The sequence below is a fragment of the Acomys russatus genome, chromosome 4 (assembly GCF_903995435.1).
Source record: "Acomys russatus chromosome 4, mAcoRus1.1, whole genome shotgun sequence".
NCBI lineage: Eukaryota > Metazoa > Chordata > Mammalia > Rodentia > Muridae > Acomys > Acomys russatus.
The window spans coordinates 521544-632376 of NC_067140.1; the positions used below are offsets into that span (position 1 = coordinate 521544).

Consider the following 110833-nt stretch of genomic DNA (forward strand, 5'->3'; position numbering starts at 1 on the left):
GGAGCAAGCACAGCCCTAGCATGGAGTCTTAATGCCAGCACTAGGAACGGGGCCCTGGCTAAACTCCTCCAGGCTGTCCCCTCATCTGTAAAATGGGCCCAGCAGTCACCCATCTTCATGATCCCAGTGACTTAAGGCCAAGCCCACCTCCAAAGCCTCCCACTTGCATGACAGCAAGCCCCCACTGGGCATTCACCAATGGTGCTGGAAGGCCCACCCTTGCCAGCATCCAACCCCAAACCAGCTCCTCCAGGAAGACCCTCCAGGACTCTCAAGACTTCCCACGAAGGCTTCCTCAACCTCCTTAGGGCTACAGAGGTGACATATAGCAGTCACGCCCAGGAGATCAGTCTACTAACACGTCCTTCCATGCACATGTGGAGAAAAGGAAGACAAGAGTATGCCAGAAACCACAGGCTCGAGAGTGCACATGTGAACACGCATGCGTGCATGCATGTACACGTGAAAGAGTAATGGAACCTCCACAGACCTTACCCCCATGCAGGTCTCTCCTCCTACAAAGGCTGGCCCCGGCGGCAAGTATAAAGCAAGTATGGCCATATATGTGTGAAGTCCCTCACAGTGTTGACAGTGCTCTGCATAAGCCCTGGAAAGCAGGGCTTTCCATATTGGCTGCAGGCTCCTCCACTAGCCTGGCAGTGTCAAGTGCACAGCAGATTTGCCTGGATGTGTCATTCCTTACTGCACTAGGCCATGAGCTGATAGCAGAAATGCCTTGATGATGTTGGCTTATACTCCTCTGTCCTCACTGAATGCCTCAGCCTGCTCAAGCATGCCCCGGGCCCCATACCATTAAGTGCCTCCACAGCCCAGGTACGGGCTACTACTCCAAGCCACAGCTGGTGGGTGGTATAGGTAGGAAGTTGGACCCCAGAGCCCAGATACCATGACTTTCTGCCTGGTCCAGATAAAGGTTTCAATCAGCAGGGCATGTCAGGGTATGTGGGGGTATGTCAGTGCAAGGAGAGAAGGTGGGCACTGGCACAGAGGCTAGAGGCTAACACTCATTGAGATGGGGACTCCAGGGACACGCTCCTTGGCTGAACTGCTTTGGAGGCACCTAGTAGACATCCAGGCAGGACTCTGCTTAGCAGCTGACAAGTGTGAGGGTCCCATGGTTAAGTCACAATCTGGACCTACGCCCTGTGACTTCAGGGCCTGGCTGCTCGGATAATGAGTGCCCAAGGACAAGTCTACTCAGGGTGTCACAGCAGAGGCTCTCCACCAACCCCATGAGTGTCCCACTCACCTGAAAGAGGCTCATCATTGAAAAGGTCTCAGACCAGAACTGCAGGTTCCTGTCCTTGGTGACAGTCAGGAAACACCCCAACTTTTTAAACCGTTGGGTTAAAAATGCCACTTTCACAACCTCGCTCCCATGTGCCTGTAGATGGCAAGAAACATGCAGACATGACTGAGAAAGGAAGTGTCCGCATGAACCAAGAGGTCAGCCAGAGGGGACAGCTACACACATGTGCTTACACACACAGACACACACACACACACACACACACACACACACACCACACCACACCAAGAAACTGTAGGTAGCTCCAGGGGACATTGGACTCTGTCCCTTCTCCAAATGGACTTCAACTGGATCAAAAAAGGCCAAGCACGCGTCAGTGCTACCTGCCAGGGATTGCAAGGCCAGCTCTCTGGCTCTGAGGGCTCCCAGTCCCCCATGTCATCTGCCCATCTTGGATCATGGCAGGGCAAGGCAGGATACATCACCTGCATCCCACTCAGGCCTAGCTAGCTAGAACTAAGCCCCAGCGCTTTCATCTCTCCTCCGGGGCCTTTTCCAAAGCTTGAACACAGGCGTGAGCTGACTGAGGCTAAGGGGGAAGCCATGCCACTGTGAAACGTGACTCCAGTTTGTGTCTCACTGCAGTTCCAAGAAGGAAGGGCAGGGCCACGCGTTCTAGTTGTAGATCCCTGTCTCCTGCCATTGGCCTATTTCTCTGTACTGAGAGTTACCACGATTCTCAGCTGTCTCTCTCTCTAGCACTTCAAGTCTGCCCCTTCCATCAAGACCAAAGACTGTGAGGACCAGAGAGTTGAGCCCGAAGCTAACACAGCCACGGGAATGGCATCTCAGGGAGGTCTGTTTCCTCATGCATGCAGTGGCCACGCCTCTCCCTTTCTAGACAGCGAAGGGATCAAAGAGGGTGGTGTGCTGGGTGTGTGCTCAGCCCACAGTCAGTAATGGTAAGCTGACTTTTAAGAGTCACTCGCTCATAAAATTAACTAAACCTTGCTTGGCTATTCTGGCTACTTTCTCCATCAAATCCAAGCTCCCTCTGGGTTTGTAGGCTGTAGAAATAAATTAGAGCAAATAAAAGAAGTGTCTTGGGATTTTTTTGTTTTTCATCCTGGATTTTAAACAATCTTGAGCTCTGAAGAAACAGAAAGACTGGTGAAGAAGTTACATCAAGCCAAGAATTCATGTCAAAATTACAGTTATAAAAACTCTCATTATTCATATTTAATTGGCTACTCCTCAATTAACTCCCAACCACAATTTCTCTTTACCAGCCACTCTTCTATGATCTCCATTAAGCACCCTCTCCACTAAAGCTCCAGTCGGCCAGAGGCAACCTCTAGATCTTGCTCTTCTACAACTGCATTAGGTGTGGCTCTCTAAGGGCCCCGCCCACCCTCAGCTAGTTCTGACAGACCACAGACTCACCAAACTGCTCCACAGGAGCTGGCACCCTAGCCACACAACCCAGGCTGCTGGTGCTCCACCCCAGGGTGGTTCCAGGAAAGGAGAAGGAGTCCCGCAGGTAGGTAGCTGAGCTCAAGAGCCTTGGCTGATGAGGGCCAAGCGCTAAGCCAGTGCTTCTCAACCTGTGGGTCAGGATCCACTCGGGGGTGTGAGTCAAATGACTTTTTCATAGGGGTCACATATCAGGTGTTCACATTACAACTCAAAGCAGTAGCAAAGTTACTCTTATGAAGAAGCAACAAAAGTAGTGGGGGATGCAGAGTCCCCACAACATGAGGAACTGCATTAAAGGGTCACAGCGTTAGGAAAGTTGAGAACCACTGCAAGCCAACAAACCACCCCTGGTCCCTGGGCTGGTAGAGGAGGACTGCCAGTGGGGGAGACAGGGCCACAGCATAGAAAGGAAAAGGCTGATAAAATGCGACACGTGCCATTCCAAAGCGTGGCACTTTGCACCATTACATATTTTTTTCAGCTGAAGGTGTTTGAGCAGCAGTTAGTTTGGGACATAAGATCCAAGTGGAAGTGATCTTTTTTCTTTTTCTTTTCTGAAACAGGGTGTCGCATATACCAGGCTGGTCTCCAACTCATCCTGCAGCTGAAGGGGACCCTGAACTTTTGATCCTCCTGCCTCTACCACCTGAGTGCTGGGGTTCCAGGCACTCACCACCACCCCTAGCTACCACCTTACTTCTGAAAAGCCAAGGACACAGAGAGGACTGGGGATGGGCAGGCTGGCCACATCTCCTCCAGTTACTACACCTCCCCGACCGTGCCATCATTTCCCAGGGGAACTGGGGGATTTAGATCCGTTGGAGGAGGGCGTAGCTGGGACGCGTAAAGGCAGGGATTTGATCCCACCACTGTGTGAAATAGGATCATACCTAGACTCCAAGTACGTGGGCAGCAGAGGGAGGAGGATCAGTTCAGCCTACATGTCAGATTGGAGGCCAGCCCCAGCCCTTGAGATGCACGTCGTCTCAAAAGTTAAATAAGTAATTTCCCCATAACTTTCCATTCTTCCTCAAACCTAGCACACAACCACTCAGGATTTACAGCCTCCATGTTTTCACTTCCCCTAGGAGGGCTCCCACGAAAACTTAAAACTTATATCAGATAAGTCTGTTTGATCTTCTCTTGTGGGTCATCAGCCACAGAACCTCTTCAAGGCCAAACTTCAACGGACACAGTGGTGGGAGCGGAGGAGGGGAGAGAGCAACACCATGTGGGGGGAGGGGAGCAGCTGCTCAGGCCAAGCCAAGGCCACCCTCTCCAAAGGGTCAGCAAGGCCTTGCAAGGCCCTTACAGCCTGGTCGGGGAGTCTATGAGTAGCTTCTTCCCAGGAGAATCCCAGCTGCACACGTGTGAGCCATCTGTAGCTCTGGGGAGGAAATTGCCAGCTTGGCTCAGCACTGGCCCCATCCAGGGAAACGGGAGAAACAGCGCAGTGTGCAGAAGAGGCGGGGACAAGCATGCAGAACAGCCCCGCCCCTTCCTGTCTCTTTGCCTAGGCAAGCCATCAGGCTCCTCTGTGATTAGAGGACAAGCTACTCACCTTCTTTCTCGTCATGACCACCCATAGCTTGTAAAGGACAAACTGAAGGGACAACAGGCCACCCAGCACCTTGATTGGGCTAGCAGAGAGGCTTGTGGACTGAGGAGGGGGCTCCCTGCAGGACTGGCACCTGCACTTTTCCATCACACCCAGCTGCAGGGAAGAGGCTCTTACAGGGGGGTGATGGTCATGGGAAGGTGGGAGCGCAGGCGGTACTGGCTCTTCCTCATCTTCTCCTTGCCCTGGAACTCACGAATCATATAGTCCACGTACTTCTGCTGCCTCGGAAAGACAAAGCGAGGGAAGAAAGCATTGGCGGTGGTCTTGATGTTTGCCTTTGAGGACCCAAGCCTTGTATAGTGTTTTCCCTCGACTCTCTACAATGCAGGTGGCTCTGAAGCTGTCCTCTGAGCACTCACTAGGGACGTAGCCAAGCAAGGGGCTTGTGCTTGAATCTCAAATGTGCCAAGCATGGTGTATAACGCTAAGCAGCCCTCGGGCACAACCACACTACCTAGCCACCCGTGGAAAGCTCCCGGTCACCTCTGCTTCGCACACAGGGCAATCCAACTGAAGCACCATGTCTGATGTGTCTAAATCCATCCCCAAGTTAACAGTAGGGAGGGTCCACAGCTACGAAGGTATACCTACACCCTACAGACATCTGCAACTCTGGGCTCCAGTGGCCAGCCTCAGGAAAACATGGCCAAGCTACAAACATATGAAGTCCTAACAAGAAATAGGAACAGGGAATGTTGACACATCTTAGTCCCAGCTACTCAGAAGGATCTCCTGAGTCCAAGAGTTCAAGACCCACATGGACAACATCTCATCTCAATGAGAAAGGAAGGGATGGAGGGAAGGCGAGGAGGAACTCAATGGCAGAACACTTGCTTAGCATGCACAAGGCCCTGAGTTCAACCCCCAGCACCACAAAAAGAAGAGCTGGTAAGAATCATTGTGTAGATGGACAGAGAATGCTGGGAACATTATGTCTAAACCATGAGGAGGTGTTCAATGCAGTTACCCCACAGACTGGTAACATACACTCCCCAGGTTCAAATACGGGCTCAGCAGGTAGCCAGCTCTGTAACACTGACACAAAGTTCCTAATGGCTCTGAGCCTAAATTTCCCAACCACTATCCCTTCTGGATCCTGTGAGTCGCCAACAGGGGAATACACAAAGTGCTGGGCATGGTGCCTCATCGTCCTCTTTATGACCTCAGTCTCCCTGACCAGGCTCTGCACGTTTCTGTAGGCTTAATGCCATGTGCTCTGTTGAATGCTGTAGGTCCTTTAAAGTTAGTGACAGCTCTGTTCTCTGCACCCTATGAATGCTGGCGGCATAAGGGGGACTTGGAGGAAATGGGGGTTGTCTGCCCAAAGTCACACAGCCAGCAGGTTGGTGGTAAAGAGGAATGTCAGCATCTGTCCCCAGAGCTCATGGTCTGCACACCACCCTGCACTATCTTTAACAGAATAGCACCATTGTCCCTGCCATACTAGACTGGGGGTCAAACCAAAGCCTGAGAACATATACTCAATGGAAGAGATGACCATCTCAAGTACATAAAGCTGGGGCTACGAGGCTTCCATGCTGTGAGTTGTGTTCCATGGTCCTTCCATGCACGGATGGTGACAATGAGAGCTTACGAGCTCTGCAGGCCTTCCTCAGGAAATAGATAAAGCAAAACTGACTCTGCACTTGAAAGCCTCAGGCGAGGGGAAGGAGGTCTCTTCAGAGGCTATGGACCGCCCACACTGCAAGAACTCCCTGACTTGAAGGACACATGGCTAACAGGAAGGCGCTGATACAGCCTCACTCTCTCTGCCACCGGTGCCTGAGAAACGGTATGCCACCCATGTTCTCGATAGCCTTGTTGAAGATGTCTAGATGGAAAAGCTGGCCTGATTTCCTAACCCTCCATCAATGCAGAGGGAATTGTTCTTCCCCAAACTAATACCATAGCCAGAGTTTTCAAAATAAATATCTGAGGTGGGGAAGTCAGTTCGGTGGTAAAGCACTTGTTTTGCACATATGAAGACATGAGGGCCCTAGTCCTAAGCCGGGCAAAGACTGTTGGATCACGGGGGCTTGCCATCTGCCAGCCTTGCCAAAAGAAGAAACCTCTGATCTGGTGAAGAGACCTGTGACTCGCGTTACCGTCTCACCAGCAAGAACAACGCTGCACACACAGGATCCTTCTGCAGTAAAGCTTTAATGCGTCTTAAGAGGGAGAGCATAAGCTTACGACAAGTAAAATGGAGACCCCAAACAGCAGAAACCCATCCCTTATATAGGAAACTGTTCTCCGCTTAGGATGTGTCAGTCCCTGATTGGCTGTTACTCATCAGGCGATATGACGCCACGGGAGAGGTAGAGCACAACAAGTGAAAAGTTCCTTCGCACATGCGCAGATTACTTGTTTTACCAGTTTGGGACACAGGATGTCAGCGCCATCTTGTAATGGCGAATGTGAGTGCGGCCTCTCACAGAGACCCTGTATCAATCAGGTAAGGTGAAAAGCAATAGAAGACATCTTGATGCCAACTTTTACCCTTTACATGTGCACACTCTCTCTGTGCCTCTGTCTCTCTGTGTGTCCCTGTGCCTCTGTCTCTGTCTGTCTCTCTATCTCTGTCTGTCTGTCTCTCTCTCTTTGTCTCTCTCCTACTCTGTCTCTCTCTGTGTCTGTCTCTGTCTGTCTCTCTGTCTCTGTCTGTTAGTCAGTCTCTCTCTCTCTCTCTCTCTCTCTCTCTCTCTCTCTCTCTCTCTCTCTCTCTCTCTCTCTCTCTCTCTCTCTCTCTCTCTCACTGCATGGTGTGGCTCATGCCACTCAAATGAACAGGAAAGTAGATATGCCCAGCACTAGCATCCATAGTGCAGCAACTCAACGCTGATGATGCCTTTAATCTTATTTGACTTTCAGGAGTTATCATCCCAAAGGGCATAAATCAAGTTGCCAGGAGAGAAAAGTTCTGGTATGCGGAATGGTAAGAAATGGTAATTAAATGTGTTTGCACCATTGTAAAGTAGAAATGCCTTAAGTTGGGGACTATGTGTTATTACATACCCTTCTTTTTATATCTGAAGGACTTGGCATTGTACCTCGGAGCCTCCTAGGCAACCCTTCTGATGGGTCTAACTGTTCTTCCATGACTGGAACCATTCCTCCATTTTGTTTATTAACTTTTCATTGATGTTTTGGGGATACCATTTCTTGCTTTCATGGAATATCCCACACTTTACTTTAAAATGTGCATTGTATTAGCTGGTTTTGCCCCAGAGGCTGAGTAAGTGTTCTGAGTACATCTAGTAAGGGAGGCTAAGCTAGTGCTTGGCTGGGCAGGTATGAAATGCTTCCTCAGCTCAGAATATTTTCTACTTCAAATTAGTATCTGAAGAGTCAGATTAGAGACCCATTCAGAGGCCCCAGGATGGGCAGGTCCTGCTGTTCACACCCTCCTGTGGTCCCTCCTGCTTAGGGTGAGACCTTTGACTTGCTCTTAAACAACAGGGCATCACATCTTTGCCACCCTCCCATGACACAAGATTGTGACTCCTTGTAAGTGCAATTCTACCCTTGGCTCAGGCCTTGCCAGGTGTCTTGTAGGTAAATCCCACATGGCCAGCCACTGTGGGCTGGCTTCTGGGAGCTAAGGGCAACCTCTTTGCAACAGCCAGAAAGAAGTGAAAGGTCTCTATACCACAGTTTGAAGGATCTGAATTCTAGAGCAGTATATGTAAGCTTAAAAGTAAGTCCTTACCAAGTCAAGCCTCAGATGACAACATGGCTCTAGCTGACTTCCAAACTGCAGTTTTTGAGATCCTGAGCAGGAAGGCTGCTCAGCCCTGGCCTCACTCCAGACCTATGGAAACTATGAGATCACGAGCACTCGGTGGGAGTCACAGAGACTAGGCTACAACATGGCCATACCTCCAGTCTTGGCTGTCTCCTTCTCAAACACCTTTTGTAGGTCACCCAGGCTTATCTCAAACTGCTGGGTCCTTTGATGGATCTCCTTGCTCTTCTGCAGCGGGTCACCAGAAGTCTCCTTATCTTGGGATCCACCTGGATTGGCCAGCTGGGACAAATATGACCACAAGAACTAGGCACTAAGAAAGTTAGTTCTCCGAGCCAAATGTTTGTTGGCATGTTTGGTTTATAAGGGGGAATCTGTGAGGAAGTGGCTAAGTGCAGTGTTGCTTACTGCTCAAAACAGTGGGGCTTCCTTATTAGTTCTGATGTGCTTTAATCCTATCACGATGGAGAAAGGTCTAAAGTCCTTCTTGTGGTGGCGGGGAGGTAACCCCTGTCCTCTTATGAATGTTGTGTTTGGGTCAGCTAGGTTAGGAGACATGGGCTCCTTTTTTTGTTTTGTTTTTTAACTTTTAGTTTGCTTTATTTATTGAGAGCCTCGCCATATAGCCCAAGCTGGCCTCCTGTCTCCACCACCCAAGTGCTGGGGTTACTGGAGTCTGCCACCCCAGCTTGCTTAAAACTCTTTAATGGACTGCAGCCACAGCAGAGGGGCGAACATGCTTGGGCTCCTCCTATGGGTGTCCACTAAGTCGCTCATGATCTGCATGTGCTGATGAGCACCAGGCACTACAGGCCCAACAAGGAACAGAGCTGAGAATCCTGCCTTCACAGAGCCACATGGAGTTGATATTTTCCATCTCCCCGAGGCCCGCTGGGAACACCAGCACTGCCTCAGCCTTTCCCTGTCCTCCCTGTCCCTGCTTACTGCTCCTCTTGTTCGTTCTTCTTGATATCCACGTCCCAGCCCCCATCCCAGCCCGAACTCTGGCCTATGGCAGGCTCAAGCACAACATGTCCTCAACAAGCCTGGGGTCTGCCTGTCCTTCCTTTCCAGTCCATCTCTCAGCACTGATATCAGTCTCTCTTCCTAGGAGGCAAATACGGCCATGACTTTGCCTGGCCCTGACACACTGCGTAGCTGCTCCCTCCACTTCCTGCTCCTAAGCTTAGCACTCAGAGCCCTTCACAGACTCATTTCAACAGGCTTCTGCCTTTCAAGGCACATGCCATGTATGTCCCAGGCCCCCCAACTGCACCCCAACAATCCAACAGAGTAGATGGTCTGCTTCTGAGCCTGCATGCTATGCACACACTGCCCTCCTGCCCTGCAGCTAACCTCCACTTGTTGGCTGTTTCTTTTTTTTTTTTTTTTTTTTTTTTAAACCAGAGCATTTATTTTATGGCTGCTTGAAATCTTCAAGATGAACTGGATGCTGCAACAGCTGCCCTCTTGGGTTTAGGTGTTGTTCCTTCACGGAATCCATGTCTGAATCTCCGGTAGACAATTTTTAGGTGTCTCATCCGCCCGGTCCCGGTTGTGTTCCGCCTCTTAGCCTTGGCACTCCAGTTATACTTTCTCTTGTGCTTGGCAGGGTAGCCACATTTGCCACAGGTCGACTTCTGAAGGTGGTAGGCCTTGGAGCCACAGCAGCGGCACAGCGTGTGTGTCTTATTGCGACGCTTCCCAAAGGATGACGTCCCTTTCGTCATCTTGCTTCTACCGCCGAGGCCAAAGAGACCGGAAGAGCTGTTGGCTGTTTCTTAACAATTAAACTTTATTATACGACCCAACTAGCTTACACAAAAGGGAAAAAAGGCTAAAGGGAAAAAAGAGTGAACCTTCAGTGTCCGTTCCACAGGATGGGTCCCTAGGTGTGTCTGGCCTGCACGCTGGTCCAGCCTGTTCACTGACCCTCTTCCCGATCCACATGCCCTCAAGCCCAGTCTGACCCTGCTGCTCCTCTCTCTGTCTCTTCCACTTGCCTGTCTGTCACATGCAAGGGACGGTCTCCCTCTCCCATTGAGGGTTGATTAGAAACACAATAGTCCAGGTGGAGTCCCCAGGTCTGCTTCCTGAATTCCAGGCCCAGGATGGCTCCACCCAGTCTATCTAAAGGTTAATCTCAGGAAGTATCCATGGTGTGTCCAAGAGCAAAGCCCACCAACACTGCTTTCACCTGTAATAAAGCTTACAATCCTTCCCACATCCCCCTTCTCTTTTAAAAAAAAAATTAAGAACTATATACACAAATATACATATATACAGATTCATCAGGTGTCCCGTCCAGCAGGACCAGTAATTACGGGGTCGCGAGGGGAGCCATACCTGAGGGATGGGACAGGAAAGAAAGAGGCGAGACCAAGTAGCATTCTGATCAAGGTCCGTTTATTGAATCAAAAGCAGAAGCTTATATGGGGTGGAGGCAGGAACTAAGCAGTAGGAGGGGCCCGAGAATGTCCCTAGATAATACCATCAGGGGAACATCCTGTGGTTTATTTCGGAACAGTTTCTATCTTATCTTAGCTAACTATCTCTCAGAAAGTCCCGAGCTAATCTGCTAAACAACATCTGCAGGGGCTGAAAGGAGGAAGTTAGCTTTGGAACGGGGCATCAGTATCTTTCCATAGCCAGTAGATTCTTTTAACCTTGAATGACCTCGGGCTGGCTCCGAACAATCAGGTATCAAGTACATAACCAAGTCCTTTTATACTTGTTAACCTGAGAGAAGGTATTCCACTATCCTACCAAAAAGAGTCCTTTTCCTTCATGAGAAATTGCAATCATCAATCTATAAATGTGTTTTTAATTCTTAAACAAAGCTTCAATCCCATTAGAGACTCAAGAAGGAAATTCTATCTAATAAAGGAAGTGCTGGCGGGCAACTTCCAAGTATGGGTAGGACAGAGAAAGCAGACCACTTGGACAGTCACCAGATTCTCTCCTTCATTGAGGCAATCAGTCTTCAGGATTATTGGCCCAAAACATCCAACAAACTGCTTTTTGAAGCAGGAATTTTGATGGTCTGGTCCATCTAGTCTCTTCAAGTTGGACAGTCAACTTTCCAGCATTACTGTTGATCATTGCGGACAGTCAGTCTGTCATCAGCAGTAGAGATAAGAGCAGTTTCTCTGTCAAGTGACCATTCTGTCACCCTCGTCTCTTGATGCCCCCATCATCAATGATGCATACGGAGATGCGGCCAGGAAAGCCCTCATCATTAAATGCCATATTCTGTGGATCTCTGAAGAGTTTGAAGACCAACTCTCAATCTATTCCTTTGAAGACATATACAAGAAATTAAACAATTTATCCCTGATCTTCCTGAACAGATTATTAATAGTTTTTCATAAGACATTACCTTTTCGAATGAATGGCACATGAATAATAGATTAAATAAACCTTGAACAAAATGATCTTAAGTTTCTAACATACATACAATATATAGTATTTTGTCAACATATAACATACAATACATAAGGCAAAAAATGAATAGCAATATACAATTTAAGTTTTTATCAATGTGAAGCAAAAGTTGAAGTCTTAAATTGCCATCAATCAAAACCTACAATACCAATGTAATATTTTTGAAGCTAGCAGATTCAGTAATCTACCTTTTATTCTATAAACCTATATCCTCCCATTCTTCAACTTATATCCTCCTTTCCTTCCTCCTTTTTTCTTAATATTAGATGGGATAAAAGGCTAAGAGAGAAAGATAGAAGAAAGAAATCTCCCAAAGAAACTTTTATTAATTGTAACTAACCCCCTTAGGCAAAAAATGAGCATTGGTAACCCACCAAAAACACCTACCCCACCTACTGGGAATGGGGGCATCATGTTCTCAAAATTACTTTATGCTGTTTAGGAGAAAAATCTTTTTTGGGTACCCTAGAAAAATAATATATTGGCCAAGTGCTAGAAATGCTAGCTGTATCTGGTTTTGTCCAGTCTTTTTGGGATCAATCCTTTTGGCTAGCTGTTTTATTGTTACTATGCATGCAATTTCTGGAGGAAGCAGTAATGTCAGAGGCAGAAGTTTGATCTTCATCATTGTCCTGTTTTTTTTGTTGTTGTTGCTGTTCTGAAAGTAAGAAAACTTTTGAAATCATTAGTATAGGTATGTTAGTACGTATATAATTTTTTAAGGAAACATCAATTGAGGCACCTTGCTCGAGGTACCAGAGGCATGCTTTTGGGGTTAAATCACCCAGGCTGCCTGCTTCTTTTTCAGCGTTGTCCCACTTTTTGCAAATAATACAGGGCTCTAACTGCATGTATACCAACAGGCCAGAAGAGGGCATTAGTTCTCCAAGCTGTATGAAACAATGTCAAGTTGTAAGAACCAGGTAGCTCTTAAGATTCACTTGCTATATGGTCAGATCTAATCTTTGTAAGTTTGGTTGGTAGCCATATTTTTTTACTCCCTGTGGAAACATACATACCCACGACCCCATATCAAAACTATTGCAAGTTTCCATTTGATGCTCGACAAATCTTTGTAGAATATTGGTTGTCCCAGCTCCTCAATTTTTTCTATCACCCAATGTCTTTCCACAACTGATGTCCCTTCATCATTAACATTAAGAAAATTTAGAGTCAACAAAGCATTATTTAATCGGTCCCTGGGTGTCTTTACCCTTCTCTTTTGTTTAATAAGCATTTTTTGAAAGGTATGATTAACTCTTTTCACAACTGCTTGTCCTGTGGGGTTGTGAGGTATACCAGTAACATGTTTTATATTATAATACATAAAGAAGTTTTTCATCTTAAGGGACACATATGCAGGAGCATTGTCAGTCTCAATTTGTGCAGGTATTCCCATAAATGCCATTATTTCCAGTAAATGAGTAATCACACAGTCAGCCCTTGCAGAACTTAAGGCAGTTGCCAATTGAAAACCTGAATATGTATCAAAGGTATGATGCACATACCTCATTGTTTTTTGGGTATCTATTGTTAATTTCTCCCAAATAGTTACTACAAGCTTTTTGTCAATCTTTATTAATTACCCATAATGACATAATCTCAAAATCAGTGAAGAGGCACTACAATTTCCGCTGGGTCCATCCCTGAAAGTTGGCGCAATCTTATTCTTCCCTTTGTAATTAATTCAGAAATTTTCTCTATGTATGTTTTCAATTTTTTGTTTTGTTTATTTGCCAGGAATATCTATTCTATGATTCTGTCTTCCCTTTGCTTAAAAAGCCCAGTAGGAGAATGTTTTGAAGGCAAAATAACCAGAATGCAACTAAGTTCAGGATCAGTTCTATTTTGAAGTTTTTGCTCCACCAGAATTAACTCCTTTTCTGCCTCAGCAGTTAGACACCTTGGACTGTTTAAATCTGAATCCCTTTGTAATGTTTGAAACAAGTTACTTAACTCATAGGTAGCTAACCCAATTGTAGGCCTTAACCAGTTAATATCTCCCAATAATTTTTGAAAGTCGTTAAGAGTTTGTAATTGATCTCTTCAGATCTGTACCTTTTGTGGTTGAATTTTTTGTTCAGTTATTTTATAGCCTAAATAAGTAATTGAATCTCCTCTTTGTATTTTTTCCACAGCAATCTGTAATCTCCAGCACGGCAGAATTCTTTGTGCTTCCTGAAACATTTTTTCTACAACACTAGGATCAGAATCAGCTAGCAGACTATCATCCATGTAATGGTATATGATAGATTGAGGAAACTGCCTACAAATTATTCCTAAAGGCTATTGCACAAAATACTGGCATAAAGTTGGGCTATTCAACATTCCCTGTGGAAGTACCTTCCAATGTTATCTCTTCATTGGAGAATTACTGTTTAGAGTAGGTACTAAGAAAGCAAACCTTTCCCTGACCTTCTCATGTAGAGGTATGGTGAAAAAAACAATCTTTTAAATCAATTGTAATTATATGCCAAGACCTAGGTAGCAAGGAAGGCAAAGGAATTCCAGGTTGAAGTGAACCCATGGGTTGAATCACCTCGTTTATGGCCCTCAAATCCGTTATCATTCTCCATCCACCAGATTTCTTTCTTACCACAAACACAGGGGAATTCCAGAGACTGGAAGATTCTTTGATGTGTTGAACCTCCAGCTGCTTTTTTACTAAACAGTGAAGTGCCTGCAACTTTTCTTTTGTTAAGGGCGACTGCTCCTGCCATACAGGTCTGTTTGAAATCCATTTTGGGGACAGGGCTGTTGGTATCTCAGCCCCTCTTATAAATTTTGACACTCTAAACCTGAAAAGTTTTGAGGTTGGACAGTGGGCATAGCTTGTGGTCACCCTTGACCACTTACATTAATCTCTTCCCCAGAAGCACATACCAATTCACCCCTAGTTTCAACATTGTTTATCTCTGTATTTGTAGGAATAGTAATCTGAGTACCCCATTGTTGTAAAAGATCTCTTCCCCACAGATTTATGGGAATGTCAGCCACATAGGGTTTCAGCCTCCCTGTCTGCCCTTCTGGTCCCACACCCTCAAGCCACTGCACACTTTGTTTTATTTGAGATAACTTACCAATTCCTACAATTTCTGTATAAACCTTAAGTGGCCAATTTTGGTTCCAAGACTTCTGACACATGAGTGAGATGTCGGCTCCACTGTCCACCAAGTCTTCTATTTTAACACCATTAAATTGCATAATTAACTTAGGTCTCTGATCATTAATTACTGTTTGCCAGAACACACATGTCACTGTGCTTCCAAGCACACCAGTCCTTTCCACTGGAGCAGCTTTGCCCTTAATGTAAGGAAACAGTAGGAGTTGCACAATTCTATCCCCAGCATTGATTTTCATCTCCTTTTTCACACATGCCGTGATTTTTATTTCCTCCTTAGAATCTCCATCTATAATACCGGGATGCACAATAAAACCATGAGAAGTTAGCCCACTTCTTCCCAGAACCATTCCTACTGTGCCAGAAGGCAAATGACTGAAAACACCAGTATTTAATTTGTAACATTCAACCTGGGGAGATAGGGTAAGAGACATATTTGAAGCCAGATCCAAGGCTGCACTGCCTTCAGTAGCATGCATTAGATCACTAATACTCAGTTTCCATTTTCCTGCGGGTTTGTCACTTCTGGACTGGCCAAAGGAATTCGGCTGGCATTGTTTACGGGGGCCCGAGCCGATGGCTGCCTCCTGCCATTTCCCGTCGGCAAGATAGTGCCTTGCACATCTCTCTTAGACTGACAATCCCGAGATCAATGTTTCCCTTTCCCACAGCAACTACAGTACCCTGGAAGTCTTAACATCTTATTACCATCATGACCAGAACCTTCTTGTTCCCTCCTACAAGTTATGTTTTCTTCCGGGTTATTGTGCTTTCTATCTCTACAGTTTCTTTGCACATGACCAATTTTACCACAATTAAAGCACCGAGTATTATGATATCTGGGCTCTCTGGCTAAAGCTTGTCCTACAATATTATTTTGATATTCCTGAGATTTAATATTAACTGTCTCCTTTACCCAGTCATCTAATGGTCTAAGCATCCTCTTACATTCAGTATTTGCATTCTCCTGAGCCATGATAAGTTTTTTAAAGATTTGTTTATTATTTATTGTATATGAGCATTTTTATCTGCAGAAAAGGGCATCAGATCACACTACAGATGGTTGTGAGCCACCATGTGGTTTCTGGGAAGTGAACTCAGGACCTCCGGAAAGGCAGGCAGTGCTCTAAACCACTGAGCCATCTTTCCAGCCCATCATGATAAGTTTTAATGCCTATTTGGTGTCAGAATCTGGCAACACCCTATCCATAGCAGATCCTAATCTGTGTAAAAATTCTGTAAAGGGTTCCAGAGGTCCTTGGAATACTTTAGTAAATGAAATAGTTGTTTCCCCAGGTTCCCCTACCAACTCCCAAGCTCTCAAGGCTGCCTTACGACATTATTTAATCACTCTATCTTCATCTTGAATTTGTTCTCTTAAGTTAGTATATTGTCCTTCACCAAGCAATTGATCTCTATTAATATTTATTCCCTGTGTCGTATTTTTTTGTTCTATTCTTACAGCCTCTGTTCGCCATCATGATAGCCACTGTAACTGTTGTGCTGCTTCCAATACCGCTGAAACTAAATTTTTTTCAATCTTGGGGAACAAGTCTATTTTGTGGCCCAGTTGTTTAACATTTGTTTAATGAAGGCAGAGTGCATACCATATTTGACGACGGATTTTTAAAAATGTTTTAAATCCATCATGTCTACAGTACGCCAGGCCATTTCGTCATAGCCTCAGCACCATTTTGCACGGGCACATGTCTTACAGTGACTGGAAAAGCTGAAGGTGTCTGGGCAATTCTGGAGGTGTTCTCCACTGGGATATTTTCCTCCAAAGACCTTTTGGTCTGTCTGCTTTCCTTTTCCTCTGGTTTCTGACCTTCTCCACCCTTTTTAACCAAAGGTGCCTTCTGCTTTTCCAGCCCTTCAAGTTTTTTTTCTGCATTTTGCCCATTTGTTTAGTCAAGTCAGTAATTCTTTCCAAAAGGATAGAGCTTATTGACTCTTCTGGTTTTTTCTGGCTTTTTGGTCTCTCTATTTTCTGTCCTTCATCACTCCCAATTACCAAAAATTCTATTCGCTCTCCCATTCCTTCATTTTTTTTCCCTCAGTCTTTCTATCTGTTCAGTCAAATCTGCAACCTTTTCCAAAAGGATAGAATTTACTGACCCTTCTGGCTTTTCTGTTATTAGCCTTTTTTTGAATCTTTCTAAGAATGAAATACAATAAAAGAACAATGAAAAACCAGAGAATTCCCTCTAAGTATAAGGCAGGAAAGAGTTTTGCAACAGCGGTTGGGACTTTGCTGATAGCCTGAAACAACATTTCTGTGCCTTAGAATTCTGAATTTTCCCTCAAACCATTATAAACCGTGGAACCCATCAGGCCCCATGTTGGGTATCACTTGTTGGCTCTGTTTCTTAACAATTAAACTTTATTATACAACCCAACTAGCTTACACAAAAGAGGAAAAAGGCTAAAGGGAAAAAAGAGTGAACCTTCAGTGTCCGTTCCACAGGACAGATCCCTAGGTGTCTCTGGCCTGTGCGCTGGTCCGGCCTGTTCACTGACCCTCTTCCCGATCCACATGCCCTCAAGCCCAGTCTGACCTAGCTGCTCCTCTCTCTGTCCCTTCCACTTGCCTGTCTGTCACATGCAAGGGGTGGTCTTTCTCTCCCATTGAGGGTTGATTAGAAACACAATAGTCCAGGTGGAGTCCCCAGGTCTGCTTCCTGAATTCCAGGCCCAGGATCCCTCTATCCACTCTATCTCAAGGTTAATCTCAGGGAGTATCCATGGTGTGTCCAAAGGCAAAGCCCACCAAGACTGCTTTCACCTGTGATAAAGTTTACAATCCTTCCCACATCCACTTTCCAGCACTTTCTCTAAGCAACTTTTTCTTAACTTTCAGTTAAGAGCCACCACCACCAGCCCTAACATTCCCCAGGCTCTGATCATATCTGCCACTCTGGCATGTCTCCCATCTATACATGCAGACAGCCGACTTGAGAGGAAGCCCATGACTACAGAGTCCTGGACTCTGGGTTGGAATTACAAAAACTCTCCCACTTTGAAGCTATTTTATCTTGGGCATTTCTCATCACCTCTCTGAACCACAGATTTCTCCACCTGAAAAACAGAAATCCATAGCACCCAGCCTGCAGGATTCTCAAGACATAAATGACACAGGAAACCACATGAAGCCCCAAGAAAGTGGCTTCACAGTAAATGGTGGCTCTTGTGACATATCTTGGAATGAGATTTAGGAAGATGAGGGACACATTCAGTAAACTTAATCACAATTTGCACTGTCTCTATATTACCCGGTTCCATGCACTGAACAGATAATGTGATATAAGTCTGGCTTGATGATAACTTCTATAATCCACCTCACCACTATCACTACTTTGCTAGATAAAATTAAGTGTCAGCCATGAACAGACTGTGAATTGATATCCTCGTGTGTGTGTGTGTGTGTGTGTGTGTGTGTGTGTGTGTGTGTGGCATTTGGTCCGTGCTGTGCTCTCAAAGAAAACGCCAAGTTAAATGTGAGATGATGAAAGCACACACCAGCAATCCCAGCCAGCACCTGGGAGGCTGAGGCAGGGCTGCCACAAATATGAGAATAGCCTAGGCTTCACAATGTAACCCCGATTGTGTGTCTTTAATCCCAGCACTCGGAAGGCAGAGGCAGGCAGATCTCTGTGAGTTCAAGGCCAGCCTGATCTACATAGTGAGTTCCAGGCAGGCCAGAGTTACATAATGAGACACTGTGTATAAAAAAATAAAAAAAAAAAATTTAAAAAAAGCAAAGCAGTAGGACTGGGGATACAGGCCAGTATCGAACATGCCTGGCTTACTGAAGGTCCTGGGCTCCAGCCTTAGTATTTGGGTGCGGAGGAGAGGAGAGGGGGGAAGAGGAGCTTGCTTCTTAGGCTCACCTAAGTTACCATGTGGTCCTATAAATACCTAGGTTTGCAAGCCTGGTGCAGAATGTAGTGGACCTATGCTGATGACATCTTGGAGGGCAGTGGACTTGGAGGCTGGCAGGTGACATTTCGCGTGGCTCCTGAGTGCCCTCTCCTTTTGCTCACTCTGCTGCATTCTTACCTTTGGGGCCGAGGTCTTCCTAACTTCTCAGAAGACATTCTTGGCCTAAGATGAGTGATCACAGACGCTTTAACCCAAGTCTTCAGAACTGACCTAGGAGGTTGGAAAAAATCAAAGGAGACGATGGCTGCCTCTTGTCCACAGACACTCCTACTAAGTGTCTCATAGCATTCCCTTTCCCATAGAGACCCTCCCTAAGTTTACAGCGGAGCCTTCTAGAATGAATGGAAAGGCCAGCCCACTGAAGCCATGAAGTTTCCCAGGTTACTTTATTCCTAGCTTAAACCCAGGATCTGTAGCATCCAGGGGCTTGATGAGCATATGATGATCCCATGAGCCATTCACTACTAAGGAGAAGCAGATCCAGAGGTAGACACGCATCCGAGGTAAAAGGTCCTGCTGAGGACCTCCCACTACACACACCCCCCCAACACATTCCAGCCATGTTCCTAATGAGAGGTTAAGAGATCGGGGCACTAGACCAGCAGGGACCCCAGACCTGATGAGAGTTAGGAGGCATTCTCAGTGAGCAGAATTGCCAGCAATGCAGGAGAAGAAACTGCCAAACCCAGGGGACTGACAAGTAAGCCATGTGACTGGAACACAGGGCTCCTAGGAGGCATCAGGGAGAGAGAGAACATGGAGAGAAAATAGAAGGAAAACAAGGCAAATGCAAGATCGTATACATCTGGCTCGGAAGACTGAATGCATGAAGGGCAGTAGGGAAGGCAATGAGGAGAAACATGGAAGACTGGCCGAGAAGTCCCCTCCAGTGGTGTCTTGACAACTCTCAAGTCAGGACCAAGGGAAAGCGAAGAGGCAAGAGGAAGGGCGAGAAGCCAAGATCCAGGGTAACCAAGGGGAATGGCAGAAACCTCTCCAGAAAAAGGAGCAGGGAGGGAAGGGGACATAGTGACCACTCAGCTGGAAATAAAACTCAAATATCTGAAAATTTGGGGATTGATAAGCTTTGGGCATAGATACATTTAGTGAAAAAAGAAACACAAAAGACAGCTAGGATCTGGTATTGAAAAAAAGCACTGAAAATGGCAAGAAAATAACTGCAAAAGTATATTTATAAGTACATTTCTGTTAAATATATGAATGTGTATGTTGGTGCACGCATAACCTGCTAGGGCTGGAGAGACGGCTCAGCAGTTGAAAGCACTGACTGCTCCTGCAGAGGACCTGCATTCAAGTCCTAGCCCCCAACATAGCAACACACAACTGTCTGCAACTACTGTTCTAGGGGGTCTAGTGCCCTCTTCTGACCTCCTTGGAAACTGCACACACATAGCGCACATACACATATCCACATAAAACACTTATACAGACAAAAAATTAAAAAATTAAAAGGCCTGGGGAAATGTGCCTTAAGTTTAGTGGCAGTTATTTGCGGCAGATGAGACGGAGCATGTCACATGTTAAACACGCATTTCTCTAACACACACAAATGGGGGAGGGAGAGAAAATGCTCTTTGCTGGCTGAGACAAACAACTTCCTCCTCACATCACAACAGAGGGAGAAGGTGGTCCCTACAGCCTTGAGCATCGGCATCTACCCTCCCCCGTCACTCTGTGGCAGGGTAAAGGGGGCAGGGTCCCTGCGGGTGTTCAGGAGTGCAGCCCCTGCACTGGCGTCCCCTCCCCACAGAGTACCTTGAGGAAGGGAAAGCTGACCACCAGAAGGCTGAGGATGGATATTTAGTTCTGGCAAGAGCACTAGGGGTTGGTGTCTGAGCATGAACACCGAAGGAAAAATAACACAATTGTCCCGTAGTAGTTTGTGAATGAAGGGGAAAAAGAGAACACGAACTTGGGGAGATGGGGAAGAGGAGACGGGCAAGGATAGCTCCTAGCTGTGAGTATCCCACTGGGTGAAGGGACACAGTGCAGCACCGAAGTGAGGTGGGAGAGTGTCCCAGCATGCCTTGGGCAGCTGCCGCAGTTAACAGGGTCTCACGTGAATGATGGGTAATGTCTGTCTGGATCCCTGCTGAAGGGAAAGTGAGTGGGCCCCAATCCCTGTCCTACTTCCTGTACCCCAGGGACTTGCCCAGCCTAGCTGAGACACTAGGTCAGGTGGAGCGGAAGTAGCTGAGAGCTCCAGCTGGTGGCAGTTTGACCATGGACATGCCGGGATCTATCTGCCAGTTCAGTCAAGACCTTGTCAGAATGGAGATGAGGTTTGTACCCCTTTCAGGCAAAGAGGGCGCACTCCCAAGCTGCTCTGCGAGGCACAGGGTGAGACTATGTGGGACTGGACGTTATTTTTGTCTGGGAAGGCGGGCAAATGTGCGCGTGGCTTCGAAAGGCCTTGGGATTGAGGCTGGAGGAAAACTGCTCCCCACATGACAGCAACAGCAAAGCCCTGCTGCGGGTAGGTGGGAGTGGGTGAAAGGGGCGGGGCCTTGGGAGGCGGGGCCAAGAACTGGCAGCAAGAGGCGGGTCTTTCGTACTCCTCTGCCTATGACTTCAGCAAGTAGGTTTCTTCTAAGACCTCTAGTTTGGGAGGGTTGTCCTTTGGTCTTCTCCCTGGAGCTGGGGTGGATTTCGAGGTCTCGGCAGGACCCTTATTTTTTATTCTCTTTGGCTGGTCAGGGCTCTCTTCAGTGCTGGCACTTCGCGGGGCTCCATTTCACTCCTAACCAGACTCACCCAAGGCTGCACTGGTCGACCTTCTCAGTTGCAACCTGTTCCGGTTTGGAGGCTCAGAGCTGGCTGGGCTTCACTTTCTACTTTCACTCTCTTATCTTCCTTCTCTGTGAAGCCACAAAATGGCAGCTGCGATGCGCACACTCGTGACAGACACATCCGTGCTCAAGGATGAGGACTGTCCTGACTCTGGCCCCTCTGGCTAGAAGCAAATGCAGGTGCCTTCTTGGAGCCCCGCCAGTAACAGAAGGGGACCAATTAGATCTAGGCCTTTTGTTTGTTTTGGGTTTTTTCCCCAAGACGAGGTCTCCTATAGCCCAGGTGACTTTGCACTCCCTATATAGCCAAGGATAACTATAACTTGATTTCCTGATCCTCTTACCTCCACTTCCGAAGTGTTGGAACTACCTATGTACGCCATCACACTCACAATCAAAGTTTCAGTTTAAAAAAAAATGGCTCATTGCAATCTTTAGAATTTAAAGATGCACCTTTGGACCGGGCAGGGTGTAGTCCCTGAGGAGAGCAGTGCAGGAGCTGTCAAACCAACAGCACCTCCTTTCCCCTCTCAGCTTGCATCTCCATAGGAGCTGTCCACGGTGGCAGGACCTCCTCTCCACAGCTCCACAGCTGACGGTCCTTCAGCCAAAGCCACTTGCACCTAGGAAGGTCTTCCCTTCCTAACCCATGGGCCCATGCAGGGAAAAGGCATAAAAAAGCCACCAATCCCTGAGCTCCCGAGCTCAAGACTTGAAATCCTACCAGTCCTCTCTGGAAATCTCTACCCTGAAAACCTCCGCCGCGCCCCCCCCCCCCTGAGAATTCCTATATAAAGCCTGTGTCTGTTCAGTTCTCTGCTGTCCTCTCCCAGGACCAGAAGCAGCCACCCCTGGATGCGCCCCTCCCAATAAATCTCTTTTATGAGATTTGCTGCCTGGTGTGACTCATTGGAAGAAGCCAAGAAGAGGACAAGTAGAGCAGGGCTGAGGCTCCTGCTCGCCTCAGCTCAGCTGGGGATACCCTTCCCTGGGAGCTGCAAAGCCTGAGCTGAGAAGGCCTCCTCTCAGAGTTCTGTGGTTCCTGAACTCCTGTGTCTCAGTATATCCTCCCCTTGGGACACTGTCCCACCTCTCCTGGGTTCCTGTGTCCCTGGAGACCTTTCCATCTGAGCAGGAAGGACAACACAGGGTGCTTGGTACTGAGTCCTAGTGCTCAGAGAATAGGATGGGGGGGGGGGGGCGTAGCTCTGAGTGGCCATGTCTCCTTAGCTTCTGAAATCCTCAGCTAGTTAAGTAGGACACAACCAGAGAAGGGACAAAGTAGAATTCCCCTAAAGCTCTGGGCCCTTTTGTCTAATTTAATAGAATATTATACAAATTATAAGTGTGAGGTATGGGGTTCTCCCCAGACAAGTGGGCCTTGTCAGGATGGAGATGAAGCTTGGGACTCATTTAGGGACACAGGCATACTGCCAAGCTAGGTGTCAATCTGGAGTCCCAGGAGCCAAAGGCTAACACTGATTGGAGACTAGAGTTCTACGACAAAGTCTGAATGTGGACCGTCACACTTCTATGACATCAACAAGCACGTGTACGCTTGTAAGGGTTAAAGCTTTGTGTCGCCCTAAGGTCTTAACTAATCTTTAGGGAATGAAAACGACTCTCAGTAGTTACCTAGCATACAAGAAGCCAGTAGGTCCAGTCCCCAGGGCTACAGAAAACTGGGCTTGGTGGTTGTGGCAGTTTGAGAGTGGACCCCCAGGCTCACATACTTGAATGTCTCATTCTCAGTTAGTGGGCTGTTTAGAAAGGATTCAGTGTGGCCTTGTTAGAAGAGGTGTGTCACTGCGGGTAGACTTTAAGGTTTCAAAATGACCACACCAGGCACCCCCCTCTTCCCTCTGTAACTTCTGGTTAAGATGTGGGCTATCAGGAACTGCTCCAGCACCACACTTCCTACTGAGAGGGAAAAGGACCAATCCTCTCAAACTGGAAGCAAGCCCCCAATTAAATGCTCTCCCTTGTAAGTTGCCTTGGTTGTGGTGTCTCTTAAGAGCAATAAAACAGTAACTAGGTGTGAGAACACCTATAATGCCAGAATTCAAGAGGCAGAGAGGCAGGAGGATAAGCTCAAGGCCATCCTCAGCTAGTGGCCTGCCTGGGCTACATGAGACCATGTTTCAAAATATAAATAGCAGCAGTAATGACCGAGGCAAATGGCATCTCTTGATGGGACGACAGAGATGTATAATATAAATCAAAACATGAAAGGAAAAACAAAAAGACAAACCGATTGCAGGACACAACCTTCTAACTGGTTGTACTCACAGTGTCAGTGTCCTGAGAGCTGCGAGTGGCGTATGCCTGTACTCTAGCCCTTGAAAGGGGGCAGCAGAAGGATCTGTGATTTTAAAGCCACCGTGGGCAACACAGCCTGAGCCATGCAGAAAACCTATAAACAGCAAAAAGCAGGAGGGAAATGGCTCAGTGAAGCAAGCCATACTGTTCAAGATTGAGGACTTGAGCTCAGACCCTCAGCACCCATGTCAATGACTGGTAACCCCAAAGCCAGGGGCCAGCAGACACAAGAGGATCCTGGGGTTCACTAGCCAGCTAGGTTAGCTCAGAGACCTCTAGATTCAGTGAGAGACTGTCTCAAAACCGAAAGTGGAGAAAGACAGAAGACAGCCAGCACTGACCTTTGGCCTTCACAGGTATTGACATCCACACTCACACATGTACAAGCACACGTGTGCATGCACACAGAGAGGGAGAGAGAAGGTCTGCCATGTGAAACAAAGCAGCTAAGGAACTGTTGTAGTCTAAAGATGGCTCAAGGAAGCATCAACTAGACACAATATGATTTAGCATTGCTTCCCTAACTGGAAAAGTAAAAATATTCTAGGGCCCACCAGTAGGTAAATTGGAATATGAGCTCTCTCTACAGATTGCATCTGTCTCCTTCTTCCTTCTTTCCTTCTTCCTCTTCTTCTTCTCCCCTTCTCCTTCTTCTTCTTCGGTCCTTGGTATTTTGAGACAGGGTTTCTCTGTGTAGCCTTGCCTGTCCTGGACTCACTATGTAGACCATGCTGGCCTCTGCCTCCCAAGTGCTGGGATTAAAGGCGTGCACCACCACCGCCCGGCTGTTTTCTGGTTGTTAAGAATCATGCACTGTTTAGGAAACATGCATACTTAAGTTACTTTAAAGGGTACAGACATGAGGCCCATAACTTGTTCTCAAATAGCACAACAAACCCAGACAAAGCACATCAGAGCAATAGTCACAATCTGGGCGAAGGGAAGTTCTTCATACTTTTCTTCCAGCTAGTGTGCGGGCACACACTGCTGGGGTGGATGTGGGCTTAGGACCCGGCTATGACCAGCTGTGAGGGTCCTTGTAGCTCTGCATGCATTCCTGTAGAGGCCAGAGAAACCTTTGAGTGTAATTCCTTAGACGCCACCCCCTTTTGTTGTTGTTGACACAGCTTCTCACTGACCTGGACATCACCAAGTAGGCTACGCTGCCTGGGCAACCTGCCTGGAACCTGTCCCCACTTCCTCAGCACTGAGATTGAGGTGTGCGTCATCACACCTGGCTTGCTTTTTGTTTTTTAGTGTGGGTTCTAAGGATCAAACTTAGGTCCTGGGTATGCAAGGCAATATTTAATGGCTAAATCACTCCCCAGCCCCTCAAAACTAAGTTTTGTAAGAGATGTGTATCCCTTATATCTAGAGGAATGAGGTTTGAGTTTACCACATAAGCCAAGAGGACTTAAGTTTATCAACTGTCTTTACCTGAGAGTGTAAGAGACATACTTGTGAGGCAGGAACTGTCGAGGGCTTGCTTATGACGCTCCAATGTTACAGAGTTTTGGGTGACTGCTCAAGTAGCAAACTGTCTCTGTAACCTTCTCATTTGGGAAGCTAACCTCCACCCCCTGTATACTCAGGTAATTAATTTTACTCTTTCTCAAGTCTCTGATGTGGTTGAAGACCAGATAGGTTAGTTTTACAATTAAGCTTAGTTGTTTAGGGGTTCCGAGGTTTTTAGGTCTAGATAGACATTTTAAGTTGATAAAGATGTGATACAGATACTGATTTACATTCAGAATTTTAGACTCACCAAGATAGGAAAGATGTTCTCTTCAAGGCAACTAAATACAAATAGTGAAAACACTAAGAAGGTAACATTTATATAATTCCTGATTGTTTCATGGTTCTTCTTGCTGTAGGTAGGTTACTGTACATATGTGTAATAATATAAATGTATATGTAAAAAATTAAAAAAATTTTTTAATAAAAAAAGAGATGTATATCTAAGTGACAGTTGGTCCTGGTGAAAATGTAGAGCAAGAGGAACATTCCTCCATTGCTGGTAGAAGTGCAAACTTGGTGGCAACTATGGAAATTACTGTGGCTGTTCCTCACAAAGATGGGAATTGATCTTCCTGAAGATCCAGCTAGATCACTCTTGAGCATATACCGAAAGGACACTTCATCCTACCACAAGGACACTTGCTCAACCATGTTCATTGCTGCTCTAGTCATAATAGTCAGAAATAAGAAATGATCTAAGTGTCCTTCGACAGAAGAACGGATAAAGTATGACACACTGTACACAATGCAGTATTACTCAGCTGGTTTTAAAAAATGATGGCATCATCAAATGTGCAGGCAATGGGTGGAACTAGGAAAAAACCATCCTGAGTGAGGTAACCCAGACCCAGAAATACAAATATGGCGTATATTTACTTCTATCTGGATATTAGCTGCTAAATAAACTATAACCAAGCTACACTCTATAGACCCAGAGACAACAGGGACATGGATCTCTCTAGGAGGGGAAACTCCACTTTACAGGTGGAAAGGAGCATATGGGGGGCAGGGGAGCTGAAAATGGAAGATCAGGTGCCAAGTGGGAGGGGAGATGGGGCAGAGGAGGGAATGTGGGGATAACTAGGACTGACAGGCATTTGAGGCATTTGAGAGTCATAGTAAATGACTCCTAATGATATTCTGCTATACTCAACAGACTGGTGCCTTATTCGGCCATCATCAGAGGTTTCCTACTGCAGCAGATGGGAACAAATACAGAGACCTGCAGCAAGACTTTCTGATTTCCCCAGAATCAAAGAGAAAAGAGGACCAAAGGAGAAATGAAGATGGAGGGGAGAGGAACTTGGAAGTCCAGAGGGAAGGAGGAAACAGGCAATTCTACTTATATTTAGAATCACAGAGCAAGTGAGATTTCGAGTCATACTCACTGCTGTTAACACACCCAAGAGTTCTGTTCAGAACAGACTACAAGGGGAGAGCAAAGATGGTACAATAAGTCCAGAAGTGGGGAGTATGCTAGCACAGGAAGGGAACAGCTGACATGTTACATTGTAATTGGTCGGCATGCAGTGATAGGGCAGATGAATCAAGGCTACTGACATTTGTCCCAGAAATGAAGAGATACTTCTGGTTCCGATTCAGGCTCTGGTGTCAGGCAAATGACTCTCAAGACCAAAGTGTCCGATTTTCAGAGGATGTTCACCTTGACTCAATTTATCTCCACAGTTAAACAACACCAGATTGCTATCAGTTTTCAACTCTCATTTCATTTGTAAGCTCTTGGCAGAGATCCCTGAGTCCGAGACAGAAGGCTTCTGACAGCAGAGTTGGCTGACCAAATTTAGAACCAGAAAACTGAGCAGATTCCATACAAGTAAACATGAAGGTAACATCAGAATCTACACCAAACAGCCATTTTTTTTTTACCTAGTTTGAAACCTCTTACTAATGAAATTGAGCTCACAGAGGTCAACAACAGCACAGAGCACCAGGACAAACACGGAGACAAAGCCATCCACAGGATAAGAACTGGCCCAGGAGCTTCCCTCTCAAGGAATCACAGGAAACACTGGGCCTGGAGCCCTACGCTAAAGCAGGTTCACCAAACCAAAAGGCCAACTGGTTCCCCCAGTTCAGAGAACAAACAGCACAAGGGCTCTCTGACCCCCCAATTCCTACATCCGCCACAATTATTTGAGAAGAGAAAGGCAGTAAGAGACATACAAGATGGGGGAACAGCCTGGACTTGCTATCTTCATCAGTCTTCACTATGGAAAATCTGCCAGAGCCAGCTGATGAAAGGTCTCAAAATAACAAAAAGATCTAAGGTTCTGGACTAAGGAGACTACAAATGAGTCTCTAAGGCCAGACCCACTCACGCAGACAAACTAATGAAGCTATGTGGCCACAATGCCAACAGGAAACCCCTAGGCTACAAGAACAGTCTTTTCTAGTGCAGACTAAGTCAGAGAGGAAGGAAAAGATTGACCTGCACAAGCTACAACTAGGCAGCAGCACCACTAAAGCCAGACAGGTCAAGACACGTGCTAGGATCAGTTCAGTATAAGCACAGAACCTTTTGTGTTTGAGAAAATTCTACACACGTAGTTATAGTTTACTAGAACACATCATGAAAATATTTAAGTATCATCTTGTTCAGTTTTCAAATTTTATAACCTATGAGAATTCAAAAAACTCAGAGCAAGTGACAGGACAGAAAAATGACCAGAGCCATGGACAGCAATCACAAGTTAACATTTAGCTTGGCTGAAAGCAGTTCCATTCACTCTTCCTGCTGACAACAGTGAGAGCTGGGTCACACACACACTAGCAAGCCAAGCTGGCCACACTGGTCAGGCTTAAAGCCCATTTGTGAACTAAGCAAAGCATGAATTGTGGGAAAAATCACCCAACAACCTCTTCAAACTAACCCTTTAAAGGAAAGCTTCCCTAAGGAATCCCATGGTTACCCCACTGTACATCCCACTGTGCATCCCCACTGTGCATTCCTACTGTGCATCCCTACTGTGCATCCTCACTGTACATTTTTGAGTCATGAATCTTGAATCTTTAAAACCAGTGAACTCCAAGTCACTAACTCATTTACATGAAACATGAAGTGTGTTTAGTCCTTCACCTGGGAAAAGCAGAATGAAAATTGGCCTCAAGACAAAGGAACCTGATGTCACCATCACCAAGCTGAGAAAGGACCACTAAGGGACTGAGCACTTCCTTTTCAAAATTACCCAAAGCCATGCCCTGAATTCTCAAAGAACAAAAACCCTGTTCTAAGGGTTTTTAAACAACTTGTGGCAAGGAAACAACGTCCCTTGTCTCCAGAGAGCTTTCCAAGCCTGCTTCAGCATTTTCCTGTTAACTTCCACCGATCCCAAAAAACATACAACGTGGGAGGCCTTTCGGCCATCATCAAGTGCCCTTGATTTGCAGGCAAGAAAGAAAGAGATAGATGGATTAGAACTCTCACATCTGATGTTCTTACTGACAAAGACTTGAAGCTACATAGAGGCAGGGCTCAGGTCTAGGCCACAGGAGGGGCATATTAAAATGTAGATTCTTAGTCTCCCAACTGAAGAATATCTGGGGATGAACTTCCAAATGTTCTATACCAAACTCCCAAAAGACTGGGAAGTGATCAATTTAGCCTGAGGACAAACAGTGCATTGCAGTCTATCTACAATACCCTGTTCCTCTGTGCACCATAGACTTCGCCAAGCAGCATGTTCAGGGTATCCCACTGCTGAGTCACAGGGAAGCCAGGTCTATGGACACAATGCCCACTTCACTTCTTACCTAGCAACTTCTCAGCTGACAGCAGCACCCTGTCCTGCTGCATTTTCTAAGAGAAAAAAAGACTTAAGAGTTCTGCATCTATAAGGAAAACCTCGGGTAGCAGGAATTTAAAATACCAGAAGACTGAGAAATGTAATGCGGATTTTTAAAAAGAGAGAAAGAAAGACTTCAAAATGAGCAGTTTCCAGCCAGGCACTATGGCACACACATAATCCACCCTCAAGAGGACAAGGAAGGAGGAGCACCACCACAAACTGGAGTCAACCAGGACAACAGTAAAGTCCTGTCTCAAACAACAAAAGAAGGAAGAGAGAAGAGGGGAGGGAGGAAGAGGAAAAAGTGAAGGATTTAAAAAGATAAATCCAATTTAAGCCGGCATGGAGGCACAGGCCTGTAATCCCAGCACTCAGAGAAGCAGAGGTGGGCAGATCTCTGAGTTTGAGGCCACGCTGGTCTACAAAGCGAGTCTAAGACAGCCAGGGATACACAGAGAAACCCTGTCTCAAAAAAACAAGGCTGGGAGGGGTGCGGGGGGAATACATGGATTGAGAGAGACAGATTAAGAGAGACTGGTCCTATTTAAGAAAGCAGGAATTACTGCTCAGCCTTCTGTCTAAAATCAGTTCAAGATGGATGCAGAGCTATCTTACCCCTAGAATTAAAAGCTTACACCCGCGGCAAGACACATTTCAGAAGACAGGACACTCTTGAAATACAGAATTTTATTTAAAAATGGTTTGAAGTAGAAAAAAACCCTGTCAAGAAAAACCAGGTGGAAAATGGGTTCCCAATAAAACGGAATTTGGGGACAACAGAAGTCTAAAAGGCCACAAAGGAGAAATAGCACCACTGTCATTTGAACAATGGCTAGTTACTTGCTTTTTTTTTTTTTTTTTTTTTTTTTTGGTTTTTCAAGACAGGGTTTCTCTGTGTAGCCCTGGCTGTCCTGGACTCACTCTGTAGACCAGGCTGGCCTTGAACTCACAGCGATCCGCCTGCCTCTGCCTCCCGAGTGCTGAGATTACAGGCGTGCACCACCACGCCCGGCATTGACATTGTTAATAATCACTGAATCTGGATTTTCCTCTGAATTCCACAGAGCATGCACTACATAACAATCTGTCATAAAATACCTGTTTTCTACACACAGCATAAGACAAGCTACCACCAGAAACAAATCAGTACAAACACATCAGGGGCTAAACAATCTCAGTAGTGGGTAACATACATTTTGCAGAATTCTGGCAAACTGAATGGGCTATGAGCAAAGCAAATGAGGGAAAATTAAGGAATGAAGTATTTTAAATATTAATATTTCAGTCACGGTACTGTATATTCTTTAAAAAGAAACATTTTAACATTTAGTAACACACTAGAGAATTTCATCTCCAGAGATTAGTGCACTGGCAAAGTTTTCAGGTGGCGATGGGAGCTGTGAACAGCAGACAGCGAGCACCCTAGCCTCACAGAGCCCAAGGTGATACTGGCCTTCACTCATCACTCCTTTGCCAGAGGTCCAGCAAGAACTTGCAGCATGATCACCTGCCTGCTGTATTTACAACACTCAGCAGCAAACTTAAGGAGCCAGAGGAGTTCCCAGAGGTCAAGGGGAGCAGAGAACATGTTAAATGTAAACTTAAAACAGTACATCGGGACTCAACGCCCATTTAAATCCTGTCCACAAGAGATGTGGGCAGGTCCCAGAAACACAATACATAGGGAACTGGGGGGACATCTGAAAAATCAGAGGAATGTTCAATAAAAGCTGAGCTCTTCATCTCAGGCATTGCAGACACCACACTGTTTGCTCTTATAGCAGGGATGCAACTAGTCAATGACACCAAATGCTTTACAGAACTTTCAAACATCCCTTCTGAGTCAAAGGCTGCACCTGTGAGAGTCAAGCAGCCTCGAAAGGTCTGTGACAGCAGGTTCCAGCGGGTCTAAAGTCTGACCCTTCCTTCCCAGACACAATGTCGGACACATAGAATCTCCTGTCATGCTACATTTTATATTTTGAAATATGGAAGCATATTTTAAATACTCTTAAGGCATTTATTTATTAATTCATTCTCTGCCAGAATTTCACATTACCTTAAATTCAATTCAGTCTTTACATTTCTCTGAGGCTGTCACTTCATGTATTATAAACCCCCTTCTCCATCAGTCAGTGTGACCAGCATCCACACGAAGAGTCCCATGTTGGCCTCTCTGTTCCCCTGGTGAACCAACTAGATGTTAATACTGCTCTGCTACAAGGCAACAGCTCCTAACTCAAACGCATCTGAAAAGGTGAGACTTCTGCAAAGTGCACTTTGTAGAAGAGGTACTTTTTGCTTATGAAAAGAAACCAGTGAATCCTCTAAGAATAATAAAAGGGAGTATTTAACAGTTAAGCACATGATTTGGAGTGAAGACTTCAGATGTTGCTCTGCTGGTCCAGGCTCTTAATACTCTTCTTGTTCCTCCTGTGGGCCCCCTTCATCAGGTATCACGAAGCCTTCCTGAAACAGGAAAACAAAAAGGGAGGACAGGTATTAATCAACACAGTGCCAGCTCCTCCCTCACCTCGCTGACCTCAATGTGAGCCTCTTCATGCAGGCATTCTTCCTGTCTCCTACATCCCTGGCACTTAAGCACAGACCAGGTGACCACTATTGTATTGTTTAGACGAAGCATCATTTCTTTATTGTTTGTTTTAACTTTTGATATAAGGTCTCCCTATGTGGCCTTGCCTGTCCTGGAGCCCGCTTAAATACAGAGCAGGCTGGCTTCAAATTCAGACTGTCCTGCCTGTTGGGTTTAAAGGTGTGTCCACCACAATCAGCAATAGCACCATTTCTTAATGCCAAACACTACACACAAATTCATCCTCAAAGCATTAAGAAGTAATGAATATGTGTAAATGTAAGTCCAGGAGTGGCAGGTAGTTCACACCTGTAATACCAGGCCGAGTCGGCTAAGGTAGGAGGATGGCCACGAGGCTGAGGCCAGTCTGAGGCTATAGACTTGAGTTCCAGGGCAGCCCAGGGCACTACCTCAAAAACTCCAGGAGCAGAGGACTTACTATGCACACACAAACTAGATTAAATCCCCAGTTGCGCAAAACAGAAACACAAAAAGTGAATGACATGTAAGCAGGCAGAGTGACATACATATGTCATCCCAAAACTCAGGTTGTGCAAACAAGAGTTCAAGGTCATCCTTTGCTACATGGTAAATTCAATCCCAACCTAGGTTATGAAACCCTTGATAAAAAACAAAAAACGTGAAGTTGCCCATCAAGTTCAGCATCCTAACCTGAATGCAGAGGCTCACACCTGCAATTCTAACACTTTTCAAGAGGCTGGAGCAGGAGGTTTGCTACATTCAAGGGCAGCCTGGGCTATCTAAAAAAACAAAAAGCTTAATACCCCGACATTATTAGCTCTGCCTCCAGGCATCTTTATTACACTGAACACCAGTATTGAGCCAAAGTGCCTGCAACAGCAGCAAAGGACTGGCCAATGAGGGTGGGAAGCCAAGAGCAGGGTGGACTGGTGGCTGCTCTCCCTGCACAGGCGTACAGCACAGAAAGGCCAGCCTGCTTTCCCATAAAAACACACCTAGATTTTTCTTTTTAACTAAATCTCTATAATAGTTTAAATTAGTTACGTTGTATTTTCACTAAAAGACCAAAGACTCCTGTATCTTCATCATCTTTCCATGCCCGAACACAATGCAAACTTTAAGGATTTATTGCACAAATTAGCAGCTTTTTAGTCATCTGTCTTAACTCTTCAAAATCCCAAAATATGTTTAGAAAACTATTTTATAGAGTGCTACAATACTGTTATACAGTGGACAAAGCCAGGTATTAAGTCCTAAACGTAGGGGGAAGAAAATCAGTCTTCCCTGATGAACTAATTGCAGAACTAAAGGCCATATAATAAAGATAGATCCAAATAAAATCACAATAGGAGTCAGGCATAGAGGGAAGAGCAAAGGCATACCCTGGCAGCTATGGCACAAACATCAAGGACCAAGGGCATGCCTGGGGTCTTAATAATGGCAATAACACCTCCAGCTGGGGTGATCAAGCTCCAAGGGTAGGGTGGCCTATAAACTACAAAAGCTGGGCAAGCCAGCCTCTTCCTCAAGCAAAGACACTGGGACTCCAAGGGCTGAGCTAGCTAGAGAAGACGTTCTCTGGCTAACTTGGAGGGAATAAACGATAACATTTTCTGGTGAACCCTACACTGGAACCAGCACAGAGTGAGCTGAACCAACAATGTTACACTTTTTCCTTAGGAGAAAGAATGGAAAGAAACTATCTTCAGTCAAACACGTACATCTGTGGCATAAAGAATATCTACAATTCTCTGTAGTACAGGGTCGTTTTCCCCCTCATTCTCCTGGCAAATCAGTTCAATGTTCCTTAGCTTTCCGAAGTAGAAGTCTCTCTCCTTCTCCAAGTCTTCAACAGTAAGCTTCAATACTTTGACCTGTACAAGACATTGAAAACAGTGAGCACTGGTGAACCAACAAAATATCAAACCCAAAATGATGTGGTCTTTGGTCAAAATAAAACATAAACGAAAGTCCAATTCAGTTTAATGTCACTTTTCTTCAGCCTCAGATAAAAAATATATTCTAGTTCATGCATCCTTGACTATGAGTTCCCAAGAAAGGGCAATCTGCAAGACTATACATTAGAGATGGACATGGTGGTACATGCCTTGAGTCCAAGCACTCAGGAGGCAGAGACAGGCTGATCTCTGCCTTGTCTACACAGGGAGTTCCAGAATAGCAAAAGGGTTACACTGAGAAACCTTGTCTCAAAAAACAAAACAAAATAAAACAAAACAAAAAGACCACACCTTAAACTATTACAGAGCTTTTCGTTGAGATGGGATCAAAAAGGGAAAACTTAAGGCTGAGATGGGAGGAGGACTCACAACCCAGCTTAGCAAGATGACTAGCAATCATAACTAGGTCCTTATCAGGAGGCTGACGTCAATCAAGTCCTAGACTAGCTACATGTGACACTCAATAGATTAGGGATGGGGTCCTAATCCCACTAGAGGGCTTTGAATTCCCCAAAGAGGCCATTAAGAAATTAAATTAAAAGTAAATTTTGTGAGGCATGGTGGCACACATCTTTAATCTCAGCACTCAGATACAGTTGGATCTGAGTTCAAGGCAGCTTGTTGTACATAGTGAGTTCCAGGCTAATCAAAGCTATATATTGAGAACCTGTCTCGACAAGCAGGCAGGCAGTAAGAAGTACTAGCAGTAATAGCAGCAGCAGCAGCAGCAGCAATATAGGTAAATGATAGATTAGATAGATAGATCTTGTGGCTGGAAAGATGGCTCACTAAGAACATTTACTGCTGTTGCAAAGGACATGCTTAGTTCCCAGCAGCAACATGGTGGCTCACAACAAACTGTAACTCCAATTCCTGGGAACAGTATGTACCACTTTGGGCTTCCCAGAGCTCCTGCATGCAGGTGGTGAACAGAAACTCACACAGGGGCACACAATAATCCCCGAACTTAGGAGTCAGGCAGGATAATGGCTAGTTTCAGGACAACTTAGACCACAAGCAAGACATTCTAAAGACTTTTTTTCTAAGTAATTATCTCCAGGATGACTTAATGTGGGATGCCCACATATCAACCAAGGATGAGTAAGTAGAAGGTAATTGGTATAGAATACAGTGCTGTTCTCAGTCTAACAAACATATCTGGCTCCATTTCTCCCATCTATCAAGGTCTAAAAATTCAAATGCTTTCAGGAAGGCCAGACAGAACATGTAACAGAATGGAGTTCAGGCTTTGACAACCTGAAGAGAGCTTAAAGTCCTTCATACAAACTTGTTGAAAAATTTATTCAGGCCAAGAGCCAGGTTTACTGGTTCACATGTGCAAACGCAGCACTTAAGAGGCTGAGGTCCCGTCAAGCCAGGACTACATGAAACTCTAGCAGAGACAAAAGGGAGGAGATAAAAAGACATTATCAAGCCAAACTGTTTCTGTGGCAAGTGCAGACCAGCTGGATCTAAGTGTCTGATCCTCATTTCCCATGTCAGCCTACTGACCCCTCACATCCCCGACAGAGGCCCACAGCTCCCCAGAGCTCCAAGCCTTCTCTTTAAAACCACAGCCTACCCAATCTCAACTACTGCAACCTATGGCACTGGACACCCAAACCAGCTCATCCGGTTGTTTGGTGAAAGGCTCCCCAGAGTCTAGTTACATATGCCTGTGCCTATGTAGGGCTCTTATTTTCTATAGCCATTATCTGGGATTAGATCACAGGCTGGCACCCAAAACATTTCCTCTAACTTCTTCAAGAAACATGTCTAGACCCAATAAAGTCTTTTATGCTTTGATTTTTTTTTTTTTTTTTTTTTTTTGGTTTTTTGAGAGAGTTTCTCTATGTAGCCTTGGCCATCCTGGACTCACTTTGTAGACCAGGCTGGCCTCGAACTCACAGCGATCCACCTGCCTCTGTCTCCCAAGTGCTGCGATTAAAGGCGTATGCCACCACGCCCAGCTTGAAATTCTTTCCAATGTTTGCTATCAATTTTCCAGGAGCAATGACGATAAATACCAATCTCCAATTCAGGGTGTAAGCAAAGAACCTCAGGGTACCTCAGGACAAGGGAGAACCTCCTCCTTAGTTTCCCATTCAGCACCAAACCTAGGCTAGGAAGCCAGATGCAAACCCTAACTACACTGTGCTTGTCTGTAAAACCTCACAAGGTTGAAAAAAAAAAAAAAAAAAAACCAAAACCTAATGTAAAGCATTTAGTGTGTGGCATAAGCTACTCTGACCACTTTTATCCTCTGGTATTTTTTTCAACCTTCCTAATACTGACCCTTTAACACACAGTTCCTCATGTTGTGGTGACCCAACTATAAAATTATTTTCATTGCTACTTCATAACTATAATTTTGCTACTCTTAGGAATCATTATATAATATTTATATTATATAAATATTTTTGGAGACAGAAGTTTGTCAAAGGGGTCATTACGCATAGGTTGAGAACCACTGTTCTTAAGGTTTAGGGAAGTTTCCTTTTTCCTTGTTCATTTCTTATTGCTCACAAGCCAAAAATGTTCTAATCAATGTGAGCTTTTAAAGAACACTGCAGCATAGACTCAACTCTATCCAGACTTCAAAATTATCTTTTGTTTACTGTCTTTATCCCAATGGAATTTTGACCAAGAAACAGTCAACAAATCTCAATTACTGTGAGCAAAGTGTTATCTCCCACCAGGCATGGTGGTACACATGTGTATTCTCACCATTGTGGAAGCAGATGTTACAGCCTGGCCATGAATTAAAGGCCAGTCTAGACTGCACAGTGAGACCCTGTCTCAAAATAAAATTAGGCCCGCCTCACACATGGGTGTTTAGTCACAGGCTGACAGGTAAGCACAGAGACATAACTGCAGAGCTGGTCAGTTCCTCCTGTGCTCATCGTGAAGGAAACAGTCTAGACAGGTCTGCAGAATGCAGTGGCCTCAGCTGAACACTCTTGACTCTGTTGAATTTTTTTCTCTGCAACTGCAAGTTTTAGGGAAGTCTCCTTTCCCTCCAGGACTCTATACTTCACAGCAACAGTGCCCAGTCTGACTGACTGAGTCAAAACAGTCACCCACAAGCACTGAACAGAGGTAGGATTAAAGCAAAGGGTCAACAGTCCCCATTTTGTTTTTCTGATCTTCCTCTAGTCACTGAACTGTGAATAAGGGAACTAGAAGAGCAGCCGCCTTTCCTAGCGTTTCTATTCTCAAGCTCCAGAGAGCAGCTCTCTCCACTGTTTTTCACTCTCTGAATCCCAGAGAGCCCAAGGCATTTCAATGAGGCTCAAGAACTAATTGTGAGCCACACTGAGGACCATTACTGCCTGTAACTCCAGCACCAGGGGACCCAATGACCTCTTCTGGTCTCTCTCTGTACACATGTCAGACACACACACACACGCATGCACACACACACACACACACACACACGCATGCACACACGCATGCACACACACGCATGCACACACACACACAAAAGTACATAAATCTTTTTTTTATAAGTTGATTTCCAGACACACAAAGGTTTCTCTGGTCCTAGGAATACCTGACCCCTGTTCTACTCCAAGGCTCATGGCCCACTCTACAGGCAAAGACTCACACATGTCATGAGTTCATGTCTTATCAGGCAAGCAGAGAGGCCGTCCTCATGAGTAAAGCAAAGAACCCACAGTGACAATGTGAACAACACAAGAGGTAACAACACAACTGATACCTGCTGCATCAATTCCGCTGCTTCATCATCCCCACTGCCCACCCCAGGATTCTTCCGCACCATTCCTGGGCCGGCCTTAGGAGCTGCAGTAGTTCTCTGTGTTGCAACGGGTCTCTGTGGAGCTGAGAGAAGACCAACCATGTTAGGAGAAATTTCAAAAACAGACAGAAATGCACAAAACACAAAAAATCTGTGTATTCTCAGCACAGCAAAGGGATACTAGAGAGCCGAAATTCAAACAGCACAAGACCCCAACACACTGTGTTCAAAGTGGCTTTTTTTTTTTTTCTCAAAGCAGGGTTTCTCTGTGTAGCTTTGGCTGTCCTGAACTCGCATCGTAGACCAAGCTGGCCCCGAACTCACAGGGATCCACCTGCCAAGTGCTGGGATTAAAGGCGTGCGCCACCACTGCCCACCTCAAAGTGGTTCTTATCCTGGCAGTAGACTTAAGTAACAGTTTTGGTAGGCTCCTTCATGCTGGGGAAAGTCCCCCGGTGAGATCTTCACTCTGCCTCAGTTAACTGTCACCTGAAAGGCACAATCACTCTGGTACATACAAAGATGGAACTTAACTCTCAAGCAAGGTAGCTTCATGGATCAAAGGCAAACCTTGTAAAGCCGGGCATAGTGCACACACCTTTAATCCCAGCACTCAGGGAGGCAGAGGCACGAAGATCACTGGGAGTTCAAGGCCAGATGGGTTTACACCCTGCCCTAGTCCAGGACAGCCACGGCTACACCGAGAAGCCCTGTCTCCAAAGAAAAAGAAAAAAACAAAGGCAAACCTTGTATCAAGAACAGATCACATTCCCAGCTGATACTGGAGTACTCTGTGCCCCACCTGGAAAACTAGCTCCCTCTAACTCATCACCTCAGACCCATTGGATTTGTTAAGGGAAGGAGCTCACAAAAGTTAGCAGTAGAGCCCGCCTTTCCTACTGTAACTTCAGAGCTCACCTTTTAGAGGTCTACAGGGTCAGGCGAGAAAAACAACCTCAGTAGCTAAGAGTTACAGATCTCTGAGTGACAGAAAAGGATCTGCACATCAACATAACTAAGAACGGGCTACTCTTCAAGGTGAATGCAACACTCCTCACATCAGTTACTAACCTAGCAATTACTCTATAAAACGAAGATATTATGCCGAGCTTAGAAATACCTCATCTTCCTAGCACCCCAAAATCTATAAGCACAGACCTTTTTGTTTGCTGTCATAGGCATTTCCTTTGGATGGCACTTTCTGGTTCTTCCTTATCCTGAACACTAAATGTTTACTGCAAGTCTCCACTATGTTAGCAGGATCTGAAATATGCTACATCCAAGATGACCTATCCAGTTGCCATCCTCAACAGCTAAGGAATAGAAAGTACAAAGTTCTGAGGGCAATCAGAACCCTCCTACACTGCTGATAGTATGGAATAGCCAGCTGCTTTGGAAAATGGGTAGTTTCGTGAACACTTGTATGTAGGCCAGAAATATGGCTTCAAAATAAATTCTTGGGTATTCACCTAAGAGAAATAAAAATGTATTCCACACAGAAACTACACATGAATCTTCACAGCAACACTACTCACAATGTAACATAAATGACCATCAATGGGCATATAAGTTAGGCTGCTTAGGAGGATAAGGGAAGACTATCACAAGTGCAGGGCTGACTGGGTGGGCATTTGTAAGAGCCTGTCTCAGAATTTGAGAGGGAAGGGGTTGCTACTATGGTTCCAAAGCACACAGCTCCCCCAGCATGTGTGAAACCCAGGCAGCTGGACTTTTATCATTTTATGGGTTTTTCTTTCTTCCACCCCTTTTCTTCTTTTTTCAACTCCCTAACACTAGATAGAAGAGGAAAAAAAAAAAATAGAGATTAAAGAGGGAGACATTATCATTAGACTACTTCCTACTGATTAGGGATGTCAAACTCCTTGACCTTCACCCTCAGGATATCCAATTTCCTCCTCTGCCTCCTCTTCCTCTTCTTGTTTCTTCTTTTTGCTGGACTACTTAACAAACAGCAACCAACAACAAATCAACAACCCACCTCTTGGGGCTCTAGCATTTCTATAACCTCTAAAAAGTCCCCAGAATTCCAAATGTCACACAATCACAGGTAACTGTCTGTGGCTGGTAAAATCATGCCTGTGCTAAAGCTCAAGGCAAATCATAATCAACTGCTGTGAGGCAGCCCTATGTCCCCAAATCTGGGAAAACAAAAACATATTCTTTTAATATTTCTATTTTTAAAGAAACCAAAATTCAGGCTAAAGAGATGGTTCAGAAGTTAAGAGCACTATCTATTCTTCCAAAGGTCCTGAGTTCAATTCCCAGCAGCCACATGGTAGCTCACAACCACCTATATTGAGATTTGGTGCCCTCTTCCTCTGGCATGTAGGTACACATGTGGGCAGACTACTGTATTAATAATAAGTCTTTAAAAAAAGAAAGAAAGAAAGAAAGAAAGAAAGAAAGAAAGAAAGAAAGAAAGAAAGAAAAGAAAAGAAGCCAAAATTCCAAAATTCTCATGGCAGCCAGGTATTTGGGGGGGGGGGGGGGGAGTGGGTGGACACAGAAGTGCCAGGTGGTATAATGACACACATCTTTACACCAAGCTTTGGGAGGAAGAGGCACACAGGTCTTATGAGTTGAAGCCAACTTGGTCTTCACAGTGAGGTGCAAATGAGTCAGAGTTATACAGTGAGGCAGTCTCAAAATAAATAAATCAATATTTTTTTAAACACTAATAAATGCTATAGCACAGATAAACTTGGAAAGTACTGTGTTAAGTAAAGGAAGCTAGACACAAAGATGACACAGTCTATTCTTTCATTTATAGAAAATGTCCAAAATAAGTGAAGCCACTGACAGAAAACAGTGCCTCAAGCTAGGGAAGGGAGAAAAGTTGAAGGAAATGAAAAATGATTGCTGGTTTCTTTTTTGGGTGATCAAAATATCCTAAAATTGTGGTAATAACGGTTAAAAAAAAAAAGGCTTCCTGGCAAAATATTATGAACCTTTAATCCCAGCACTTAGGAGGCAGAGGCCAGCCTTGTCTACACAGTATATTCCACAAAAGCCAGAGCTACATAGCGAGACCTGTGTAAAAAAATAAAATAAAAACAAAAAAGTGAGAGCTTGTCTAAGCTTTACTGGCTTTCTTTCAGTTAGTAAAATGCTTGCCTTGAAAGCTTCAAGACCTGAGTTGTATGCCCAGAGCCCTACGCTTGACACCTAGCACATGCTTGATATGCTAGTGATGTGGAGGCTGAGATAAGCACATCAGCGGGGCTTCCCTGGCAAGCCAGCCTAGCCCATGAAGCAAGAGATATTTCAAAGAACGGGTGAATTTTAATTTCTTTTAAAAACACAGAAATGGCTGAGTGTGGTGGCACATGCCTTTAATCCCACCACCCAAGAGGCAAAGGCAGGAGGATCGCTGTGAGTTTGAGGCCAGCCTGGTTTACAAAGTGAATCCAGGACAGCCAGGGCTACGCACAGAAATCCTGTCTCAAAAAAAAAAAAAAAAAAAAAAAAAAACAAGAACAACAAACAAAAACAAAAGAAATGTTATAGGAATAGTTTCATTTTAATCCCAGGTATGGGGAATATTAGGCTGCTTCGCAGCAGGTTATATGATTTGCCTTGTGCTCTGGCTGGGGCGTGGTTTGGCCGGCTGCAGATAGTTTCTGCAAGTGTGTAACCTTTGGCATTCTGAGAACTTTTCAGAGGCTATAGAAATGCTAGGGCCCTGAGAGATGAGGGGCTGCTGTTGGTGGCTGGTTGGTGATTGGATGCTGTTGGTTGCAGTTTGTCAAATAGTTGTATACAAAGAAATGAGAAGAAATTAGATATCCAGACAGCAAAGATCAAACTTGTCCCTAGGAACTCGATGGCCCTGATCAGCAGACCATCTAACAATAATGTCACCTCCTTTTCCACTCTATCCTTTTTTCTCTCCTATTTACTGTTAGTGAGTTAAGAAGAACGGAGAGGGTGGGAGAGATAAAGGAACTCACACAGCAGTAAACAGTGCAGCTACAGATGCTCCAGAGGACCTGATTCAATTCCCAACACCCGCATGGTAGTCCATAACCATCTCTATTTCCAGTTCCAGGGAATCCAATACCCTCCTTCTGGTCCTGAGGGCACCAGGCACATTATGTGATACAGATATACATACAAACTACACACCCATACACACTAAAAAAAAGTTTAATGTTTTTAGGTTAAAAAGGTAAAATGGGGCTGGAGAGATGGCTCAGTGGTTAAGAGCACTGGCTGTTCTTCCAGAGGTCCTGAGTTAAATTCCCAGCAACCACATGGTGGCTCATAACCATCTATAATGTGATCTGATGGCCTCTTCTGCTGTGGAGGTGTACATGCAGGCAGAACACTGTATACATAATAATAAATAAATCTTTTTTCTTTTTTAAAGTTTCAATATAAAGCTCCTCAAACAAAATTCTAATAGGTGGAGCAGAAGGAACAAAGTTCAAGGTCATCCTTAGCTATACAGTGGGTTCAAGGGCAGCTTGGGCCAGAGACTGTCTCAAAAAAAGACCTCCATCTTTAGCAAGGAATGTTGGCTCACAACAAATGCACAAGTTCTATGAATATACTACTAAAAAGACATCTTGGGAAGCCGGGCATGGTGGTGCACACCTTTAATCCCAGCACTCGGGAGGCAGAGGCAAGTGGATCACTGTTGAGTTCGAGGCCAGCCTGGTCTACAAAGTGAGTCTAGGACAGCCAAGGCCACACAGAGAAACCCTGTCTCAAAAAAACAAAAACAAACATACAAACAAACAAACAAACAAAAAAAAAAAAAAAAAAAGAAAGAAAGAAAGACAGACAGACAGACATCTCGGGAAACCAAGCAAGCCCAAACACTGTTGAGAAGCTCTCTACAAACCGCTTTCCCTCCCTTCTAGACCCTCCCTGCAAGAAGCAAAGCAGCCACAGCAGCCTGACATTAACTCTCCATGAAGGAAGCCAGAATCAGGCACAGAAGGCTGGCCTACAGACTGAAGGCATAATGATGCAGACAGCCTAGAGTCCTGAAAGATTTAGAAAGCTCTTGAGGTCCTAAGTTCAGACCTAACTGTAATTTACCTGTAAAATGCCCCAACTTCTCCTATAACTAAAGCTCTTTTATGTGAGCTAGCATCAGGAAGTTCTATTACAGGCAATAAAAAGCCCTGAGGTAAAACAGCAGACAGCACTCAGCCAAGCCAGAGCAAGTGTTAACTTCCCAATTTACAGAGTGGGAGTAGCTGGGGGCAAATGTGAAGAGGCTCCCACAGAGCTGCAGAACCCACTTCCTTGTCAGAAGCACAGGGCAGGCCTGTGGCTACACAAAACTCCTCACTGGGACTACAGCATAGTTTTGTGTGGAGCACATATGCCCCAGAACCACCTATGTTTTGTTTAGTTTTGTTTTGAAGAGTAACAACTGTGGCTCAGTGTAGAATGAGTGGAACTACTGGAAGCGGCCTAGTGGTTGCTTACCTGCAGAGCCGGAGCCGAGAGGTTTCTTCGGTTTACTCAGAGCTGAAGCGACAAGAGAAGGAGCCATTGCAGTTTCTTGACCTTGTCTGGCAGCTACAGGGTCATACTCTTTTCCATCATAATTTGCATCAAAAAACTTCTTGAACCATTGAACAAATTCAAAATTGTCCTGAAATTTTCCTTTTACTAATTTATCCACAGGAATAATCTGCAGAAAAAAATCAAGACTGATCAGAACAAAGCAGGGGGCTTTGGCAAACATCAAACCTGTCCACTCACCAAAACACGAAGTTCTGCCAAAAGGAGAAAACATTTTAGGGGTCTTGCTGCTAAGATCAGTTTGCCTTCAATACAGTGCCAATCCCTAGCCAGTCCTCCAAACTCCTCAGAAGAAATATTGAACAAAAGGGAACAAGGACCAGGATATAGTACAATGCCTGACCGGCATGCACAGGCCTTGTACTGAATCCTCAGCACCACAGAGGAACCAGCATCATCAAAGTCATATGCACACATTAAGACACAATCAATCTGCATGTTCACTGTACCATAAAGAGAAATCCCTTGGCTGAGTACAGTAGCACAGATCTGTGAACACTCTGAGAGCCAAGGCAGGAGCGTGTCAAACTTGAGCTTAGTCTAGGCGACATAGAAGACTCTATCTAAAAAGAGAGGGGAGGGGCTAGAGAGATAGCTCATTGGCTAAGAGCACTGGCTTCTCTCCCAGAGGACCCAGATTCAGTTCCCAGCACCCACATAGCAGCTCACAGCTGTCTGCAATTTCAGTTCAAGGGAATGTGACACCTTCACACAGACTATATAGACAGGCAAGACACCAATGCACATAAAATAAAAATAAATTATCCCCCTGGCAGGGCTACCTTGCCAGACCACAGGGGAAGAGGACATCTCAGTCCTGATGTGACTTGATAAGCTGGGGTGGAGAGGGCTCTCCTTTTCTGTGAAATAAGGGAGGAAAGATGGGAGAAGAGGGAGGGAGGGTGGAACCAGGAGGAGAGGAAGAAGGGGGCTACAATTGGGATGAAAAATGAATAAATAAATAAAACAAGCAAGCAAGCAAACCTAAATTATTAGAAAGAGAGGGGAGAGAGAAGAGGAAAAGAAAGGAGGAAGGAAGGGTAAAAATAAGTCAAGTCAAGGTGCAGAATCAAGTATAGTATATTTTATAGAAGTAAATCTAGAAATTAACCTCACACTAGTAGAGATTAAATAATATGTAAAACAAAACAAAATACTAGTCTGATACAGGGCCAGTGAGATAGTTCAGTGGGTAAAAGTGCTGTCACAGATGCACATACACACATGCACTCATGTTCCCTCCCCATCCCTGTATGTCCGTAGTTCCCCCCCCCCCCAACCCCTGCATGCACGCATTTTTTGCTCTTGCAAAGGACCAGCGTTTGGTTCCTAACACCCAAATGGTGGCTCACTATCACTTCAAACTCCAGGGGATCCAACTCCCTCTTTTGACTTCCTCAGGCACACACATGACACAATACATTGTTGCAAGCAAAACATTCATACAGACAGAATAAATAAATCTTTTAAAAAAATTAAATCACTAGTTCAGATTTACAGGTTGACTACCCCAAACTGTTACTAAATTTAGACAATAAAGAAGGAAGACAGTGAAGAAAGCAGGGTATAGGAAAACCTGGTTCCCTGTAATCATGGTAACTAAAAACAAGAGGTAAGATAAATTGGAAAGAGAAAATGTTCAATTATTACTTTAAAACAGCCAGGCAGTCTCTCACACCTGAAATCCCATTGCTCAGGACGCTGAGGCAGAAAGAATACCATGAATTCAAAGCCAGCCTAGGCTACACAGTGAGTACAAAGACAGCATGAAATAAATAGACTTCTCAAAAATAAATTTTAAAAGGTCCAGCAAGGCCAGGTAGGATAGCACATACCTTAATTCCCAGTACTTGAGAGGTAGAGGCAGGCAGATCTCTGTGAGTCTGAGACCACTTTGGTCTACACAGTGAATTCAGGACAACCAGGACTACACAGAAAGACTCTGACTCAAAAAGACTAAGGAGGAGGCAGAGAGATGGCTCAATGGGCAAAGACACATGCTGCCAAGACAAATGACTAATTTTCCCAAAGTTGTCCTCACATCTACAAATGGATTTGCATATGCATGTACACATAACTAAAATAAAATAACTAAAATTAAATGAAATATCTTAAATATAAGTAACCTAAACAAAGGAATAACGTTTACTTACTTTGTCAACACCCATCCTCTTGAAACCTGCTTGTAGTATTTTGAAGTTCTGGATATATTCGTGTTCTAGCTTAGCTTGAAATTTCACTTTCTTCAAGGCAATGGAGCCAGGAAAGAGCATGTCCATAAACTGACAGTATGCAGCCCCTGAATCACACAAAAAACCAAAAATTCAATAAATTTTGGGTCACCGAGTGCCAACTTTTCCCCCCAGACAGAACCTCACTACAAGGCTCTGGCTGGCCTGGAACTTTCTATGTAGAGCAGTCTGGTCTTGGACTCAGAGCTCTGTCTGCCTCTGCCTCCTAAGTGCTGGGACTAAAGGTGTGCACCACTATTCTAAATGCTACTAGTGAAAAAGCATGGTCATCCACATCTAGTTAACACAAATACAATTTTATTAAAGACAGGTCTCATGTAGCCTAGGCTAGGCTCACACTCAATGGAGCCAAGAATAATCTGCAATTTTTGATCCTCTTGTCTCTATTGCCTGAGTGCTGAGATTTCAAAGCATAAGACAACACACCCCATTATGTATGTGGAGCTCATGAGGAAACCCAGAGCTTGTGTGTACTAGGCAAGTACTCAGGCCCCAAACACAATTTTAAAATGTATACAGTGGACCACATGCAAAAGATGGGGCCACAGAGACAGCTAAGTAGTTAAGAGCACCAATAGCTATCGCAGTACATCCCACTTTAGTTCCCAACATCCGTGTCAGGGGGCTCTTAGCCAACACCTATGACCTCAGCTCCAGGGGAAGCTATGCTTCTGCTGGAAACAGCACACAATGTACACACACACACACACACACACATAATTTAAACAGAAATAAATATTTTTTTAAAAAATAGTTATATGAATGCAAAATCAATTTTTTAAAACTCTATTAACAAAGGACTGGAAAGCTGACTGAGCAGTTAAGAGCACTGGGTGTTCCTGTGGTTCCGTTCCCAGCACTCACATAGCAGCTCACAATTGTCTGTAACACTAGTTTCCAAGGGATCCAAGGCCCTCTTCTGGCACCAAGAGTATCTCAACTTTTTGGTCATGGTGTTTCATTGCAACAGTAGAAACCCTAACTAAGACACCAGAAAAACAGAGAGAGAACAAATTCCACAAAGTTGTTCTCTGGCTTCCACTGTGTCAATGTGGTGCACTCTCACTCGTGCGCGCGCACGCACTCTTTCTCTCTCGTGCTCATGCACTCTCTCTCTCTCTCTCTCTCTCTCTCTCTCTCTCTCTCTCTCTCTCTCTCTCTCTCTCTCACACACACACACACACACACACACACACACACACACACACAGAGAGTTTTTGCTTTGAAACATGAGTCTCACTATGGAGACCAGGGTGGCCTTGAATTCACAGAGATCTGCCTGCTTCTGCCTCTTAAATCTTCGAATTAAAGATATGCACCACCACACCCAGCACAACATTAATTTTTTGTAGAGCTAATAGTAAACAAACATCCTAACCAACCAGCCACTTAACAGCAGGCATCACCTGCCTCTCTTGCAGTAAGTCTGCTCAAAGAATCTTTAAAAACATCACAACTTTTAAAAACTAAACATGGAAGCTGGGGATGTAGTTCAGTGATTGAGCACTTGCCAAGCAGAGAGATCCTGAGTTCAAGCCCCAACACAAAGAAAAAAGTTAAAAACAAGAACCAAAATATACTCGGGAGGTAGAGGCAGGCGGATCGCTGTGAGTTAAAGGCCAGTCTGTTCTACAAAGCGAGTCCAGGACAGCCAAGGCTACACAGAGAAACCCTGTATCGAAAAACAAAAACAAACAAAAAAACCCAAAAGAACAAAATATGTGGCCTAGCAAATACCATGGAGGCTAGAGACCAAACCTAGCTTTACCCTGAGCTCCTGATTCCCATGTACGGCTGTTTACCACATCAGAAGCCCACAGGATACTATATAGTTAAGAAAAAGCTGCATTTTCTAGAAGAGTATGCCATGTGGCTACACTCTCATTGACTGAATCAGTGTTATTATTAAAAAAAAAAAAAAAGCTGGGCGGCAGTGGTACACACCTTTAATCCCAGCACTCAGGGAGGCAGAGGCAGGCAGATCTCTGAGTTTGAGGTCAGCCTGGTCTACAGAGTGAGTTCCAGGACAGCCAGGGCTACACAGAGAAACCCAGGCTCAAAAAACCAAAAATAAACAAACAAACAAAGGTCCCACTAAAAGAGCTGGGGAGAGAGCCCAACAGTAGAAAGCTTCCCAGCAGTGTGCAAGGGCCCAGGGCTTTTCATTTGGCTGGTTGGCTAATTACTGTACAGACAGGATCCTGCTACAAAGCCCACCCTGGTCTAACCTCTCAATAAATCCTCCTTCCAACTCTCAACTGCTGGGATTACAGATATGTACCACCATGCCCAAACCTCTTGCCCTTTTCATAAATATCTCAGCTAGGAGGGAAAATAAGTTAAATGGGAAACCTTTCCAGTCTCTGCTTGAATGACAAATACAGCTGTGACTAGGACAATGGCTGACAACTCAAGCAGAGCTTCAAGATGGCTGAGGATCTTGCTTTCAGTGGCTCAACAATTTTCAACAACAAAGTCCACTTAATCTGTGCCTTGACAATGTGGACTAATGGGAGGAGACTATGACTGGCTGTCACAGCTCCATTCTAAACCCCTGCTTGTGAACAGAGACCAAAATGTACAATGCCAGACACAGGCCCAGTACCAGACATTTCTTATCTCAAGTGCACTGATGTTCAACCTGGGTCAGTTCAAGGTACTCTTCGAATTTTTAAAGAAAATCTTAGCCAATATTAATTTACACTATGGTACACACGTGTAATCCCGGAACTCAGGAAGCTAAAAAAGGTGGATCAGGAGTTTAAGGCCAGCCCAAAGCCAGAAAAGGCCAGATACAATGTAATCTATAATCCTATAATTCCTACAGCAGGGAGAAGGGGTCACAGGGAGTCTCCTGGAAGCTGAGGGCCCAATAAGCCTGCAGTATATAAAGTGGCAGAAAAGAGAGAGAGAGACTGTCTCAATAAGGTAGAAGAGCACCAACTCCAGGCCTGTCCTCTGACCTCCGTGTGTACTCCATGGACACTTAGAGCCCTTACCACCACATACAAAATAAATAAATCACTGCAGTGTTTTGTCTGTCTGTTCGGTTTGGTTTTGGTTTTAAAGACAGAGTTTCTCTGTGTAGCCCTGGCTGTCCTGGACTCACTTTGTAGTCCGCCTGCCTCCATCTGCCTTTGCCTCTCTGAGTGCTGGGATTAAAGGTGTGCACCACCATGCCCCGCTCCCTCTAATGCTTTAACATTAACATACACAAAACACACTTGGTCACTAAAAGTGGCAGTGTTTAGGCTTCAAAGAATACATGCAACTTGACCATCTTAGATAATAAATAAAATCTGCAGAGAGGGTGGGGGGGGGATCATTAATGTAGACCTTAAAATTCAAGCTCAAAATATTTTAGCAGGGGAAAATACTATTTGGATTTTCTTTTTATGTTATAGAGGAGTTTATATACTTTAACTTACCTTATATACTATTTTGATTTTTAAAACACTAAACAGAATTGTATAACCAGTATTTGCTTTTGCTTGTATGTTACTCACTTAATAGTCTGAAGGGCAAGAAACTGGAAACAAATTACACAACAATCCAGCAACAGAAGAAATTAATAGTACTGCCACTGGACACAGGGTAGCAAAAAACAGCTCCCAGCTCCTTCTGGACAAAAACAAGCCTACTGTCCAAACCATTCTGGGTGATGTCAAAATCACTGTGTAAAGACCATTCTTTCTTTGATGTTATCTGCAGCATACCTGACTGGCCAGTGCCCCAAAGCTGATGCCCTAGAGAACACAGGATGCCTCCTGAACCAGGCTGCCAGTGTCACCAAGTACTCCTTACTGTGTGCAGATGGGGAGCTCATCACAGCCAGCAGCTTCTAGAGAAAAATCTAACCTTCTAAAGACTGTGCTTGGTGAAGACTTCTCGTCTTTTTGACCCACTGCTTATTAGGAGTTCATTAAGAAAAAAGCAGGCCCAGTTCGGAAGGGCATACAGGAGCTCACTCCAGTTCTTTAGGAACAGTCTGCAGCTTATCCAGTGCGCGCTCAAGCTACAAGCGAGAGAGCTGCCTTCAAAATGCCAGTGTGAAATACAATGCAACCACCTACGTACTCCAAGAGCCGTCCCACACAGCTTTCAAGAGGACACCTGGCAATGAGCAGAAGCTTACTAACACATCAGGTAAATGTCTCACACTCACCACTTCCTTTTAAGGAGCAACACCTAATCTGGGATAAGAATAGTGGCAGAGGCTAGGAAAAATGGAAATACTTCACAGAGTTTATGGTAAAACAGTGTCATTATAACTAATTATATACAATTCTATTTGTTCAACTCTCTTCCAAATGCTTCTTTTAAAATGCACACATACCATGTGTAATTAATCCCGTATGTGTAATGAGATAGAGGTAATCCCAACACACGAGAAGCAGACGCAGGAGAATGACCACAAGTTTGAGGCCAACTACCCTTTACTACAGAATAAAACTATGTCTCAAAAATGGTAGGCTGGAGGACTCTAGAGCGACGGCTCAGTAGTTAAGAGCACTGGCTGCTCTTTCAGGGGACTCATTTCCCAGCGCCCACACCAGGCAGCTCACAAGCATCTGTAACTCTGGCTCCAGGGGATCCAAATGCCCTCCTAGCCTTCTGAGCATCCATGCACAACACACACACACACACACACAGTTCAAAACTAGGTTCTGCAATGTCTAAGCCATGTCCCATGGGCAATCTCATCTTTAAAGTGAAGAGATCTCTATTCACCTCCAGGATCTGACATGCAATCAACACTATTACAGGGAACTCTGACAACAACCATGCAGTGAGCCAAAATTACTGCCCCAGTTCACAGCTGAGGAAACAGTACTAGAAGACCATCAAAGAATTCAACCAAGGCCACACGGCTCAAAGCAGACGAAAGAGCTCTTCATGCCATGTCGTGTCCATGACAGCAGCTCTCTGCCTAAATAAAAGAGCCTGGGGCCAGACTGGGACATGCACAACCTATCTACCCAGGAAGAGGAGCATCTTCTAATTAAGTGAGAAATATTTTGGACTGTATTTATAGACAGAAATAAATTTTAGGGGAAAACTGCTGGTGAGAAACCGGTCTCCAATGAAAGCGAAGATGACCTCACCCCCACATTCCTCATAGATCACGGGACAAACATGTGCTTTAAAAGACTTCAAAAGATGGTGGCACAGCAATGAAAAGCTGGAAAATGAACAGGAGACAGAGGGCAGCAGCACAAATTTGAAGCAATCTATTTTGTAACAAAATAAGGTTAATAAAGGCCATTCTTGGGATCCACTAGCTACTGTATTTACTCTTCATACACTGCCTCCCTCTAGACAATGGTGAAACAGATTGGACCTCACATGGCAAATAATACAAACAGATGAAACCAAGACCAAGTCTAAGAGCCCTTCCACTCTCAAAAAAAAAGAAAAGAAAAAAGAAAAAAGGAGTCCAAAAGCCAAGCACCAACAGCAGCAGCTAAGCAATGCCAGCCTCTTTAAATCACCCCAAGTGGCACCAACCAGCTAAGAAAAAGTCTAGGGGGGAAAAGTGTATGGAAATAAAGTGTATAGGTTCTTGATTTGGAAAAAGGCTCAAATCTCCATTGTGTTCTTGGTTCTATATGCCGAGATTCATTACTCAAAATTCTCTACGTCATCTTTCCCATTGATATCGGCGGTGCCTGCACCTAACCACCCTCTTGGGAATACACTGAGAGCTAAATGGACATGTTTGAGAAGCGTTTACATAGCCGAGCCTGGTGGTGCAGACTGTGTGTAATCCCGGCTTCTTAGGAAGCTGAGATAACCATAAATTTTAGGCTCCAGGGTAAGTTAAAGCCAGACTGAGAAATTTGGGAAGAGACTGTTTCAAAAGAGAGGCCAAGTTAAACAAGTTAAACAGTAGAAACATAGAAAGAGCGTATAGCATTTAGCTTTTCAAAGTAAGCGCTTCTAAGGTACTGGCTAACACTCGACAATGTCACATGAAAAGCTGAACGTATGATATCTACATACTGACACTGACAAAAGAAAAACCCAACAGTAACATTCTCTGAATAACAGGACCCCTAGAATCCCTTCTTTCTACCACTTTCCTACACACTGTCCAGTTCTCACACACAGAAACATGGTTTGCTCTTGTTTTAACTCACTGTCTCCTTGGCAAACTGTAGCTTTGATAAAACTGGCCCCGAGATAGCAAGTACTAGGTTTGGCTTTGTTCTTTTTGGGAATAAGAAACATAATTGATGAATTTATATAAAATAGCTAAGTGGGAGTACTGTTCAGTGGTAAAGCACTGCCTAGCATATGTGAGTCTCTGTGCTCAAGCTCCCGCAACAAAAAAATAAAAAACAAAAATAACACAAGCAGTCTGGAGAGATGGCTCAGTGGATAAGTGCACTGTCTGCTCTTCCAGCAGTCCTGAGTTCAAGTCCCAGCAACCACATGATGGCTCATAACCATCTACAATATGATCTGATGCCCTCTTCTGGACTGTAGGTGTACATGCAGATAGAACATAAAATAAATAAATAAAATCTTTAAAAAAACAAAACACACAAGTGTTACAAGTCTACCCTTAGATAAGCCTAAACTGTGGCTACATGAGCCCTGAGTGAGAAGCTGGGCCCTGGGACGCAGCCTCAGCAGAAGGCAGTCGACAGGCAGACCAGAAGCATGCTCTTTTTAAGCACAATTCAAAAATTTGTATTCATTTATTTACTTTTGAGACAGAGCGTCACATGTATCCCACAATGGACTCAAATTCACTAAGTAGCCAAAGCAAAACCTTGACCCTCTGGTCATCCTGTTGGCAAGATTCCATATCTAGGTTCAGGTAGCCGTGGGAACTAAACCCAGTGCTCTGTGAATGCTAGGCAAGTACTCTACCAGCACTCAGCACGGGTGAGGAGAAAAGACAAACTGTAATCTCTTTGTGGCTCCATATGGAGGCCTATGCACACCCTAAGGCCACAGTTAATTTTAAAAGGTAGCCTACTGAGCCGGGCGTGGTGGCGCACGCCTTTAATCCCAGCACTCAGGAGGCAGAGGCAGGCGAATCGCTGTGAGTTCGAGGCCAGCCTGGTCTACAAAGTGAGTCCAGGATGGCCAAGGCTACACAGAGAAACCTTGTCTCGAAAAACCAAAAAAAAAAAAGTAGCCTACTGATCTGGGTGTGGTGGTGCACGCCTTTAATCCCAGCACTCAGGAGGCAGAGACAGGTGGACTGCTGTGAGTTCAAGGCCAGCCTAGTCAACAAAGTGAGTCCAGGACAGCCAAGGCTACACAGAGAAAAAAAAAAAGTAGCCTACTGAGCTGGACCAGTGACTCACCTCTGTAATCCCAGCACTATGGGAGGCAGAGGCAGGTGGATCTCTGAGGTCAAGGCACGCCTGATCTACAGAACAAGTTCCAGGACAGCTAGTGCTACACAGAGAAACTGGGGTAGGCAGGGGTTGTGCAGTAGATTTCTCTTACCTGAACACAACTGTTCTATCTTTGTCAGATTCAACTGTAGAGATTCATTGATCCAAGCCAGCATGTCATGTCGACTTAGGTTGTCACTGGTGACTGATGTTGAGTACACATTGACTGCCATCTTCTACAACATGCAACGAAAGCAAGAACGCTCTGTTACAGTCAACGTGAAAGTAAGGGCCAACAGTTCCCAGGGTCACCGAGAACAAACCTGTACAAATATTCAATTTTAAGTGTAGCCTTCTTCCCTAAGGGGTGAAAGCAGACACTAAGATTCTAGTCAGAAGCCAGAGTTCCATGAATAATATGACTGAAAATAACTGTCCCAAACTAGCCAATCTAAAACTTAGGCCCCATGTTAATAAGACTGATACACAATTACAAGCCACAAAGGGCACTAAGGGATCAGCATGTACTTTATGTAGGGAGGCTAGTGCACAAACAACATTCTGCTCAAAAACATTAGTCCAAGGGCTGTGGGGAGCATGTGTTCTGTATGCTTGATGCCTGAGCTGAATCCTCAGCACCACAAAAAAAATACATTAACATGGGTGGGTGTGGTGGTAACATACCTGTAGTACCCAGGAGGCTGAGCCAGGAAGACCTCAAGTTCCAGGCCAGCATGAGCTTCAAAGTAAGACCTTGTCTCAAGTCATCAACAACACACAAACCAAGGGCTGAGGGCACTGCCCACCAGTACAGTGCTTTGCTTGCCAAGTATGCACCTGCACACCAAGCCAATCCCTAGCAATATCTATTTTCACATAGGTGAGGTCAAGTGACAATTGCTCAAAGTCCTTGCCATCTACTATTTGCTGTACACAATGGGAACTAAAGAGTTCCTACTTAAGGCTTACTTCACTTTATTTCAAAGGTGAAGGAGGTCCTGAATATTTACAGCCAAGCCTGCCCAGTCCTATTTTCCCATTTCTCAGAAAATGTTGCCCCTCACCTTTCTGCCAGACTTTTGAAAATTCCTTTTAGTTTAGAATGCAGATCTTGCCATGTTGACTCAAACTTCTATGCTTATATTATCCTCTTGCCTCAGGCTTCAGAGCAGTTATGGCTACCTCCACCAATATTATATTTAACTAAAAAATCTCATTTAAAGTACTGGGTGCCATATTCTATGAATTCCTGTTCAGTCATTCCCACTTTCTTTGTATTTTTTTCCTTTATTGTGTTTTGTGTGCACATATATGCATGTGCGTGGAAATCAAAGGAATTTCAGGAATTGGTTCTCTCCTTCTATCATGTAGCTCCCAGGACACAAATTCAGTTGGTCAGCTTGGTGACAAGCACCTTTTACATGCTGAGCCACCTCACCAGCCCAAACAGTCGGCTTTATAGTAACCCTGACACTGAGAACTGTCCTCATTCCCTGAGACATCAACCTTGCCAATGGAATGAAGACGGGATTCACAGTATTCAGAACAGCCGTGGGACCCCAGCTCTTAGCTCTCTTGGGACACTTCACTCCCTCCACCTAGTCACTAGTATGCGACAGGCTCTTCCCACACTCGTCTATTGCGTGGAGTTGCTCCATTTCTCCATTTCTGAGCTTCCCAGGCCAGATTTAGACCAGGATGCAACTGGAGGACGTGGGCTTCAATGAGTCCACCCCACTGGCTGTGACTTTGGGCAAGTTACGGAACTCAGTGTACCTCATCTCTAAATTAATAAAACCATCTGAAAAGGATCTCATAGAGAGCTATATGAAACATAGGAATTGGCATCCCTTCATACCAGAGCTGGCATCACGTCAAACATAAGCCATAGGAACAAACAGGCTCCAGGGTAGAGACTGCCTCTCTTTTATGCTATCTTCAGCGCTAAGAACTGTGCCTGGTATCTGCTGCCAAACCTTTCAAGATCCCATGCAAGCTCTTAAATTAGTCTGTCTCAATCTGGTCCTACACGGCAGCCAGGAAGAATTTCCTGAATCACAAACCACATGGGGTATTTCTCTCCTGTTTAAAGATCCCTGAATGAACAAATAAAATGCATACTGTGTGCAGAATACTATTATTAAATACCAATGAGAGCAATCCAGACAGAATGACATGATCCCAGGCTGAGCACTCACAATCTGTCTTGCGTATACATTGGGTACTGTGTGTCTCATGCTGCCATAAAATGAAAGCAATTGGTAAAGCCACATGTGTCTCTTGACCACACCCCAGCTCAGAAAAGGTTAATGGCACTCCATCATCATGTAATTTCAAACTCTTTCATTAGCAGTATATTAATACTAGGTCCCATGTGTTCCACAAACTCTGTGGCCACTAAATACATGGGATTAGGCACCCTGTGGATGTGCAATAAATATCCACTCACTCAACCAATTAATTGGCTCTTCCAGGCAGTCAAAACAGAGACTAGCTCTCCGAGCTAACTCTTTCTCACTCTTTCTGGTAAGAATGTTTGAGCCAGAAGAGAGGCTCTTCACTCCAAGCTCGGGACCAGCCCTGGCCACATACTGTATTCCAAGCTAGCCTAGTCTATAGAGCAAGATCTGTCTCAAAAAGTAACAAAAATGTCCTACTGCTTACCCTCACTCAGTGTAAGACCCTTGAGTTCAACACATACCCACCCTTTCAGGGCTGAGGTAAGGTACAACCACAGTGAAAAAATCCGCTTTCTGCCTACTCAAGTATCTCTCCCTTCAGTGACTCTCCTGGGAGTCTCTCTAACTCACTCTATTCCGCTTTTTCACACAGTATCTCATGAACGAGCTCTGGAGCTAAATGACCTTGAATTTCTCATTCTCCTGCCTCTATCCCCCAGGTGTAAGGCATACAGGCATATGCCACCACACCTGGTTCCCCAAATCACTACAATTCAGTGTAGGATAAAGTACACACCCTAGTCCTCTCTGCAAGTAGCTCTCTGCCCACAAAGCAGACTCCCTAGCCTTTGCCTGTCTACACCCTGATGCAAACGAGGCCTAGCTCTACTCAAAAACCACCCCGCTGGCCGCCAGACACCGCGCTGAGACCTCGCTATGCTTAATCCTACTGTCACCATTTTATAGATGAGGAAACTGAGGGCACAGGGAGGCTGAAGTGTCTAAGGGCGCGTGCTGGGGTCCAACTCTGCAGACCAACTCCCACTCGTTATGCATCGACACCTCCTACATCGAGGGTTCCCCCACCTCGCCCCTCCAGCCTCCGGGCCCAGCCGCACTCGGCCAGGACCTCGCCGGTCACCACTAGACAGCCCCCCACTTCCGGCCCACGCCCCGCCCCCGGGACAACGGAGCGCGCGCCCCGACACAGGCCGCGCGCCCGACACGGTCCCGCCCTTCCCCCCCCCCCCCACATCCCGCGCGACGCCGCGACGCTCACGAGGGCCGCCTCCCGTGACTTCCCGACTGCTGCCGCCGCCCGGGCCCCCTGGCCGCCTCACCGGCTCTGAGGGAACCCGCGTCCGCTGTCCGCGCGCCCGGCTCCGGTTCCGTCTTCGCCTCGTTCAAACCGTCGGACCCCGCCCGCGCTCGCGCAATGACCTCACACGCACCCGCCGTGATGCGCCGACGCACGGCCTCGTCAGCGCCCGCCCGGCCTTTTATAGAGACGGACTGGCCCGCGGGCCGGAGGCGGGGCCGAGCCTTTGATCGACAGCTGAAGTGCCCCGGAGCGGAGAGCAAGCCTATTGGACACGTGGTCGTTTGCGGCCAATGAGGTGTGAGTTCTCTCAGGAGGCGGGGTCCCTTGCACGTTCTAGTTTGCTGTAACCCAGAAGAAAATTGGTTTATCCAAGGTGGGTTATTGGATGCGCTCAGGAGTAAGCTTAGTTGACAGGGTGCTCATGACAGGGTACCATGCTTGAATCCCTGGGTTCGGTCCCCAACACCTCAGAAACCAGCTGTGGTGGAGCACGCCTATCTTTTCAGCAAATCGTTTGTCATCATCAGAGACCCTCTGGGAGCTCAGCCCGGGGTACATGAGACCCTGTCTTAAGAAAGAAAAAGAAGAAGAAAGTGGGCCTGATGGTGTACTCCTGTACATTTGGACAGGAAAGAGACACTATAAATTCAAGGCCAACCTGGTCTACACAATAGCAGGTCAGCTGGAGCTACACAGGGGTCGTCCAAATGCTTCAGCAGGTACATGCCCCCAAACCTAACAACATGAGTTCGAACCCCAGGACCCACTGATAGAAAGTAGAACCGTCTGTTGCAAGTTGTCCTCTGATTTCCACATATTTGCGGTGCCACTCACATGCCTACACACACCAAAATGCCCACAAATAAATTTAGTATAATAATAGCCATGATGATGATGATGATGGATTAGCCTGCTGTGGTGGTATAGACCTACCAGGACTCAATAGGTAGAAATAAGTGAATCCGTGTGAGTTCAAGGCCTGCCAGAGAACTAGCTACACAGCGAGACTTTGTCTTTTTAAAAAAAAAAAAAAAAAAAGTATTTGATAGGCAGTACCTTGAGTTACTTACTATTACTGTGATACTGTGGTGAAGCATGACCAAAGCAACTTGAAGAATAAAGTGTTTATTCGACTTAGACTTCCATATCATCATGGGAGGAAGTCAGAATAGGAATTCAAACGGGGCAGGAACCTAGAGGCAGGAGCTGATGCAGAGGCCATGGAGGGGTGCTACTGCCTTGTTTCTCATGGCTTGCTCAGCCCGCCTTCTTTTTTTTTTTCCTTTTTCTTTCTTGGTTTTTCGAGACAGGTTTTCTCTATGTTATCTTAGGCATCCTGAACTTGCTTTGTAGACCAGGCTGGCCTCAAACTCACAGTGATCCGCCTGTCTCTGCCTCCCAAGTGCTGGGATTAAGGGGGTGCGCCACCACGCCTGGCTCAGCCAGCTTTCTTATAAAACCCAGGACCACCAGCCCAGAGGTGGCTTCACCCATAGTGGGCTGGGGAGACTCCACCCTCAATGACCAATTAAGAAAATGTTCTACAAAAAAAAAGAAAGAAAGAAAGAAAGAAAGAAAAGAAAAAGAGAAAATGCTCTACAGGCTTTCATACAGACCAATTTTACAGAGGCATTTTCTTAATCAAGGTTCCCCTCATCTAAGATGACTTTAGGTTGTGTCAAGGTGACATAAAATCAGCCAGTGCAGCATCTTAATAAAAACCAGGTCACCTCATAGGAGCACCTGCAATATAATGCACTTATTCTTAGCACTTCAGAAGAAGTTTTCTTATTTTGTATGCGTTCCTCTGCTGCCTTCCCATGGAGACACTCTTCCTATTTCAGCTCCAGGCTGCATCTCAGTGCTTGTGTGTAGCACCTTGATGAAAGGATGAACTTAACTGCAGCACTTCACAGCAGCAGAAGCAGAGGGTCTGCCTTAGAGAGGCCAGTTGACAGAATCACAGAAGTGGGTTCAGGACCCAGGACGGTTTCTTAGTCTCAATACCACCTATTTATAAACCTTTTTTTTTTTTTTTCTTTTTTTTTGAGACAGTATCAAATATAGCCCAGACTAGTCTCCAGCTTCCTATGTAGCCAAGGATAACCGTGAACTCCTGAGCCTCTTGTTGCTGCTTTCCACATGCTGGGATTACGGGCCTGTACCACCATGCCTGGCTGCTAGGATTTATTTTCTCTGGCCAGATAGATGCTAGGCATTTGAGGATGAGCTAAACCAAACATAGCCTTTGACCTCCTAAAATTTCTGCTCTGGCAAAGGAAGCAAAGTGTACACATCAGTACCTCGAATCTTGGTTGACTAATAGATCTGATTGAAGACTAGGCAAAGGTAGTGTATAGCAAGGTGCTTGCATTGTGTGCCCAGGCTCCCAGAAAATCTGGGCCTAGTCCCAATTGCCAAAGCCCAGGGAACTTTCTTCCCCCACGCCCCCCCCAGGGAACTTTCATACCAACGGCTAGGAATCTGACAAGGTAGCAATGGATGAATTATTGGTGATCCTTCTGCCTCCACTTCCCGAATGCTGGTATAACAGTTGTATACCATCACACCCATTTTATGTGATGTTGGAATCACACGCTGTAGGCATGCTAGGTGTTCCGGCTGCATTCCCAGTCTGCATACTGCTAGTTTTCATGGTGAATAGAACTCCAACCATAACACAAGAGATTTGACTTCACTTCACATGGGAAGATATCCCACAGTTGACATTGATCCCAAAAGCTGAGCTATTACCCTCATAAAAGGGTTAGCATAGGGGAATACAAGTAAGAGGAAACAACAGAGCATGGTGGCATGGTGTGATCTCAGAACTTGGAGGGGATCAGAAGGACCAGGAACTTTAAGTACAGCCTAGGATATGTGAGACCCTCTCAAAAAAACAAAACAACAACAAAATATAATAATATAATGAAGCATCAATAACAGTAATTTGGGCTAGAGAGATGGCTCAGATGTTAAAAGCACTGGCTGCTGTTCCAAAACTCCTGAGTTCAATTCCCATCAATAGCATGGTGGCTCAACCATCTATAATGTGATCTGGTGCCCTCTTCTGGCATGCAGGGCATGCAGGCACACATGAAATCAGAACAATATACATAATGAATAAATCTTTTTTAAAAATACAATCTAAGGGGCTGGAGAGATGGCTCAGAGGTTAAGAGTACTGGCTGCTCTTCCAGAGGTCCTGAGTTCAATTCCCAGCAACCACATAATCATCTATAATGTGGTTTGATGCCCTCTTCTGGCCTGCAGGTGTACATGTAGGCAGAGCACTGTATACATAATAAAGATCTTTAAAAAAAAAATCTAAGCCAGGCGTGGTGGCGCACGCCTTTAATCCCAGCACTTGGGAGGCAGAGGCAGGCGGATCGCTGTCTCCTAGGAGTTGAAATTCAGTGAGATATGTACTGGCTGGGGTCATAGTTTAACAGTAGAATAATTGTCTAACATGCACAAAGCCCTTGGTTCCCTCTACAGCACCCACCACTGGGAGAAAATAGATCTGTATAAAATTTTTATTCCTTTATGTATGTATGTTTTTATGCATGTGTATATGTGTGTGCATGCATGTTTGTACGTGTGCCAGTCTACCTACATATGTATCTGCAGGTATGGAGGCTTAGGTTAATATCAAGTGTCTTCCTCTTATCACTCTTTACCTCATACCCTGAAACAAGGGTCTCTCACTTTAACCCAGAGCTCACCAGCTCTCTGATCTGGCCAGCCAGCTTGCTCTGGTTATCCCCATCTCTGCTTCCCATGTGCTGAGATCACAGAAGGGGCTGCTGTGCCCACCTGGCCTTTGTGTGGGTGCTAAGGATCCAGACACCGGTCCTCACGCGTGGGTGACAAGTGTTTCACTCTAGCCATGTTCTTAGCACCCAGCACACAGTAATTGCTCAAGGATGTTAGTGTGGGGATGAGATCGGTGGGAAAGGTCAGAAGAGAGGCGTGTGGTGCTGCACACCTGGAATTCTAGCACTTCGGTGCTAAGGTTGGAGGTCTATGAGTTCTAGGCTAGTCTGGGATACACAGCAATAACCTCTTGTCTGGGACGAGTGGTGGGGATGCCTCTAGTACAGGAGTGAAGTGCACACTCAGTTCTAGAAGCACGGGGGGTCTTAGGAGGTGCCAGGATATCAGAGCTTCTAAAATAAAACTCACCTACCTTCCATGACAGTTCCCATAGAGAAGAGAGAGGAGTTAATAGCTTCATCAGTCCACCATTGCAGTGGTTTGAATAGGTCCACGGGTTTGAATGCTTGGCCATAGGGAATGGCACTATTAGGAGGTGTGGCCTTGTTGGAGGAAGTGTGAAGGCGGGGCTTTAAGGTCTTAACTGCTCAAGCTATGCCCAGTGTGAAACACATCCAGTGCTCCCTTCTGCTGCCTTGCAGACCAAGATATAGACCTCTCAACTCCTCCAGCACCACGTCTGCCTGCACACTGCCATGCTTCCCCCCATAATGATAATGGACTGAACCTCTAAAACTATAAACCAGCCCCGATTAAATGTTGTCCTTTACAAGAGTTGCTTTGGTCATGGTGTCTTCACAGCAATAAAACCCTAAATAAGATAACCACTAATCCTTGTGACAATTTGATTAGATTTAGAGTCAACTAGAGGAGTCTAGGCATGGCTGTGAGGGTAAGACATTGTCCAAGTGGTTTAACTGAGGAAGGAAGACCCATGCTAAGGAGGACCTTCCCATGGGCTGGGGTCCTGGACTGAACCAAAAAGGGGGAAAAGAGGGAAATCACCTGAGTGCTACCATTCCCCCTTCCTCTGCTTCCTCTGCCACTGGGATATCAACTCACAGCTCCACAGAAAGGCCTGTCACCATGCTATCCTGGCATGCCTGATAGACTTGTTCACAGTGACAAGAAAAGTAACTAAGCCAGGTGTGGTGGCACACACCCTTAAGCCCAGCACTCTGGAGGCAGAGGCAGGAGTTTCTCTGAGAGTTTCAAGGGCAGCCTGGTCTACAAAGCGAATCCAGGACAGCCATGCCTATTACATAGAGAAACTCTGTCTCGAAAAACCAAAAAGAAAAAGAAAAGTAATTAACACACCAAGCTTATTTTCATCTCATTAAGTTTTGATGAGAAAATAAGTGGAAAATAGAATTCCGTCCTGTCAGAGAAACCTTTTGGGTGACCCAGCCTCTAATGCCAGCACTTTGGAGCTGAAAGCAAGAGGATCACAATTTCAAGGCCAATAACACACACACACACACACACACACACACACACATACACACGCGCACACACACAAACACGTGCGCACACACATGCACGCGCGCACGCATGCCACATTTTTGTTCCTGTTGCTGCTGCTGAAGTCAGAGCCCTGCTACATGTCCCAGACCGGAATTCACTCTCTAGACCGTGCTGGCTTTTATTTTGCAGAAATAGTCCTGCCTTTGTGTCCCAAGTGCCAAGAATACAAGCAATCATGATATAGTACATATAGAGACATATACAGATACAAATATAGACACATATCAGTATATGCATATAAAGCCAGACATGGCAGGAAGTAGCTATAGTTCCAGCACTGGGGAGGTAGAGACAGGAGTGTCCGTGGAGCTTGCTAACCAAGTGTTCTAGCCAAATCTGTGAGCTCCAGGTAGTGTGTGATTGAGGAAGACACTGATGTTGACTTCTGGTCTCTATGTATGTGTGCACACATGCACACAATGGGTATTGATCTAAAAACCAATGGCAGGGCATAGCATTTCTACAAAATGCTTTTCCGTGGGAGTCTGAGCAGTGGACATTATGGGACTTTGCACAATAGCCCTGTAACTTTACTGTAACTCTAAAATTACTTTAAAACTCCAAGTTTCAAGGCCAGTGAGTTGACACAATGGGTAAAAGCACTGATGACTTAAATTCCGTGCCCAGAACCCACATCATAGAAAGAAGGAGCTGACGCCTACAAATTGTTTTCTGACCTCCACTTGTCAGCCCTCACACACCCACACACAAATAAAGTAATAATATAAAAATTTAAAGCCGGGCATGGTGCCGCACGCCTTTAATCTCAGCACTCAGGAGGCAGAGGCAGATGGATCATTGTGAGTTCAAGGCCACCCAGGTCTACAAAGAAAGTCTAGGACAGCCAAGGCTACACAGAGAAACCCTGTCTCAAAAAACAAAAACAAACAAACAAAATTAATTTGCCAGGTGGTGGTGGTGGCACATTCCTTTAATCCCAGTACTCAGGAGGCAGAGGTAGGCAGATCTCTAAATTCAAGGCTAGCCTGGTCAACAGAGTGAGTTCCAGGATGGAGCCAGGATTACACAGTGAGACTTATCTTGAAAAATAAATAAATTTCATAAAAAAATTAATTCCAAGTTTTTGGTTTTGGGGGTTTTGGATTTTTTGTTTTTTCTAGACAGGGTTTCTCTGTATAACAGTCCTAGGTGTTCTGGACTCTCTTTGAAGACCAGGCTGGCCTCAAACTCACAGAGATCCGATTGCCTCTGCCTTCCAAGTACAGGGATTAAAGGCATGTGCCACTACACCCAGCTTAATTCCCACTTTGTTAAACTCAATAAGTTTTGGCAGAAGAAGAAAGGGAGGAAGCAAGGTAAGAGGTGAGAAAGAAGGCGGTTGGGCGGCGTAAAACGTGGAAAGGTAGCTAGAAGGCAGCAAATTGTACAAGTGTCAGAGGCATCAGGGAATTTTTAAGTTCCACCAAACCAAAGCAAAACAAGACACAGGCTGAATCGAGGAGCAAGTGTAGGCTGGCTTTAGGCATCCAGACTTGCTGATCCTAAGCCTGACAGCTGTGTGGCCCTGTGAAAGGGCCTCTCCCAGCTCTCCCCTATAATCACAGTGGCCTCCCAGCACTTACTAGGAGGATTCAACTGCAGGAAATAACAGCTCTCAGCCATGCTTCCCAGTCGCTGGAGCCACACACTAGCCCTGAGAAGCTGAGAATCCATAGAAGGGGAGTAGTACAGAGACCCAAAGAAGATACCAAAACACCCTTGCTCACATGAACAAATGGGCCACCAATACAGGAACCCAGATAATCTGGCTCCAGAGAGGAATAAAGGACCAAGAACATTCCAGTGCAGACGCTAAATCACTTAGCCAGAAAACAAGAGAGATGGAAGAAGAGTAGGAGAGTCATGTGCCTGGTGCTCACCCCACCACCACCACACAGCCACAAAACTGACCCAGGGCCAGATCCTGAAGACCAGACAAGATCCTTACTTCACACCCAAAAGCACCTCACTTCTTCCCTAACAAGGGACACTAAGACCTACCTCGATGCCCTCTGTTTCCAGCACTAACATCTGGTGCAATTTCTGGACAGCTGCTGCACATCTGGGCAATACTGTCCCATCCTTTTTAAGGACTTCATAATTCATAATCATTGCTTGTTGCTCTCATTACCACCGTCCTTGCTGCCATCAGCACTGAGATGACAGATGGCCGTCATTTTCTTAATGCCGTCTATTACAAGTGCAAGGTTTGCAGCCTATAAGGCACGAAGAAAAACGTTTCCTCCAGGTCTCGCTCATGGACTTCACTAACCTATAAAGTATACAGGACGTATCACTCTCACCTCTCAAATGTGAAATGAAAAGCTCCAGAAATCAAGGCATCTGCTCCAGGCAACACAGCAGATTGTCAGACCCTGGATGCAAACCCACAAGAGCGCTCCAAGAGCTCCAACCATGGAACACCAGCTCCAACCTTTGTCCCAATATGGTCATGCTCCCCCATTGTCACACAGCCCAGGCCATCCTGAGGAAAGTTACAGATGACGACCCCCCCCACCCCACCCCAAACCTCCACCAGCTTCCCCACAAGCAAACCTGGACACCCCAGAGCCCCTCACCTGAAGAGCCAGTCGGTCTCTTCTCTTGCGGTTCTGAGGAGGGAGCTGTTTATTCTGCTTCATCTTGTCCTGGCATTTGGTACAGTGCTGTACACAAGATGGCCTAATTGTGCGACAGCCATCCCTCGAGTCTGAAGTCCTCAGAGGGTAGGGTATCTAGGCCCGGTCTTTTGCTAATTGCCAGTGGTGTCACCATGGCAAATCTCACCAGGGCTGTCCTGGCTTTCTAATAACCTCTGTGGTTTCCCATCCTTCCACTCACAGAGCTTCTTCCCTACTCTGGCTGTGACTAGTTAACCCTGGGCCAGACTCTATGCAACCCCGACCTATGAAGGTACCGTTACAAGCCACGTTACACCGTGAGGCAGAGAAGTCAGTGTGAGGCTGATACAGGGCCACATGCACTTTTTACCCTCTAGTCTGCATGCTAGTAACTGAAGGATGCTCTTCTTGACCCCCTCATCTTAACTGAAGGCTGGAGCATGTCATGATGGGCTCTGGGTGTGGGACGCCTCAGTTGCTAGCTGGCCCCAGCTAAACGAAGGAGGAGCTACCTAAGGCAGTTGCAGTTTTGAGTGTGAGGGAACAGGTACATCTTTAGATGACCAACAAGTATGACATTAGTCTGGGCATTCAACTTCCTGTAAACCACAGTCTAGATAAAAGATTGTTGGGTGCCTGTAAGATGGCTCAATGGGTAATGATGCCTGCCGCACACATCTGATAACATAAGTTTGGTGCCCAGGGCCTATGTAAAGTGGAAGAAGAACCCATTCCACAAAGTTGTCCTGTGACCTCCACACACATGATGTGCTAAACACACACACACATAATTAATAATAATTAATAGTAATAATAATAATATGATAAATGAAATTAAAAGCTCAAAAAGCTTGTCAGAATGACAAGAGCCATTCCCAGCCAGTCTAGTCACTAAAGGCAGCTGCCCTGCACCATACCAACTGGACATTTGGGAAGCAAGGATCAACAGAATCCCATGGAAGTCATGCAGAACTGTAGAAATCAGGACTCACGTTCTTCTGCATGGGTGTTACCTTTGTGAGCTTCCTAAGAAATCTCCAAATGGGCGTCACAGTCAAGCCTTTGCTAAATGTCCTAGGTTAATTTGTATTGTCAACTGGACACAACCTAGAGTCACCACTGAAGGAGTGCCCAAATGAGACTGGCCCATGGCAACGTCTGTGGAAAATTGCCTTGATTGATGATTAATGTGGCGCCCAGCCACGGCAGGCAGCACTATGCCTAGGCAAGTGGGCCTGGGCGGTATAAGAAAGCTAGCTGAGTTAACCAGTGAGCGAGCCAGGAAGCAGCATTTTTACACGGTTTTGCTTCAGATCCTGTTTGAGTTCCTGCCCTGACCTCTCTCAGTGATGATGGTGTGTGACCTGGAAGGGCAAGACAAATAAACCCTTTCTAAGTTGCTTTTGGTCAGAATGTAGGATTTTTGTTTTGTTTTTGTTTTTTCCATTTCTGTTTTCTTTTGGTGGAGGGGGTGTTTTGTTTTAGATAGGGTCTCACTGTGTAGCCTTAGCTGGCCTGGAACTTGATAGGAAGACATGAAGAAACCCCTGCCTCTGCCTTCCCAATGCTGGACTAAAGTTGTGCCACTAGGTCCAGCAGGCCCAAGCAACAGAAAAGAAACTAGAAGGTTTAGATAGGCCTTTCTAGCCTGCTGTCCTCGCTAGCACAGAATCAAGTAAAGCAGAGGGCTGTGGACAGGGCCAATAGCAAGGACTGTCAGAAGCCTCCCAGGGGTTGTTGGTGCTGTGGAGTCTTGAGAACACTGCAGTAAATCTCAAGCTCCATGAGCCCCTGGTGACCTGTACAGGCATCCCTGTGCTTGATGCATGGATAACCAACAGCACACTCCCACAGAAGAACAAAGTGCAGACAAGATTATTGTAGAGAGATGTTGACTTTAATTAAACAAGAAGATAAACTGTATGCATCTGTCATCTTTCAGCCTAAAAAGCAGCAAAAATTGTTGAAACAAAGCAAGTTTCTCCCATGCTGCCACACAACTCTTGCATTGTTTGGTTTGGGTTTTGGTTTGGTTGGTTGGTTGGGGTTATTGTTGTTGTTGTTGATTTTTTTGAGACAGGGTTTCTCTGTGTATCCCTGGCTGTCCTAGAACTCACTCTATAGACCAGGCTGGCCTTGAACTCACAGATCCGCCTGCCTCTACCTCCCAAGTGCTGGGATTAAAGGCGTGCGCCACCACTGCCTGGCTTAGTTTTAAAGTTTTAAGTACAGAGAACTTAAGAACCATGTTGGGCCACTTTAAGCTGCCAGTCTGAGCTGTGCATAAGGATGTTTCCCCATAGGGCCAGGAGGCTCTGCTCCCACTGAGCAGAAGACAGCTAAGTATAGAGTGAGAACCTCACAAAGGTAAACTGAGGAAGGGCAGAGCTAGGCTGTTTCAAAGACCAGTATGACTCCTAATGCCTGGCATTAACCCCAAGACCCCAGAGCTCCCCAGTCCTGGGTAGAACTATTCACATGCAAAGTAGTCCTTCAAGGGGGCGAAGAGGTGTCTGATGACTGGCACACTCCAGGACCTTCCCAGCAGCTTCTGGCGGGCGCCACGGCCCATGTTGGACACGTCTGTGTAGTGTGCAGGAAAGCCGAAGATCCTGGGAGAGTACAGAGAGAAAACACACAACATTAGAAAGGTCCATGTCTCCAACACATCAAGAACAGCTGTGTTCTGAAGCCCAGGCCTGGGAAAGCCATCAGGCTGCCACTGTCTCTGCCCACAACTATTCTTGCCCAGGCCTTCAGTCCTGGCTAATGGGCTCAAAGGAACCTTCTAGTCTACCAGTTCCACTGGTTCCTCAGAACACTTGCTGTCTGCTGATAGTTGAGCCACAGGGCACTGGTGCTGTCTTGTGTCTCCTGCACTAGGACAGTGCCCCTGGTCCTCCTGTGCTGTGCAGGGACCGTTCTTAAATGCCTGATGTGTGTGATTTAATCCATGAATGATTGTCAGTCATCCAGCAGACTTTTATTTGATGTCAAAACACAATGATAGAAGTTTGATGTTTCCTTGGGGGTGGTGCATATGTCTATGTACATTTGGCTAGAGGTCCCCCTCAGCCCTTAGGTGTTACTCCTCAGGAGCCAGGCATCTGCCTTTTTCTTTTCATTCTCTCTGTCTGCCTTTCTGTCTGTCTATCTATCTATCTATCTATCTATCTATCTATCTATCTATCTATCTCTATCTCTGAGACAAGGTCTTTTGGGACTTGCAGGTTTTTTGGGACTTAGGCTAGGCTGGCCGGCCAGCAATCCCTAGGAATCCTCCTACTCTGCCTACCATAACCTGAGTCAAACTCAAATCCATACATTTCTCTGACAAGCCATTGCCACAGCCCTGCAGTTTCTTTAAGAAGGAACAAGGTCTCACACACACACACACACACACACACACACACACACACACACACAAACACACACCCCACAGCAGACCAGATTTTCAACCCCAGTTCAGTTTAGTGCAACTTAGAATTCAGAGTCTGTCTATGGCATATATAGAAGCAAAACACCAATCCACATTTTAAAGAAAGGAATGCTTATAACCTGGTTCTAGAAACAGTATCAGTGGGCCAGTGGTTGACCCCAGGATTGCTTTTGACATCCTCAAGACCCAGCTATTCCACTCCTTGGGATATACCCAAAAGATGCTCCACCACACAACAAAGACATATGCTCAACCATGTTCATAGCAACCTTATTCATAATAGCCAGAACCTGGAAACAACCTAGATGTCCCTCAGTCAAAGAATGGATGAAGAAACTGTGGTATATTTACACTATGGAATACTACTCAGCTATTAAAAACAAGGAAATCAGGGGCTGGAGAGATAGCTCAGCGGTTAAGAGCACTGACTGTTCTTCCAGAGGTCATGAGTTCAATTCCCAGCAACCACATGGTGACTCATAACCATCTATAATGTGATCTGATACCCTCCTCTGGCCTGCAGATGTACATGCAGGCAGAGCTCTGTATACATAATAATAAATAATAAATCTTAAAGAAAAAAAGAAAATCCTGAAATTTGCAGGCAAATGGATGGAACTAGAAATGATCATCCTGAGTGAGTTAACCTAGACTCAGAAAGATACACATGACATATACTCACTTATAATTGGACATTAGCCCAACAGAGATGTCCCCTGAAAGTCTCCCCTTAGCCTGAGATCGGGATAGATACTGGGACTTCCTATTGGGACTCCAGGTGAGAGAGGTAAGGGAGAATGGGGAAATAGAAGGATCCAGAGGGTCCTAGAAAGCTAAAAGAAGACCATTAAGACAGGCGGATCTACTCAAACTACTGTACCAGCCAAGGACAATGTATGCAGCAAACCTAAAACCCCTATCCAGATCTAGCCAATGGACAGCACATTCTCCACAGTTGTGTGGAAAGCAGGGACTGACTCTGACATGAGCTCTGGTGCTCCCTATTTCACCACTTCCCCTTGGTGGGGAGACCTGGTGACACTCAGAGGAAGAGTAAGCAGGCTACCAGGAAGAGACCTGATAGGCTGTGATATGGTGGGGGAGGAGGTTCCCTTCTCTCACAGACCTAGGGGAAGGGAATAGGATAAAAGAGGGAAGGAAAGGGGAAACAGGAAGATACAAGCGAGGGGCTAACAATTGAGATGTAATCCGAATAAATTACTTAAATAAAAAATAAAAACCATTGTGTCATCGTTCTACACCAAGCCTCAGAATCGCATCTCTGAGATATAATAATCACAAAAATCCCACTTTATGCTAGCCTTTCCAAATCCAGAACATTCCATTCCACTTCACAGAGAGACTGAGCAATGTTATCTACAGTTTTTCTACTAATCAGAAACTGCTGTTTTTTTTATTATTTGAGTTTAATTATTGTATATGCATGTGTATATGTATTTGGGCACCTATGCACCACAAAGTGTGTGTGGACATCAGAGGACAACTTTCCTGGGCCCAATTAAGGTTGCCTAGCTTGTGTGACAAGTACCTTTACCAGCTAGTCCCTCTCACCAGCCCAGAAATTAACTTTCTAGGCTATGTACAGTGGTCCAGGCCTGTAGTGCAGCACTCAGGATATATTGGGAGACTGAAGCAAGATCATTTGCAGCCAACCTAGGCTACATACCGAGTTCTAGGCTGAGTTCTGGCCTAAAGAACTTTGCCTTTGCCCTCTAAAAAAAAAAATTACATTTCTATTGAAACTATTTGTTAAAGAAGAAATAAACTCAGAGCTGAGGTTTGTAATGAAAATAGTCAATAGAAAAATCTTCAGAACAGGTTGGAGAGATGGCTCAGTGGTTAGGAGCACTGTCTGCTCTTCCAGAGGTCCTGAGTTCAATTCCCAGCAACCACATGGTGACTCACAATCATCTATAATGTGATCTGATGCCCTCTTCTAGCATGCAGGCATACATGGAGATAGAGCACTCATAAATAAATAAATTAATTTTTAAAAATCTTCAGAACATAGCTACATTTAAGAAAAAAAAAAAAAAAAAAAAAAAAAAAAAAGACCTGAAAAGCAAGAGACAGATCTCCAACAATAGAAAACTTAGTCCAATTAAGTGTAAGAGGTTAAATTCAGATTGTGCCCAAGGAGGAAGCAGATGTCCTGTGAGGAGTGTAGCAAGGAGAGTTGTAAGACTTCCTGTTTTCCTAAGAACCCCGAAAGTGGGGACAGGAACATGTAAGGGCAGTACAGGTGACAGAGAAGTGGTGCCATCTAATAACCTGATGCCTGAGATTTCTCATCCCCACCGCGCCACCATTTCTGCGGGAAAATAAGGACAAGTTCTGAAAAGGCATTATTATGCAGACCCCACAACACAGGGCCAGCAGGACCCTGAGGAACTGCTGTGTGTATGGGTCCTGACTACACATTCCCCACGGACTCCCCTCCACACCTCCACTGTGGTGATGAGAGTGATAAATACCCCCACAGTCTCAGACACTTGAATACAGTCCCTAGTTGGCGGTGCTGTTTGGGTAGGTTTAGAAGATATGGCCTTGCTGTGGTATGTCACTAGGGGAGAGCTTTGTGAGTTTAAAGACTCCGCCATCTCTAGCTCACTCTGTGCTTTCATGATTGCAGTTCAAGATGTAAGTTCTCAGTTGTGACTCCAGCCCTCATGCCTGCTGCCATGATGGGCTCTGACCTCTCTGGAACACACACACACACAAAAAACCCTCTTTGCTTTATAAATGTCCTTGGTCCTAGTGTCTTATCACAGCAATAGAAAGGTAATTAATATTCTCACCTTTCGAGCTCAGTGCACCACAAAATGTCATCCTTGCCATTCATGACTACAGGGAAAAGCTGGTTCTTCCCCTGTCTGATGGAGTTCGACTTAGTGGTTATTGTCTGCACTTTCTTTAACTGGAGAACAAAACAACATCACGGGGTGAGCTCAGAAGGCTCCCAAGGGAGTCAGGCTCAGAAGCATCCAGAGAGAATAGAGGGCATGAGCTGGGAGAGGTGGCAGGGACAGAGATACACAGGGAGAAGACAAAGACAGGCTTGAAAGGATTCTTTATGCTTTCCACAAATGCCAAGTTCCTAAAGGAAGAACCAGCCACATAAACTGTAGCCAAAAGTGACCATGAAGGATCACATGGCCAAGACATCAGTTACTGATCGAAGGGGTCATGAAAGAGCAAAAGCCTTCCAGACGCAGATGGGCCAACCAGAGCTGGAGCACTAGGCCTTTGCCTTACGCAGACATGGAGCAGCAGGCACATGGAGGCCTTCCTTCCTGTGGGCCTGGGACTTCACAGCACAGCCTCTTGCAGCCGCAGCCACCACTGCTCGTTACTGCCAAGACCGTCTGCAGCAGAGGCTCTGCTGAGCCCGGCTGCATTTCTCACTCATTTATGAGAACATCTACTCTGTACTTGAGGAAGAGACAGAACTGTTCTGTGGGGAAAGAAACCCAGCACCAGGAGTCTGTGCGGAATGAGCAGGAGCCACATGGACAGAGCCAAGGTCACAGTGTGGTGGACAGAGCCAAGGTCACAGTGTGGTGGACAGAACCAAGGTCACAGTGTGGTGGACAGAGCCAAGGTCACAGTGTGGTGGACAGAGCCACGGTCATGGTGCAGTGGACAGAGCCAAGGTCACAGTGTGGTGGACCAAGGTCACAGTGTGGTGGACAGAGCCAAGGTCACAGTGTGGTGGACAGAGCCAAGGTCACAGTGTGGTGGACAGAGCCAAGGTCACAGTGTGGTGGACAGAGCCAAGGTCACAGTGTGGTGGACAGAGCCAAGGTCACAGTGTGGTGGACAGAGTCAAGGCCACAGTGTGGTGGACAGAGCCAAGGTCACAGTGTGGTGGACAGAGCCAAGGCCACAGTGTGGTGGACAGAGTCAAGGCCACAGTGTGGTGGACAGAGCCAAGGTCACAGTGTGGTGGACAGAGCCAAGGTCACAGTGTGGTGGACAGAGTCAAGGTCACAGTGTGGTGGACAGAGCCAAGGTCACAGTGTGGTGGACAGAGCCAAGGTCACAGTGTGGTGGACAGAGCCAAGGTCACAGTGTGGCAGAGCACTCTGCATCTTACCTTTGCTGTCCTGCTGAACTCCAAGCAGTCCTGCAGCTCTAGTTTATCGTTCTTTGTAGCTATCACGGGCCTGGGAACAGCCAAAACCCGTCACTCTCCAGGGCCTGCACTGGAGGGCCAAGCAAGAGACCTCACAAGTCCCCTCCTCTGACAGAGCGGGTGACTTGTGCAAGGGTACTCTGGCAGTGGCCATGTTCGATCACAGGATAAAAACACACAAGTCTGTGTAGTAAGGCCAAGGGCCCCCAAGTTCCTGAAGAGTACACCCCAGTCACTCCAGAAGGACTCTAAGTTTAGACCACGCAAATTTGATAGAGACACTTGGTCTAGATGAAAGGTTCTCAACCTGTGGGTCACAGCCCCTTTGGGGGTTGAATGACCCTTTCCCAGGAGTCATCTAAGACTACTAGAAAATATAAATATTTACATTATAATTCATGACAGTAGCAAAATTACTGTTTTGAAGTAGCAATGAAAGTAATTTCATGATAGGGGGTGGGGTGGGGTGGGGGTCACCACAACATGGGAACTGTATTAAAGGGTCACAGCACTAGGAAGGTTGAGGACCACAGCTCTAGATGTTGGTGAGTCACCATCATATGAATATCCCACACTTAGGAAATGATGCTCAGGAGGCTTTCAATTGGATGCCATCCTCAAAAGAATTCAAACTTTCACTTTCCCTCTGGCAACCTGTTTTGCAAATGCAGACAAATAAGCTGACAGGGCAAGAGACAGAACCACAGGTCATCACAATATCTGTGTGCAGGGCCATCAACACCATTATGGCCCCAGTTGGGAACTTCAAAGTCAAAAAGAAAAAAAGAATCAATGCCACAGAGGGCCCAGGAGTGACACCAAGCATTTTCCTTGAACACACCTTCCAGCTATGCAATGGCAGCCCTAATTCTTTTTTTTTTAATGTATTTACTACTAATGTGCATATATGTGTTTAATGTGTATGGATGTGTATGCCACAGTATATGTGTGGAGATCATAGGACAACTCTGTAGAGTCAATTCTCTCTTTCTACCTTTACGGGGTTCTAGGGGTCAAACTCCGGCCATCAGGCTCGTACCAAAAACTCCTCCTGTCCCCTTTTATGTCCCTCTATGGACATAAATGAGGTGAGGGGTCAGGAGAAAAAGGATATGGGAATATCAGTGTTATATAGATTCAAAGATTAAGATTCATACAAACATCTGAGCGTGGTGGCGCACACCTTTAATCCCAGCACTAAGGAGGCAGAAGCAGGCGGATCTTTGTGAGTTCAAGGCCACCTTGGTCTACATAAGGAGTCCCAGGCCAGTCAGGGCTATGTAGTGAAAAGATCTTCACAAACTAGATGATTCAGGCCTCAGCCCAACTGTCACCCACAGTGTCACCCAGCAGATCTCACTTACAGCAGCCCATCTTCAGATCCTGGAAGCCACCAAATGTGTGAAGAAATGCCCAGATACCCTGCCATGCCAAAAACTCCAAAGGTCACTGCCACCAACTTCTTTTGTTTTCTCACTGGATGGCACCTTCTGGGACACAGCGTAATAACTGGCCATCTCACCTCCTGCAATGCACCACCTCACTGGTGTCCCCGTACCTGTTCTCTATTTCCTTCTTCTACCAGACATCATATAGTTTAATTTTAATTAGTTTAAGCAATTACTCTCTTGTAACGTCCTCTGCCGTCATATAACTAAGCAGCACTGTGTATCAGGCCTGCACTGCACTTACATCTCTCTTTCCAAGCCACTTGTAACCTAAGAACACTGACCCCCAAGCCAGTCTGGGGGTGCCCCCCACCGTCTATTCCAGAGCCCTCTCTTCTACCTGGAATAACTCCATTTCTTCAGTTCTGTTGGATGAAGCCTCTCCTTTCACACTCCTACTTTCCAATGCCACCTCCCCAACCATGAACATACAATCACTCACTGTGTTCTCTACCCCTCCCACTAATATGTCCACTCTACAAGAGGCACTGACATCATCGTGTCCTCCTTCAAACTGGCAGCAATACAGTGCTTGGCAGGGAGACCCTGAATGTTGAATAAACCAGCCCATATAATTCCAAATAAGAACATGGTACATTTTAATTAAATAGTTGCCTGAATAAATCTTAACTATCCAAGAGATTAAAAACAATATTATTTGAATTTGAAACACTTTTAAACTGAATTTTTAAAATTTACAATATCTAAGAAAAATCTCCAAGCTGTTCCAGGACCTTATGACCTCTGTCCATAATTTGCCAAATTCCCAAAATGTATGCTTCTACCACATCCTTCTGAAAGTGTTTCAGAGCTTAACTTGTTTGCATTTCTGGGATGGTCACTATAGTCACATTTGCTCTTAGTTAGCAAGCTGTTCTTGAAACCACAAATGATAAGCTATGGAGGCATCTGCAGGGCCACTTGTTTTATGTCTAAAAGTGAGGACTAAACACTGGGTTATGACTATCCAAATGTGAGATAAACAAGGATGACACCAATGAACATGCCAAACTGGACAAGGAAAAGCCCATGAGGCCTCAGCTCTACACAAAGAACTATAGACAACTGAGGAAATCTGGGAGTGGGAGAGGCAGCACACCAATTGGTTGTCCGGGGCCAAATAATCAGTCCTGAAAACTCACATACAAGTAACATTATAGAGATACAGCACGTTGTATTTAGGAATATATATTTACATACAAATACATATATGCATACAATAACAATTGATAAAAAAAAAAGACCATAAATTTGAAGGAGAGCAGGGAGGCATATAAGGACTTGGAGGGAGGAATGTTATCATTAAATTAAAATCTCAAAAACAAATTTTAAAGGGTGGAAAATGCTGCTGTCTGAGAAAGCTGCAGGGAGCCAGTGTCTGTGTTACTGTTTGACTCCTCAGCTCTGCCCTCTGGTTGGTCACCACATTGCCCACTTCATCTCAGGGGCAGAAGGAATGGTGTCTTTGACATTTAACATTTGCAATGGAAGCCTTGGCACAGCAGGAAGAACAGAGCGGCTTCACAGTCCTCACAGTCGTTGTGGGGACCTTGAGAAACAGCCACCTGCACCTAGAGCAAGGTGGCTGCCCAAGGGGTCCTGCTCCAGTGCTCCAGAGTGACCTACAGCCAGGACTTTCAAGAAGACTAGAACTTCAAAGCAGACCTTATATAACTTAGCTATCTGTCACCTGTCACAGGGCTCTTACCTGTTCATCCCAGGTAGGTTACCCCAGAAGTATCGGGCCCTGCGAGCAGCAGAAACCTTGATGGCATCAATCATCACTGGGTTACACTGCAGGAAGAGAAGGGGAGCTGCTGGAGACACCAAGACTCGGGTCGGCCCTGGTCTGACCTGTCAGGTGGCAAGGGTTTCCTAGCTATCCCAGAGGCAAGGAGACAGACCAGTTCCCAGCCAGAGGCTGTCTGGGGCAGAGATGGTGTGTGTTCAGAGCAAATAGAACAGTGACCGAGACAGAAGTTGGTACCAGGAGTTGAGTACTGCTGTAACAGGCCTGACCATGCTGCTTGTTGGCAAAATATGGACTTTGGGACTTTGAATAAAAAAGCACATGAATGCTAAAGTTTAAAGGTAGTGCATACTAGCAGGAACATGGGCAGTAATGCTGAGATAAATGTGGGCCCACCTCAAGACGTTTCAGAGAGGAAGAATGGGCTAGGGGCCATTCTTGTGATATTTTGGCAAAGCATGTGGCTGCTTTCTGCTCTTGTCCTAAAAATCTGCCTGAGACTAAATTGAAGAGTTTTGGAAGAAGGGCTTTGACAGGGGGGATTTTAAGGTGACCCTGTAGAGCGGGAATCAGTAATCATTCTTCTGTAGCTCTATAATGAAAAGGATCAAGCTGGAATTGTCGTGGAGCTAAATCCAGTGCCCAAGGAGATAAAAAGCTTAGAGAAAAGCCTGATGCTAACTGCAACAGGGGGAGCGGTGACTTAAGGGCATGGCCCCACCCAGCTAAGCTTCCAGCTTGTGAAAAAGAACGAAAGAAAAGCTTAAGTAGTGAGGGAAACCATCAACAACAGAAAGCTGATGCAAATGTAACTGAAAAGGGGGCCAAGTTCCAGCCCCACAAAGCAGCAGAACATGGCAGCTTTGGTCTTGTGGTTCTGGCTTTAGAGTCAAAAATATAAGAAAGGAGCCGGGCGTGGTGGCACACACCTTTAATCCCAGCATTCCGGAGGCAGAGGCAGGTGGATCGCTGTGAGTTTGAGGCCAGCCTGGTCTACAAAGCGAGTCCAGAACAGCCAAGGCTACACAGAGAAACCCTGTCTCAAACAAACAAACAAAAAATACAAGAAAGGAGCTGTGGGATCTTCCTCCAAGGCTAGGGAAAGCCATTGAGGCCAGCTGTACGTCAGTCAGGGGTGTTGCTGCAGAAAGGCCATCACGTGAAGCTGTGAAGACGAAGCCTGGATTGTGTTGGAGATCTCACCATATTGGAGATGCCATAGTCATGGGATACCCGCCAAGGAGGGCTGTAAACTGGGTGTGAAATCAGCCCAAGAGAGAGAAATACATTGTATTCAACAAAGCTGAAAAGGGTTGGAGGTCTGAAGAGCACTTTGACAGCAGACATGGAGGTGCAGAGTTTGGAGTTTGCCCAGCTGGTTTTCAGTTTGCTATGGTTTGGTATTTCCTCACTATGTTCCCTTTCTTCTCTTTTGGAATGGTAATGTATATTCTGTGCCATTGTATGTTGGAAGTATGTGATCTGCTTTTTTATTTTTATTCCACAGGGTATTAAATGTTAAGTGAACTTTTGACCTTTTTTTTTTGGCTTTTGAGATCCACCTGCCTCTGCCTCCCAAGTGCTGCGATCAAAGGTGTGCACCATCATGCCTGGTTGAACTTTTGACTTTTAAACAGTGCTGAAGCTGTAAAAGACTATTAGAACTTTTAAAGTTAGACTAAATGCACTTTGCATTATGATATGATGCCTATGGGGGCCAGGGCAGTGATAGCTTAAAGAAGAATGGCCTCCATAGGCTCATACATTTGAATGTGTAGTCACCAAAGTAGAACTGTTTGAAAGGATTAGAAGGATCAGGAGGTGTGGCTTTGTTGGGGGAGGTGTGGCCTGTGGAACTGGACATAGAACTCTCAGCTGCTTCTCCAGCACCACACCCGCCTGCGTGCTGCCATGTTCCCCACCATGATGAAAAAAATGTAAGCAAGCCTCTAATTAAATGCTTTCTCTTATAATAGTAGCCTTGGTCATGTGTTTCTTCACAATCATAGAACAATGACTAAGATAGCTGATTCCTTCCTTTGAATGGTGGGTAACAAGGCACAATGCCCACTGAGTCAATGCCAATGATAGAATGTGCTCAAAAGTAGAAGGGCTTCACATCAAAATCCGCTAAGTCAAATTCTAGTTGCAGAGAGACTATATGGGCAATGCATAGCTCAGGACACCCAGCCACAAGAGACATACGACAGCAGAAAATAGCCAGTTATATTACCCCTGAGGCCAAAGTTGTAAAATTCTAAAGAAAATTAAGGTACAATCCAGGTGTGGTGGTACACGCCTGTAATCCTGCAACTTTAGTGGTGGAGACAAGAAAGCCAAGAATTGAAGAAAAATCTGGGCTACCCAAGACTCTGTCTTAAACAAACAAACAAGCATGGGGCTAGAGAGACGGCTTAGTATTAATGAGGTCCTGAGTTCAATTCCCAGCAACCACAGGATGACTCACAACCACCTATAATAGGACCCAATGCCCTCTTCTTGAATGTAGATGTACATACAGAGTACTCACATACATGAAATACATAAATTTTTTAAAAGAAAGAAAGAAGGGCTGGAGAGATGGTTCACTGGCTGCTCTTCCAGAGGACCAGGGTTCAATTCCCAGCACCCACATGGTAGTTCAAAACTGTCTATAACTCCAGTTCCAGAGGACCCAACACCCTCACACAGACATACATGCAGGCAAAACACCAATACACATGAAATAAAAATAAACACATTTTTTTTTTTTTGGATTTTTTGAGACAGGGTTTCTCTGTGTAGCCTTGGCCATCCTGGACTCACTTTGTAGACCAGGCTGGCCTCGAACTCACAGCGATCCACCTGCCTCTGCCTCCCAAGTGCTGGGATTAAAGGCGTGCGCCACCACGCCCAGCTAAAACACATTTTTAAAAGGACAGAAAAGAAAGCGAAATCCAAAAAACCTACTTACTGCAGTGTTTGATACATATCAAGTGGTGGATAATTAACTTCTCTGTGGCTCCAAAGGCCACCATTTTCAGAAGAAAGAGGAAACAAGGAACTGTCTAAAGTAGAGGTAGAGGCTGGTGTCATTATTGGTACCTTGGTCAGGCAGGGTTATGTTAGGGATAAATGTTTCCCATGCACTCGAAAGTGTGCTGTATCCTGCATCCCCAGATCCAGCCACAAGCTGGGGAACCATTGCCACATGTCAACACTCAGTAACCCTCAATGCCAACATGGGCCCCAAGACACAGGTAGTCTTGACACTCAGGCCACTCACCTCCAGGAATCGTGAGATATCCCTCTTGTCACCAACCTCCATGGCTACCACATTCTCAAACATCCAGAAGAATGGACGGTCACCACATTCCTCAGGGCGTGAGCAATTTAGCAATCGGTAAAACTCAAAGAAGAGCCGGCCAGTGCCCTCTACATCCGATAAAAAAAAATAAAAATAAAAATAAAAAATCAGAGAGCAGGGTTTGATCAAAAGCATCAGTACAAGACTCCACATTTCCTAAGACCAAGAGAACCCCACTACACCCCACTATGTCCCACCAGTAAAGCCTTTAGTCCCCTGGAACAAGCAGACAATAACACACGGAGCAGCAGGCCACTGCTCACTGACATCTTTCTCTGAAGGCTGAGGATTTGCAAAGGGCATGGCAGTGCCTAAGGACCAAGACACTAGAAAAGAACGAACAGAAGCCAACAATTTCTTCTCAGGCCCCACCCACCCCTGGGTCAGCACTCAGATGCCATAGGATCTTTGTGAGACAAAACAAATGGCTGCTCACCAAACAAGCCTTTCCTCATAGGATTCACACAGGAGAGATCGTTGCACGGGCTTCCACCAATCACCAGGTCGAATGGGCCCCACTCATCAATCTGAGGGAAAAGCACAAAGGCTGGGGTGAGCCTGAGGAAGGAGGGGTTGCAAGCCTCAATTCTGAAGAAGGCCAGATGGCTTAGAGGCTTCCTGTACCTGCTGTGCAAGCCTGACACCCTGAGTGTGATCCTCAAAACCCATGTAAACGTGGAAGGAGAAGAGTGATTTTACAAAGTTGTCCTCTCATCGCCACACACATGCACCATCGTGTGTGCATGCACACATGCGCACCCCCTCACCCACCACCATTGTCATCATTAAAACAACAATAATAGTAAAAAGGTTTTTTGTTGTTGTTGTTTTTGTTTGTTTTTTTAGGTTTTTCAAGACAGGGTTTTTCTGTGTAGCCTTGGCTGTCCTGGACTAACTTTATAGACCAGGCTGGCCTCGAACTCACAGCGATCCACCTGCCTCTGCCTCCCAAGTTCTGGGATTAACGGCGTGAGCCACCACAGCCCAGCAAAGTTTTTAATTTAAAATAAAGGAAGCGTAGATTCTAAGTGAAGTTGCTACAGAAACTCAGTTCTAGAAATTTGCTTGGCCAGCAACTCCAGTTCCAGCCCATGGAACTTCAATGCTTATGTTCCATTAAAGGAAATTAGTCCTGAATTATAACTATTTTGCCACTTTTTCTGAATTGTCTCTGATTCTCTTCTACCTACAACCCTGAGCCTAAGGGAGAGAGGCCAATCTCCAGGGCATAGAAGAACAAATTAGAGACGAACACTAGCGAAAAGGCCACCCTCACATTTTCCTTTGTGATGTTCCTGACGTCATCCACGTAACTGATTTGGCCTTCATGCTTAATGGTTCCCACAGCGATGGACTCGGCACAGACTTCAGAAGCAATGTACTTTTCCACTTTAATACCCAAGTCTTTGAGCACCAAGTAGCCTGTGAGAGATCAAAGGGACATATGGGGCCCAGAGGTCAAGGGCAGAGCCGTCAGTACCCCTGTGTCCTCCTGCAGCCAAATGAAGACCTTCACTCCAACCCTGTCACTTCAGGAGGAACTGTGTCAACTCCAGGGGACCTCACAGCATTGGCCACATTGGCTGTCTCATTCCATGTGTGGGAAATCTCGCAAAACAGAAATGAACCAGGACTGAGGAAGGGAGTTGTTGCCTAAATAACCATAGATGTATTTATGCATGTAGAAGGAAAAGTTTAAGAACAAGAGTTAAGGGGCTGGAGAGATGGCTCAGAGGTTAAGGGCACTGTCTGCTTTTTCAAAGATCCCAAATTCAATTCCCAGCAACCACATGGTGCCTCAAAACCATCTATAATGAGATCTGGTGCCCTCTTCTGGCATGCAGGTGTACATGCAGGCAAAACACTATACTTTAAAAAAAAAAAAAAAAAGAACAAAAGTTAATTGCAAGAGCTAAGTATGACTTGTTTGTTTGTTTGTTTGTTTGTTTGTTTGTTTTTCAAGACAAGGTTTCTCTGTGTATCCTTGGCTGTCCTGGGACTTACTCTGTAGACCAGGCTGGCCTCGAACTCACAGTGATCCGCCTGCCTCTGCCTCCCGAGTGCTGGGATAAGTATGACCTTTTAAAAAAGAGACCAAGATCACTGTGTGAGCCACAGCAGACCTGAGAATGCTATGCATGTTAACTGATTCCTGCATGTATACAAATGGGAAAGAAATAGAAAGAAGCAAAGGCTGAGGGGCAAGGCCTGATTATTCCAAAGATGCGTGTGTAGACAGAAAATGTTCAGATGCTTGAACAGAAGGAAAACAAATCTATATCCCTTTAGAAATGGCCAGTGGGGCCAAGGAGGGATTGTCGTAGGACAGAAAACATGGGTAACCCGCATGGGACAGAAGTCGTCTCTGATCTCCACATGTGTCTGTGGGGCAAACAGTGACACGCACACACACACACATGCACACACACCAGTCCAAGAGTGCTGTAAGGATGCCATGGAGTGCCGCAAGAACAGGCACACGTGACACCTCTGCTACTACACCTCAACTGCCATGTGGGAGCCACCTTCACCCTGCCTCGATGCTTCTCTCACTGAGCCAACAGAGCACCAAACTCACCTGTCGCGATGCCATCAAACAGAGACAGGACTCTAATGGGCCTCCTTCTAGCTGCAGGAATTGCTGGGTACAACTTGGGCGGCTCCTGCCAGATAAGGAAAGACATTGGTGGCCCAGAGTTCCCACCCATCCTCCTGTGCCCAGCAGCTTTGATGGGAACTGGGGAGAAAGGCCAGTCTGCCCTCAGACAGGAGGCACAGCCGCCTCCTACAGACCCACAGATAGAAAAAGAGCCAAGGCCTCTAAGCACAGAAGATTAACTCCTCCAGTGTGGGAGCAGCTGCCCTGTCACCCTCAGGCTCGCATGTTTGCCTCTTGCTCCCTCATCAGAAGGCACTGCAAGGGACAATTGTCTGCTGGAGGTGTCGAATAGCAAGGGCTCCCAGCCTCACAGGAACTGCCTCTGTGAGGTACAGTGTAGCATTTGACCTGGCTGTTACCCAGGCTGCCCTTACACTCATCATAGCCTCTGTTACTGTGCCTGCTACTAACACCTTTTTTTGTTTGTTTGTTTTAGACAAGACCTCTACGTAGCCTTGACTGGCCAGGAACTCACTCTATCCACCAGGCTGTACTTAAACTCAGAGGTATGCCTGCGTATGTCTGCAAGGTTCTGAGAGGCAAGGCTTAACTCTTGCTTTTACACATGCACAGAATTCCAGATGCCCAGCCACTGTAATTGCATGGGCCAGCGCAGAGCCTGTGGCTTACAAACTCTTCGAGGTCAGGATCGGTCGTGAAGAAGTCTTGGAGGCGTGTGTTCCAGTCCTTCCTGCGCCGGAGGACGCCATGGCAGCGCTGTGGGAGGCACATATAGCAGCTCCAGGGCTCCTGAAGCTTGGCATCCTCAGCTGTGCCTGCCCCCACCAGCACCTCCAGACACTCCACACAGAAGCACCTGTGTGTCCAGAGGGAATGGGCATCAAGATTACCAGGCAAAAATAAAAAAAAAATAAATAAATAAATAAATAAATAAATAAATATTACCAGGCAATGTGCTGCAGGCCCAGTGCCCCAGGGCAGGGCACCAGCACCAGCACCAGCAGCACCCGCCTAATGGTCAATTTCCTGCCTCCAAGTGAATTTGAGCTGAGCTATCGAGTAGCATACCACTTCTTGGATATGGATCGTTCAACATCCTCCAAAGCTAGAGCCTTTCAATAGAAAGCTCACAGACTTGACCTCACGGGCACACTTGGCCTGAGCCCAGCACTGCGCATCAATCTAGGCCAAACTTATGAGCACCAGATTCCACAAGATATCCACTGGATGCGCATTTGTTTTTAGCTGCCTACAGGCCGTTCAGATCTGAGGGGCACTCACCTGCAGCAGCTCGTGTTGCTGCACAAAAGCAGTTCCCGGCCCTCGCAGCACACGGTGCAGTAGGACTGATAGCCGTCCTCATCATACATGTAGAAGAGCTCCAAGAAGCGATCCTGGCCACCGGAGAGAAGCAGGTGAGTCTACAGACCTGCCACAGCCACGCCTGGCTAACAAGCCAGCTGGGGCCCTAGCTGGTGGCCTGGCTTGCTCTTCAGGAGTGGTGCATGTGCTCTGAGTGCCTTGTGGGGGGCCTTCTCTGCTGCATCCCCTGTCCCCCAAAGAGGAAGCGGTGGAGGGTGTCCTGGAGAAGCTGTTCATGAGTGCCCATCCTGGTGGCCCAGATGGGGACAGATGGTGCAGGAGGAAGGGGAGAAAGACTTACCCTGCAACTCTGACAGAGCCCACCCTCAAAGAGCGGATGGAAGGACACAGGGTTCCTCCTACCGCAAGACAAACAGCGATCTGAAAGAAAGACAGAGTGTCAGAGTGTACGGAAATCAAGGGCCTAACATCAGGTGCTCAGGGCTCAAGCCTGAGCATTTTTTTTTTCCTGGCCAGTCATGTGCCGACAGCTCTGTGCCAAAGCCAGTGCTTGACTCCTTTTAGCAGCGTTTCAGGTGAGAGTGGGCATGCTCAGGGTGGTTTGCTGTACACTTCACATTTCCAAGGCGCCATTCTCGTTTCACAGTCTGGGAAAGATAGGTTCAAACTTAGAAGAAGCACAAGGGAGGCAAAGGGCTCTCCAGGCAGGACAAGACACTGACTATTGTTTTGGCTCTGACACCTCCATCACTCATAAACATTAAGTCTCAGACACTGAGGCCCTGATAGCAATTCTGCTTAACTTGGTGGCAGATACAGAGCATGCCTGCAACCATGTCCTGTAAGCAGTCTGGTCCCAGTAATCCCAGTACAAAACCTTGGCATTATTTTTGGTTTTGGGTTTTTTTGTTTTGTTTTGTATTGTTTTTGGTGTTTGTTTGTCTGTTTGTTTTCACAAGGAGGCCACTCTGCCTTGGCTCTTAACTGATTCACTATTCAAGATGACAAAGCCACTAAATGACCAGTACTGTCCTACGGGGAGGAAAGGTCAAATGGTGGACGTCTCTTGGGGTACATGGAAGACCATGGGTCAAAAGTTTCTAAGTTGTCAGTACTGCTGTCAACTGCAGTTTTCCAAGGGTACCCTGGGTCCAGGTCTGTGTTCTGACGTGATAATGAGTAACTGTTTGATAAATATTTGAATATTAGGAACATTGGGCCAAGAATGCAAATGAAGAGTCCATCACTTATTCAAATGCCATTAGGTCTGCTCTTGACAGATTTCTAATCCCCATTCAGTGCCCAGCACTGAACAAGAGATCAGTGTTAGCTCAAGGAGAAGCCAATGGCAAAATGTATCTTCTTTTAATCTAAAAGCTAGCTGTGCTTATTGCATGGACAGCTCAAACTATCTTTGATCTGGAGTTTTCAGATATTGGCCAAAGTGTCACTTCTTCCCCGACTCCAGACACCCTGACCAGTGACCCCATCAGATTCCGTTAAAAATAGAAGCAAATCACACCACTGGATCCAAAAATTTAGAAACAAACAAACAAACAAACAAACAAAACCAGAAGGAACAGGAATAGTCCTGACCTAGGTCAACCCCCAGGGCCCTGTATTAAACCCATGCGAAAGGCAAAGCCAGGGTCAGGCAGGCCTGGGCTGAGAGGCAACAGTACCTTCCAGATTACCCTTGTTGGTGATGACATCAGAAGCCATCCGTTCTGTTGAGGAAAGAAGGACAAGTGTGAGGTGCGGAGGGGAAGTCACTCCTGTCCCACTCAACCACGCAACTTCTGTACAGTGGGCCCGCTGCTCCCCATTCTGTGCTGTGCATCCTCCCCAAAATCACCTCGGCTCTCCTCATCCTCCCCTCGGTCTTTCCCGCCAAAGCTATTTGTCTTGAGGCGCTTGGGTGGGGGACAGTACTCAGAAGTGGCAGAGTCATTGGTTGTGCGTCTTCGACTTTTGGCCTCTGAAAGGAAAGCAGACAGACTTGTCTGGAGGGTCTAAGAGACAAGACAGGGGACCATGCTGAGTGTAGAGAACTCCAGAAGGGAATCCAGAGCAGAAGCCGGTTCAAAGCTCCTGTCACTCAGGAGACAGGCCAGACTCATGCTTGTGGGCTTTGCACATGTGAGTATGTAAAAGAGTCCCTACTTCTAGAGCCCGCTCAGAGCAGATGCTTGACCACAGCTAACACTGAGGCACCTACTGTAATGCCACCACATTGACCAACAGGAGCATTGAAGTACCAGGATTTCACAGTGAGGGTCAGGTTCAAGTTGTTCAAGTGATACTACGGATTTGCTTAACTTGGACTGACTTGAACCCTGGGATTTATTTAGCCAATTTATGAAATTAGTTAATATGTATTCATTAATCAACATTTGTTCAACTTTTACCTAAAGGCATAAATTTTTAGGACAGTGCTAAGAGAAAACTGAAATACCTCAGTGTTTATATAGATTAAATGCTTTTTTGCTTTGAGGTTTTTTTCCCTTTGGTTGGTTTTGGGGTTTTGGTTTGTTTGTTTGTTTGTTTGTTTGTTTTTTCAGGACAGGGTTTCTCTGTGTAGCCTTGGCTGTCTTGAACTCACTTTGTAGACCAGGCTGGCTTCGAACTCACAGAGATCTGCCTGCCTCTGCCTCCCGAGTGCTGGGATTAAAAGCATGTGCCACCACACCTGGCTCTTAGATTAAATGTTAAAGTGTTAAGTTTTTAAAATATTATGTCAAGGGTTGGAGAGATGGCTCAGAGGTTAAGAGCACAGTCCATTCTTCCAAAGGTCCTGAATTTAATTCCCAGCAACTTATATATGGTGGCTCACAACCATCTATAATGAGATTTGGGGCCCTCTTCTGTCATATGCAGGCATACATGCAGGCAACACTTAAAAAATAAATCTTTAAAAAATATATTAGGTCAAATTTTATGATTATTTACAATGAAACTACTAGAAAAATAATTAAATTATATTTTGTGGCTCCCACCCAATGTTTGCTTGTACTTTTATTGGATCTATTGAATCATAGTGCACATGGTGGAATCTAACTCTTCTCCATAGAGACACACTGGGAGAAAACTACATACCCATCAAAAGCTATGAGGAAGGCAGATGTGGTGACACATGCTTAGAACCCCAGCATGGGGCCAGACAGGACTGCATAGTGAGACTGTTGTTTCAGAAAACAAAAACATAAGGAGCCTTTGATGACAAAGTGACATTTGCCAGTGCTTACATTAATATTAAAAAATAAGACAGAAGCTGGGCGTGGTGGTGCACGCCTTTAATCCCAGCACTCGGGAGGCAGAGGCAGGCGGATCATTGTGAGTTTGAGGCCAGCCTGGTCTACAAAGTGAGTCCAGGATGGCCAAGGCTACACAGAGAAACCCTTTCTCGAAAAACCAAAAAAAAAAAAAAAAAAAAAAAGAGAAGCCAGGTACAGTGATACAGGCCTGTAATCTCAGCACTCAGGAGGCAGAAGCAGGCGGATCGCTGTTAGTTCAAGGCCAGCCTGGTCTACAAAAAAAACGAGTCCAGGACAGCCAAGGCTACACAGAGAAACCCTGTCTCAATACCAAAAGCAAAAGCAAAAACAAAAAACAAAAAGGAGTCCAAAAAGTATAGAAGGTTAGCCTGAGGGTCATACATGGGGGAGGGTGATTCAGATCAGTTTAGGAGATTTGACTCTTCTCCAGTGAGCATTGCAGATGCCAAGAAATCGCAAGACAGAGCAAAGAAAGCAGAACACTCAAAGATGGAAAGGGAATACCGTGTTTCCCGGCTTCGCTGCCACCTGGTTGCCTGTGGTTGGGTTTGACGCCGTCAATCTCAGTGGGCTCAAAGCCCCCGTGGGCCCACTCCAGCATAGGCTTCAGCTGGTCCTCCAGCGAGTCTCCATGGCTTCTGGGGAAGGTCCTGCCAGCTCGCACCCTGGCTTTCTGCCAAAACACAAATAAAGGCAAATCCTGTCCATGAATGGGAACAGGCAAAGGAGGTACGTGCCAGGGCGAGCCCAGGGATTCCCTCTGCTGGGGCCTGCATTCTCTAAACAGTGATGTCTTTCAGAGCTGGACAGCTGTCCAGGGCTGTGTTATGCTACAGGAGTCTGATTTTGAGGGACTGGTAAGAAAACAATAGGGCCATAGGAGCAGCACCATGTACGACCCTATAGAATCAGACTGGTCAGCTCTCTGCCAAAGGAGGGTTTCAACTCAGCTCTGTTACTTAAAACATAGGAGCCTCTGAAAGTTTCACTTTGCCCTCCTGTAGCTTGTCTCAGACAGCAGACTTCTTATTGTGCCTTCCCTGAGAAGATTCCAATAGAATCAAACATTCTTCATTTTAAGGGCCATGCCAATTTACATGTCTAATTAGGCACTTAGCCAAGTGGGACAGGCTGATAGGAGCTGCAGGCTCAGAGGAGAGAAACTGCCTACAGACTAAGGGAGGAGGCAACTGGCCTCAGCTGTGTCCCTAGGCCCCACAGGGCCCTGCTGAAGAAAGAACTCTCACCATCTCTGGGGCAGCCCATTCTGCGTATCGCTACTGTTCCCGTGACATGCGGTACACTGGTCAGTTGACATATGCTGCTTAGGCTCACTGAAAGCTGCCTCTGAAAGGGAAAGGCCCTCCACGATCTCAGACTCAAGCAAATTTATGTCAAGTGTCTTCCAAACCTCTCTGCCTTGGGCATATTGGGGCCCTAACACTGTGACAGGGAGAAAAGAGAACAGCAAACAGCTGAGGGCATTGAAAACATAGCACCCTTGAGAACAGCTAGAGGGTGAAACCACTTTAACACAGGGCACTATTGTTTACCCTGTGGGCTAAATATGGCTGCAGTGGGATGAAAGAATAGAAGCTCGTCCATAAAGACAAGACTTCCCGTAAATCTTTTCATCAAGAGGTCCAACTTCTTTATGCCGTCAACAGGACTTCCTGAGTCATTTCTCTTTGGTGATTTGATGACATTTCTTCTGCTTGCTCTCCCAGCTGGGCTACGACGTTGTTTTGGCTGGACGTTGCGAGCACCTGATAGACTGACGTTTATCTATCTACCTGTGCGTCTATCTGCTGCTTGCTGGTTGTCCTTTTTTTTACTTTTGTTTGATACACACTTGATAAACTCATTTGTTTGGAACTGAAAGCACAGCTATCCAGATCACTTTCCACATGAAACATCCCACAAGCAGACAGGCTAGATGGCAGTACCAGAAACTCACTAGTGACCTTGGCACATCTCAAATTCCTTTCCCAAGAAGGCCCACATGGAGGCACCCACCACCTCCAAGGCATCCCTGCCTCACCAAAGCAACCTTGGCTCACAGCAGCACAAGCTCGCAGCAGCATGAGTTCACAGCGGCATGAGCTAACATTTAGCGGCTCTTCCTTCCTCCCAGGGTCTCACATTTGGGCTCCAGGGTTTGTGCTTTTACATTCAGCTCCATCTTATGCTCAGAGCCTCAACTCTGTGGTGTGACCAGCATGGGTGACAAGGAAGTGTCAGCTGCTCTAGCCAACATAAACAATGAGTACCAGGTAGGCTCTGGATAAGTCTTGGCCTATGGCCAGTACCATAGCACATTATAATTCCATCCCATAATCCTCCCTCCCCATCTGGCCCTCCCTGTCTAGAGTATGTTATGTCTCCCTGGATGAAAGCAATGGCAAGTACTCTCTCTTCCATGCCCCACAGAGACTGTGCACCTATGCCCAGTGTGATGATGCTTCAGTGCCAGCATAGGCCCAGGACTCTTACCCTTTTCCTCCCTCTGCTGGTCACACAACACAACTGCATGAAGTTTCTCCTCACAAATTTGACAACCTATTTTTCTTGCCCTTAGAAAAATTGACACTTATGCCAGGCAGTGGTGGCGCACTTCTTTAATCCCAGCACTCAAGAGGCAGAGGCAGGTGGATCCCTGTGAGTTCGAGGCCAACCTGGTCTACAAAGCAAGTCCAGGATAGCCAAGGCTACACAGAGAAACCCTGTCTCAAAAAAAAAAAAGAAGAAGAAGAAGAAGAAGAAGAAGAAGAAGAAGAAGAAGAAGAAGAAGAAGAAGAAGAAGAAGAAGAAGAAGAAGAAGAAGAAGAAGAAAGAAATGGCTCCAAGGGAACTCAACTCACAAACCTGTGGCTGAGCCCCAGCAACTTTCTTTTTTAAAAGAGCTTACAGTTGTTTATGTGTGTGTATTTGTGTGTGTGAGTGTTTGCCACATGTGTGCTAGTGCCTTCAAAGGTCAGAAGAGGGTGTCGGATCCCCTGGAAGCAGAGTTGCTGGAGGCTGTGAGCTTTCCAGGGTGCATTCAGGGCACTGAATGCCTGGAGAGCATGAATGTTCTTCACTGACAGCTGAGGTATCCCTCCAGGCCCAGAAAGGTGCTTCATAGTCTGTTTCCCCCATGGGCTTCCTCCTTCCAGACCTCAGACCATTTGTTCAACGGGTGTGAGAGTCAAAATGGGGTCTGGTGGTGTGGCTCACTGGTAGAGGCTACCTCACTCCACACACAGCCAAGAGTGGCCTCCTGTCCCCCAAGTAGGGCTACATGGCACTAAGAGGCAGAGTTTATCTCTCTTGTGTCTCCCAGGATTCTCTCTAAGCACAGGGTTGTGTGCCTAAGTTATCAAGGGTCCAAAGAAGCAATCACCCAAAAAATGAATTTAAACCCATGAAGCTCTGACTTCAGAACTGTCCAGCCCTTTTCCCTTTTCAAGAGTAGACTTGTCTTCGATCCTACAAGTTAACAAGAGTCTATTTAAGGCAGGTAACTCAGGAAGTATTTGCCCAGACCTAGTCAAAGCTTAATGCATCTATCAACAGAAAACTATCCTCAGGAAAACCCCAAGTAGGGAAGCCAGCTCTCAGGTCTGTGGACCCCCAAACATGCCTTGCCCTGGGCTCATGCCCACATGAGGTCACCTATTCCAAACTCTCTCTCGTTCTGGAAGAAGGCTCACTTGCAGTAATCTCAGTAGCAAAGACAGATGACCCCAGGCAAAGACATGAAACTTCACTGACCTTAAGAGTAAGAGAAAGCTTTCCATAAAACCCAAACTGCTGAGGTGCAGCTGGGTGGGTATAGCATGCACCTAGCATAAAGGAAGCCTAGATCCACCCACAGCAAAGGCCAAAACAAGATGCCCAGGAAAAATAAGTTATGAATATACATAAAGACAAGTGCCTCTCCCCACCAGGCTTGGGGACCACTGTGGAAGAGGAGGAGGAAAATGGTAATCTGCTGGGAAGAACTGCAGTGAAACAGCGTCCTCAGGACATGGGAGGCTTGCTACAATCATGAACGCACAGTTGATGTGCCTCTGTGAGACTTCACATGAGCAGAAAACCTTCTCAAATGAAGGAAGGAGAGGATTACAAGCCCCATTCCTTAGCTGAGGAGCTCCTGACTGTTGACAGATTCTCAGGAAGGAAGAGCCAGCTTTCTTTAAGAATGGTCGCCAGTAGGTCAACCACCACTCTTGTGGGTGGCCCCACACCCAGGCGTATATGGGAAGCACAAGTTGGATTAAGTGAATTAGTAAAAACAAAACCAAAAAAAATGAAACAAGGCCGGGCACAGTGGTGCACACCTTTAATTCCAGCACTCTGGAGGGAGGCAGAGGCAGGCAGATCTCTGTGAGTTTGAAGCCAGCCTGGTCTACAGAGTGAGCTCCAGAACAGCCAGGGCTACATAAAGAAACCCTGTCTCAAAACAAAAACAAACAAACAAAAGTTGGGATGAGATTAGGGTGGGATGACCTGGAGCTGCTAAAGCAAAGCTAGTGATTCTCAGCAAGTCTCTGCCCAGTCTGGAATGTAAACCATCCTTGTCCTAAGCCCCCAGGCCACAAATGCCTGCTTGAATCTACACTAAATGTTTTGCTAGTTAACTCCCACACTACTTCATTAAAGCAAAAACAAACTGGGTGTGGTAGACAAGCTCTTGATCCCAGCACTCAGGAGGCAGAGGGTGGCAGATCTCTCTGAGTTCAAGGCTAGCCTGGTTTACATAGTAAGTTCCAGGTCAGCTAGGAAGGGTTATATAGTGAGACCCTGTCTCAAAACAAAACAAAACAAAAGCAAACAAAACTACAAAGCTACAGTGCAAAGGAGTCTAAAGAGACACAGAGAAAAGACTTCCACAGGAGACACCCATGTGTAGGAAGGCACCATGCATAATGCACTCATACAAGCTCAAATGGTTAATTCAATGATGCTCCTGACCCTTGGATACATGATGAGTGCTTGAAAGTGAGCCCACCGGGCTGGAGAGATGGCTCAGTGGCTAAGAGCACCGCCTGCTCTTCCAGAGGTCCTGAGTTCAATTCCCAGCAACCACATGGTGGCTCACAACCATCTATAATGTAATCTGATACCCTCTTCTGCAGATAAAAGCACTCTTATGCAATAATAAATAAAAATTAAAAAAAAAAAAAAAGAAAGTGAGCCCACCCTAGTGCCTAAATGGCAAAAGCCAGGATACACGGCTACATATGAACAGAATGTACCGTACTCTCTGTACAAATAAGACAACAGCGTTAAGGGAATGGCCATGGGGCTGAAGCAATGGCTCCATTAGTGAAGCGCTTGCCATACAGATCCCCAGCACCCATGTCAAAAGCGCATGCTTGAAAGCCCGGCACTGGGAAGGTGCAGACTGAAGGATCCCTGGAGCTTCCCGGACAACCAATGGAGCCCACGTGGTGAGCTCTGAGCCAGTGAGAGAAGCTGTCTCAAAAATAAGGGGGCGGGGCCTAGAGAGATTGCTCAATGGTTAAGAATACAGGCTCTTCTTTCAGAAGACCCAGGTTCAAGTCACACTGACTCATAACTGTAACTCCAGTTCAAGGGGATCTAACACCTTCTTTTAGCCTCTGAGGGCACATGATATGGTACACACATATACATGCAGGCAAAACCTCCATATACATAAAATAAAATTTAAATTAAGTTCTTCATGAAACAAAAATAAAATAAGTGGAGAGCTAAGTGGATAAAGTACCTCCTAAGCAAGCATGAGTACCAGAGCCCAGAACCCATGTAAAGCTATGTGCAAGAATGCATTTCTTTAATCTACATACTTAGGACAAGCAACATACAATAATGTATTTCTGTAATCTAACATGCCTAAGACAAGAGGGAGGTGGAGACAGGAGAATCCTTTGAAGGGCTGTATGTCTGTCTCACAAAGTAGTAAACAGCAGGAGACCCTGTCTCAAGGCTATCCTCTGCCTTCTACACACACAATGGCATGTGCACACCTGTACTATCACATGCACACAAACATACACAATAATGCATGTGGATAAACGAATGAGGAAAACATCTGGTGTCAACCTCTGGCTCCCAACTGCACATGCATATACCACACATGTGCACGTGGGGCATATGTGGGAGGGGGAGAGGGGAAAGAACACTGTTCATGTTAGTGTCCAGGAACAGGACAGAGAAAAAGAAGGGAATATTGCATTTGGAAAATACTTAGAATTGTAATGTATGTAAAAAAAAAAAAAAAAACACCACCAATAATAGTGGGTGGTCACTATACAGCTGTTATCTCTTCCCTATATTCAGGGGCTTAAGGCAGAAATCCCTTCTCTGTGGTACCTGATACTCAGAGCTGTCGCCCTGTCTGCTTTCCACATCCAGCTGTGTGGTGTCCATGCCTTCCTGATGGCCATCCTGGCTCAAGTCAACTGACGGGGTACTGCCACTCTGGGGTATCACGTCTTCATCAGTGAGGTCAATGGTGGGGTAAGGGCTGGCAGGGGACAACCATGCCCTGCTTGCTGAAGTGGGTGCTTGCCGACTCTGGGACTGTAGACAGAAGGAAAGGGTTGAGTCCCAGCAAAGCAAAGCAGGTGGGAGTGCATATGAACAGCCTCCCTCCGTTAGGTTCCATTTAATGCAAGAGCGAAGAAACAAAACAGAACTCTTTAGTTTTATAAGAACAAGAGCTGGCAGTCATTGATGCCAAGGCAGAGCAGAAACAAAGTAGGGATGAAAGTGCAATGACGGGTTATGCCCAGAGACTGTGACGCTGAGCTCAGAGAGGGCCATGCCCGGCTAACTGGCTCCTGTGTATGTACCCTCTTTTGAGCTCCAAGAACACAGGCATTCATGTGGCCTACACACCAAGACTTGTGAATGAGAGTAAAGCAATTTTTTAAAGTTTTAACATAGATTTAAACACAGGTGTGAGGGAAAGACATTCTGAATTACCTAAGCCTGTTTTCTATGCAGGGCTCTGAGTGGTGGGAAGAGCCTGGGCTCAGCACCGGGGTGGGGGTGGGGGTTAAGGGATGGGGGAGACTTACTGCTTGGGGGTTAGAGGGTGTCCTGGTCTCCCAGAAGAGTTTAGGCGTCACTGGAGTGCCAGAGCCACTGCTGTTCCCCGCCTCGCCATCTCTATCTTCATCTCCATCTCCTGTGAGGGTCCTATGAGAAAGAAACAGCTTTCCAGGATAATGAAGTCACAGGAGCTATGGAAGGTGAACGGCATTGAAATGCATAACGTTGTCACTCTACTGGTCCCTACAGCACTTCCTCCTACCTCCTTTTGCTCTAATAAGACTAGGGGACCCGCTATCACCAAGGGAAGCACGGCCCACTGACTTAGGACCGAGGGACCGTTCACCAGAGCTTCTCTCCACCCTAGAGTCAGGTCCGTCATCTCAGAACCAGCCAGTCTTCCCGCACAGATATTAGTGCAAACTTCAGGGGCCCCCAGACCTGCAGAAATTGTACTAGAAGATCAATAAGGAATCCTTTTGCAAAAGGCACTGAGGTTCTTTCTTTGGACAGTCCAGAAGGAGAACTCAGCCCTTCAGTCACACCTGTCCCTCCTGCTGCAGTCATTGCTCCCAGAACTGAAACAGAGTGTGTCTGCCTCTGTGGTCTTTGATGGATCCCATCAAAAAGGCAAATAGAGCTCATTCCTATAAAGAAATGGGTGTGTCAACCCGCAGAATATTGGTGATAGCATGACTGCTTCTGTGGCACACAGAGTAGTAGAAAACTTTCTTTTCTTTCCGTGTTCATTAAGTGAATTTCTAGGGCTGGAGAGATGGCAGCTCAGTGGTTAAGAGCACTGGCTGCTCTTCCAGAGGCCCAGGGTCTAGGGTTTGAGTCTTGACACTCACAAGAAAGCTAAGAACTGTCTGCCACTCCAGTTGCAGGCGATCTGACACCCTTTCTTCCTGGCCTCTGAAGGCACCAGGCCCAGTGCACAGATATACTTGCAGGCCAAACACTCATCACATTAAAAATAAGTAACAGCCAAGCACAGTGGCATGCACCTGTAATACCAGCACTCCAAGAGGCAGAGACAAGTGGATCTCTGTGAGTTCAAGGCCAGCCTGGTCTATTTAGTGAGTTCCAGGACAGCCAAGGCTACATAGTGAGATTCTGTCTGGAAAAGGGGTGGAATGGGGTATTGCAAGCCCAGAAAATTTTACAATCTTTTTTCTGTATGTTATTTAAGGTTACCATCATCAAAATCATCATTATTTGTTTAAGGAGAGAACTCAAACACTACCACTAATTATACAGTTGAATTTCCCATATTTGGGGAAATTGCAGGGGTCAGCACTCCCAGGGTACAATGAATAAGCCTCACCCTGGGAAAACACCTCCATGATCATGGCATCTCCCCGCCAGGAAGGCTTTAGTTACACTTTTTATGAAGTGCAAATGTGATGATTAATGCCCACCTACACAACTCTGTACAGAAATTATGACTTTGTGATTATAGTAATGAAATTATATCCTCCTGTGAAGTATTAGCAATAAATTACTTCAGTGCAAAAATGTTAAAAAAAGATTTAATAACAGCTAAGCACAGAATCGCAAATCCAGGATGGAACTGAGGACAAAACCCAGGTGATCGGCAAGTGACAGAAATTAGACAAACCTACATACAACACTAATGCTGCCTAGAAGAGGTGGGACCTGGCTAGTTCTGTCATTCACACCTGAGAAGGACACAGGTCAAGTGACCAAGATGGACACCTGTTGGTAAAAAATGACCAAGAAGCCAGTTGGGCATGGTGGCGCACACCTTTAATCCCTGCACTCGGGAGGCAGAGACAGGTGGATCGTTGTGAGTTCGAGGCCACCTGGTCTATAAAGTGAGTCCAGGACAGCCCAGGCTACACAGAGAAACCCTGGCCTCGGAAAACAAAAACAAACAAACAAACAAAACAAAACAAAAGTATAAAAAACAAAAAAGAGCAAGAAGCCATGTCATTGATTCTGTCCTTGGCCTTACATGAAACCCAGCACACAACACAGAACACACATACTGAACAGTGAAGTGCCTGGAGGCCTGCTCGAAGCACTAAGAACCTAACTTTTCATTCAGCAACTGGGTGGCCTTGCTGGTCTGTTCCTCTCAAATTAGATGAAGAGTCCTTCCTCCAGGCCAGCACCGGCACGGTTATCTCAGTGCCAGGCACAAGGGAAATGCTCAGATTTAAAGCGCTCTTCCTGCTCACCAGTCCCAGAAACACAGTAGCAGTCCTGACCCTCTGACCCCGAAGGCTGCCTCTTCACCTGTTCCATTTGGTTATGGGACAGTCTCACAAGAAAGTCAGGCTGCCCTTGGCACGCTGGGGTAACAGGTGTGTGCACCTGCCTTAATTCTCCTTTGTTCCTGGTCATCACGAGGATCCCCTCAAGGGGCTTTCTACCACCCTCCACTTCTCTAGAGAAGCCGTGTGGAGATGTGCGTTTCCTGGTGTGACCTGTCTATACCACTCTGGTGTCTGGCAAGCCCAAGCTAACAAGAGAATGGTAAAACGAGGGGGAAACATCATGATAAGAAAAATATAACTCAGACAGGAGGTGGTGGTGCACGCCTTTAATCCCAGCGCTCAGGAGGCAAAGGCAAGCAGATCTCTGAGTTTGAAACCAGCCTGGTCTACAGAGTGAGTTCCAGGACATCCAGGACTGCAAAGAGAAACCTTGTCTCATAAAATAATAAAAACATAACTGGGGGCGATTTACTAGTAATAAGCTAAATTTCTAATGTAACCAGATATGACTAGCTTGGATGCTTATTATTTGCAGTTCTTTATATATTCTAGATGCAAACCTCCTGTCTAAAGTCTGATGGCAATGATTTTGTCCCGTTCTGTGTGCTGTCTTTTTCCTTTGCTGTGTGGAAAGGGTTTTTTTTAAGTATTACTTTATTTTTATTTGATATGCATTGGTGCTTTGCATGCATGTATGTCTATATGAGGGTGTCAGAAGCCCTGGACCTAGAGTTAGATAAAGTTGTCAGCTGCATGTGGGTGCTGGGAATTGAACCCAGTTCCTCTGGGAGAGCAACCAGTGCTCTTAACTGCTGAGCCATCTCTCCAGTCTTGTAGTGCAGAAAGTTTTGACTTCATGTGGTTGTGTCTGTTTATTCTTGGGGCTATTTCCAATACTATTGTTACCCTGTTTAGGAAGTTCCTGTTAATACCTTTGAACTGTATTCTGTATGTTTTCCACTAGCTCTTTGAGCACTTCAGATTTTAAATCAAGGACTTTGGTCCACTTTGAATTGATTTTTGAACAGGGTAAGACATATGAATCTCATTTTACTCCTCTACAGGTGTGTCTTGCTTAGTTTTTTTTTTTTTTTTTTTTTTAATTGCTGTGACAAAACACCATTACCAAGGAAACTTATAAAAGAAAGTATTTAATTGGACTTATGGTTGAAGGCAAAACGAAGACATGGTGGCAGGAACAGCTGAGAGCTTACATCTTGATCCGCAGTTAGGAAGCAGAGAGAGCTAACTGGAATGGTGTGGGATTTTGAAACTTCAAAGACCACGCCCAGTGACACACCTCTTCCAAAAAGACCACGCCTCATAACCCTTCCCAAGCAGTTCCACCAACTAGGGGCCAAGTATTAAAACATACGAGCCTAGGGAGGCCATTCTTATTCAAATGGTTACAAGATAGACACCCAATTTTGCCAGTAAGCTATCCTTTTGTCAGGATATCTTTTTAACATCTTTATCAACGATTAGGTGGCCATTCCTGTGTGGATTCACCTCTAGGCCCTCTACTCAGTTCTAATGGGCTCCAGGTCCATTTCATACCAGTATCACAGGCGCATAGCCCAGTGGTGTAACTTGAGGGGGTTTGTGACACCTCCAACAGTGTTCTCCCTGCTCAGGATCAATTTGATTACTTGTGGTCTTTCGTATTTCCCTGTGCATTTTTTAATTTTATTTTTTATTGAGTTTTCCTAGTTATCTGAAATTTTTTCATTAGAATTTTGATGAAGTTTGTATCAAATCTTTAAATTAATTGTTGTATAGCCATTTTCACAACATGAGTTCTATTACTCCAAGAAGGTCTTTTTGTGTGTTTGTTTAGTTTTGTTTTTGGAGACAGGGTTTCTCTGTGTAGCCTTGGCTGTCCTGGACTCACTTTGTAGACCAGGCTGGCCTTGAACTCAGAGATCCACCTGCTTCTGCCTCTGAGTACTGGAATTTCAGGCGTGCGCCACCACAACTGGCCTGTCCATTTCCCTTTGGTTTTTCAAGATGGAATTTCTCTGTGCTGCTTTGGCTGTCTTAGAACTCACTCTGTAGACCAGGCTAGACTCAAAAGCAGAGATCCAACTGCCTCTGCCTCCCAAATGCTGGGATTAAAGGCGTGTGCCACCATATCTGGCTTATTTTTCAGTGTATTAAAGTTTTCATTAAAGAAATCTTTCAGTTTCTTGGTTAGGTTCATTCTCAAGCATTTTGTGTTTGGGGGTTTATTTGGTATGGGTGTTTTGTTTGTTTATGTTTTGTCTTGTTTTTTGAGATAAGAGGAGAGGAATATAAAAACCAAAATTTAAAGACTGGGATAAACTCCCACATTAGACCATGTGAGGCTGTCAGGTATGGTGTCCTGGTCTGCACAAAGGTTTCCAGGCCCAGCAGAGCTACACAGCCAGATCCTGTCTCAATGTGAAACAAAATAAAACAAAACAGAAAGTCCAAACATGGTATGACTATATTGGAATAGTGCAGTTTACTGTATCAATTAACTTATCAACAGTATGTTGAGCACACAAATGAAGAACTAATTTCAGAAACACAAAGGAAGGACCCAATAACTCAAAACTTCCTGACTCGGTAAAATAAACGAGTAAAGACTTTAACTCGACTCCTAGATGTCAGTTGTTTTGAGCCTCCGGATACCCATATGATGAAAGCTAAAAAGAATGCCCAGGACCCTGGGAAAGGCAGAGACGGTACCTGAGTGTAAGGAATCAGGCTGGAGATGCTCCTGTTGGATGGTCGTGAGCTTGCTCTGTGGCCTGTGGAGGACAGGGTCAGAGTACACATTCAAAGGAAAGGGCTACAGGCTTCTCACGAACACCCCTTCTCTAGTGTCTCCCCCAAACCAGTCGTCAGCAGACAGCACACAGTGTCTCACAAAGCAGCCAGGCATAGGGCCAGGCTCACGCTTTCTTCCCTATGGGCTGAGCAGTAACATTTGGGGTCCTAGTAAGGAGGGGGAACATCCGATTCTTTCAAGAAAGCCACTGCCCAACCCCATGATGACAATTAAAATTTGTTGTTGTTGTTTGTTTTGGTTTTGGTTTTTCGAGACAGGGTTTCTCTGTGTAGCCCTGGCTGTCCTGGACTCACATTGTAGACCAGGCTGGCCTCGAACTCACAGAGATCACCTGCCTCTGCCTCTGCCTCCTGAGTGCTGGGATTAAAGGCATGCACCACCACCACCCAGCTTAAATATTTTTTAAAAAAACTGGTTTCTGGCCATATTTCATATTACTGTATTTCTAGCCATATTTCAAGTATTTCTGCACTTGGGAGGCAGAGACAGGTAGATCTTTATGAGTTCGTGGCCAGACTGGTCTACAAAGTGAGTCCAGGATAATCAAGGCTACACAGAGAAACCCTGTCTCAAAAAAACAAAAGCAAAAACAAAAACAAAATCAAGTATTTCTATGGGGTCAAATGGCTCCTGGGTGAACATGGGATTGGCCGCTTTTGCTCTTACCCAAAGTTCTGATTGGCACCATAGATCTAAGGACAGGAGTAGCCAACACAGGAAGCTTCAAACAGTGGGGCCGAATTCCAGCTGTTTTGGGAGATGCTCAGAGGAAGGAAAGGGCAGGAGGAAGCACCTCTCACCCACAATGATGCCAATGTTGGCACAGCAAGAGGACCAAGGCTCCAGCTATGCTGACAACAGCACTACCATGAATGGCAAAGTAAGGGACCCACCACTTTGGGGGCTGGCCCAAGTAGGAGAAAGAAACAGGAGGCTGTGGGCAGGGATGAGACAAAGCCTTGGCTTTGCCTATGTCTTATGGAAGCAGACTGATTCCTCTTTATGGAGGCATATAAGGGGGCACTGACCCTCCCCATATCCTCCTGAGCTAGGGAGAAGCTCTTGTCCCAGCTGAGGTGTGCAGCTGTACCTGTTGTGTCAGATTATAATCCCACCCCAACTCCTTGCTGGCTCACCTACCTGTGCTCTCCCCTGTGCAGACTGTCTCCAAGACTTGGGCCAAGGGGGCACTCTTGGTGTCTGAGAACTGGTCACTGCAGGTCCCACTGAGGATGATACAGTCCTCACACTCACTGACACTCTCTTCGTCACTGAGGTGTCTACTATCTCCCTTCATTGTTGTCTGTGGGAGAAGGCCAGAATGGATAGGGAGGAAAGAAATAAGGATGTGACAGAGCAGTTCCCCCAACTTTCCCACCATGAGCTATATGCCCTAAGTTCAAGAGAGACCCCCATGGCTTCATCTCTGGATGATACTGGGCTCCTGAGCCCTATCCTCGGCCCCTCAACCAAACTCTGGGGCTCAGGATTTGGTCCCACGTACCAGGTAGCCTTGAAGGCTCAGATGCTAGCACTCACAAAAGGAGGGAGCTGGGATCTGAGACACCAGCTGCTGTATGCTAGCTCTTCAAACAATGTCATCTAGGCATGCTTGCCCCACCCAGCCTAAGTTCCCATCTGTCCCTGGCCCCTTCCCCCTGCCCAGCCTCTGCAGAGCCTCAAGAAGCCAGTGTTCTTTTCCCTCATGACCCCTTCATTTGCTCTGTCTCCAGGTCTCCTTCTCTCTGCTCCTCTCTTCTCCTTGGCAACATAAGCCCACCCCAGGCCATCCTCTGGGGCCCACTGGTCAGTTGGCCTGTCACTCATTCCCTCCACCAGCTAGGGCAGTAATGAAGAGAAGGATGGAAAGAAAAGCATCAGCTGGGGCTGAATCCCAAGTAATGAATAGAAGGATGGAGAAAAAGCAGAGGCAAAGGGCTGTGGCAGTCACCAAGAGTGACAGCTTTGACCTGCTGTGGCCACAACCCACTTCCAAGACCTGGTCTTTCTACAGCTCTTTATGAAGAGGGCTAAGACAAAGGGCCAGGGCCTCACCGATGGGTTGACAGGCTTGTGTGACCTTTGCCCTGACTCACACAACACTGTGGACACCAATTAGGCACATACGCATGTTAGAAGTTGGACCTTTGCCGGTGGGGCTGCAAGCCAGATGTTGGAAACATAGAAAAATAGAAAAGCAATGCACCAAAGCACTAACGTGTTCACCACCAAGTGCACTGAGCCCTCACCCACAACTGGTAGCAGGCAGGGTACTGAGGCAGGAGGACTGAAAGTTGGCAGCCTGAGCTAACAGGGAAAAGTTGCCTCAAAGCCACCTCCCTCCCACCCCGCCGCCCCCCCCACCCCGCCTGCCTCCCGAAAAAAATCATCCAAGTGTTGGGTGTAGTCAAGTCTCACAACATGTGCATACCAAGGTGCTAGACTCAATTCTTAACGTTTAGAGAAAGCCACCACAGCAAAAACAAAGCACAAGGGGACCCATAGATGTATACATTTCTTACTTCGGAGGCTGAGGCACCAGTTTCTGCAGCTAACGATAGTCTGGACCACATCGTGAAAGCCTGTCTCCCAAAATAAAATAAAATAATCTGAAAAGTAGACCCAGGATCAGGTATAGACAAGCTTAGCATTTAGGAAATAAAAGCTAAGAGTCTCTGCTATTTGTTTGAGATGGGGGTCTGCGCTTGGAACTCACTTCCAACACTCTGCAAGCCTCCTGACTGAACCTCCCAAATGCTGCCATTGCACACCTAAGCCGCCATTCCTGCCTTGTGTTTTTTGTTTTTTCCAAATCCATATTGAATACGAAAACAGTAAACAGGGTCAAAACAGGAGTATGATCTACAAAATTGGTTCTCAACTTGTGGGTTGCTACCCCTCTGGAGGCTCTAAGGACCTCTTCACAGAGGTCGTCTAAGACCACCAGAAAACACAGATTTTTGCATTACGATTCATAACAGTAGCCAAATTACAGCTATGAAGTAGCCATGAAGATAATTTTATGGTTGAGGAACATGAGGAACTATACTGAGGGTTGCAGCGTTGGGAAGGTTAAGAGCCATGCTCAAGAACTGCTCAATCAAGTTGCCAATCACCGTCGCTGAAAATGAGACTCTTAATGTTTTAAGTAAGTTCGCAATTTAGTGTTGGGTGGCAGGAAGCGCTACCGGGTGCTGTGGGCTACGGTAGGTGGCACGGGCCTGGCTAGGAAACGTTCTAAAGTGCTATCCATTTGCTTCATGGAGCCCACGGTGGTCACTCTGAACTTTTCCTGGGGGAAGTTTGCCACTAGGTAGTTGCCATCTGGCTCCAGTCTTCTCCTTGCGTCTATCCCACCCAGACACTTACCTGAAAAGCGGCTATCCTCAGAGAACCTTCTAGAAGCAACGCTGTAGCTTCCTGAGGACGCTACAGCTTCACATCCACCAGAGGGCGCTCGGTAACACAGTATGAATAGGCTCCGGTGGTGCCCGTAAATGTTTTGCAATGTATTCAAGTGAGCCCCAACTGCGTCCTCTATACTTGGCTGTCACACGAGCATGGGCACTGGGCACACAGGCAAGGGGTCCTCTCTTATCCCGCCAATGGTCCTGAGCTAGTACAGGCATTATCTTAGAGTTTCTTGGAACTTCAGAATCTGCGGCCAGCATGGTGACAATGCGAGTTTGAGTTCCTGAACCCACATGGTGGAAGAGAAAAGTGACTCCCTCAAGTTGTTCTCTGAACTACACATGGGAGCACACATACTAAATGACTAAACAAATGTTAAAAAATTAAAAATTAAAAAAAGCTAAGAACTTCAGAATATCGGACATCATTCTGCTATATCTAATCTGCTCCACGAGGGTTTAAGCTTCTTTTTTTTTGGGGGGGGGTGTTTTTTGTTTGTGGCTTTTATTGTTTGTTTGTTTGTTTGTTTGTTTGTTTTTCGAGACAGTGTTTCTCTGTGTAGCCTTGGCTGTCTTGGACTCACTTTTTAGACCAGGCTGGCCTCGAACTCACAGAGATCCACCCGCCTCTGCTTCCCGAGTGCTGGGATTAAAAACAAGTACCCAGCTCTTTTTTCCTTTCTATTTTCCTTTCTCTCTTCTTTTTTTCTTTCTTTCTTTCTTTCTTCCTTTCTTTCTTTCTTTCTTTCTTTCTTTCTTTTCTGAGACCTGTTCCCTGGTTATTATTATTATTAGCTAATGGGCTAATTTTGGCACAGGCAAGATACAGTCATCTGAGAGGAGGGAGCCTGGATAAGATCAGGAAAATGGATGTAACTAGAAAAAAAAAATCATCCTGAGTGAGACAACGCAGACCCAGAAGGACAAACATGGAATGTACTCACTTACAAGTAGATATTAGCTGCTAAATAAAAGACAATGATGCTTGATACATCACAAATACAAATAGCCAAATCACTATGAATGTAACATTTATATAACTCCTGACTGTCTCATGGCTCTTCCTGCTGTATGTAGTTTATTTTATTCATGTGTAATAATATAAATATATGTTTAAATTAATTTTTTAAAAAGATGGGGCTGGAGAGATGGCTCAGAGGTTAAGAGCGCTGGTTGCTCTTCCAAGGGTCCTGAGTTCAATTCCCAGCAACCATATGGTGGCTCACAGCCATCTATAATGAGATCTGGTGCCCTCTTCTGGCTTGCAGGTGTACATGCAGGCAGAACACTGTATACATAATAAATAAATCTTTATTTAAAAAAAAAAGACAATGATGCTACAGTCCATAGACCCAGAGAGACTAAGTAACAAGGAGGCCTCTAGAAGGAATGCATGGATCTCCCTGGGAAGGGGAAACAGAATAAATCTGTGGGTGGACAGTGGCTAAGTGCAGATAGGAACAGGAGGGATCAGGTTGGGAGAGAGTGTACAAGGAGAGACATTGCAATTGGGCAAAAAGAAAAAAGAAAAAAAAAATATCAGGCTGCAGGCCTGTAGGGAATTTTCTTAGCAAGTGATTGTCGGGGAGGGCCCCAACTACTATGAGTGGGGTCACCTCTAGGGGAGTGGTCATGGTCCCTGGGTTCTCTTTCTTTTTTTCTTTCTTTCTTTCTTTCTTTCTTTCTTTCTTTCTTTCTTTCTTTCTTTCTTTTCTTTCTTTCTTTCTTTCACTCTCCTGAAACTTGCTTTGTAGACCAGGTTAGCCTCAACCTCACAAAGATCCACCTGACTCTGTCTCCCAAGTGCTGGGATTAAAGGTGCTCACCACCATGCCTAGCAAAGTACTTTTTAATTACTTACTTGGTCCTGAGCACTATAAGAAAGGAGACTGGGGCTGGAGAGATGGCTCAGAGGTTAAGAGCACTGACTGCTCTTCCAGAGGTCCTGAGTTCAATTCCCAGCAACCACAAGGTGGCTCCCAACCATCTACAACCCAATCTGATGCCCTCTTCTATCTTGCAGGTATACATGCAGGCAAGCCATGATGAGCAAGCAGTAAGCAGCACCCTTCCATGGCCTCTGTGTCAGCTCCTGTCTCCAGATTCCTGCTGTCTGAGTTCCTGCTTTGTTTGTGTTCAGTGATGGACTGTGAAAGTGGAAGTTTAAGCCAAAAAAAAAACCAAACAAACCCTTTCCTCCCTAGCTTGCTTTGGTCATGATGTTTTTTCACAGTGATAGTCACCAGACTATTGTAGAATCACTGTTGTTACATAGACAAACAGCAAATGGGACTCCTAGGCCGACACTGTCCAACCTTCTCAACATAGGGACTCTCTTCTGCTCCACAGACAGGGGAACCGTCTGATCCAGTCCCACCAGCGAGGCGCCATGACTTCATAGAACACACTAGCTGACTGTGGCTGGTTCCTACGGCCAGCAGGGCAGCTGTTCAGGAAAGCTGCCAGGGATGTGTTCAGAATAAGTGACTCTGCTCAGACTCAACAATGCCAGCTGGCATGAGTGGGAGGAGGAGCCCTAGTGGGGCACATGAGGGATCTCTACCTCAAGGGGCACTTTGAGGGGGAGGTACACAGCCAAGAACTGGTATGGAGTCAGAGGCCTACAGCAGGGGGACACACGTGGCTTCTCCTCCAGGGTTTTCTCACACAGCCTTGGACTTCAGCCCCTCACACAGGCCATATCTGGGTCAACCAGAAGCCAGACAGCTGTGTGCCCTCTTCCTACACAGGTCCAAGTGGACCTGCTGCCCAGAGCTGACAATGATTAACTAGCCCAGACCTTCCCCCAGGGCATTGGCAGTGCCTCCTGGGGCCAGTGTCTGAAAGGTGGGCAGCACCCCTTCCCTCAGTGTCCCACAAACCCTGCTGGACCCACAGCCAGGTGTTGGGGACAATAGGCCATATGGCCAATGTTCAGCCATCTCATCCAAGTCTGCACCTTTAAGCTATTCATGCTGACTCAAGCTGCAAGGAATGCTACCATAGACTCCGTTTGTTAACATTATATACTTTGGTGGTTTTTGTTGTTGTTATTGTTGTTTGTTTGGTTTGGTTTGGTTTTCCAAGACAGGGTTTCTCTGTGTAGCCTTGGCTGTCCTGGACTCACTTTGTAGACCAGGCTGGCTTTGAACTCACAGTGATCTGCCTTACTCTGCCTCTCAAGTGCTGGGCTTAATGGCCTGCGCCACAACATCCCGCAACTTCAACCTGCAACTTTGTATACTTTGTAAACTTTGCAGAAAAGTGTCCAGGAGCTTCAACAGCCAGGCCAGGCTGTGTAGAAGAAATGTACCTTTACTAATACTTTCAAAAGTCTGCTTATTTTCAGAGCAAAAAACAGATAATAATGGAGACAAAGCAGGTAGCCTTGTGATTCAACCCCAGAGACTGCCTCAGCTACTGTTTCCTCAAGAATCTGCATGCATATCAACTTTAAAAAGGCTAGCCCAAAGGATCGAGCCCAAAAACACTGGACAGAAACAGATACAGCTAGCTTTTCCAGCACTTGGCCAATGTCTTATTTTCCTAAAGGTACCCAAAAGATGTTTACCCCCAGACAGTAAAAAGTAATTTTGAGAACACAGTGTCCCCATTCCCAACAGGTGGGGTGGGTGTTTTGGTGGGTTACTAATGTTTGTTATTGTCAGGGGGGTTAGTTATAAGTTAGCAAAGGTTACATTTAGGGATTTCTTTTTTTCTCCCCTTTATTGTTCTTTCTCTCTGATCTTTCTATTCTATCTAGTGTTAGGGGAAAGGAAGGAAAAGGGAAGGATAAAAGGGGAGGACATAGAACTGTAGGATAAAAGGTAGATTATTGAATCTATTAGGCTCAAATATTTTACATTGGTATTGTAGATCAATAGAAATTTAAGATTATTTTATTTTGTTCTGAAAAGATAGAAAAGTTGTTTTTCAACCCTGGTCACTCGGTACCTTCCGAGATGGCCTCAGGGCTGTTCTAAAACCACACCCTCGTAACTAATATATTTTATTACAAACTAATTAATTGAGTATACGTCCTTTATAACCTGACTAACTGAAACATTAGGAAAAGAGCATTAAAGAATAACAAAACTGTAAGGATATCAGTTCCGAGGAATGATTCTCCTGGTGTAATCAGTAGGATTTCTTCTGCTGGAACCTGAAGTAACCAGAACCCAGAACCTCAGCAGGAGCCGGAGCCCCGAAGCCTTCCCTCAAGTGGTTCTCTCTAGGAGCATCTCAAAGTGGAGCAATGAACAGCCAAAACTATCCCAACTCTCTAAAGGTCCTGCCTACAGTTTTGGGCTCAACTAACCAATCATGTTTGTACTAAGTTCTGCTTCTGTAAGAGTATAAAAGGCCCAAGCTTTGCTTATTCTGGGTCTCCAGCTCAATAAAGCTTGGTAGACCCCATCACAATGGATCAATAAAGCATCCCTTGCTGTTTGCACCGGACTCTCGTGTCTCACTGGGCTCCAGGAAATAGGACCTAGTCCCCCAGGTCTTACAGTTCAACGTTTGCTTAATGTATTGTACATGTGCAACTCATTTAAAGATGTGATTGCTATAAAATGATAGTCTCATGAGAGCTAACTATTACAAACTGTTCAGGATGATTGGAGATACAAGTTAGTAGTTAGGCACTTATAAATCTTACTTGTAGTCTTGTTAGATACTAGTTTACTTAATTACAGATTAAGCTTAATTTGTCTTCAAGGTTAAGCAGATAGTGCATAGCTAAAAACAAGCAATGCATGTCTATTTAGATACACTGAAATCCACTGATCAATAAATAGATACATAGAATAGATAGATGATAGGATAGGTAGGTAGATATGATTATGCACTATAGTAAATAGACAGTCTTCAAACACTTCAGAGAGCTACAGAATATGGCATTTAATAATAAATTATTATTATAATTTTATATGCTTTTGGGGTCTTAGTATGGTTTGGCTATTCATTGCTCCATTTCAAGACCCTCCTAGAGATAATTAATCTCTGGCTGCTGTTCCAGGTTCCAGCAGCAACTTTGATGGAATTGCTGGTCTGCTGAAATGCTGCCGACTACACCAGGGGAATCGCTCCCAGGAACTGAATTCAACAAGGTCTACTTCTCCTGTACCCATCGAGGGTAGGTGGGTTGGAAGGGAGGTATACACACTAAAGAACTCCAAATAAAGTCAATTTGAAAAATGTTGGAGCCTACAAGCCTGCTTCAAGTTTTGCCTCTGGGCTCCACCTATATCTTTCAATGGGTGCCCTCTTTTCAGCTTCTCAGCTCCCCTGGGTGCTACCCCCTGTGGTCTCTGAAAGGGGTGCCCCGATTTCCAGGCTGTGCTGCTGGCTTCTGTACACCTCCTGACAGCAACGCCTCAGGACTCCCGGAGTGGCTGAGGTTAAAGCTCCACAGTCCTGGGATCTGAGATCAGATGCCTGGAGAAACTGAGAAGGTGAAGGCACAGAGAATGCAGCAGCACCTGAGGCCTCAGTTATGGCAGCTGCTGACTGGGAACTCAGCAGAGAGGAGTAGCCAACTGGAAACAGGCAAGGACCAGGCAGTGACCCCTTAGTATAATAAATTCATAGTTTAGTTAAGGAAAGTTGTTTTGTTTAGTTACACAGAGTTCAAGTCTGTGTAAGTCACCTGGAAGCATGCGGTGATAGGTCCCTCCACACACCTCTCTGTCACAATGGCAGCTCCCGCCTCTAACTGTCACAATGGCCATCTCGGGGCCCCCCAGATTATGCTAATTCTAGGTGAAAAGTCTAAATAAAAACCCACCAATGCCGGCCAGTGGTGGCGCACACCTTTAATCCCAGCACTCGGGAAGCAGAGGCAGGCGGATCGCTGTGAGTTCGAGGCCAGCCTGGTCTATAATGCGAGTCCAGGACAGCTAGGACTACACAGAGAAACCCTGTCTTGGGGAAAAAAACCACACACACACACACACACACACACACACACACACACACACCAATATCAGAACTTCCCACAGAAACCCACCAATCCCTGAGCAGGAGAACCAATCAGTCTTTGAACAGCAAAACCCACCAATCCCTAAGCTCCCCCAAGCTCAGGACTTGAAATCCCACCAATCCTCACTCTGGAAATCTCTGCCCTAGAAAGCTGCACCCCTAAGAAATCCTATATATATATCACATATATTCTATATATGTAAATATATAAAGTTCTATATATAAAATTTCTATATATAAATATACAAAACTGTGTCTGCTCAGTTCCCTGCTGTCTTCTTCTGGGAGCAGAAGCAGCCACTCCTAAATTTATCCCTCCTCTCTTGGATTTGTCCCTCCAATAAATCTCTTCTAAGAGATTTGCTGCCTGATGTGACGCTCTCATCAAAAGAAGCCCAGAAGAGAAGAAGCAAAGATGTGGGGCTGAATACACACGAGCGCGCGTGCGCACACACACTTGAGCCTCCGTGTTCATGTGGAGGACAGAGGGCATCTTGCCGGAGTTAGCTCTTGGTTTGCCATGTGGGTCTCAGCGTCAGGCCATCAGGCTGGGAGCCAAGTACCTTTACCTGGTGAGCTATTTTCCCAGTGCTGTGACTCTTTATTGAAAAGCTGACGTTTATGCTTTCTGGCATGATTTTATTTTCTTTATCTTGAACATCTATTTTTACTAAAAACCCCAACTTTGCTTCATGCTGACCTCGTCTAGAATTCTTTTCTGTGCTGAAATGACAAATCTTGGGTTTGCCTAAGTCATGGTCCTGTAATCTTTGAGGTTTCTGGGAAGAACAGTGTAGAGCTGAGCCTCTGTTCTGGTGGCTGATGACATCCAGATGTGCTGTTGCTGCAGCTTAAACATCCCCCCCCCGGCGCCTTTCCCCCTCCCCTCCAGAGCTCTACCCCTTAGACACCCGCCACTGCCGCCGCCCCCCCCCCCCCCCCGTCCAGATCTCCATCCCTTAGACACCCTGCCCCTCATCCAGATCTCCACCCCTTAGACACCCCGCCCCTCGTCCAGATCTCCACCCCACCCATAGGCTCAAACTTCAAAACTTGGGAGGGAAGCACCTGGGCCCTCTTCCTGCATCTACACGGGAATGAGGCTGAGCTCAGCATCTGTGTAACTGCCTAGCTGCAGGAGGCCTTGGGTTTAGTTCCAGCACCAAAAACTAATCTGGTCCTTTCATCCCATAATAGTAAGATTATGAACCCTCCCACCTGATAATAGTAGCTTTGGGTGTTTTATCTATTCACTTTATAATGATCCATTTAACCCTTAATAGATGTCTCCATTTTTGGTGGTGATGGTGGTTATTTGTTTTTTGTTTGTTTGTCTTTGGGAAAGGATCTTAATAGGCAACTGTGGCTGGCCTGGAGCTCCTACACAGGCCTGGAACTCCTACACAGGCCAGCCTGTCATGACATTTTTTCCAACCCTGCCACCTGTCTCCCTAGAGTGCACCACTATGCACTGCCTGTTCATCGCTGTATCTGTCTTTTGCAGATAGGGAAACTGAAACTTTGAGAAACTGACCAACATAATACAGACTGAGTCTTGATCAGAAATTTCCAGATTTGATTTCAATATCTCTCGCGTCTCTGTCCCCCACTTTCCATCCCCATTCTCTTTCAGGTGAACCCTGGTTCGTTTGTTGCGTGGGCCGGGACACATCATTTGGCGCCGGAACAGGGGACTGGAAACAAAGAATTAAGTGACGGACATTGCGTGGAGGGGGCCCCGTGGAAAGACGAATGAAAGACAAGTGGACCGTTTCCCCTGAAGTCTCTTGCTTCGCAGAGGAGCAGCAAGGTGAGCAACACAATAGTAAAGATTTATTCAGAGACATTGAAAAATAAGCTTCAAACACGAGGAATAAGGGTAAATGATGAACAGGTGGATACGTTTTTAGATTCTGTCAATAAAGTATGTCCATGGTTTCTTGAGGATGAAATGGTTAATTTAAATGGGATAAAGTGGATAAAAGATTGCACAGTCACTATGTTACTAATGGATCTGAAGAGACATCTGCCATGTGTTTTCCCCTTTGGGTTTTGACCAGGGATGTTCTTGATCCTTGACATGAGAGTGACAAAATGAGAGGTTTATTATCCCAAGCTGAAGAGGTCTTGGAAGGAGATATAAGCGAATAAGATCAAGAAAGGGAAGCTGCTCGCTCTCAGGAGCATGACTGGCGGCCTCCGTCTACAGCACCCCAGAGCAACAGAACCCCAGTGAAAAGCTTCAGGGACCGCTTCAGACCCTGGAAGAAGTTAGCTTAACTAAGAGATAGAGAGAATTAGAAAGAATAAGAATTGATGATGTTGAGAAAAGTCATTGTGGAGAGAGAAGGCTTCCAATCTAGTAAGTAGCCCTCAGAGCATGTCCCCATTAGAGACTGGAATGCCAAGAGCTAGAAACAGGACAAGAGATGAGCAGTGAGCTCACTTCTCCGGTTGTAGGAGCGCTAGATTTTCAGGGCAACCGAGTCAGACAGCATGCCCCAATAGAATGAAAACAAATCAAAGAATTAAAGACTGCTTATGCTCAGTATGGACCTACTGCTCCATTTACCATAGCAACGGTTGATGCAATAATGAATGCAAACCTTGCCCTGCCAATTGGAATACCTTAAGCAAAGCATGTTTAGATTGAGGAAAAAGTGGATAATTTCAAAATGTGAGAGAGTTGGTAAAAAAAAAGGTATAGAAACGCTATATTATGCTTTTAGACCTATAAAGGTTCCTATATATTTGTTTGCTTGTTGGCTTTAATTGAAGATAGTTTAGACCCTAGATATGCTGTCAAGGTTTCGAAATTGCTTTTTGTCTTTGCCTATCAGACTGTTAGCTTTATGATCGTCATGTCAAATTTTGTCTATGTCTGTAAATTTGTTTAATTGTTTAAATATTGTTTCATTTTTCTATATTTCGAGAGGGCCATGCTTTACTCGCTGGCTAATTTTCTAAAACAGTGCAGCATGCACAACAACCCATGAGGTGGTAAGAGTCCTGCCCCCATGCGGTGCCAGCCAGCAGCAGGCCAGCCCTTCAAGGGACCCAGGACAAGGGCTGCCAACGGGAAACAAGCCCAGTTCTGAAGCATCCATGGGCTGAATGTTTCACAGGCACTGCTCCTGGCTGCTGCCTGTGGGGCTCAATTCTTACAGAACAGGCATGGCTGTAAACACGTGGCTGGTTAGAGAAGTAAGGTTGCCTAAAATTTAGAACTTCCTTGCTTAATTTTTATTGTAAGAGACTTAACAGTTTTCCAAATTGGTCTAAGGAATGGAGTTAATTCCAAACTCCTTAACTACAAGGTGTTTATAATTTTCTTGTTTCTTTGCTTAATTTTTACTTGAGATATTTCTAAAAATTTTTAGATTCTCAAAAAAGATAAACTAGTTTTGTCCTTGGAACTAGACATTTACAGCTGGGAGTTTCCAGTTTAGATCAAACTAGCTAAACAAGCCCAGGGCTAGAACATCCTTGGGCCAGATAATTTTACAAACACTGCTCCTGTGGGCTTGACTCTTACAGAACAGAGATGGCTACAGACACGTGGCCAGGCAGAACTAGGAGGATGATTGTTTTCTAAGCTAACCTAGGAAATGTAGTTGACTACCTGGAAATTAGAATTTTCTTGTTTCCTTGATTAACTTTTGCTTGAGATATTTAAGGATTTTTTTTACTACAACTGAGATGAAATAATTAAACAAGGTGTGGTGGCACATGCCTTTAATCCCAGCACTCAGGAGACAGAGTCAGGCAGATCACTGACAGGGTGTGGTGGTGTACACCCTTAATCCCAACACTTGGGGATTAACAGAGGGAACTCTGGAGTTCTAACCTGGTCTCCACAGGGCTTGATCTGCTGATAAGCTATATTACTTACATGAGGCTATGCAACTTATGGGAATACACAGGCAGGATCGCCCTCTGCCGTAGCTGTTTCCAAGGTTACTTTCAGCATTGTCCTAGACCTTAAGGATTTTTTCACTATTCCCTTGCATCCAAGATTGCCATTGTTTTGCTTTCAGTGTGCCTTC

At 45.7% G+C, this 110833-nt stretch overlaps 4 protein-coding genes and 1 non-coding gene across 5 annotated transcripts; 1 reads left to right on the plus strand and 4 right to left on the minus strand.

Moving 5' to 3' along the window:
• Positions 1 to 9492: 9492 nt before the first annotated feature.
• LOC127187485 (60S ribosomal protein L37-like) lies at positions 9493 to 9866 on the minus strand. Its single transcript, XM_051143453.1, has one exon. The coding sequence runs from the start codon at positions 9840 to 9842 to the stop codon at positions 9549 to 9551; it is 294 nt and encodes a 97-aa protein (XP_050999410.1). The 5' UTR covers positions 9843 to 9866; the 3' UTR covers positions 9493 to 9548.
• Positions 9867 to 30917: 21051 nt separating this feature from the next.
• Mapre1 (microtubule associated protein RP/EB family member 1) lies at positions 30918 to 56199 on the minus strand. The gene is made up of 7 exons (XM_051143447.1): positions 56055 to 56199; positions 52647 to 52770; positions 45081 to 45226; positions 42829 to 43036; positions 37327 to 37448; positions 33369 to 33521; positions 30918 to 31541 (listed from the first exon to the last, which is right to left on the minus strand). Exons 2-7 carry the CDS (start codon positions 52765 to 52767, stop codon positions 31485 to 31487), a joined length of 807 nt encoding a protein of 268 aa, XP_050999404.1. The 5' UTR covers positions 52768 to 52770; positions 56055 to 56199; the 3' UTR covers positions 30918 to 31484.
• Positions 55765 to 56262, plus strand: LOC127188324 (uncharacterized). The gene has a single exon (XM_051144810.1). It carries the CDS (start codon positions 55765 to 55767, stop codon positions 56260 to 56262), a length of 498 nt encoding a protein of 165 aa, XP_051000767.1.
• Positions 56263 to 66389: 10127 nt separating this feature from the next.
• LOC127188325 (DNA (cytosine-5)-methyltransferase 3C-like) lies at positions 66390 to 98692 on the minus strand. The gene is made up of 17 exons (XM_051144811.1): positions 98536 to 98692; positions 97293 to 97354; positions 91654 to 91863; positions 85819 to 85987; positions 83895 to 84017; positions 83722 to 83766; positions 82380 to 82459; positions 81998 to 82110; positions 81386 to 81572; positions 80675 to 80759; positions 79373 to 79518; positions 78533 to 78623; positions 78016 to 78164; positions 74709 to 74794; positions 71514 to 71583; positions 70216 to 70334; positions 66390 to 66569 (listed from the first exon to the last, which is right to left on the minus strand). The coding sequence occupies exons 1-17, from the start codon at positions 98690 to 98692 to the stop codon at positions 66428 to 66430; spliced, it is 2034 nt and encodes a 677-aa protein (XP_051000768.1). The 3' UTR covers positions 66390 to 66427.
• Positions 93557 to 93713, minus strand: LOC127188675 (U1 spliceosomal RNA). The gene has a single exon (XR_007830534.1). It is a non-coding gene; the product is annotated as a U1 spliceosomal RNA (small nuclear RNA).
• Positions 98693 to 110833: the final 12141 nt, after the last annotated feature.

Bases quoted from the DNA above. Each gene is read 5' to 3' on its own strand.
- LOC127187485 (XM_051143453.1), bottom strand. From the start codon at position 9,842: ATGACGAAAGGGACGTCATCCTTTGGGAAGCGTCGCAATAAGACACAC.
- Mapre1 (XM_051143447.1), bottom strand. From the start codon at position 52,767: ATGGCAGTCAATGTGTACTCAACATCAGTCACCAGTGACAACCTAAGT. The intron at 37,449-42,828 runs GTAAGCAACCAC...GTCTTCTCTCAG, and splicing joins TCTCGGCTCCGGCTCTGCAG to CTCCACAGAGACCCGTTGCA. The intron at 31,542-33,368 runs GTACGTGTTTGA...TTCCTGTTTCAG, and splicing joins ATATTCTTTATGCCACAGAT to GAAGGCTTCGTGATACCTGA.
- LOC127188324 (XM_051144810.1), top strand. From the start codon at position 55,765: ATGCATCGACACCTCCTACATCGAGGGTTCCCCCACCTCGCCCCTCCA.
- LOC127188325 (XM_051144811.1), bottom strand. From the start codon at position 98,692: ATGAAGGGAGATAGTAGACACCTCAGTGACGAAGAGAGTGTCAGTGAG. The intron at 82,460-83,721 runs GTACTGTTGCCT...TCTTTCTTTCAG, and splicing joins CAACAAGGGTAATCTGGAAG to ATCGCTGTTTGTCTTGCGGT. The intron at 78,165-78,532 runs GTGAGCAGCCAT...TATCGGATGTAG, and splicing joins TATGAGGAAAGGCTTGTTTG to AGGGCACTGGCCGGCTCTTC.